Source organism: Dipteris shenzhenensis, chromosome 23 (genome assembly GCF_047967505.1).
Source record: "Dipteris shenzhenensis isolate YYH24624 ecotype China chromosome 23, Dip_SZ_1.0, whole genome shotgun sequence".
Lineage (NCBI taxonomy): Eukaryota > Viridiplantae > Streptophyta > Polypodiopsida > Gleicheniales > Dipteridaceae > Dipteris > Dipteris shenzhenensis.
Window position 1 is genome coordinate 42,447,378 of NC_141618.1, and position 144,179 is coordinate 42,591,556.

Genomic DNA, 144,179 nt, shown 5'->3' on the forward strand with positions numbered 1-144,179 from the left:
GCATAGCACTATCAGTGCATCACTTGCAATGTGTCAAAGCTGTCCCTCAGCATAAAATAGCATCCATGTGCAAAGCGTCCATAAAAAATAGCATCCCACAAGGCAATTTGGGCCTATCAGCGCATCCAATAAGGACCGCAATGCATCCAAATGGCCTATAAATCATCCATTGCAACCCAATGCATACCACGAATGAGCGCACACTGCTCAAACTGCAACCAGAGTGATCTGCATAAGGTATGCTCAAGAAATCATAGTCCCACGGTAATGAGCGCTACTAAAAATAGAACCTGAGATGCTTCAAAACATGGGCGCCATTGCATAATCGGACTCAGCAAGAAAATCTGCAAATATCTCTCTTCTGCCAGAACTCCAAAATCCCAACCGATGAGTGAGAAATGGGAGTCAACACTTATCCACTGCCATGTGGCATAAATCTAAGGTTTCAAAACCTTAGCATGAAAAATGCATAACAGAGAGACGAAATCGAATACACAGAGATTTATAACTCTGAAAATCCTCCACCGAATCACGCAAGAACTGATAGGTAGGGGTTTTTGGGCGTCCGAAACGCAATGGGATAGACGGTTTTGAAAACCGTGGTCTCAATCACTGGGTCCAACACACGGACTGAAAAACGTTTTTTGAAATAGAGCTGTTTGTAAACTCCACCGGAGTGCGAATGATGAGCAACATAGAAGTTTTAGGACCTCGTGAGTCCACCGGAACTGACAGATCTACAAATGGTTGCTCTAAACTTGAGTTCCAACGCCCGCGCAAAAAACGCAGAAACTGACACAGAGAGCCAGAAATCCAATGAAATGATCCCGGATTCAAGAAAAGGTGTTTCCAAGCTCCTGAAGTAATGTGGATACCAAAAGCAAGCAATAGTTGCCTCTACAAGTCAATACAGAGTCTTTGTCATCGAATGGAACAGGAAAAAGCTCAAAAAACGACTTTTTCTTTGAAAGCTCTTAACAGGGTCTCAAAACCACTTCGCAAAGCCAAAGTGACTTTTCCAAAGGTTTCTCCAAGGTCTCTGCACACTCGGATGCAAGTAAAGTCACCCACAAAGCTTCCCACAGAGCTTCTCCTTCCTCCCACAAAGCTGCTGAGCTTCCAAGCATTCACGCACGCTCAGCTAGATCACCCGGGCTCTGATACCAGTTGAGAGTGCTCTCAACGGAAGCAAGAACGGAAGAAGGAGAGAGAGAGACAGAGAGCCACACAAGTTTGGTGGGTGCAGAACCACCCTAATCTTCTTTTTCATTCATTTATATATGTGTTTGAGTATTGTACATAACCGGGGTAAAGGCACACTGACCTTTAACCCCCACATCCCTCTAGCTTGAAATTGCAATTGACCTCAGTTACATGACAAAATTCTAGTCAATAAATCATGGTACTAGCAAAATAATTGCTCATCTACTTAGCATCCTCAACGGGGTGATTCTTGAGTGTAATAAGATAAATGGGATAGGAATTTCCATGTCTTGTCTGAGTGATTTGTCTATCGATGCAACGATCAGGATCTAATAGCTTACTCTCTCCTTGTAATAAAGGTGCATCCTATACAACAGATCAAGTTGGTGGTTCTCCATGGAAATGTCTAAGAGGTGCACATGAGAAGAATTTTGTGAATGTGCCAGTGTGGAGGTAATTCTAGCTGACAGGCGTTGTCATTAATATGCTCACAAATCTTAAAGGGAGCATAGAATTTATTGGCAAGCTTAACTATAGAATGGATCTCAACACTCTTGAGTCAGTGCTTTTCAATATGTAGCATGACTAGGTTACCTTCAATGAATAAAACTCTCTTTCTACCCTTGTTTGCTTGTGCAGTGTAGACACCCTAAGTGTGCTTGATGTTCTTATGGACTGTAGTCAAAATGCTAGAGAAATCCTAATTGAATCGTTTAGTAGCCTCTACTCGATGCCTAAGATGGGTTAAAGGAGTAGGAATACTCTTAACATAGACAATTTGAAATGGAGATTTGTCTATAGGTGGAGTGTTTTGTGTTGCTGTAAGCAAATTGTAAAATCTATAAAAATTTGTCCCATTTTCTTGGTTGACCAAACAACATAACAACGTAACATTTCATAAATAGTATACTGTGTGACCTCGGTTTGACCATTGGACTCGGGAGGAAAAGTGGTGGAGAAGTCTAACTTTGTACAAAGATGGTCAAAGAGGTGCAATCCATAAGTTACTACATAATTTACTATTGGGCCTGACACGATTACTTTCAAAAGTTACTACGATTACTTTTGAAAGGCCATGGTGTACAAAGATGTGCTCGCGGAACAAAATAGGGAGCCTATACGGTGGTCAAGGTCTTCTTGCAAGGGATAAAGTAAGCATGTTTGCTAAATTTGTCCAAATCATATCGAAAGCTGAGCTAGTCATAGGAAATCTAATGATAAAGCTCATAAGCAAATCTTGATATCAGCCCTTGTAGCTCTTAAATTTATGGCAAACAAGGCATTGTACAACATAAGATGCAACATCAACTTTAAGCTTAGGCAAAGCTTGAATTACAAGCTAAAACATTACAACCATGCCTCTATGCCCATGTATGGTGGTTAATGCACATTTTCTAGTACCAAATGATGCACAAATGCTTTTCGTAGAATAGGTAGTCATAGTGAATGGAATATGAGGTGATAGGGGTACCATTGGCTTGCTTAATTTTGTGTTAGATTTTTGAAAAGTCTCAATCAATGGCATAAGTCTACTTCATAGGCTTGAAATGTGGTCACCCTCGATGACTGAGATATTATGTATGCTAGGTCGTTGGCTCAATGCATTGGCAACTACTTTGTCTTTGCCTGGTTGATACTGGATCATTGGTTTAAAGCTGTCAATAAAGGCAACCCATTTGATGTGTGATCTGAGATTAGTGTGGCTGAGTAAGGAGATGTCTAAGACTCTGGTGATTGGTCTTAATGACTCACTTAGAACCCATAAGGTAGTGCTTCCAGAGTTTGAGGGCATGAACCATAGCGGCCAATTCTTTGAATTGAATGCGTCAATGACCATGACATGTGAATTTGACATGGTGAAAACAGGTGTTTGGATCATTACCGCTTTAAGTTGCTCTGGAAAGCTGAAGTGTGATGATTAACCCAAGAGAAAACATACGTCTTACTCATGAGTTCAGTCAATGGATGTGCCTTGTGCGAGAAGTTCTTAACAAACCTACGATATAAACTACATAGACCTAGAAAAGATCATAACTCATGAATGTCTTTAGTAGTTCACTATCATCTCTACCTTCTTGGGATCTACTTGAATGTCTTCAGCTAAAACAATGTGACTAAGATATTTAATTTTGGACTATAAAAATGATATTTTCTCTGGATTGGCATCTAGTTGGTTCTCACATAAGAGAGAAAATGAGATCGAAGTGTTTCTTGTGTTCCTCCTGACTCTTGCTAAAAACCATGATGTGATCAAGAAAACTACCACGATGTCCTGATAGGTAGGAAGATACGGTTCATCATTTGACTAAACATGGCAAGTGTGTTGGTCAATCCAAAAGGCATAACGAGGAATTTGTAGTGGCCGGTTTGGGTCCCTAAAAGTAGTTTAAAATATCAAGCTTGGACACTCTCACTTGTTGGTACCTCGACTTGAGATCCATCTTGCTAAAGATTGTGGGTCCTTTCAACTTGTCAAGAAGGTCATCAACTCTCGCAATGGGGTATCGATTCTTCATCATGATTTTATTCAAGGCACGATAATCAATGTATATTCAAAAAGTCCCAATTTTATTCTTGACAAGAAGAACAAGTGCCTCAAATATTGAACTGTTAGGTCGAGTCAAGCCTCGGGTCACCAAATTGATTGGATCTCTTTTTTTTTTTGGGCAAAGAAGTGTTTGATTATATTATGGTCATAAGCTTTGCACAAAGAAGTTCCAATTGAACAAAGTTCTCCCCTCTAGAGAGGGATAACTAGTATGTAGACAAAAAATTCCATGCTCAGAGGAGAAAAAACAAATCAGCTCCAATTGGTGATATGACAGCTTTCTGGTAGCTCCTGGGTAGAAAGAAACAGTGTACAATAGTCAGCTTTCAGGTTCATCCTTAACAGGAAATAGTGAAGGTAAGAGCTGGGATTACAGGTCCTGGCTGGGGTTAGTATAGCTCCCAACATCTATGATGTGTTCTTCCAATTCAACCTGTAACTGATAGATCTGGTCATTAAAGTTATGTATATCTTGATGCAACAAATATTTGGCATAGTCCACATAAAATAAGAGTCGGTTATAGTAAGTACAACTGTATTCTTTCCATACCATTTCATGAATAACTATTCAGATCTAATGTACTGAACATTACACTGATATGCATTCCTGACAATCCATATGAACCAAAGTGCATGTGCTCCGATATTGACCAACAATCAATAATAATGAAATATTTCAAGCAAAGAATAACCTTAGAATTAATCACCGTAATTAATTAGCCTTTTAGTATTTCAATGACACAAAATATAGATGAATGGTGCACCCATGGGACTGATGGTGCACACATGCTACACATACATAAAATTAGGATAAAATCACATGGATGGTGCACACGTGCTTCACATACCATCATTGCATAAGTGGTTCACACAATGCCACACACTCATACAACCATAGCCATATATCCAGCCATGTAGAAGCATACATGCGTCACTACGAATAACGAGCACACACGCATCAACTGCGTAATAAAAATGCTAGATCTTACTCAACTAAATACTGAAGGATTAAATTAATCGGATAATTCCAATTCTCATACAATTATGATGTGGGCTTGTCCATATGGAAGCATTGAAAATATCAAGATTAGCTCTAGAAGGTAACACTATGTATGTTGTCCCCTTGGTGCAAAGAAATAGTCTTTGTAATGTGGGCATATTGTTTGACTATAGTACTCAAATCTTGAGCGGTGATCTACATGCTCCCATGGCACTAACAAACATCTCCTCAAGTAGGCCTCTACAAATTGTTTTTCTTCTATAAAAGACACAAATACTGCTTTGACAACCTGCAGAGATGACAATTGTCCACAAGGAGGACTTACAACCTATTCGACATTGAAAATGCACAATCAAGCATACCATCCAATGTGAAACTTGAAGTATAAATTCCATACAACACAAAACACAATTTACAAGATCCTCACAACCCATGAAGAAGACCAAATGACAATCTCAACAAAAGAGCTTAACGAAATAAGCTTCTATGAAACTAGAAAAAGTGATCCTGAAAAGTGTGCCCTACAAAACAAGCATCTAAAAAATGGCTTGGTATGGATGCAGTAGGAAAGGGTGAAGGGATATGGGATAGAGGAATCTTGTGCTCACAAGAGACATTAAGATTACTAGGAGGACAACCAATAGTGTTGATGGAGATGATCAAGGTGAATAGGGGCTTGTAGCTATATGTAAATATTGTCTTGTATCATATTATAGGCTAGGAGTGCTATACACCTAGCCCTCTTTTTAAAAAGAAGCATGGCATAGGGATACAGTTTTCTAAAAATAAATTATAACGCCCTCACTACTCACCCATCAAAAGGCAACCTCAACAAGTGCACTTCATGCACATATTAGTCGAATGTGGGTATGGACTTTACAAAAACTTCAACTATTGACATTATACACTAGATGTTCATGTTGTCAAATAGCTTTACATCATGATCCTTCACCTTCGCCTACCATAGGGGAGACACTTCATACTTGGATTACAAATGGAATTTGTGTAAGATGGGGTATTACTTCATTGACTAGTGGGTAAGGGCATTGATGTCGGTAGTTCTTCCTAGTGTTCATAGAAAACATTTTCCTTAAGAGATACAAAAGCTTGAAATTTGAATATTTGAAAGGTTTTAAAGGAAATTTTGCAAAATATAACTAAGGGAGGATTCACAATTGTCAAGATGTCGGAAATGGTGTTTGGGCAATGATATATTTTACACATGATCGGACACTCTAGGAGCTTCTACCCATCTAAGTGGATCAACATGAGTAAGGGGCTACTACGAGAGACATGAAATGGCACCAATTATTTTGTGCCAATGAATGTGAAGGCGGCCAATTTTGGAAATTTGAAAATAGAACATGATTCACATGACATTAAACTTGGGTTTTCTTGAACAAAGGTTGTTTGGTATAGGAAGCAATTGCAAGGTCTTGATGAGACAAGAGGAATAGACATTGCAACCATGACCCTCTTCCACTTCTTCAATTGCGCCGCTCTCACCTTCGGCCCTCATTTCATCTATTACACAGCCACTCCACTGTAAGATCTCATAAATTCTCCACTTCTCTCTCCGATCGTAACAGTCCAGATCAGTTTGAGGTTTTGAAAACGGACAATCGAAACTCGTACGTTTCGATGTGTGTATAGGCGATGCTTTCTAGGGCGTATCGAGACACTACTTAGTAGATTTTAATTTCGCGTTAATACCCAAACGGTATCCTTCCTTCCCTTAAGTCATTATCGCTTACATTGTCATTCCATCATTAAACGTGCATTTTCGCTAGTTTCTACAGCATCATTACTGGAAATTGTATACAGCTGTGTGTTCCGCGTGGGGCTAAACACTTGTATTTTCCGGTTGTTAAAATAGTTAAGCCGAAAGAGGGGTTACAGAAACAGGCCTTGCATTTGTTGCAGATGGGTAGAAGTCTTTTGATGCCGGTTTTCACTTAAGGCCTTAGCTTTGATATCACCTAACTTTGTTGCTTCAAGCCCATTAGTTTTAATATTTCGGGGCTAAGACATTCTTACAGGGCTGAATATGATACACTACGGACATGCTTGAAGGCCGCTCTTGTTTATCTTGGAACCACTCTTGTGAAGGTCAGTGATTATGTGCACTTTCTGCTTGGATTGCATAAACTTCATTTACAAGGTGGCATTTCAATTGGACAATCATACCTGAAATCTATTTTTGTGGGGGCATGAAATTCGTTTGTTTGGATACATGTATAATCGAAGGCTTTCCTTCTAGGTTTAGGACAAGACTAACATACTTGCTTGGCTCGCCATAACTTGATTAATATCTTTTGCGCTTTACATGCTCCAAATAACTTTATTAGCACAACGGGATAGTTGTTTATAAACATTTTTTCAATTTCATGCTGATCGGTAACATTGTTTTCATTGTTGTCTAATTATGTCAATTACATATGAGTGCACGTAGGCTTTATTATGTCGTTTTGTGCTATGGCATTATATGGGAGCTTTCTCATTATAGGTTGTTAGATCAAAAGATGCCATTTATTATGAAAATGAATGATCGCAAAGGCACCCAAGGTGTCTAAGAGCAAGTAAGGGCTAGTCTGTGGCTGTTCAGTCTGTTTACAGCAGACCGGTCGGCCAGTCTGGAGGGCCCTGAGCTCTCTATAAAAAGGAACCATTGTGGGGCAGACATTCATTCAGAAGTCCTAGCCTGCAGGTCACATTTCAGGATGATGAGCAGAGGGATCAGTGTCCACACCTACAGCTCTTGCAGAGCAGAAGCGTCATGCATCTACAGCACATATTGGTGCAGACCTACTCATTGTAGGAGAGCATAAGGTGGTGCAAAGGAGGGAGCTTCGTCTGCGAAGAACTTGTGAGCAGATTTGGCAGGAGTGCTCAATCTTGGTGAAGGCCATTGGGGACATGCCATGATCTACGAGGGGTCTACAACAAAGGGATGAGCAAAGGGATCACCTCTGGAGTGCCGACAGAAACTTGCGAATTCTAGGAAGTAGACACTTCCTCTAGGCCAATCCCTCACGGCCAAAATATCCACGGGTGTAGCCACGGGTTTAGATGCACATGAAGTTCACGTCCCTGTGACAGTATGTGTGGGTGTGTGGATTTGTATGTGTGAGAGCATATGTTTATACTATGGTCTACACCCACCGTTGGGCACCAATGACGTTGGTGGGGGTCTCATAGTAGCTCGCCCCTGCTATGCGTGATGGAGTTATGGTTTTCAACCTTATGAGTGACGTTCATTTTATTGAAACTGCACACTGTGTTGTGTTTTTAGAGGATGAGTTTGGGCATGTTCCTGCATGCATCTAGATATACATATACCCTTTCATGGTGGCTTACCTCAGTGTATGTTTGCTGATATTGTTGTCATAGTTTTGGCTATATTTTGTACTTGGACATCACCTCTATTTATGAGGTTTGTTTGGCTGACTATCTGTGTGCATTCTCTCCATATCTAAATTGTTCTCTCTATAAGCACACGGAGTGAATGAGCATTCAAGTTTTTGTTGTTGAGATCTTGTGTTAAGGGTTGGCTGTAGCAAGTAATCCTTTTCTGTAACATGGTATTCGAACCAAGCGCCTGTCAAGCTCTGGCTTCTTGGAGATCAACAACAAGGATCAGCTTTCTCCAAACTGAAGGTGCTGACCTTGCCAAGGAGGAAGGAGCAGGTACATTAGGTGTGTTGACTTGCAGCGAGTGCATTAACGGGTTGGAAGTCTTCAGGTCATCTACACCCTACCATGGGATCCAATCCACTCTTTTTGATCTTTGGAGATTCTGGGAAATGGATGGAACCAACTATCCGATATGGAAAGTGAAGGTTCGTAGTCATCTAGTGGCAAGGGAAATATGGAGACAGCAGAATACATGGAGCTGAAACCTGTTGATGCGTTGGACTCCACCGGGGAGATCTTAATTCCGGCAGTTCCAGATAGGTGAAAGAGTGGAACTTGAGGAATGCAGTCGCTCCTTCCATGCTTATTGGGACGACTGTGGATACAGTGACGCCTCATCCGGCTGGCAAATACGGCACACGAAGCATGGAAGATCTTACAAGATCACTATGAAAAAAGGAACACGGGGAATCATCATGCTTCAATACCAGTTTTCCAACCTGGAGATATATGAAGGAGAGTCACCCATGACTTCCTTGTGAAAGTGAAGTTTCTCAGGGATCAACTTGCAGCAGTTAGCACAAGGTAGATAGCAACCAGTTAGCCGTTAGTAAGCTTTCGAGGGGCTATGGAGGGTTGGTGACGACACTCAGTGTTGGAGAACAGATGCGGCCGTTACGTTCGAGGAGCCAAGTCCCTTGTTGTACGATGGGAGTGACGATGGCAACGACGTCATCTCTCATAGCCAAAAGCAAGATTGGCAAGGGAAGCCATTGAAAAAGAAGGATGCCAAGAATGACGGAGGAGGCTCTTATGATGGTGAAAACAAGAAGAAGAGAAATAACCAGAAGTAGTGCTTCTATTGGGACATGCTTGGACAATTTGCTAAAGTTTGTAGAAGAAAGAAAGCTGACCAAGCAAAGGAGGACTAGTCCCGCCAGTGCAGAATCGAGGAAATCTTCTCAGTGACGACACCATGTCCATTGAGACATAGTATGTAGTCCTTGGGCTGATGGCGCTCATAGCAGACATCAAACAGTGGTGCACTGATTAAGACTCTATGGTAGAGGGACACACCTGCAGATGGGAGCTTGATGAGCAAGAGCTCACCAAAGGGATCATGACTACAGGGTTACACAAAGGCACGGAAGGTCATGGTACTTCTGGGAGCTACCTGGTGTCAAGCATTACCAGACTGACAGTGCGTTTTCATTATTGCTTTGAGACTATTGTTTGTACAGGTGCTCTCATTGTTGGAGAGTGGAGGGTAAAAGCCTTCCGTATAGACAGAGGGGGTTCTCTCATTGCAGAGGCTTTTAGCGCCTGCTACAAGATTACCTGCAAGATTTGCGGCATAGACTTTGACAAGTTTGAGTTGCTGATGAATGTGGTCACAAGGCAAGCCCAGTTGCATGATGTTGGAAAGACTGGATGATGATCTTGTCAAAACCTTCCAGAGGTGGCTGGAGGGAGTCCTACCAGTGGGGATCAATGTGGAGCAGCTACAAGGATCTCAATGCATACGTAATAACAGACCAGGGCACGGATGGTGTCAGTTTCATGACAGGTTGAAACAGACCAAGATCGCTGGTACTTTACAGAGTTTGGTCAATTCCAATCTTCTTGAGGGGGACAATTGGATGGATCTGTTGGTGCCTTGGGATTCTGAAGACTCTGGAGTATTAGTAACTTGGACCAGGGAGTGTACCAATGTTCCAGATTGGATCCAATTGTTCATACACATTGCGGGTCAGGACCTGGAGATGCATGGACCAAATGATGAAGACATCGTCAACTTGTTCGTGAGAGCTCTGTAATGGAGCCGATGGAACGGTTCGAGGGGGTGTTGGATAAATAGGGTCAATGTGGCACCTGCTAGCCCTCCTATAGGAGTGCAACTGGGCTTGGCACTTGTAGGGATATGAATGAGAGGATTGCCATGTGGGCAGCAAACAGGCTGCCACATGGGCAGCATTCTAGAGAAGACACAAGGCAGTCCATAAGGCAAAGAGGACTGGGCAGGTACAGCAGGTGCAAGAGGTCTGTTACAGGTGGGCAGAGCTGTCAGGACAGTACAGCAAGCCTGGAGCTGATGATGGAGGGCTGCAGGCAGCAAACAGTGTCTGCAGAGGCCAGCTTACAGCAGCAGGACCACAGACTGGGTCGGCCCAGTCTGTGGGTCAGGGCACTTTCCTTCCCTGGAATCTTCCACAGAAGGAAAAGGCGAATTCACAGAAGGCGGTGAAGAGGCGAAATCTTCCTTCGTACCTGTGCTTCAATAACTTTCCTTCTGCCTTCGTTCGGACAGCACTGCAAAGGGGCAGGACCCTCCAGAAGGTGGCTGGACCAGGGCCTTATACAGGCACAAGCATGTCCAGGCAGTCGGGGGTAGGCAGAGAGCAGGTCGCCTGTTCTGTGGTGGTCAGTCTATTTACAGACTAGTCAGCCAGTCTGGAGGGCCCTGAGCCCTCTATAAAAAGGCCCTTTTTGTGTGGCAGATATTCATTCAGTAATCCCAGCATGCAGGTCACTGAGGAGCAGAGGGAACAAGGATCCACACCTACAGTTCTTGCAGGGCAGAAGTCCCACATGTCTACAGCACATGTTGGTGCAGACCTACACACTGTAGGAGAGCATAAGGTGGTGCAAAGGAGGGAGCTTCGCCTGCGGAGGGCTTGTGAGCAGATTTTGCAGGAGTGCTGGACCTACGGCAGCTACTGAAGTCCATTGGGGACACACGGTAGGAGTCTACAGCAGAGGGATCAGCAAATATAGCCTTATTCTTGGTGGCTTACCTCAACAGATGTTTGCTGATGGTGTTGCCATAATTTTGGCTATATTTTGTACTTGGACATCAACCTCTATTTATGAGATTTGTTTGGTCCAATATCTTTGAAGTTTGTATATTCTCTCCATATCTGAAGTGTTCTCTCTATAAGCACATGGAGTGAGCAGGCTTTCAAGTTTTTGTTGTGAGATCTCAAGTCTTTATTTATTCCACTGTGGAAAGGTTGGCTGTAGCAAGCAATCCTTTTCTCTAACAAGATAGCCTTGAGTGTGCATTGCTAGATCCCTTGTGACGCAAGGCAGCTCCAAAGATAGTGTTGGATCCATGCCGGAACCTGGGAGGTCTCACAATGATAGGCGCCATATTTCACTATGTGCTCTAAGCAAAGGACCGATGGGGACGCCTCCATGTGCCGCTAGCCAGAAGGATATCTTTTGTGGGTGGTTTGGAGAGGATGGCGATCAAAACCGACTCTTGAAGCCAATGCCTCTCCCGTCAGGGGGTTCAAGTAGAGGCTTGTAGCTGTGGAAGGTGCTCAATGTGGGTGGTGTAGGAGAAATCAAAGAGCTTGTCAATGCGTGGCATTGGATATGTATTTTTAATTGCTACCTTATTAATCTATGAACAATTGTATAGATCCATTCTTTTTAAAACTAGAAGGATTGGGCAGGACAAAGGGAACTACTGGGCTGACTATGTTCTTTTCTAGGTTACTGTGATAATTGCCACTTTACTTTCTCCTCTTCCATTTTATTTGAATGGTAAGGCACTTTGGAAAATAGAAGCAGCTCGTGTCATTAAATCTATGATCTATTGCTTCTGTGAAGGTAAGCCGTTAGGTAGATTCTCAAGAAAATCGTAAAACAAAAATTAAATCCACTTTTCTTTTCAACTGAATGCAAAGAATTTCACTAGCAAAAAGAATCTCAGAGAAATACTTGGGCATCTTTGTGCATGACCACGTGCTCCAATTATATGCAATTCATGAGAGGAGTATGATTTATATCATGCTCACCTTGAAGGTAATAGAGTTATTCAAATAACTCCTCTATAAATTATTGAAACAACTCCTTTGTGAAGGTAATAGAGTTATTCAAATAACTCCTCTATATAGGTAATAGAGTTATTCAAATAACTTCTCTATAAAGTATTGAAACAGCCTCAGACCTGGTCAAGTAAACATGTGACCCCGGAGGGGTTCAACTTTGAATCGAAGTCCAAAGTACTGCTGGACAATCCCACAAAATAACCCATAAGTATGTCTAGGAGCAACCACTCAAGTCTGAGGTCTAGTCGATCATATGAAAACCTGTTTCGTCCTGTCGAAACCTTGAAACGACGAAACATGCGAAACGTTTCGAAACATTCTCAATGAAACCTCTGTTTCACCCAAATCAAAATACATGTTTTTGCCCCATTTTTTCTAGAATCAACATGCTTTCAAGTTTTGACTCCGTAAATATTAAATGGTCTAAAGTTGAAACTTGAGAAGGGAGATTGAAAGCTTGAATTTTAAATAAATTTAAAGAATGTGATTGTGTTTTGAATTTCCTTTTTAGGTATCTTGACTTGTATTTCTCTTTGTTCACTCTAAACTTGAATAGAACATATCTTATTTGCCCTGTCCTTGTATATATTCAGTATCATTTTGAAACCTATCCAAACTTGAGAAAGTTGATTGAAAGCTTGAATTTAAATAAATTTGAAGAATGTGTTCGTGTTTTGAATTTCCTTTTTAGGTGTCTCTGTTGGTGCAGAGACGAGACACACGAGGAGAGAGCAAGCACAAAAAGCTCGAATGATTGATTGATTCAGAAGATGTGACTAAAGTCACATCATATACATGGATAAGGTTGTGCTTGCTAAGCACACCCTGCAAGTCACATGGAAGTGTGCCTGCCAAGCTCGGGGGAAAAAACCTCCACTAGCTGGAGTAAAAAGTGCCCCGGGCCTACACCTAAGGTGTCACCCTACACTCCCAACACATAGGTGCTAACAAACCCCCCTGGAGTGATGTGGTGACAGTGTACAAGGCAAATGTGATATCAATCACCAAAAGGAAGTAAGTTCAGAAGCTTGCGAAAGCCTTCTCACTTCTCACGAGACAATGCTTTGGTGAATATATCTGCAACATTGTCATGTGTAGGCACATAGATCATGCTGATTTCTGAGGCAGACAATCTCTCTCTGACATAATGATAATGAACCTCAATATGCTTTGTGCGAGCATGGAAGATGGGATTCTTCGCAACTGCCAAAGCACTCTGACTGTCTGTAAAAATAGAGGTAGCAGACTCCTGTCTCATACCCAAATCAGCAAATAATCGCCTGAGCCAAACACACTCAACGGTGGTTGTGAAAGCTGCCCTGTACTCAGCTTCACAACTGGAAGTGGCCACGGAGGGTTGCTTCTTACTCAACCAAGAGATGCATGACTGCCCAAAGTAGAAGCAAAAACCTGAAGTGGACACTCTTGTGTCAAAGCATCCTGCCCAATCGGAGTCACAGAAAGCATGCAGCTGTGGATCAGCCCCCTTGGGAAAGAATAAACCAAGGTGCATAGTACCGTGCAAATAGCGGAACACCCGCTTAACAGCCTGCCAATGCTTGGTTCCTGGGCAATGCATGAATCTGCTCAATAAGGAGACCCCAAACTGAATATCTGGCCGTGTATTGCATAAATAAATCAAACAGCCCACAGCTTGCTGGTACAATGTCTGATCAAAAGCATCCCTAGAATCTTCAATGCCGAATTTCATCCCAGTCTCCACAAGAGTTGCAACTGGCTTGCAATCTTGGAAAGAGAACCGCTGAAGCAACTTCTGGATGTACTTAGTTTGTATCAGAACAATACCATCATCCCGCTGTATAAACTGAATGCCCAAATAAAAATGCAAAGGGCCCAGATCACTCATCTCAAATGAGGAATGTAATTCAGCCTTGAAGGCTGCAATATTTTGCTCATTGGGGCCTGTGAGCAGCATGTCATCAACATATAAAACAATGTCCAAAAAAACATCCTGAGTCCTTTTAACATAGAGGGTACTCTCAGTTGGACTGTTGCTGAATCCCTGGGCAACCAAATATGTGTGTATCTTTTCATACCAAGCTCTAGGTGCCTGCTTAAGGCCATACAGAGCTTTGCGAAGCCTGCACACCAAGTGTTCCTGTCCATCCTGCACAAATCCATGAGGCTATGTAACATAAACCTCCTCATGCAAGTCTCCATGTAGGAATTCTGTTTTGATGTCCAACTGATGTACTTGCCATCCATGATGGGCTGCCATGGCGATCATGCATCTGATAGTGGTCATGCGAGAGGTAGGGGCAAAGGTTTCATCAAAATCAATACCCTTTTGCTGAGCATACCCTTTCGCAACGAGTCTTGCTTTGAAGCGGTCTACTGAACCATCAGCCTTCCGCTTAATCTTGTAGACCCACTTAGTACCAATGGCCTTTTTGCCTGGAGGCAATTCAGTTAAGTGCCATGTTTCATTTTGCATGATAGAATCATATTCTGAATGCATGGCTGCCATCCAATTACTGTCCTGTGCAGCATCCTCAAATGTCAGAGGTTCTTCATCACTGCATGTGCTCTGAAAGGCATAATCGGTAAACAACCCAGATGCATGATGAGATTTTGCACGAGTCCTCGCAGGTAAAGGAGTATGTAACCTGCTGTCCCGTAATGTTTCAATCAGCCACCTGGGCACCCGTTTGGATGACTGAATGGCTGTCCTTTCCTCATCAACTGCCTGGTCAATATTTGCCTCATCTATAGGCATATGTGGTTCAGCCATAATAGGCTGATTAGTTGCTGTACCGGCCTGCGTAACAGCATGGGGAATCAAACTGGAATGTTCTGAAAATGAGGGACCTTCAGTTGTCATGGGCAGCATTTGTTCAAACACATCCCTGGAGTAGACATCAGGCTGTTTTTGACAGGACAGCAATGGCTGAGTGGAATCCTCAGCAAAAATGACATCCCTGCTTGTAATAATCCTTCTGCCGGATGGATGATACAGCCGATACCCTTTGCTTTCAACATTGTACCCCACGAAAATGCATTTGAGAGCTTTATCATCAAGTTTAGTATGATGTTGCTGTGGCACATGTGCATAGGCCAAGCAACCAAATACTCTGAGATGAGCAACAGAAGGCTTCTTACCATGCCATGCCTCATACGGGGTTAGATTATGCAAGGCCTTTGTGGGACATCTGTTAAGTACATAATTTGCACACATGAGAGCTTCCATCCAGAACCTGTTGGGCAAACCTTTGCCTTTGAGCATACATCTACCCATCTCCATTTCCGACCTGTTTTTCCTTTCAACGAGCCCATTTTGCTCTGGGGTGTATGGAGTGGTACACTGATGGATGATGCCTCTCTCTGCAAGATATGCATGAAATTCCTTGGACATGTATTCTCCCCCTCTATCAGTGCGAAGTGTCCCCACTTTTTCCGAGGCATAATTCTCAACCTGAGTAATAAAATGTGTGAATTTTGTAAACACCTTTGACTTCTCCTTCAATGGGTAGAGCCACGTAAAACGAGAGAAATCATCAATGAAAGTGACAAAATACAGATATCCCCCAATAGATGGAGTCCTCATAGGACCACAAACATCACTGTGTATAAGCTGTAATGTACCGACAGCTCTGACAGTCCCATCTTTGGGAATCGGTGTGCGATGCATCTTCCCCAAGATACATCCCTCGCATACATGGCGAGTCGGAGTATGTATGTGTGGCATCTCGGACACCATTTCATGGCTGTGTAAAGGCAGCAAACTTCTGAAATTGAGATGGCCAAATCGAGCATGCCATAATTCAGCATTTGCCAACTGTGATGGGGTGGTGGTGAATAAAGCATCATGCAAAGCACTCTTATAGTGATCAAGTCTGTAAAGACCATGGCATAAAGTTCGAGAAGCCACAATTGTATCACCATCACTAACGTCATGTACGGTGCATCTGTCATCCAAAAACTTCACCATTAAGCCACCACGGGCAATGGCTGAAACTGAAAGCAAATTCTTTTTGATGCCAGGCACCCATAGCACATTAGAGAGTGTAAATGCACCACCATTTGCTGCGGTAAGTACAATCTTTCCCACTCCTTGCACAGGATGGGAGGAGTTGTTGGCACATGTCACCGTGCCTCCATGAGAACCAGCTGCATAAGATGTAAACAAATCCTTCTGTGAGGTAATGTGCTTGCTAGCACCACTGTCAAAATACCATACATTGGCATCACTCACAGATACGCATGCATCATGAATTGTAACTGCATAACACTGCAAAAGCCCATTTCTCATCATGGGAGGATGTATAAGTGTAATTTGCAGCCTCTTTGTTATCTGACTTGGGGACATTATCCGTCACTGCCATGCTGGCCCCTTTGCTCTTTTCCTTCTCAAGCCTCTTGCGACATTCATTAATGTAGTGTCCTGGCTTCCTGCAATAGTTGCACTTCCCCCTTTTCTTGGGTTTATCACCCTCTTTTTCATACTTGCCAGATGGCTGGCCTGCATCTTTCTTGGGCTTGCTGCCCCCCTGAAACGCAGCCTTACCTTTGCCTTTCTGGTTGGCAATAAAAGCGTGATCAGCCACACGCATCACGGTCCTATTATATATGGACTACTCCTCTTGCAAGAGTATACGTGTCGGGGATGGCCTGTGACAATGTAGAAACCAACGAGGCATCTGGAATAATCTCATCCATAGATGCTAATTGCTCCCGTAAATCCTTTACCTTCGTGAGATAATCATCCATGGAATCACCATCAAGCATAGGAAGAGTCTCCAATTTCCTCTTCAAGTATGCCACACGGGCTTCATTCCTGACAAGGTACAACTTTGCCAAATTTTCCCAAGCTGCCCTTACTGTTTTGCATGACCGGATGTGAGGAATAATGCTTCTTTTAACAGATAATGCAATCAAGGCATGTGCATTGGCATCTTGGCCATCCCATCGACTCTGCTCTGGAGTAGGTGATTGTGATATCTTTGTAATCCGAGATGACTCACCCTTTGAACTAGGTGAAGGAGTATTTGTTGGTGCATGTGGACGCAACTGAGTGCCATCCACAATGCCCCAAAAACCTTTGGCCACAAGCACATGTCGCATCATGCACGACCAGAGAGGATAGTTGGTCCCATCCAATTTATCTTATGCAGAGAGCAATCCAAAAACATCCCTTTCTTTCCCAAATTTCTTCAAGAAATTGTACTGCAAAACTGAAAGCCCCAAATTTCGAGCTTGAAATTGCAACTAGAAAGGGGCAATAGCACAGAAAGCCCCAAAATTTGCAATTTCAACAGAAAGCCCCAAATGTTTGGACTAAATCTGCAGATCTGTCTGCAAGATTGCAAGCAGAACCAAAAAGCCCCAAATTTCTGAAGTAGATTCTGCAATTTGATTGCAATGTCTGCAACAAACAAAATGCCCCAAATGTACTCCCAAAAACTGAGCCAAACAATGGTTGTCTGCAAAATGTGCCTGCCAAAGATCACCTGCAGATGAAGGAAACCTTGTACGGATCTGCAGGTACAGATGTGCAAGTACGGATTTTTGCAGCTGGACTGTACGGTCGTATGGAAATACTTGTGCAGTATGGTCACTCAACACAGCGCAGGTACGGATGTTGGTACGAATGTTGGTACAGATGCTGGTACGGGCAGCGCAGGTAAGACTGATACAGCGCTGGGTGATGACGCATGTACGGCTGCAACAGGTACATCAGGTACACGATGGTACGGACGAGGCAGGCACGTACGTGCCTTCAGGCTGTACGGTGACGACTACTTGCGATGGCGTAGGTAAGGCTGTAGGTGCGATTGTACGACATTGCTGTACGGTCAGGTGCAGGTACCACACGTACGGCATGTACGGAATGGCGATGGCGCAACAGGTACAGCAAGTGCAAGCAGGTACAGAACGTACGGCGTCAATGCAGTTACGCAGGTTCTGGAGCAGCAGGTACGTACGGACCTGTACGGAACGTACGGCACTGTACGGACAGCTTTGGATGACTTCGAGTTGTACGTACGGGATGTAGAAGCAGGAGCAGGAGCAGGGCTAGGTGCAAGAGCTCAACGAGGCTCTGATACCATTTGTTGGTGCAGAGACGAGACACACGAGGAGAGAGCAAGCACAAAAAGCTCGAATGATTGATTGATTCAGAAGATGTGACTAAAGTCACATCATATACATGGATAAGGTTGTGCTTGCTAAGCACACCCTGCAGGTCACATGGAAGTGTGCCTGCCAAGCTCGGGGGAAAAAACCTCCACTAGTTGGAGTAAAAAGTGCCCCGGGCCTACACCTAAGGTGTCACCCTACACTCCCAACACATAGGTGCTAACAGTCTCGACGTGTATTTTGCTTTGTTCACACTAAACTTGAATATAACATACCTTATTTGCCCTTATTTTTGTATGTATTAAGTATCAATTCGAAATCTATCCATTTTGTCCCAAAAGATGAAACGAAACCTATTGAAACGACGAAACGATGAAATAGATGAAACGTGTCTTGTGATACTTGGTCTAGACCACCATGAGAGCCAGCCAGCCCCAAGGTAAAAAAATGCATCCCATATCACACGCCCCTTTCTCGAGCTAGTACTTCCTAGCTAGCAGGTCTACGTCTAGAGGAGGATCTAACTCCTCGAACCCCGAACATGGAACCCCAGACCCATACCCATACTTATAGGCCAAGCATTGGCTATCCTTAGCAATGCAACCCAAAGTCGCTTTGCTTTACTTAGAGTCGATACTTTTCCCTACTGAGCTCTACTAGCTCAATCCATGGGATCTAAACCTCATCCATGCTAGCTTTAGTCTTAATCGTGGGTTAATCCAAACCCTAGGTTAGGCTATCCCCTAACTCTAGATCCAATCCAAGACCCTGGGTTAGCCAAACCTCGATCCAAGACAATCATAGGCCAAGCATTGGCTATCCTTAGCAATGCAACCCAAAGTCGCTTTGCTTTACTTAGAGTCGATGCTTTTCCCTAATGAGCTCTACTAACTCAATCCATGGGATCTAAACCTCATCCATGCTAGCTTTAGTCTTAATCTTAATCCAAACCCTAGGTTAGGCTATCCCCTAACTCTAGATCCAATCCAAGACCCTAGGCTAGCCAAACCTCGATCCAACTTGCCCTCGCTGTCATTCTGCAGAGGAGTCAGTGCGACATTGCCTTTGGGACTGCAGTCAGGCGAGGATTGTTTGGAAAGGGGTTGCTCGGATACTCAACATTTTTCATACTTTCCCTATCTTCATGACTTGGGGCTCGGTCGCATGGTTATCCCTTACTAGACCCCAAGTGTTTTATGAGGGTCAGCCTTCTTCTTGGGCACTCTCGGTCCGCCGGCAGGTGATAGAGCCCTGCTCCCTTCAGGATGTACCACTTACCCCCTTCAGAGCTGCTCATGCTTCAGTGGAACCTCTTGGGAGATTTTGGCTAGCATTTCCTCTTGGCACATTTGGAGAGCCATATGTACAGAGGCCTTGGATGGCACCCAGATACACCCATCACAGGTGTTCACTGACACGGTTCACACTTTGATAGCCATTTGGGCGAGCATGCAGGGCCCTTCATGGGCGGCCTCTTCTAGTAGGACTGTATTTCTTCGAGTTTGGAGGGGTTTTCCCTTTTTCTCGGAGGTTTCTACCGGATTGAGATGGCACTATCAGCCTCAATCTTTTCTTTTTGGCTCTTGAGCTTTTCATGCATTGCATGGTGTATCCCGTATGGAGCTTGCTCTAACGGTTTTCTTTAATACTTAATAGAAGTCTCTTTTTGCAAAAAAAAAAAAAAGCCTCGATCCAAGACAATCTTGTCTTGCTTAGGCCCTAGTTAGTCCAATTATGGACATAACATTCTCCCACCTTTAAAGATAGGCTTATGCTGACATAAATCAAGCTATGAAAACCAATCAATGATTACTCAGACTTTCCTTCTCAGTCCAGAATCCGATTCCGATAGTTGTATTGATAAGGTAGTATCCACAAAGGAACTTGTAATCTATGCGTTTACCATACTAGGTAGATTGAGAAGTATATTCTTTGAGTAAACTTAGAGATTGATCACTCAATTCTCATCTGAGATCTGAGTAGGCAATATTCAACACTTGGTGACTATCTCTATCTGAGGATCATAATAGGTTTCCCTTAAACCCATATCAGTGTTTAATCTTTTCAGTGTCAGGCCAATCTTTGCTAAAGTATACTCTCTTTCACATGTGGATTCAATATAGTATCTGCAGGATAGTATCTGTAATATAAACCCTTAGAATCCATTTGAATACCCTTAGGTAAAAGAGGGAAGTATCAGTATACTTGGCAGACTTAGAAACTGATTACTGCAATTCACTTACACAAACTGCATGCCTTCAGGCACACAAGCACTGTTGTAAAACTTGCATGTATTAAACTGACGCAGCCTATCAAGACCGCTACCAGATCACATGCTAAGTATGCGCCTTGCCAAGAGATTCCGGAATCTTTCGAAACCCAGGTGGCAGCTTAGGCTTGGGTACTGATGAGAAGATAATTGTAGCTTTGCTTACTAAGTTCTTTTTCTTCTTTTTTATTTTTGTCATTTATCATTTTTTTTCTTTCTTTGTTCTTTTGCTTGTTCTATGAAAATTTGACTTGTAATTGGATATATTCTAGTCTTATGAAGGTATGTAAAATCCACGTTTCAACTGCGACAACGGAGTATCGGCATATTTCTCTTCCCCAAGCTGAAGGTCGCATCCATAGGCTGCTACATGGTCAAAGTAGATCCAACCAATTCGCTGCAGTTCACAATCAGCCCATAAGCTTCAGTCTTTGATAAAAAGCTTTAGATTCTGCCTCATAATACACATGGATATGAGCTAATCTAATAGCTTCTTCCAAAGATTTAGGGCATTTTTACATACTTCAACTTGAAACCGTGTTGGAAGCCGCCTATGGAACCCCTAGTCTTGAGGAATTCATTGAGGTTTTCTAACTTAAGAATGGGCTCATCATCTTGCCTTAGGGGAATCCTCAGCCCAAAAATTTTTGCTTGAGATCACAAAAAGATGCTCACGGCATGAGCCATGAACTGAAATCTCTCTCCTCTAACCCCTTCTACTTGACGATGTATTGATTCAATGGGACCTCCCCATACTTAAAGAATCCCACTTTTGAGAAAGACTTTCTTGCATTCCAACTAGGTATTGGTAACTTGATTAATATCATGCAAGTGCTTTAGTCACTTGTAGCTCAAGATGGGTAGCCTTGAATACAAATGTTTGCCATCTTTATAGTATTAAAGTTGAAGATTAGTAGATTTGAAGTAATTCGCATACTTCAAATCTTACGCTTTGGTTAGTTTTCCTATCATATATGCTTTGTTTTCAATTATGCAATCTTCTCATACACTTACAAAGCTAGTGCTGAAGCAGGCCAATTCTTAGTGTGAGAGTTTGACGAGGAGGGTTGATTGTGAGATGCAATACTAAATATATCTATGGCCGCTTTTTAAGCTCATAGTCATGGACCTATAGAAGGGAAACCTGAATCTACTAATGCTATATATGATATCCCTTATCATAAGTCTTGACAACTTGAGCTGATGAATCTGTCTAAAGTTTGACTTGAATTTATCACTTAAGCACGAATGGGATTTGACTCTATCAATTTCTGCACCAACTAGTGTGCCTATGTTGCCTCATATTGAGTGCAATTATGTGTAAAGTAGTCACAATAGTGCTTATAAAGAGTCCGTGATTGTAAATAACAATATGGATAGATAAAAATAAATACAAATTGATGTCGCTTCCAGTACTATCCACATCAGCTATAAGATGCCTAAATACTCGTATAATTGACGCACTTATATCTTGTAAATACAAGGGTTTTCATCGACTTGCTAGATGTACATGTTCTTGGTAGAAGTATAGGCACTTGCAAACATGTCTACAGAGGCCGATATGTTACCTATGCTTTATATAGGTAACCCACTATTGCCAAATTACTAAGACGATTGCCATTAGTCTTTGTAGAAGATCTATTGTATGACAGCACAACCTTTAGCTTGCATTTATTGCATCATGCGATCCACGCTTGTAGCAATTAACCATTTGCTTGACATGCCATAGGGATTCCTTCACAATTGATAAACTATGCTTATGACCAGCGCAACCACGCTTATGACCAGCGCAATCATGCTTATACTATTGGAGTGATGCTTATGCACTATTGCATCACATCAATGGTGCACAAGCAAACATTCTCACATAGCCAATTGTCATCCAACACTTAGTTCGTTGATGAAGTGGTCACATAACATAGACCTGGCCATATTGGAATGTTATTCTAGAATGGATGGAATCTGGGATAGAGTCCAATTGAGGTGCTACCATTTGCCACCCATCTGTGCTATCTATCCCTCGGAGAGATTTTGATGGTGGATAAGTTGGCCTTACCAATGGCTTGACAATGTACGGTCTGTTAAGCCTCCACTTGGTCCTTTTACCACTGGCTGCAATCTATGCTCACACTATGCACAAATGACCTGCCCGAATTGCTGTTACGTGATGCTTGCTCACTCTTTGCTCGAGCAACCTGCCTGATCTGCCGTTACATGATGGGACTTGGACAACCAATTCGTAGTAGGCATGCTCCTTCACAACTCTATGCAAGTAGCCCACTCCTTGAGGTCCTTGCTCGACAAATCATTTGAGCAAATCAGTGGGCAGAGACAGGCCCAAAGTGGGGCCCTATATGTGGGCTTGTATGATCCCACTGTTCTTGAGATTCGAGAATCAACCTAGGGCACAAGGTGGAGCATTGAATTCGATTAGCGTATTGGCTCAAATGTGTTGGCAAACGTAGATTCATTTGCATGCAACACTAACTCACATGAATATAATCGACATAAGAGAAATGAGAGAACTTGAATGATGGACAGCAAAAGACAGCAACCTTTATTGAAAGCTCTCAAACAGAAATAACACCACTAACAGACACACATCCCTACGGGCTTGTTACATCTGTGTTCAAGAGTTTCCTAACACTTAGCCACAAAGGCTGACTCAAGAAATGAACCCAACAGCTCCAAACAGATGGAGCATACAACGGACACACGCCTCGACTGTCCAGAACACATTTGAGTATAAAGGTGTCGATAGGAGAGCCAAAGGTAGTCTTGAGGACGCAGAACAGTATCACCAGCCACCACGAGCCTATTGCCTATCTCGGTGCCACCTTCACATGTCATAGCAGCCCTCTCCATAGATGCTTGAGGCTCTGAAATTCATGAAAGAGCCAGGTAAAGGATGCTTTCTCTCCTCATTATCGGTAGGTTTTTCTTTTGTTCCAGACACAACCCCCCACAGCCCTCTCTCCATAAATAAAGGATGCACAAATAGCTGCCAAGATGAGAAATTGCGTCCATCAAACCTTACCACTGATGACTCAGGCAAGGTGGTCTTGGAAGAGTTGTTCCACACGTCCATCTTTATTGTTGTTGAAGAATCTGCCCACACACTTCAGCAGGCACATCGATAAGGAGTGCCTTTTTCTATAGGTGCTACACAGCCTTCGGAGAGAACTAGGAGCCTTGACAACCTCCAATTGTGAAGACCTTCAGCGAAAAGAAGTCTTTGCAATTGCCCAAGCTCTTAAGTGCATGAGACTATCGACGAAACCTCACCCTCCTTGCTTCGTATGACGATCTTCACACGAGCTTTCTCACGTTCAGAGCATAGTTAGGGGAAATGGGGAACGAAAACGGAAACGGAAACGTTTCGGGATTTTTGGGAGGTCGTTGTCCAAAAGCTAAGGGAAGCTAAAGTGCATGTGTATGTATGGGAAAAATGTAAACAAAGAGTGGTAAAAAAGGCAAACTCCTAGAGTTCAATGAATTCTCCAATTCCGTTTCCTTGCCTAGGAGCTCGTATATGGCATGGCCATGGACCTCAATCCATGAAGATAAAGCGGCTCCTCTTCCTTGAGGCATCCTTTATATAGTTTGATGGAATTAGAAGATTCATTCATTTTTCATTCACTTTGTCCTCGTGGACCTGATTGTCTTTCAAATTGTCATTCGGTCATTCAAAGCTGTTGGATGTCACATTTATAACCTAAAATGGATACGTGATAACTTTAATAGAAACTAGTCCTTTATCTTACTTTGTGTGTGTATCCAAGTTTAATTGGCGTTATGTTTCTAATGGTGTGATCAGTAAGCCTTTTTGCAGCTAGTGTGCCTTGGAACATTTTTACAATTTGACAGAAATGGCTTGCTTGTGTTTGCAGCTAGTGTGCCTTGCAACATTTTTACAAGTTTCGGAGAATGATAGCTTCGACCTTTATCAGGTAATACCTTATCTCATAAGCTTCTGGTAGTCTACTCTCTAATATGCAAATGTTAGAAATACTTTAGAAATTATTAAGCTTTATTCTTTGACTTGCTTATATGTGAGACATAGTATTCTCTTGTGCAAGAGGAGTTTTCTCTGGGGTTTTCGTTATGATGTGAAAGGAGTACTTTGGTAATGAAGTGGAAGAAGTAGTTTCTTTTGGGTTTTCATTATGAAGGTTTGTCAAGTGAAAGAAGTAAGTTGGTTACACAGGGGTCAAGCCATGACCCTAAGCAACCTAAGGTTAAAGCAAGAAGAAATTAAACAAAAACTCTTTTCATGGTAGCACAAACTTAACCATGGTGGTTGTGACCTATGGAAGCGGACAATGAACTTTTCATTGCCTATGTGTTGTTTCTCTTTCGCTTTTGGCTTTTCTTTTCAGCTTGAGGAAGGGGTTGATGTTTAATTATTAGCCCTTGGAACCTGTAATAAAACTTTTTTTAAAGAGGCTAATCATTGCCTCATCTTTAAAATATGGAGGTGAAGACAAGTAGCAGATCCTGATCCGTGGGCCACCTGGTCAACTGGGCATTAGAATGTCAGAACCGCTGTATGCTGTCTGGGGGACCAATGCTGCTGGCTGGCTGAGGATAGAGTAGATGATCACAATTGACAATGGCCCTGGTAAGGGATGGTGTTGTCGAGAAAGGAAGTCCATAAGAGGACGTTGCTGGTGCTCAACCTGGTCAGTCTGTCTCGGCTCAGCTCTCCTCCTATGTGGTCTTCAGGAGGGAGTGAAAGGTTTGGTTGCAAAGATTTGAAGGAAATACTACAAAAACCTTGGAGTTCAAGCAAGAAGGTTAGGGTCTGGAAGAGCTCTAAGAAAGCTCATAGAGCTCAAGGTGGCCACGGCCCCTAGTCAAAGGTACAAACAAAGAGTTTAAGCGTAGCAGACAGTTGTCAAGGAGAGCTTCAAAGGAGTCAACCGCCATTCTAGGCCGTACAAGAGCAAAGACCTTGGGCTGTACAAAAGCTGAGAGCTTCAAAGAAGCTCCTAAATGTGTCAAAGACCTGAAAGTGACAGTAATGAGCACTCATTGACATTCAAGCTATAAAAAGTCCACCCTACAGAGGGCTACTCAAGCACTCTACTTTTAACTCGAGCAATTAGGCACACATTATTCTAAGCGCATTGCTATATCTTAACTTTTAAAGCATTATACTCATCACTCGAGCTCACTTAAGACTGCCAAGCCCTTTTATAGCAAACATTTCATAATCCATGTCTTAACAAGGACTCTACAAACACCCCCTTATTCCATAGCATTTTTTGAAAAGCCTTAGTTACACATATCCTAAGGCATAACCAAGGAAACCTAGTGCAAAGCCTCTCCAAAAGCTTTTCCAAAGCTGTCAAAAATGGTATTCCAAGAACCATTAGGTCCTTTGGAAAGCCATTTCTTAAGTATTGACATTTAAGGACTAATTGAAAGGGACTTCCAAATACAAGCCTCTAAGCATCATAAGGCTCTCCAAAAGAGCATTTCAAGGCGACGTTGAAATTTCTTGGAGAAGTTTGAGGTCTTGGTTGAGTTCTCAAGGCATTTGGTATTTGACACAAGGGTTCGAAGGGCTTTTCGGCTTTATGGTGGATCTCAAGATCATGATTACACAATCAAAGGAAGTTGTGAGCAAATACTACATACATTGAGGACAGTTGTGAGCAAATACACCAAAGGTATTGAGCATTGAGAGATGGCATCGGCAACCGACATTTGATTCCGGAGACCATGATCTTTGATGGGAATAACTGCCAGGTTTGGAAATGCAGAGTCGAGAAGTTCTTAGTCGGTGGGAGGTTGTGGAGTTTTGTCTTAGGTAGAAAGCTCTTGAGAGGGTAGCATATGATGAGGAAAATTCCAAGGCACCGGACATCCTCTTAAAAGACACAATCGCTGCACAGGTTACAGACCTGACTTTTGCAAAAGACATGTGGGCGAAACTGGCAGCAATGTCAGGGGAAGTCATTGTGAATAGGTTCAATCGGAAGTCGCAGTGGCCAACATGAGAATGGAAGAAGGCCAACCTGTCATGGAACAATTGACACAAATGTGTATTCTTAAAGATAAAATCATAGAGATTGGTACACCACTAGAAGAGGCATAGTTTATAGAGCAGATTCTGAAACTATGGCTTGCATACCATCTTCAATGCCCCATACATTTTCTCATCATGCTGATTTATGCCAAGATAACTGTGATGGAATATATTTTCCCCTCAAAATAGCATGTTTGAACCTTATCATGTATTTTAAAAAAGAAATATAATATCCCTTGATTCATTTAATCATGCACTTACACGGTAAGTCTAAGGCCTACTCTTGCAAAAAAATAGTCATGTGCCATTTCCATGGTCTCTATGATTTTCCTGTCTATTCTGCAAGAAAGGTATTCTTAAAGATAAAATAATATGAAATGATGACTATGGATAGATACTGCCTTTTATTAATTGAGTCAGACTGAAAGGTATTTGTATGGCTATGTTTTTTTGCAGGAATTCCTTAAAGCACTAATTGGATTTTTAGATGTTGCTGGATTGTATTTTGCTCTCACACAATTGACTTACCGGAACATATCTCAAAATCACAAATTTCAAGCTATTGGACTAGGTGAGCAATGGAAATTCGTAGGGTTTCTTTTACTGTTAACTCTTTTTAAGTCATGGTCCATATTGATGGTTTTCGTGTGCCAAATTGGAAATGCTTAATGTGCTTTGCAAGTAGTAATTGTTTTTACACCCTTGGGTATTAGTTGATGACCATGTTTTGCAATTTTAGGATGGGCATTTGCAGACTCACTTCTTCATCGATTGGCTCCACTATGGGTTGGAGCCAGGGGTCTGGAATTTACATGGGACTATCTTTTACAAGGCCTTGAAGCTAATGCAAGCCTGGTACTTCTGTGTTTCCAGCTTCAAGTTTGTTAACCTTTGATATTATATAGCTTATAATTATGTAGGCACTTGGCGCTCACGTTTTTGTTCATTGAAGAAATGGTTCTAAGCTGTTGTTTTCTAATTTGATCTGTTGTAGGTATTGACAATTTCCCTTGCAGCATTAGGCTCATTGATGTGGTTGCGGAAAAATAAGCCTAAGGTGGTTGTGCCGGTTATATATGCAAGTGCTGGTTTGTTGGCAACCATGCCTTCTATTACTAGGTTTGCTTTATACCTTTCTTACAACTTGTTGATGTTAAAATGTATTGAGAGATACAACTTGTCGATGTTGAGAGAGAGAGAGAGAGAGAGAGAGAGAGAGAGATGTATTAACGTCTGCAAGAGGCCTCGCGGGCCTATGAGACAAAGTACAAGCCAAAAAGTAACTCATACAAGCCACTGAGGGCTGAAGCAAAGGGTTCACTAAGACGGTTGCTGAAAGCTAAAAGATAAAAAGCTTGAGTGCTAAACTAGTGAATCAAGTGTTCAAATACTAGAGTAGCAAAAGCAAAAGCAAAATAACTGAAAAGTATCAGGTGCTCAGTGGTAGCACTCCTAGTACATGCTTGGGTTTCGTATATCCAGGTAACCTACTGGCTCTCTGATGAGATGTGAGGAGCTCTCATATTTGTGTCTGTCGAGCTGTCTCGCGACGTGGGGGAGGGTGTGGTCTCCTCGATCTTTGGATCCGGTGGGCTACGTCAAGGGTGATGCCTCGTCTCTGACGGTCGCCTCTGAGAAGGGCTGAGATAGACCGGACCTCGATCGTGCGTGCTCTGGTCCCTCTCCGTGTCGCACGTGGAGTGTGTCCCTCGTTTGGCAGCATCGTGGTAGACACTCCAATTGCTAATCCATGATGCTCTCATCTCATCAAGCTCCTCTCCCTCAGCCATGCCGGGAGCTGACTCAGATGCATAGAAGTTTGTAACAAAAGTCTGTGATCTTTCGATCTCGGTGACCTGTGGCATCAATCCATGCTGCTCTCTAGTTTGTCGCATCAATGTGTCTCTCCGTTGTTGCATCTCGATCAGGTAGAGCCCAACACAGACCTGATTGTGAAAATGGATCAGCTGTGTGAGTGGACCAAAGCCATGTCCCTCTTGAAAGAGCTAGTGATATTGTGTCCGGATCTCATAATAGACTGGACAAACAAAGAAAATGCTCGTCTGTCTCGATCTCCTCCATCTGGCATAGTGTCCTATATCCAAAATTTTATCTATCTCGTACTGGTTCACGTTATTGACTCTCTCCACTCTCGACATGGATCCCTTGCGTGTTTGCCTCGTCTTGTGCGTTGCTCTGGGTATTATTGTCCCGCGTATTGTCCCGCGTGCTGATTATGTACTTGCGGCGACATTTGCCCGCGCCACCGACCCAGGGGCGATGATCTATGTGCCGAGTATCTTGTTGAGATTGAGTCTGCTCCTAGTCGTGTACGCTTGATTTTAAGTAGTGGCTTTCTTGCATTTACAAGCATTTGTCTATGTCGTGTGGGCTCCCCTTTCATGATTGACACGTTTGTGTGCGGGAGAGCTGGTCTTCCTGCACGTTTGGATCGTGCCCGTTTCTTTTTTTGGAAAGAGAGCATTGCCGCCGCGTGCAGGCCTTTTTGTAAGCTTCACTTTGAAGGCGGGTACCCATATGTTGAAGAATACTCATCTGATGGTGTTCGTGTGCAGTCCCATCGTTTGATCCTGCTCGCCGTAAGGGTTAGTGGTGGGTTCTTCTGAATGATGGCCTATTCCGATTAATGACATCTGTGTCAGGCGTTGGTGATGTTGGCCTTGAGGAGGACAGCGCTGTGCTTGCTGCGCGCGTTGATCTTGAGCTGCGGAAGGTTATTGGATTTAATCCCCATATTAATTAAAGCGCACCACCATGGCACACCCATTAATTGTTAGCGCTTTGTTTGCAAATAACACACTGTGGACTAATTCTAGTCACGGTGGGTGTCCCCACTGACTCTTTGACCATAATTAACACATATGAAAACTCTTTAATTATGATCATATAAATGGTCAACTGTACTTTGACTTAGGATATTTACATTGTGGTGACATCCCCTCGGCTTCTATTCAGTTGACCTCAACTGAAAAGCTTCCTTGTAAACATCCAAAATCTGTGGATGATCGGACAACATGTCTTCATCCATCCACTTGGCATCCAATGCCGTATAATTCTTGAATTTTACAAGATACTTGTAAAACTCCTTGCCTTGAGGGCCTTTGCGTACAGTATGGTACACAATCTGCTCTGGCTGAAGGACCTCCTCCAGCTCATCCACTTTTGGTGGATCCTCTAATATTGGCTCTGTAGGCTTTGGCCCCTGGAATTTCTTTAGAAGACTCACATGGAATGCATTGTGAATCCTCCAATGCTCTGGCAATGCCAATCTGTATGCAACATCATTTATTCTTTCGGTAATCCTGAAAGGGGCATAATATCTGGAAGATAACTTTGCATACACTTTCTGTTTGCCTTTAAACTTGCGGAGCCTAGCTTTCTCGAACTTTAAAAGTACCCAATCCCCTTCCTTGAGATTTAGCTATCTCCTATGCTTATCTGCAGCTCTTTTATGCTTCTCTTGAGACCTTTCAATTGCTGTCCGGACTTGGCCGTAAGCTGTCTGGAGGTTTCTCACAAACTGATCAGCTCCAAATATTTCGTCTTTGGTCCTCAGGATAGGTGGTAGAATCACCTTCCCATAGATGACCTCAAAGGGGGCTTTCCGTGTAGAGCTGTGTACTGTATTATTGTTAGCAAACTCTACCAATGGTAGGTACTTTTCCGAGTCTGAACCTTGGTCACCCACGTAGCATTTCAGCATATCCAATGCTGTAGAATTTGCTACTTCACTTTGACCATCTGTTTAGGGATGGAAAGAAGAAGAAAAATTCAGATTCGTCCCCATATTATCAAATAAAGATCTCCAGAATAGACTGGTCATTCTGGGATCTTGATCACTGACAATGGACTTGGGCATACCGTGATGTTTAAAGATTTGTGCCATGAAAAGCTTAGCCATATGATCTGTCTTTATGGTTTTGCGAACCATAATGAAATGAGCTTGCTTGCTGAATCTATCAATGATAGTCCAAATCCCATCATTCCCTGACTTTGATCTTGGCAAATAAAAAATGAAAACTGTCGGGAATCCCGCTCGTAGCCTCTGTCGAAGAGAATCCAGAATTTGTTGAGAAGTCGAGCAATGCCAAAATAAATACTTTCCCATGGTGCCTGAGGCACGGGAAGAGGCATAAGTAGGCTAGGTGCCTTCCGTCTATTATACTTCACTTTCTGACACGTAAGGCATTTAGTAATAAACTAATGTATATCTTTCTGCATCCTTGCCTAAAAGAAATACCTCTCTAGTGCTAGAGTTGTTGCTGTAATTCCTCTATGTCCAGCATAGGGAGGTGCATGTCATTCCTCCAAAATCTTTTTCCTCATCTCCTGGGTGATGCATAGGCAGTCATCTTTCATTAAATACCCATCTTTCAGGGAATAGCGATTGGTGGACTGCCCCTCTTGCATTTGCTGTAAAATTTCACCAAAATCTGCATCATTAGCATATTGCTCCCTCATGCCTTCCAGGTCCAGATGATAAGCAATGGTCACATTGTTGACCTGGGGTCTTCGAGACAAAGCATCTGCTACTGTGTTCCGAACTCTTGGAGTATGGACAATCTGAAAATGATACATTGACATCATATTTGCCCATGTCATATGCTTCTCGGAAAGCTTTGTCTGAGTCAAAAAGTATCTCAGACTTTGGTGATCTATCTTAACTGTAAAATCTGCACCCAAAAGATAATGCTTCCATGTATGGATGGCATGAATTACAGCCAATAACTCTTTCTCATAGATTTCCAGATATCTCTCTGCATCCTGGAGTCTCTTGCTCTCATAGGCCACTACATGACCATTCTGATGCAATGCAGCCCCAACACATTCCCCACATGCATCACCATCCACATCAAATGGCTGATATAAATCTGGAAGTATTACGATTGGCTCTGTGGTCAGCCTCTCTTTGAGTGTGATGAATGCTGTCTTTTGAGGAATTCCCCATCTGAAAGCTGCATTTTTCTTAGTAAGATCGTGGAGTGGAGCGGCTATATCCGCAAAATGCCTCTGGCCATTCCTGAATGGCACGGATCTTTGCCGGATCCATCCATATCCCATCTTTGGATATTATATGCCCCAAGTAATGGATTTCTTCCAGGAAGAATTCACTTTTCTTGCTGTTTGCATAGAGTTGATGATTTCTCAGCTCTTGAAACACTATAGCAAGATGTTCCTTGTGCTCTTCTTCGGACTTAGAAAAGACAATTATGTCATCGAAGAAGGTACTAGTGAACTGTCTGTAGGGTCGGAAGATACGATCCATCATCCTATTGAAAGTGGCTAGAGCATTTGTCAATCCAAAAGGCATCACCAGATATTCATACAACCCAAAAGTAGTGCGGAACATTGTCTTGTGCACATCTTGAGGCTGTATCCTCACTTGGTGATAGGCACTCTTTAAGTCTATCTTGCTGAAAACTGAAGCTCCATTTAATTGATCCAGCACATCATCAATGCACGGAATAGGGAATCTATTCTTGATGGTCATTTTGTTCAGTGTGTGGTAATCGACGCACATAGGGAATGAGCCATCTTTCTTCTGTACTAGCAATACAGGGGAACAAAAAGGAGATCTTCCTCTAGCACTCCTGCTGCTGCTCTTCCAACTCAAGAACAGTCAAGATGGGATGCAAGAGATGCAAATGCACATTCATGCATTGCTTTATCATGCAAGAGAATCATTATTCCACACATCCAGTCTTGCAGGACAGCAAATGATGCTTGGGATAAACTGGCTTCTCTCTATCAGATTCGCAATGAAGCTCGTGTTGCATATTTGAGAAGGCAATTACAGGAAGTCAGTATGAATGAAGGTGAGTCTATGGATGCTTACCTGACAAAGGTCAAGGACCTCACGGAACAACTTGTTAACATTGATGAGGTGGTGCCAAATTCATAGCTTGTCAGTACCACATTGATTGGACTGCGAGATACATATCAAGGGTTTGCTACAACCCTTCGATTAGTGGCCATGGGTAATCCAGAGTACTATTCTTTTGATCAGCTAGTTACTTTGCTTTTGCAGGAAGAGCAAAGTAGAGCTAATAGACAAGTCATTATTCCTGATCATGCATTTGCTTCACAGCAGACAGGAAGAGGCAAGGCTTCCAAGCCTATGGGCAAGCCAAAATCTGCGCATAGCAGCTGCAATTCCTCCCATGCATCTAAAAATACAGCAGATAAGTCAAAGAAGAAAAGATGCAACTATTGTTGCAAGCTTGGACATGACATTTCAGAATGCAGAAAGCGCATTGCTTTCGGAGAAAAAGAAAGCAGGATTGATAGTTAATGCCTCACATGCTATTGAATCCCATGAGCGAGAAGATGCTTCACATGCACATGCTCTTCAGGATGATTGGGCATGGGCTGTCCATTGCTCATTTGATCCCTCTAAAGCTGATGCATTCTTTACTGCTAATGATGCTCAGTCCTGGTACTTTGATAGTGGTGCTTCCAAGCATGTCACATCTTGCAGGCAGTTGTTTCATTCTTTAGCTGATGCACCTTGAGGGGGGACTGTCACATGTGCTAATAATGCTTCATATGCTGTAAAAGGAATTGGAGATGTGCAGCTCACATCCATTTCAAGCCATCCTGTTACTCTGACAAATGTTCTTTTTGTGCCTGGAATTGAAGTCAACTTGATTTCAATTTCAGCAATTGCCACTTCAGGTTTCAGAGTTATTTTTGATGGCTACAGATGCCTAGTTTATGATCTTCGTGATGACAATGCCATAGTTCTCACTGGCACTCTGCAAAAGGGGCTTTATCACCTTGATCATCACTCAGCTGCACATTCTATTGAAGCATTTGCAATTTCAGATTGACAGCTTGCTGAAACTCATCTTTGACATGAGAGAATGGGCCATCTCAATTATAGAGCTCTTGCAAAGCTACATTCACAACATATGGCAAATGATGTACCTGAGACTCACACAATTTCCAAACATGTGTGTGAGGGTTGTCTTGATGCATCGATTTTCTTTTCAAAAGAATTGTCCAAAACTCTCACAAAGGAAATTGCAGCTAGTACACAGTGATGTCTGTGGCCCAATGAGGACAAATGCCGTTGGGGGGTATAAGTATTTCATGACTCTCATTGATGATTTCACAAGATATTGCTGGGTATATCCTTTAAAAGCCAAATCTGAAGTTTTCTTATGCTTTCAGAGATGGCTGAATATGGTTGAGAATGAATCAGGATGCAAGCTTGTCACTCTCAACACAGATGGGGGGGAGAGTATATGTCAAAGGAGTCTGATGCATTTCTGTCTTCACGGGGCATTATTCACTCATGCACTACTCCTTACACTCTTCTGCAGAATCCTGTTTCTGAAAGGAAAAACAGGTCCACAATGGAGATGGCTAGATGCATGCTTGAGGCCAAGTCTTTGCCCAATAAATTTTGGCTTGATGCAGTAATGTGTGCCAACTATGTGTTGAATAGATCACCTACACGGGCATTGAAGACTGTTACACCTTATGAAGCATGGAAAGGTAGGAAGCCTTCACTTTCATACATGAGAGTTTTTGGGTCTCTTGCATATGTTCATGTACCATCTCAGCTGAGACATAAGCTTGATGACAAGGCAATCAAATGCATATTTATTGGTTACAGCCAGGAGAGCAGAGGGTATCGGTTATATCAACCAAATACTGGGAAGATTATTGTCAGTAGAGATGTAATCTTTACTGAACATTCAGCTTCTCCTCTTGTGGACTGCAAAGCAAAGCCAGATGTTGACATATTTGATGCCTTTGAATCTTGGTTACCTCTGCCATCATCAGAAGAGGATTTTGACCAGCAACATGAGCCTCCTGCAGGCCCTCCACTAAGCAATAATCAGCCACAACCTCATGCTGATTTGCAGGTTTCTCTTCCGGCACAAAATGATCCCACTATTCATGATGCAGTCATTGAAGAAAGAGCTGTCAATAGACAGCAAAGGCAAGTTCCCAGATGGCTTCTTGATACATTGAGGGACAGCAAACAAGATCAGCCTTTTGCTGCCCGGACAAGATCATGGAATAGACAGCATGGTCACTTTCTTGAGTTTGCACTCCTTGCTACAGCTAGCTTGCAATGAAGAGCCTCTGTGCCATAAAGATGCTTTTGACAGCAAAGAGTGGATGGATGCAATGAGAGCTGAGTTACAATCTATTGCCAAAAATGACACATGGGAATTAGTAGATCTCCCTACCGGCAAGCATGCCATTGGAACACGGTGGGTTTACAAATTGAAAAGGAAATCTGATGGCAGCGTAGATCGATACAAAGCCCGTCTTGTTGCAAAAGGATATGCCCAACAACAAGGCATTGACTTTGAGGAGACATTTGCTCCCACATCCAGGATTACTACCATTAGATGTGTCATTGCCATTGCAGCCCATCATCATTGGCAAGTGCACCAACTTGACATCAAGACTGCTTTTCTTCATGGGGATCTGCAGGAAGAAGTATATGTCACACAACCTCCTAGCTTTGAGGTTGTTAATTCTGAAAATAAAGTATGCCGGCTTAGAAAAGCCCTTTATGGTTTGAAGCAGGCACCTAGGGCATGGTATGCCAAAATTCATGCACACTTACTATCCCTTGGTTTTCAGAATAGTCCCACAGAACCCACTCTTTATGTCCGTGGGAGTGGATCTGATTTTTTAGTGCTGATTTTATATGTGGATGATATGCTCATCACGGGCCCAGATACTCAGCAAATTGCAGCTTTCAAGGCTGATTTGCAGCAGGTCTCAGTCCAAGTATATTGGACAGGTCCTTGATCGTTTTCAGTTTGAGGATTGCAAGCCAATCTCTACTCCAGTGGACCCTGGCTTCAAATTCTCAGCTCATGATGTGAGCCCACCATGTGATATCACTCTTTATCAGGAGGCTGTTGGATGCCTTATTTATTTATGTCACACCAGACCTGACTTGCAGTATGGAGTATCTCAGCTCAGCAGATTCATGCACATGCCCAATTCACAGCATTGGCAGGCAGTGAAGAGAGTCTTCAGATATCTCAGAGGCACTTAGGATTTAGCCCTCTTCTATGTGATCAGGGTTCACTTACCATGCATGCTTACACGGATAGTGACTGGGTAGGATGTTCAGACACCAGAGTGTCACATACTGGCAATTGTTTTTTGCTTGGCAATTCATGTATCTCTTGGCTCAGCAAGAAGCAACCAATAGTTGCCACATCTAGGTGTGAGGCTGAGTACAGGGCAGCTTTCACCGCTACAGTAGAGTGTGTTTGGCTTCGACAGTTACTTACAGATCTTGGTATTCGCCAGACATCCTCCACTATTGTCTACACTGACAGCCAGAGTGCTTTGGCCATTGCGCGTAACCCAGTGTTTCATGCGCGTACCAAGCATATTGAAGTTCACTATCATTATGTTCGGGAGCGGTTGTCAGCAGGAGACATAGAGTTGTCCTATCTTCCCACAGAGGACAACATAGCAGATATGTTTACAAAGGCACTTCCTCGTCCCAAGTTTGAAGTCTTCCGACAGGCTTTACACTTGGTTCCCTTTGTTACATGATTTGACATCCCTTGTACATTCATAGGTGGCTATATCCTTTTGGATGAACATGTGCCACCATGACCAGAAAATACCAGGTATTCTGAGACATTTCCAGAGTACTTCAGCCCATCCCATGGAGGGGGGTCTGTAGGCCATCTCCTGGTGGTTCTAGTGATGCCCTATAGGCCATGGTATGTGCCTTGTAGGCATAAATATAGGCACTTGTAGTGTTAGTGCCTTTTAGGCCACGTAGGACACTTAGTCCTATGTGACACCTAGGACACTTAGTCCTAGGTCTAGGTACAAGTACCTTGTACTTTCTATTTTTCATTATCTAAGTTTGACGTGACGGGTGTTCTTCTGCGACCCCTTTGCTACATGCACTCTCTCTCTTCTATCCGATCCTACACCATGATCCTCAGGTCTCTCAGGGGGTAGCTCCCCTGGCAAAGCATCAGAAAAGCAATCTTTAAAATTTTCAAGAAACTGAAATTTATTTTGATGTGCCTCACTTATTTCAGCATGCATTTCCACATCTCTCTCTTTTACAAAAATCATGTAAGCTGAAATTGTAGACTTTATTTCTTTTCGAACAGAACTATTTGATACAATGGGAATAGTTTCCCTTCTATTCCTAGCAACCACACGATGTACTGTGCCCCTATGTACAAACTCCAGCACTCTTTCAGAAAGAGTCAACTTCACTATCTTGCGATGAAACCAAGGCATACCCAAGACTACATCATGATGTTTCAGTGGAGAAGAAATGAAGAAGTCTTCCTGATCCACATAACTTTGTACATGAAAACGGAGCTTCCCTATCAAGGGAGTGACTGGCACAGGGTTCCCATAGAACATCTGATCGGCCTCCAGAGCCCTGCCCAACTCCTTCGTCTTTATTCCCAGCCTCAGGGCTAGATCCTCTGATATAAAGTTATCAGTAGCCCTTGGATCAAATAAAATCAGCGCTTGCTGGTCTCTAACTTTTCCCCAAGATAGCAGCAATTCTCGTTCCTTCCCAGTATGTCATGAATTCCTCTTGCCATTGGCTTTTGTGGTCCCGGTGGCTTCTCTGCCTCTTTTCCCTTCGAAGTTGAAGGCTTTTCTAGGCACTGGGCAGCCACATGCCCCTCTTTGCTGCACTTGAAGCATTTACCCTCTTTCTTAAAAGTTTCAATCTGTTCAGGGGTAAACTATGCTCTTTCCTTATAGGGCTTTTGCACTTGGTTTCCCCTCAGCTTCTGAGGCTGAAATCCCCTCTTCTGAGCCTTGGGAAACTCTCTTGTTTCAAACTTGGGGGTCGCTGGCTTTTTATCCCCCGGTAACCCTGTCTGTAGTGAAGGCACACCAGTAGGATCCTGCATGTACATGAGACTAGCCACATTGGCTGAATGCATGAGATCTGATATTTCTTTAATATCTTTGGTGTTCACTTGGGCATGTATCTTTGGAGTGAGTCCTGCCCTGTACTTCCTGAGTTGAGTCTTGTCAGAAATATTCTTGAAAGGCGAAACCTGCAAGTATGCGTCCCAAAATTTCTGGTTGTAAGACTCAATTGTATCTTGTGCTTCCATATGAATGCTCTCCCAACTCAGAAGGACATGATCTCGAAACTGTTTGGGAATAAACTGTATATAGAAAGCTTTCTTGAAGTCCTTCCATTTCCTAGGGGCTACATAGTTGGCTGTTTTAGCTATCCACCATGCACTGGCTGTACCAGTCAAGTGTGCCACGTCAGAGAAAAACTCAAACAAAGTCCCGTCACGCCGTCGCCTGCAACCCTGCGTAGATCAACGTGATGGTCGTTTTTCGTTTGGCACAAAGATCCCGCACAGCTTCCGTCTGATGCATATTGGCGTAAGAAATTCGCCTGCAATCTTTGCTGGTTGGGTGTCGTGTCAGCGTCTTCCAGAGACCTTCTGTAATGCTTCCCCTGCGTCGATGGTCATAGCTCACGTGAAGACGTCGCTGGTCATCGATGCTTTAGCCTTCGTGCTTGGACTTCCATTAAATTATTCACTCCTGTGGCGCACACTCTCTGCATAGACTTCTATAAGGCACCAAATAATTCCACGGTGCTCACGCAAGGCGACAAATTAGCTTTCTGTAGGCAATTTTAATGCCATAGCGTAGCCTCCTCGAATACTATCGCCTTTAGTAGGGCATGTGATTCGACGCAAGAAGCCCAAAATCACCACGAGTGTATACACAATACCCAAACAGGTAGTACGTCACTCGTGATTGCTTCCATTTGTTCTGAGGCGTCCTTATGCCGTCACCATATGCTTTGCCTTAGTTCACGCCTTGCTGCTGAATCGTCACAGCCTAAAGAGGCCATGAGCCTTGGCTTTGATACCAATGTAATCCCCTTCGTAAAAGACAACAATACACTTTCACAAGCTCTCCCTCACTCCCTCTCTCTACAGACGCACTAGGGCCTAGGACAAAGCGTCGGGGTGGACCCCCCCCAAGGCTTTTATTCATGAAGAGAGAAAGCTGTTACAAGAGTTCAGCGTAGAGTTGCCTGATACAAAATCTAACATGAATCCATATTACAAGAGCTTCAAGCTCATTTCAAATTGGCAACATGCCACTTGTCTAAAATCTAGACTAAGTCCTATTACATGCCACTAAGGGCAACTGTGGAGTCTTCGAAGCACTTGGTCATGCGACGAATCGCCTTCTAGATGCTTGTTAGGCTCCCGTAGCGCTTAGGAAAAATAACTCTTCCTAGTACCTGCAACAATTAATTAAAGCGCACCACCATGGCACCCATTAATTGTTGGTGCTTTGCATGCAAATAACACATTGTGGACTAATTCTAGTCACGGTGGGTGTCCCCACCGAACACATGCGCACATATAACATATATATATATATATATATATATATATAGTAAAGTCTCTCCAATCGAAGTTGGCACAACTCTCCAACCGAAGTTGGCACATCTTGGTTAACCGTAGTTAATCCTCTTGATGCATGCCAAGTCTCGTTGATCGAAGTCAACATTCTCTGACCGTAGTCTGCTCTGTGGTTCTTTGGTTAACCGCAGTTAACCCTCTTGGTAATAAACCAAGTCTTCCCGACCGAAGTGAGGCTTACTTGACCAGAGTCAAGTATCTTTGATCGTAGTCAATTCTTTGACCATTAAAAGAACTCTTTGACCATAATTAACACATATGAAAACTCTGTAATTATGATCAGATAAATGGTCAACCGTACTTTGACTTAGGATATTTACATTGTGGTGACACTAGATGTCTCTGTAGTCTTTCTGTTGAATATGATATGAGAAGCATGCCATCCGCATATAGTAGTATTTGTATCATCAAATCAGCAAGTAGTGATCCCTCGCCTCCTAGGCGGTCTATAAAGGATGTAATCTCATCAATATAGAGCTTGAAAAGAGTTGTGAAAGGGGGCATCCCTGCTTCACCCCGATCGTGCTCTCAACCCAATCTGATTGGCCGCCTAGGACATTAACTCTCCCTTTGACGGACTCGTAAAGTCTCATCTCCCCCCAAATCAAGACCTCTAGAATCTGCATTTCCTGTAGCCTCCTGATCATGCGGGATCCTGGGACAGTGCCGAAGGCCTTCCAAAAGTCTACAAAGCAAGGGTCGACTTTCTGGCATCTCAACCTCGCCTCCTCAATGATAGCCCTCAGGGTGAAGATGTAGTCTAGGGTGAAGTGCTGGCTCCAAAAACTTGCCTGACCTAAAGCCCTCTGTCCTTGGGCCTCTGTGTGGCCATTAATACCTGCTTTGTGTATCGGTACAATGCAGGAGGTCTTGACTCCGATCCTAGTACAAATGTTCAACCATGAGGTATGCCACGGCTTCCCACCTGCTTGGAGCACTACCCATGTGCGAAATGCTTAGTCCGTAGCCCCTCATGGTCCTGTGCTCTTCGGTTATGAAGTTGATGGAGTGGCAGCTCGAATGTTCTTTGCAGTGAACAAATGACAAGTAGTGGGCCTGGGCATAGAGAACATGTCCGGTAGTGCCCGAATCAGGACGTCATAGAGAGAGCATGCATACGTGTGCTAAACCCCTCGATCTGTGATGGGAATAGGCGGCTTCCCCTCCGATAGAAGCCCCATCCAATGGTAGGATCTCCCTCTCGGAATGATCTGATCACCTCATCCATCCTATGTGTGAGGAAAGCCCGCCTCTTACGACGTGTCAATTGTCTGGAGATCCGTTGCGCATTAGGTGATGTCAAATGGCCTAGGGCTCGCTCACGTGTCAGCCGAGCTCTCATCTCCTCCCAATGTGCACTCGCCCTTAACTTCTCATTCCCATCTTTGAGGGTGGTGACTCGGACTTCTAGAGTCTCAATTTGGGAGGCAAGAGAGCTGGTTTTCTCATTCAGCATTCACGTTACCTCTTTTGTTCATTTCGTTTGCATTTCCCCTTGCCATTTCTTCATGTCATCTTGTAATTGAGCACGTAGGTCGGAGAGCTCATCATTCATGTCAAATGGCCTAGGGCTCGCTCACGTGTCAGGTGAGCTCTCATCTCCCCCTTAACTTCTCATTCCCATCTTTGAGGGTGGTGACTCGGACTTCTAGAGTCTCAATTTGGGAGGCAAGAGAGCTGGTTTTCTCATTCAGCATTCGCGTTACCTCTTTTGTTCATTTTGTTTGCATTTCCCCTTGCCATTTCTTCATGTCATCTTGTAATTGAGCACGTAGGTCGGAGAGCTCATCATTCATGTTTCCCCCTAATTTCTTTTGTATGCATTCAAGCTTAGCATCCTGAAATTTACGCACCTCCTTGATTGTTGATATGCAATCTTTGATATTCTTGTCTTCTATTTTCTCCGCTTTGGTCCAGATGACACTATACTTGCACTCCTTTTCGCCTCTTGTTTTCTGGTCTTGTGAGCTGCACACCGTGATGAAGATAGGTCTGCATCTGGGAGCTGAATTCGTATCCATGTGTGTCATGCATCCGAACCAGAGATATTAGTGGTCTCATATGTGATTTGAAGAGGACAGCACCCCGCCCCCCCCCCCCCCCCCCACCCCCCGAGCCTCGTACTCTGCTATCTCCCTCAGTTCCTTCTGTGGGCTGACTCCCAAGTATATCCTGTCACTGTAGGCAGCCCTATCTTAGGGTTTCGGTGTATGTCTTTGAGAACCCCCTAGGGTCCCAGAGGGTGCCATTGCAATTCCACACTGGGTTGTGTGCTCTCATCTCATGAGTTCGACACGGTCATGTGTTGCACATTGCACCTTCTTCCCACTCCCCTCTTTTTGCCCTCTCTCGGATAATCACCTTCCCGTTTCTGTAGGCTGCCCATTTCCCTTCTTGCCTTGCTGCCATAAATCGCACCATCCCTTCCCTCTTGTGCTTTTACTGTAGGAGTGTGAGATCATCATCCAAAAAGATTTTGGTGCCCTTCAGTGTGGCCCTCATGTCCAAGAGGGTGGATCTATCATTTGCACATTGCACCTTCTTCCCACTCCCCTCTTTTTGCACACGGTCATGTGTTGCACATTGCACCTTCTTCCCACTCCCCTCTTTTTGCCCTCTCTCGGATAATCACCTTCCCGTTTCTGTAGGCTGCCCATTTCCCTTCTTGCCTTGCTGCCATAAATCGCACCATCCCTTCCCTCTTGTGCTTTTACTGTAGGAGTGTGAGATCATCATCCAAAAAGATTTTGGTGCCCTTCAGTGTGGCCCTCATGTCCAAGAGGGTGGATCTATCATTTGCTGTCCGCAATTTAATTACCATGAGTCTTGTCGGTGCATTTGCCTTACCCACTCTCCAAGCTGATTCACAAGTAAGGTTGACGCCCATCTTTGCCTTGGCATCTGACATGGGGGTATCCCCCCCAGTGTTAGGCCTCTTACTAGTACATTCATAGCCTTGCTGTTACGCCTCTTTTATTCTTCCAAAGTTTCAGAGATGAGCTCTTTTTTGGGTGCAATTGTGCCTTTTTTCAGTACATCCTTCCATGCAAGCACATCTGCCTTGCCCTTCATGATTTGTTGTGCGAACTCAGCATGTTTTTTTTTTTGCGCAAAAAGTAGTGCTAGTTATATTACTTGAAAGTGAGAGTACAAGAAGGCCTAAAGGCCAGCGGGCTGCAATCACAAAACGGATTCAGCCCGAGGAGTCAAAATGCTAAATACAAGCCTCTCAGGGCATAATCATCGGAGAGTGGACAAACAGCCACGGTGGAGGGGCGTAATGCCACTGAAGACTCTGAGTAGAGTACTGGAAGAACAACTCGGTGGTCCGAGTCGCGGAGGAAGTGTCGTCTCTTTTCCTTCCCTGCCCGGGACTCTCCCTGAATCTGATCCCACTGACCCTTGAGCGTGTGAACGATCGTGCTCCTACAGTCTGCGCACATCTGAAAGTCCAGATATGCCAGCCTGCAATGCTCCCTATGATCTCCCAAACTGGGTGTCGAGGCATCGCTCCTGCATCTGTCTCTGTCAGATGCCAAGGGAAGCTGTCCATGTATGCCCAGGTGGCCTGCGTGATGAAAAAGACGGGATCCTGTCTAGAGAACTCATAAGCCAAATGATGTCCCGTCTCAGTGCTGCACCAGCAAACGGCTCCCCAAGTGATCGGTCCTAGCTCGGGTGTAGCCCTTGCTAAGATCCCCATGACTCCCTTCCAAACCGTCTGCGCATGCGAGCAGCTCCAAAGGCAGTGCTTCAGGGACGACTCCTCCTGAAAACACATCTGGCAATGCCCCTCCTGCCCCATCTGCCTCAGCCAGCCAGCTGCCAACTGGTAGCCCCTTGTGTGCCACCATCCAAAGGAAGTAGGAGATCTTCCTCGGTTGCCAGCTAGCCCAAAGAGTCTTCCAGAAAGTGCGAAGAAAGACCAAAGAGATCCCCTGGGCATACCACCTATGTGCCTGTGTGGGTAGCCCGCGCTGAAGAGCCCCAAGAGCACGCCTACCCGTGTGCGCACTGTAAGAAAAGAAGGGGGTAGGGTTCTCTGAGGTCTCCGATGGTGGCCAGCGCCACTCTCCTGGGTCCCACTCCACCTCTGTCAAGGAACGGCCCTCCCATATCCAGAGTCTCCAATCCTGGTCCTGCATAATCAGGGGGTCTATATGCCACGTCTTCCCTTGCAGCCCTACAATGCGAAGGCGCTGCCAGGGAAGCTGGGGGTCGATCACGGCCTCTCCGCTCTGTAGGCGGCTATCATCAGTGACAGAGAAGAAGTGTACCGAGGAGTTCGAGAAAAGGCCTGCAACCACCAAAGGAATGCCTCGTGGAGTGAATTGTCCTAGCCACCTCTCATCTCCCGGGAAGAGCTGTCCGGTGACTATGGGAATCCTCCAACCTGCAGGAATGGCAGCATCAATCTCCGCTCGCCGAGCCTGGAGCCCATGTGCCGTACCTACTACTGCTGCCAGCTCGCCATGGCTCAGCTGGCTATAGACGTCCCTCCAAACCCGGAGCAAGCGCGCGGGCCCACGTGCCCAGAGCGCCCAAGGGATATGGGATCTCTCTCCAAGTTGGCGACTTGTAACATGTGTCACCTGGCTGCTCCAGATCAGGGGCTGTTTGTCTATCTCCTCTCGGCAGCTAGGGGGAACCTGGGAGAGGCTGTGTCGCAACTTCCTCCAGACCGAGATGAGGCTACGGAGGAAGGGGGAACGGGGCTGAGTCAAAGGAGCAGAAGTGAGATCCATCGGATAGAAGGCTGCCAAACACCCCCTCTCTGGGGAGTACACGCGCTGAGACCATGCTGTAGCAAGAGCTTCCACGTCTGCCCTCCTGGGGTCAGACCGCAGATGACTAACTTGCCAAGAAGTGCTTGACTCTGCATTTCTGGATCTATGATGTCGAGGTCGCCCTCTGTCTGGGGGAGAATGACCGTCTGCCAGGCGCGACCCTGGCTCTGGTGGTGCCCTAACCGTCTGAACCAGACCATAGGAAGTTCCGCACCAGTCTCCTCAGTTGGGCTACACATGATCTCGAGAAACACGAGGAAGAGGCCACATACCAGGCAGTGGCAAGAAGGACCTGGTTGACCACAAGGGCCCTGCCTGCCAAGGAAAGCCGAGCCGTGCTCCAGAAAGCAAGCTTCTGCCGTATGGATGCGAGGACCGGCAAGAACTGTTGCGCCGGTGTGATGTCTAGGCCTACCTGGAATCCCAGGTAACGTGTCGTCTGTCCTCTAGGGATCCAGCGAAACCCCAGGAAAATACCCCACTGTGAGCTGGCTCCCGGATCCGTAAGAAAACCAACTGACTTATGCCAGTTGATTTTCGCCCCAGCCGCAAGGCAAAAAATCTCTAGGGACAGTCTCACTCGCTCCAGTGACTCGACATCATCCTGCACATATAGGGCTGTGTCGTTTGCATACTCGGAGTCCAGAAGCTCTGCATCATCTCGAATAGGGAGACACATCTTGCGAAGACCAGTGGTACGGGCTCGAAGGAAGTGGGTCATGGCCTCCGCAAAAAATAGAAAGAGGTACGGCGCTAACGGACAGCCCTGACGCACCGAGCGCTTGAGTGTGAATCTCTCCCCCATTCTGCCACTGATGATAACCCGACTGGAGGTTGACCTGTAAAGGCTAGCAATACCTCTGATCCACTCGTTCGGGAAACCAAATCGAGAGTGTACCTTCCAAGAAGGACCAGTCTACCCTGTCGTACGCCTTCTCAAAGTCGAGAAGGAGTATGGCAAGGTGCTGGCCACTGTGCTGGGCCCATTCCGTCGCCTCTGAGAAGAAGATGTCGTCCAAAATGCTGCGATCTTGGACAAAACCAATCTGGGTATCATGAATCAAGTCGTGTAGTAGGGGGCGGATGCGGCTACTGATAATCTTGGCGAGGGTTTTGTAGGCGGTCCGGAGGAGGGTGATAGGGCGCCACTGTCTGATCTCCTGACGGTCCTCCCCTTTGGGGATGAGGCAAAACAGGCGTGTCGCAAGGCTCTCTGGCATCTGCCCGCTGGAAAAGATATGCTGGAAAGCTGCGAGCAAGGGCCGGTGGATCTGCTCCCAAAAGGTGGTGAAGAAAGCTCTGGAGAGGCCATCCTCACCTGGGCATTTCTGCCCATCAATAGCGCTCACCGCATCCTGCATCTCTGCCACGGTGAAAGGGGCGAGAAGGGCGTCACTCACGCTGGGCTGCACGAGCTACGGTGTAGATCTCCACACCTCCTCCCTGCATAGGCGGCCACGAGGGTCTGGGGGCTCCTGCTGGAACAATGATCTGTAGAACTCTGTCGCCAAGTCTCGGACCTCGTCTGGATCTGTCCTGACACTACCATCCTGTGCCCTAAGAGAACGGAGCTGTTCCCTTGCTGACCTCTGTCCATGAGTCCTGAAGAACTCTCTGCACATCCTGTCGCCTTTCCTAGCCCAGAAGGACTTGGAAGCATGAAATGAGAACTCTGAGCGACGCTGGGTGATCTCCTCTAGCATGGCTCGGGCCCGAACCTCCTGCTGTCTAAGCTCCTCAGAGCCTGGAGAAGACTGCTGCATCCGCTGAATCGAAGCGAGATCACGTCTGAGACCCCTCTCCCGTGCCCAACACTGCTGCTTGACCTGAATCGCCTCCTTGGTAGATGAGGCTAGACTCAGCAAGAGCCTGAGCTACCTGTGCTGCCATATCCCTGGTGGGGTCCCAATCCTGCTCCCACAGGTCCACTATCCTGCTGTGAACCGCTGCTTTGGAGTAGATGGAGTCTGGGATCCGGCACGAGCGTGGAGGTAAGGAGTGAGAGGCTGAGTCCAGGACTAGGATGACTGGGGCATGGTCTGAGAGTGTCGTCCCTGGAACCACTCCTGACTCCCCGCCTCTGCCAAGCGCCCAATCACTGACATAGAAACGGTCTTGCCGCTCAAGAAGTCTGCCTCCCTCCCTCCTGTAACCCCAAGAGAAGTCCAGACTCCCTGACCACCTGCGAAAGGAAGGCTCCCTCCAGCTGTCCCGACCTCCCACTGCGAAGAGGAAGGAGTCCCAATCTGCCTGCTCTGCCTGAGCTATACCGAGGAACTCTGGGCCCCATCCCTGCTGATCCTCTAGGGTCTCAAGGTTGTTGAAGTCCCCTCCTACAATCCAAGAGTCCATCCCTCGCAACAAGTCTGTCAAGGACCTCCAAAAAACGGCTCTCCGTCTGAGATCGGTTGGGGCATAGATATTGAGGATGCCGATGCGGAATCCCTCAATATGCAAGCCCACCCAAAGCGCACAGCTTGGGATCAGAGTGCCAAAACCACACACATGCTGAACTAGAGAAGCGTCGATGGAGGTACAGACACCCCCGCTCCTCCCCTGCTCGCCAATCGAAGGTTCCCAATAGGTGTGGGAGCGTCCTGTGAGGACCTTTCCACAAATACTGGTCTGCGAAGCCGAAAGCTTGTGTTCCTGTAGTAGGAGCACATCTACCCTTCCCACCAAGGCTGGCTGGAGCTCCTGTCTGAGCACCATCTCCCTGGGGCCACGGGTTCCTGATGAGTGGAACCCGTTGACGTTCCAAGAGATAATGCGTATACTCATGAGGGGGGAAGGTGGGCCACAAACAGCTGTCTGCTTGCGGTCGATGTCGAAGTGGTCGAAGGATGTCCTGTGTGGAGACGAAGGCGCTTCTGTGAAGGTTTCGAAGGAGAGGCCGGATCATCGGACCCATCCTCTAAAACCTTTAGCAGAGGGGAGAGGCCCTTCGTCCCGTGGTGGTAGGCTCTCTCTAACCAGCTCGACGCCTCTGCCAGGGAAATGCTGTAGAAGCCCGCTACCTCTGAGGTCCTCCAAGGGCGGAGCCCTTCCGCGTAGGCCCACTCCAGAGGTGGCCTAATAATGACTAGGATTCGGAAACGTTTGGCACTGTGGCGCCAACGCAGACGAACATCACCCTCCTGCCACTGCTGCTGAAGAAGCTCCGTTGCTCTGCTACCGATCCAGTCCTGCACCTGCTCTTGGGATTGATCTCGTATCGTCTCCCAAACATTTTCATTCGTCCATTGCTCATTCCCTTCATTAGAGATAGTGAAGGAATAGCTAGGACCATCGTGTGGGGCAAGGACGGACACCTTACCCTTCGCCCCCTTGCGGAGGAAGAAGATGCTGATGTCTAGGCATGCAGGGAAGGAGCCAATACTTGCTGCATCCAAATAATCCCAAGGACCTGCTCGATAAAACTCCAATGGAAGAGCTCTAGGAGCAGCCCTAGGGCGTGGGGATGAAGATGAGGAGTCTGAACCAGAGAGAGGGGCGCTGGCCACCTGCGGGAAAGGGCCTCTCCCCTCCGCCAGGCCAGGAGGGATAGGCGCGGGTGAGGTCTGTGCTGGCTTCGGGGCTGCAGGTGGCGCAGGTGAAGGGGGGGGGTTCTCTTTGGATCATGCTCGAGGAAGAGAGTGGAGTGGAAACCACTGGTGCGGAGGGGGATCCTGGAGGGGGTGGGGGTCGGAGAATCGAGGAGGAGGGGGGAGGGGGAGGAGGGCGGGGTGAAGGATGAGGGGGAGGCTGGCTGATCTTCTCCTTTCCCTTCTCCTTCCCCTTACCGGGCTGCTGATGAGTAGGGACCACCGGGGGGGGCTCTTGCTGTAGATGGGCAGGTTTTTTGGGGCCTGCTTTGTTTCCCTTCCGTTTTCTTTTGACCTCCGTCGAGCCTTCCCCTTCGGGAGGGGATGTCGCTGACTGGTGAGGAGGATCCTGAGTTGCCTGAACGGGGGTCTTCTGAGGTTCTGTACCCGTGAAGCGAGGACATGAGCGTGCCTGGTGCCCGAAGCCATGGCATCTCAGACGCTGATTTGGGCGACTAGTGACCAGAATGCACTGCGTCACCACATCTGTGTCTGTCTCGATCTCGAACTCCGATGGGATGCTCTGCGGATCGAGGACTGCCACTTTGACACGTGGCACCCCTTGGGCTGCCGTCGCATCAACGTAGGAGTCCTCCATAGGCCAGCCAAAGTGCGCCCCTAGGTCCTTGATGATCGGGCGAAGCTCGGTTGCGAGACCTGGGAAGATAAGGGTAACTGGATGGCGAGGAATGCGAAAGCGGGCATCGAAGTCCGCTACACTGAAACCCCTGTACCATGGGACCATGAGGATGATGTTCCCACCCACAGAAGTAGGGGATCGCCTGACCATATCGCTCGCAGCCTGTGCTGAGGAGAGCTTAAGCCAGAAGATGCCACGTCCCATGAGTGCAACCTCCTCGATGTGACTGTCCTCGAGGTAGAGGGTGGATTGCAACCAGTCCCTGATGTCTGCTCGTGAAGGGGAATAGCCAATGACTCTCCCATAAACTGATGTCTGGGAGAAGTCCGTGGCGGCCTGCTTCACCAAGGAGACCTGGTGCCCTGTCAATGTTACGCGATAGGCTGACGGAAGGGGGGGGGTCCGTCTGGGCCACCGGTTCCGGGCACGTGGCCGCCATATCGCATTGACTAACTGCGAATGCTCTGAGGTGGGGGAAGGGTAAGGAAACGGAAGGGGCGGGGATGGGGGATTAAGGCGGGGGAGGGAAGAAGGAGGGATGGAGAGGTATGGGGAAGCGGGGGGGAGAGGGTGGTGACGAATGGGCTTGGCGGAGGAAGGAAGAGGAGAAAGAGAGGGGGGGGGGGCAGCGCAACGCAGGGGGGTGAGAGGAAGGGGAAGGGGAGGTGTGGCAGCGCCGCACGAGGGGGGTGGGGAGGAGAGGTGAGGAGGGGAGGGAAGGGGGGGGGCAGCGTGGCGTCTTAGCGGGGAGGGGCAGGAGGGGGTGGGGGGGTTGGTAGCGCCACGCGAGGGGGGGGGCGGGTGGGGGGGGCTGAATGCGGAGAGGGGAGGAGCGGAGAGGAAAGGAGGAGCGGAGCGAGGGGGGAGCGACGGGCGGAGAGAGGGGGAGAGGAGCAGGGAAGCGGGGTGAGTGGAGTGTGGCGAGGGGGGAGGGGTGGATCGACGGACGGAGGGGGAGGAGAGGGGGGCAGATGGCCGCGCGGCAGCGGCAGAGAGGAGGTAGAGGGGAGGGCCGCACAGTGCGAGGGGGGGGTAGACGGGGAGCAGAGGAGGGAAGGGAGTTTGCAGGAGCTAATCACCTCAGGGTCTAATTACCAGATGGTAGTTTAGACTACCCCAGTCAACTAATGACGCGAACTCAGCATGTTTCCCCTGCATAGTGGCTTGTAAGGCTTCCATTTCCTTCTTGAGCTTCTCATTCTCAGATTTCAGCTCATTAATGATCTTACACCCTTCTTTTGAGGTCTCTTTTGTGTCATTGAGCTGCTTCATCTGTTCTTTGATAAGGTTCAGCTCTTCTTGGATAGGTGGCTGAAGCTCCCCTTCCTCTGAATGTGCACCTGCCTTCGACTTCTCATTCTCATCTTTGAGAGTGGCGACTTGGACTTCTGGAGTCTCAATTTGGGAGGCAAGACAGGTGGTTTTCTCATTCAGCATTCAAGTTACCTCTTTTTTCCATTTCGTTTGCATTTCCCCTTGCCATTTCTTCATGTCATCTTTTAATTGAGCACTTAGGTTGGAGAGCTCATAATTCCTGTTTCCCCCTAATTTCTTTTGTATGCATTCAAGCTCAGCATCCTGAAATTTACACACCTCCTAAATTGTTGATGTGCAATCTTTGATATTCTTGTCTTCTATTTTCTCCGCTTTGGTCCAGATGACACTATACTTATGCTCCTTTTCGCCTCTTGTTTTCTGATCCTGTGGGCTGCCCATTGTTCCCTTTTGGTCTCAAGAAAATTCTTGGGTGTTCTTGATGCTTTCTTGGAACTGTTTGTTCCTCTTTAGTCCACTGGTTTGTGGTTCCGAAATGTGGCAGCAATTTCGCGGAGAGTTTTCGGGCCCTACTGTGTACTTAGTGGAGTCCTAGGCAATGCCCAGGGGCTCTATACGCTGCACCGAGCAGCCTAGCTTGGCTCGCCAAGCTAGTGACTGCTGTGAGCAGTCACGTAGCCGGACAAACAGGGCCAACAGCCACGAGGTTTCCACGGGGCCTGGGAGAGGCCCATGAGGGAGCCATATTGAGGCACAGCACTAGTGGGAGCAGCATTGGGTGCAGCAAGAGGGGGTTGTCACGGGAGCCTCAATGCAGACGGGTAGGGGCTGATGGGTGTGTCGCGGGAGCCCTGGCAGACGGGTGGGGGCTGATAGACCTCGAGCAGGCTGTCGGGGGGCTCCATGAGAGAGAGAGAGAGAGAGAGAGAGAGAGAGAGAGAGTCTATTAACGTCCACGGAAGACCAAGAAGTCTATGAGACAACATGAAAACCAATTAGTACATCAGCTTAGGGAGGGTAGCTCCCAGGGAGTGCATAAAGCAGCTCCAATTATTATTTTTTTTGCCGAAAAAACAGTGCTAATTATATTACTTCGAGAACAAGATACAAGAGGTCAGCTTATAGCTGACGGGCTGCGTTCACAAACCGGACGCAGCCCTAAAAGGTAGCATAATAAATCATACTCTCACGGAGGGATATGATGAGTGTGAATGAACAGCCATCGGGGTGGTGAGTAGTGCCACCGAAGGCCCTGCGTAGTCTGCTCGAAGAAGGGGCCCTGTGTGTCCCAAGCCCAGAGGAAGTGTCTCCGCTTCTCCTGACCGGCCCGGGAGTCTCCCTGAATCTGGTCCCACTGGCCTCTGAGGGTATGAATAATCTCACTCCAAATCTCCGCCATGATCTGGGCAGTCGATAAGGAGGTGCCACCGAGGATCTGCGCGCAGCGCGAGGTCCAGATGTGCCACCCTGTAATGCTGCTGATAATCTCCCAGACTGGCTGCCTCTCTCGAACTCCTGTATCAGCCTCTGCTAGGTGCTGTGGGATACCCTCGAGCGGCCCCCACGTCCCCTGTGTGATAAGGAAAGTGGGGTCCTACTGGCATGCCTCGAATAAGTGATGAAGACCAGGTGCGGTGCTGCACCAACGGAACGCGCCCCAAGTGATCAATCCTAGCTCTGGTGCTGCGCGAGTAAGAAGCCCGAAAGTCCACCTCCACACTTCCTGGGCGCGAGTGCAGCTCCACAGGCAGTGTTTTGGTGACTCCTCATCCGCATGGCAAATCTGACAGCATCCGTCCTGGCCTATCTGCCTCAACCAGCTCCCCACTGGAAGACCTTTGTGGGCAAGAAGCCACAGGAAGTATGAGATCTTCCGTGGCCGCCAGCTCTCCCACAAGGCCTTCCAGAATGCCTGCAAAAAGAACTTGGAAATACCCTGTGCGTACCAGCTGGGTCGCTGGGTGGGGGGGCGGCTCTGCATCCTCCCGAGAACTCGCCTGCCCAGAGTCGTGCTGTAGGCGAAGAAGGAAGTCGGCCCCTGTCCTGTCACAATCTCTGGCCACCACCACTCTCCTGGGTCCCAATCAAGCTCTGACAAGGCCCGCCCCTCCCAGAGCCAAAGACGCCAAAGCTGCAACTGGTCCTGCTCGATGCTAGGGTCGGTACGCCAGACCTTCCCCAAAAGGCCTACGACCCTAACCCTCTGCCACGGGAGTAGGGGGTCGATGAGTGCATCCTCTCTCCTGAGTCGTCCATCCCCTGAAACCGCGAAGAAGGAGATAGAGGAGTCATCCAAACGTCCTGCGACCACCAGTGGGATGCCACGGGGGGTGAACTGTCCCAGCCAGCGGGTGTCACCAGGCATGAGGACCTGAGGCTCAGGTGGAACCAACCAAGCAGCTGGGATCGCACCGTCGATCTCCGTGCGTCTCGCCTGGACTCCACGTGCACCTCCAGCTGCGTCTGCAAGATCAGCCATCTCCAGATGTCTGTACGTATCCCTCCAAACTCGAAGGGACCGGGCTGGCCCCTTATCCAGCCGTCCCACCTGATATGTGATCTCTGCCCCAACTGAAGGCCCTCGGCATCTCTGACCTGACTGTTCCAGATAAGCGGCTGGCGATCGATCTCCTCCTGACAGCTGGGAGGGGACTGAATGAGACTGAGACGGAGCCGCCTCCAAACCATGAGGAGGCTACGAACGAGTGGGGAACGGGGCTGAGTGAGCGGGGCGGAAGTGAAGATCCACCCGAGGGACGGTAGCCACTCTCCACCTCGGCGCGGGACACAAGAGCCGACTCCCTGCTGAAGTAACATCTTCCACGTCTGCCCCCCCGGGGTCAAACCGCGGATGACAAGCTTGCCTAACAAGGCCTGACTCTGAAGCTCTGGATCGATAACCCCCAGGCCACCCTCAGCTTGCGGAAGAATGACTGTCTGCCAAGCAACCCTGGCTCTGGTATCTCTAAGACCATCCTCCCCAGACCACAGGAAGTTCCGAACCAACCTCCTGAGCTGTGCCACGCTGGATCTCGAGAAGCACCAGCAGGAAGCCACATACCAAGCCGTGGCTAGGAGGACCTGGTTAACTACCAGGGCACGACCTGCAAGAGACAGCTTAGCAGTGCTCCAGAAAGCCAGCTTCCGTCGGATGGAGTCTAGCACCGGGAGAAACTGCTGAGCTGGCGTGATGTCTAGGCCAACCTGGAAGCCAAGGTATCTAGCTGTCTGTCCCCGTGGAATCCATCTGAAACCCAGAAATCGCCTCCACTGCGAACACGCCCCAGGGTCTGTGAGAAAACCAACTGATTTGTTCCAGTTGATTTTCGCACCAGCGGCCGAGCAGAAGACCTCCAGGGGCATCCGCACCCTCTCATCGTCCTGGACATAAAGGGCTATATCATTTGCGTACTCCGAGTCCAAAAGCTCCGTGTCCTCCCGGAGTGGAAGGCGAACACCCCTGATCCCGGTAGACCTCGCCCGAAGGTAGTAAGTCATGGCCTCGGCGAAGAAAAGAAACAAGTAAGGAGCAAGGGGGCAGCCCTGACGCACTGATCTCTCCAAGCTAAAGCGCTCACCCATCCTGCCTCCAATGATGACCCTGCTAGACGCTGTCCTGTACAAAGCTGAGATACCCTGAATCCAACCTGCCGGGAAACCTAGCCGCTCTAGAGTCCCCTCCAAAAAGGACCAGTCCACGCGATCGTAGGCCTTCTCGAAATCGAGAAGTAGAATGGCAAGGTGTGATCCGCTGTGCTGAGCCCACTCCGCCGCCTCTGAAAAGGTGAAGACATTATCCAGGATACTGCGATCCTGGACAAAGCCTGTCTGAGTGTCATGAATGAGGTCTGGAAGTAGAGGCCGAACTCTGGCACTGATCATCTTGGCGAGGATTTTGTAGGCAGTGGTAAGGAGAGTGATCGGACGCCACTGGCGGATCTCCTGTCTATCTCCTCCCTTCGGGATGAGGCAAATCAGTCCCGAAGAAAGGCTTTCTGGCATCTGACCGCTACTGAAAATCCCCTGCAAAGCTGCAAGGAGAGGCTGATGGATCTGGTCCCAGAAGGAGGTGAAGAATGCTCGGGATAGCCCATCCTCTCCTGGGCATTTCTGTCCGTCGATAGCCATCAAGGCCTCCAGCATCTCATCCAAGGTAAACGGCGCCAACAACGTCGCCTGCATGCTAGGCTGGACCAGGGATGGAATGTGCCTCCACACCTCCTCACGGGCACGACTAGCACGAGGGGCAAGCGGCTCTTGCTGGAAGAGGGTCCTGTAGAAGTCAGTGGCCAACCCCAGGACCTCCCCCGGATCCGTAACGATGTGACCATCCGCTGTCCTGAGACTCCGAAGCTGATCACCTGCAGCTCTCTGGCCATGCGTCCTGAAGAACTCCCTGCACATCCGGTCACCCTTCCGGGCCCAGAAGGAGAGAGAGGCGTGATAGGAAAACTCTGAGCGGCGCTGGAGTGTCTTCTCCAGGAGGGCTCTGGCTCGAAGGGCTTGGATCCGAAGCTCCTCCGAGCCCGGGGAAGCCTGCTGGAGTCGCTGAATGGAGGCGAGGTCCCTCCGAAGAGCTCTCTCTCTACTCCACCATTCCTGTCGAACCTGTAGGGCTGCTAGCTGGCAGATCTGGCTGGACTCCTGCAGAGCCTGCGCAACTGAGTCCACCAGATCCACGCACTCCCCCCAGTCTCTGTCCCAAAGACTGCAAATACTGCTGCGCACGTCCTCCCTCGAGAAAATGGAGTCGGGAATCCTGCATGACCGGGGGGGAAGTGTCTGGGCTGCCGAATCTAATGAAAGGAGCACCGGCGCATGGTCGGAAAGTGTCGTCCCTGGAACTATACCCGCCTGACCGCCTCTACTGATGGCCCAATCACTGACATAAAATCTATCAAGCCTCTCCAGGAGTCTGCCTCCTTCCCTGCGGAAGCCTCAAGAGAAGTCCAGGCTCCCGTGCCAACGCCGGAAGGACGGGTCTCTCCAACTGTCCCTACCTCCTGTCGCGAAGATGAAAGAGTCCCAAGCTGACTGCTCTGCCTGAGCCATACCTGTGAACTCCGGACCTCTGCCCTGCTGGTCCTCCAAGGTCTCCAGATTGTTGAAGTCACCTCCAACAATCCAGGAATCCATGTCTGGAAGAATCCCTGTAAGTGTCCTCCAGAATGTGGCTCTGCATCGGAGGTCTGTAGGAGCATAAATGTTGAGGATTCCAATTTTGGATCCCTCCAAATCCAGGCCTACCCAAAGGGCTCGGCCTGGGATCAATGTGCCATGACCGAAAACTCCCTGGGCTAACTGCTCGCACACGGAGGTACAGACACCCCCACTCCTCCCCTGTGCGCCGATCGAGGGCTCCCAGTAAGTGTAGGAACGTCCAGGGAGAACCTTCCCGCAGCTACGGGAGTGAGCTGCAGAGAGCTTGTGCTCCTGGAGCAGAAGTACATCCAAACGACGAATCACTGCAGGCTGAAGTTCCTGTCGCAAAATGAGCTTCCTGGGACCACGGGTGCCAGAAGAGTGAAACCCGTTCACATTCCAGGATACGAGGTGTAGGCTCATGGAGAGGGATGGGGGGCTGCGAACAACTGTCTGCTCGCGGTCGAAGTCGATGAAGAATCAGACATGTCGGAATGGAGGCGCTGCCGCTTATGAGAAGGTTTGGAGGGGGAGACGGGGTCGTCCTGCCCGTTCTTCAACACCTTCAGCAAAGGCGAGAGGCCTTTGGTGTCATGAACAAATGCTTTCTCGAGCCAGCTCGAGATCTCTGAAGTGGTCATCCCATAGAAGGTTCGGAGTTTCTGATGGGACCAAGCTCTGACATCCTGGGGGAGAGGCCATGACAGGGGAGGTCTGAGGATCACAATCAGTCGGAAGCGTTTGGCGGCGCAACGCCACCGCAGGCGCACATCGCCCTCGGACCACTGAGTCTCGAGAAGCTGCCCACCGGACGGGCCTATCCAGGAGCAGACCTGGGCGTGTGTCTGCTCTCTGAGAGCCTCCCAAACCGAGTCGTCTGTCCAGGTCTCGGTGCCATCGCTGAGGAACGTGAAGGCGAAGCTAGGGCCATCCCTAGGGGCCAAGGCGACAATCTTCCCATCCGCCCCTTTGCGGAGCAGGAAGATACTGATGTCGAGATAAGCCGGGAAGGTCCCAAGGTCGGCCACATCCAAGTAGTCCCAGGGGCCAGATCTGTAAAAGTCTCGAGGAAGCTCTCTCTCCTGAAGCTGAGACCCATCAGAGTCTGCCACTGAGGGGCTAGCGGCCAGGGAAGCCTGCTCCAGTGGTGGTGTAGACTCCGGGTGTCCTGCCAGCGGGGGGGGAGGGGGAGGAGGCTGAGGGGTAGGCCACTCGGACTCCACGGAGGCGACTGGTGGAGAAGGTGGAGGAGACGGAGCGGGGGCTGCCTTCGGCTGGGAAGCCGACGGTGCAACTAACTCTGTAGGGGAGTCGAGGGGAACGGAGGGAGGGGGGGGATGGGGATGCATCTGGAACTGGGGCTGAGAGGGAGGAGGAGGAGACTGAGGAAGAAGAGACGGGGGCTGAGGCTGCGGGTCGGGCGAAGGGAGGGGAAACTGGGGAAGGGGCTGGGACTGAGTGGAAAGGGGCGGGGGAGCGGGAGAGAGGGGGATCTGAGGCTGTGAAGGGCGGGCTGCCGTCGAAGAAGAAGCTCTCCCAGGTCCCTGGGGCGGCTGCCTGTCAGGTCTCTGGGGTGCTGCTACAGGAAGGGTAACCTTTGCCTCCTTGCCTTTATCCGAGATCTTCTTGTTCTTTCCTCTTTTCCTTCTAACCTCGGTCCAACCACCCACTAACTCTGGGCTCCGACTGCCTCGGCTCCTCCTGACGTGGCTGTCCGGGGGGGGGGGGGCGGAGGGGGCGGGGGGGGTCGAGATGAGCTGGCGAAGCGTGGACAAGCAGCCGCCAAGTGCCCAAAGCCGTGGCACCTCAGGCACTGACCTGGCTGTCCGGTGACTATCATGCTCTGGGTGATGCTGCCGGCATCTGTCACAATCTCGATCACTGCAGGGAGAGTCGCAGGATCTGCCACAGCCACACGGACTCGGGGGGCTCCTGCCGTGGTCACCGCGTCGGCGAAAGTGTCGTGCATAACCCAGCCAAAGTGGGAGCCCAAGTCCCTGACAATCGGCCGCAGCTCAGCAGCAAGACCTGGAAAAACTAGTGTCACTGGGTGGCGAGGTATACGGAACCGAACATCAAAATCTGCTGCGCTGAATCCACGGTACCACGGGACTATCATGATAATCTTTCCATCCACCGATGTAGGGGAACCGGCAATCAGGTTGCTCGCAGCTTTCTCATTGGAGAGTTTGAGCCAGAAGATGCCCCTTCCCATAAGGGCCACCTCCTCAATATGGCCATCCTCTAGCAGGAGAGTGGACTAGAGCCAATCCCTGATGGCTGATCTGGAAGGAGAGTGTCCAATGACTCTACCGTAAACAGAGGTACGGGCAAAGTCAATGGCAACCTCCTGAACACGAGATGATTGTTGCTCTGTCAGGATAACGCGGTAGGCATCTGGAGAGGGAGGGTCCGACTGGGCCTCCGGATCCGGGCAGGGGGCCGCCATACCGCCAAGACTAACTGCAAGCTTCCGATGAGGAACAGGCTGCCACCCAAAAAGGGGGAGGCGAAGCGGGAGGGTGGCGCCTGGGTGTGGAGAGGACGGTTGCGGAGGCGGAGGGTGGAGGCGGGGTGGAGAAGTGGAGCGGAAGGGCGGGCGAGGCGAAGTGAGGGGGCGGGGGGGTCGGGACGGGGCGGGGTGAAGGGTGCGGGGAAGGCGGGGGGTGCGGAAGGGCGGGGGGGGCGGGGTTGGTGTGGCGGGGGCGGAGGGGTGAAGCGGTGGGCGGGGGAGCGGAGTGGAGGCGGGGGGGGTGGAATGGGGCGAGTGGAGCGGAATGGAGGCGGGGGGGAGCGGGCGGGGGAGCGGAGTGGAGGCGGGGGGGGCGGAATGGGGCGGGTGGAGCGGAATGGAGGCGGGGGGGAGCGGAATGGAGGCGGGGGGGGCGGAATGGGGCAGAGTGGGGCGGATTGGGGGTCGGGCGGAGGCGCGGGGGGCGGGGGGAGCGGAATGGGAGGCGGGTGAGGCGAGGGGGTCGGGCGGGAGAGGCGGAGCGGCGAGAGGGGGGGTGAGGTGAAGCGAGGGGGGGGTGGGGTGAAACGAGGGAAGGGGGGGGGGAGTGGAGGCGAGGGGGTGGCGATGGAGAGGCGGGCGAGATGGAGAGGCGAGGCGGCGAAGGAGAGGCGGCGGGTGAGGGGAGGGCGGGCGGGGGGCGAGGGCGGAGAGGCAGGGGGCGGGGTGGTCGCGGCGAGGGGGGGGGGGCTAGGGAGGGGAGGTAGAGCTAGCGGTGGGGGGGGAGGGAAGCTCGCAGGAGCTCTTATTCGAAAGCTCAGGTTTTCAGAGAGGCAGTTTGCAGCTCCAATTATTTAGAGTATCTACATTATGACTTGGAAAGAAACATAAGCGGCCATACATTAGTTTAAGACTGAGAGTCTTTTGGCTTGGATTTAAACTGTTTAATGAGTGCTACGCCCTCACGGTACACTGCCCATTTTCCATCATTCCTTGCAGCCTTGACCTTAGCTAATTCCGTAGCCTTATTTTTCAATTGATCTCATGTAAGTTCTTCAGCTATCCATATCTTAGTTCCTTTCAGCTTGTAGGATTGTCGGAGAAGCTTGACTCGTAGATCCCGTGAGTTAAGTGTAATGATAGCATGACCTTTAGACTGTAAGATACGAGTTGCTCTGGGTTCATCGTCATCATCAAGAGCATCATCCTTACCAACTGTCCAATCAATATTGGGCATGGCTGCTTTGACATGTGCTAAGGTGTCGCTAAAAGAGTCCTCCTCTTTGTACCATCCTTCGGGGAGACCCCCTATTCTAATCTTCAAAGGATTATCACGCCTAGCTGCATGTTCTTTAATCTCTTCCTGAATGTCAGCCTTGTTAACCTTTGCATTGAACTCCACAATCACTTCCTTCTTTGCGGTCTGTACTTCAGTGTGGACTAGGTCTTTGACTGTGGAGACTAGCTGGGGGGTAGGGGGGGAAGCCTTGTAAGATTTTACAACCTCATCGATGACTACCTGCTTGCCAGGTCCTTCTAGAACTTGAATTCTAGCTACTACATTTTTTGTAGATAAAAAACCTGTTCATGGTGCCCAATGATGGGTCGGTCCAGACCTCCTCGTAGGTATGTATGTGCATATGAAGAGGGTGTCATAGCTGCAACGGTGGCGTATCGGAACTTGTTGCCTGAGATGATTGGGGTTGAGGGGGGGGGGGACTTCGAGGAGAGGCTCGGCCATTCCTCGCTGGCCATGTCTTCTGCTGCCCCTTGGCTGAGCTAACCCCCTATCTTGGCTGGGGGTTCAGCTCAACTAGGGGTTAACGCCTGGGTTGGGTTAACATCTGTCGAAGTTCGGTTAGGTCAGAGTTAACCTAGGTTAGAGGGTAACGTCTAGGGAAAACCTCCCGGGCCTCTGGGACAAAGTGCAAAACAGACAAAGAGAGAGAGAGAGAGAGAGAGAGAGAGAGAGAGAGAGAGAGAGATTGATTTACGTCTTTGGGAGACCTCACGGGTCTATGGGACAGAGTACACAAAAAAAAAGATGACTTACAACATCTAGATAAACCAGAGGGTCGAGGAGTGCACATGGCATCACAGCTCGAGGTTATTATAGCACACATCTAGATTCTAGTAGAGAGAGAGAGAGAGAGAGAGAGAGAGAGAGAGAGAGATGACTTGGAATGCCGTATCGAGCTGCAGTGGAGATGACCCGAACTTGGCTTTGATGATCTTGTGGGGAACTGCTGATGGCTTGCTGCGTATCATCCTTGGCTGCATGAGAACCTGGACAGAGAGAAAGAAAGACTTGATCTTTGGGAACTCCATTGTGGCCTGCGTAAGGTCTGAAGCTGCAGATCCTGATACATGAAATTCTGTCAACGCCTAAACTTTTACTCAATCACGGGCATAGGCACAAGGATTATCCTCCCAGCCAACCTCGGTGGTGGCAAGCTGTCAAGAAGATTACGTTACGAGAAAGCTCCTGCTTGCCAAATCCCAACGAGCCCCAATTCCCTAGATGGATCTAGTATGCCACATGTCTTCATTCTAGGGTCCCTCCTAAATGCATCATTTACCCCTCTCTTGGGATATCATTGAAACCATTTGCCCCTCGGCACATTTCATGCATTTAGGCCCCTTAGCCTTAGATCCACCTAGTCTAGTGCCATGTTACCCTCACCAAGGACCTTGACCTTGATTCCTTTTTGATCATTTACATGAAGCCCAAACAAATATAATACAAACATTGATTTTTCAAAGGAAAATGTCGACTGACCCTTCCGAGGTCATGTTACCTCAACTTGAGCGCAACATTCCTTCCCTCTTCAGGCATCAGCGACCTCGATGATAAAGTCTGGGAACACTCTCCGTAACTGGTATACGGATTCCTAGGTAGCTTCTGATAGAGGTAAACCATGCCATGCAACCAACACCGTGGGTATCTTCCGATTGCGTACTTGCATTGTTCCTCGGTCCAAGATTCCTGTTGGTTTGCGTCTTGCATTATCCTCTATCTCCTGAAACAAAACAACACCCTCAATTAGTGAGTCACCTGTATGCAAAAATTTCTTTAAACGAGAAACATGAAACACTGGGTGCACCTTACAACCTTGTGGCAATTCTAATTTATAGGCTACCTTGCCTATTCTTTTTAGAATTAACCATGGTCCACAATATCGAGGTGATAACTTAGCACACTCTCCTTGCAGACTTAGAGTGCGAAGGAATTCTGAGAAAAACTTTTTCTCCTTCTTTAAATCCTCTAACGGATCTGTTTTCATCCGCATGCGCCTTAGCTCTATCCATAGCTTGGCGGATGTTAGCTCTCGCAAGTGCTAGCATCTCCCGCATTTGAACCACAAAGTTCGCGGCAGTAGGCACTTTCTGAGGTACTCCAACTGTCGTTGGATTCACTGGTCTATAACCATAGTTCAGCTCAAACGGACTGAATCCTATAGAGGAATGTTTTCTATCATTGTAGGCAAATTCTAACAATGGCAACCACTTGTCCCATGTATGTTGCCTCAATGACACATATGCTCTAAGCATATCCTCTAAAATTTGGTTGATTCGTTCCGTCTGACCATCCGTTTCTGGATGATCCCCACTACTCACTCCCAACTCAGTCCTTAGTGTCTTAAACACCGCAGTCCAAAAATGACCGGTAAATTTGACATCCCTGTCTGACACTATGGATTTGGGTAATCCATGCAAACGAAATATATGTCTAATAAACAAATCTGCCACTTGCGGGGCACTAACAGACTCTCTAGTTGGAATGAAGTGAGCCATCTTGGTAAGACGATCAACCACCACAAGGATAGAATCATATCCACCTTGTGTCGTAGGCAGACCTACAATAAAGTCCATGGAAATGCTCTCCCACCTACCTAGTGGTATTTCCAAGGGCTGTAAAAGTCCGGGTGGCTTCATCCGCTCTTCCTTACTTACCTGACACGAAAAACGTGTCACATATTCATGAATATGCTTTTTCATCTTTGGCCTAAAGAAATCTTGTCTCACGAGATCATATGTCTTCTCGACTCCTGGATGTCCCGTACATGGGATATCATGGCATTGTTGAATGACTCTCTGCTTGAGATCATTCTGATGAGGTACTACTACCTTGCCATTTCTTTTCAGCATATCATCCCTTATGGCATATCTTGCATAAGTTTGGCCTTTTCTGGATGCCAGGTCATCCTTTTCCCCGGGTTTGAATTCATGAGCCTTAGGCCAAAGGCTTTGGACGAACTCGTCCACCTTTTGAGTTTCTCTAATCTTGGTCATTAGAGCACTCTCTAATACCGTGAAACTCATATTATGCATAATGCGTGACAACGCATCAACAACTTTATTATCCTTCCCTCTTCGGTCAAGTTAAACTCCTGCATGAGTTCTGCCCACCTAGCTTGGCGGCCTCTCAAGTCAGGTTGTTTACAAAAATGTTTCAGAGTATCATGATCAACATCAATATAAAACTGTGATCCATACAAATAATGTCTCCATGTTTTCAGAGCATGGACAACAGCATACAACTCTAATTCATGAGTTGGCCAATTTCGTTGAGAGGGAGAAAGCTTCTTGCTTTCAAAGGCTACTGGCCTTCCCTCTTTGAGGAGAACTGTCCTACCGCAATGCCACTTGCATCAGTTTCAAGGAAAAATGGTTTCTGGGGATCAACTATTTTTAACACTGGTCATGAGACCACAGCTTGTTTTATGGTGTTAAAACTATCCTGTTGATTCTGTCCCCATATACAAGGTACTTTATCTGAGGTCAGATCAGTCAATGGCGATACTATTTCGGAATATCCTTTGATATGCCTTCGATAAAATTGGACAAATCCCAAGAATGATCGCAAGCGGTCAAACTTTGAGGGATTGGCCAAGTCAGTATCGCAGCCACTTTCTTTGGATCCATTTCTACCCCCTCAGGAGTAATTATGAATCCTAAATATTCAAGTCTTACCATACACAGTATAGTTTTCTTTTTATTTACATAAAGACTGGCTTTCCTCAAAGTACTGAACACTATTCTTAAGTGTTCGTAATGCTCTGCAACACTTTTGTTGAATATAAGAATATCGTCAATAAAGTGTACTACAAACTTTCCGATATATGGACATAGTAAATCGTTCATAAGCATGACGAATGTAGCTGGAGCATTGGTAAGTCCAAACGGCATTACAAAAAGTTCATAATGTCCAAACCTGCTTCTAAAGCGGTTTTATGCATATCCTTAGCTCTAATATGGATCTGATGGTAGCCACATTTAAGATCTATCTTACTGAAAATTACGGTCCCATGTAACACATCTAGCAAATCATCGATTCGAGCCATTGGATACCTGTGCTTAATAGTGATATTATTCAATGCTCTGAAATCTATACAGAGGCGAAAAGTATTTTCTTTCTTCTTCTTTAATATCACTGGCGAAGCAAAAGGTGAGAAACTTGGTTGAATCTGCCCTAGCTTGAGGTATTCTTTCAGTTGTCTTCGTACCTCCGCTTGTTCGGTAAAACTCAACCTATAGGGAGGTCTATTTACAGGTTCTGTCTCCGGGATTAGTTCAATCTTATGCTGAACATTCCGCTCTGGAGGTAACCCATAAGGTAACTCGTTCCTTAAACATTTAGAGAACTCCTCTGTTATTTGATTAGCCAGCTTGGCCATCTCTCCATTTTGGGCAACATCAGTGCTAGCCGAAGAATCATCAATTGGCTCTACCGATGCTATACAAAGAAACAAAAACTCTTCTTGAGCTTTTCGAATTTCCATTACGGAAACCAACGGTCCTTGAGGTATATCTTTTTCACCTCGTAAGACATACATCACATCATTCATCTTGAATTGATAAATGTGCTTTTTCCAATCTATGGCTGGATTCTTCCTAGAATGCCAAGCCTTACCTAGGGCTATGTCTGCATGAGTAAGCTTTGTCATTTCAAAATCAAGCTTCTCAGCATAGTCCTGAATTCGAAGCTCCAACTAGGTAACTTCGACCAAGCCCGGGCTGCCATTGGCGTTACTTTTCTTTTCATTCCAATGGTGGTACTTGATTTAGGAGTCTCAACTGGCTTCACCTGCTTGGCTTGACCACTAGGCTGTGAGGCACTAGCTTTGCTAATCCACTTCTTCTTAAACCCAGTTTTCTTCGGGTACTCATACTGAGTCCCAACCTGCACAAACCCACTTGGTCTGTTCCCTTTTGCATCCTCATAGTTCAAGGCTATGGCAATTGCTTCATCAAGTGTGTTCGCATACTTAGCCTGAACTTCCATCTTGATCTGATCATTCAATCCAAAGATAAAATCTTTTACCTGGATTGACTGAGGTAGAGGCTCATAAATTTTCATTACACTTTCTCTGAACTTATCAGTGTATTCTGCCACTGATAAATTTCTTTGACAAAGATTTCGATATTGATTTCAAGCTCGGGATGCTTCGTCAGGAGGTAAGAAGTGTTTTCTAAATTCTTTTTTAAACCCCTCCCAAGTAGTGGATGCCAATCCATCTTTCTGCTGTTTTATCCACCACCTATCCGCTGCCTCATTAAACATATGGGTGGCCTTGCGGATTTTTTTCATATCATTCCGGATTTCACAAATGGCGAAGGCCTTGTCCCATTTGTGTAACCAGGTCTCTATGATATCGGAACTACGGTCAGACATCCGATCAGAATACTTTTTTGGCCTATAATTGGCAATATTAGGCACCTTAGCCCTCCTAGGCTTGACCGTATGAACACTGGGCTCAGGTTCCATTGGAGCTTTACCCTTCTCTTCACGAGATGGTCTAGCAGACATACTATGAACCATTTTCCTTAGCTCAGATTGCCCTACATTTGCTTGTAACTGTTGCGCTAAAATATGTTGCAAGGCATCCTCTAACATTGCAATTCTGTCAGATAGTGTATGGCCTGCTGGGCGCGACACCTGCGGGGTCGGCCGGACTCCCAACTCTATGGGATCCACCCTAGAAGCTTCTTCTTCTACTTCCATTTTGGTCAATGGGTGTGTTTTAAAAAAATAAAAAAATTAAAACACCGCTTGAAACTGTATTTACAAATCGAAAGTCCAACTTTCAAATTTACAGCTAACCAGACATATATCACATTGTAACCAAACCCACTTTTCCCTATGCTAGGGAAACTCCTGCAATTTAAATTAACTTAAACACGGAGGCAAATAAACTTAGAAGGCATAGAAAACTCCCTGGTCATTCATGTAGCATAGAGAGATCAAGTTGTTCTTGTATTTGAACCAGATGAATATTCCTGCTGTGGCTCAGCTTCACCCTCGTTGGAGACCCAAAACACCCCAGCTCTCACTCCAACAGTTATCGTTTGTTATCTGCATATAGTACTCGTTGATAACCGAAATCTCCAAATAACAAAATGTCACAAGCAAGTCTCGTGACCACATAGTAGCTCTCTGCAGGTAGTCGTAACTCCAGTAACCTCGCCTTCAAATGAAGAGAGCCCTACGCATGAAGGCAGCAGCCAGCCCAATTCAAAAATACGCAGCTTTTCCACATCTAGTGCATATCAGCAGTCACGACTGAATTTACGCATGGTAGAATGCGTCATCTTTCTCATTCCAAAGTGATCAATTCGATGACGAAGAAGACTAATCTACGTGACTATTTTACTCACGGACTTCGCACTGCAATCGACCTACGATACGAACGCCAGCCAATCATATAATGTTATGTCCTAGTCTTCAGCACTAACCAAATTCCTCACGCGATGCCAAAGAGCCGTGAAGGTACCAAGTTGTACACCTGCGACAACGTCTGCTAACAAATGACCTTGCGAGCATCAACGCTGCATGATCAAGCGACCAATACAACGGGCAACTCCAACTATCGGCTTGAGCAGATACTCCAACAACTGCTCTTCAACGACAAGCCCAAAGTATGACGACCAGCAGCTCTCCAACGACTAAGCAACATTCCAACCACGGGCTTTGCAAATGATGACCCTAAGCAACGTGCACAACCTCCAGTCAAGCACCTAAGGCTTCCCACCAAAGGCTTGCCAGCGAGCTCAGCCAATTGCCTCTACACGCCGCTCTTCAGCGACTTCTGCAACGATGCACCATAGCATACCTACACACGGCCATAGCTCTTCCAGCTAGCCAGGCTCCAACTCTCGTGATCCACCTGCACGCTCTGATACCAAATGATACATGAAATTCTGTCAAGGCCTAAACTTTTACTCAATCATGGGCATAGGCACAAGGATTATCCTCCCAGCCAACCTCGGTGGTGGCAAGCTGTCAAGAAGATTACATTACGATAAAGCTCCCGCTTGCCAAATCCCAACGAGCCCCAATTCCCTAGATGGATCTAGGATGCCACATGTCTTCATTCTAGGGTTCCTCCTAAATGCATCATTTACCCCTCTCTTGGGATATCATTGAAACCATTTGCCCCTTGGCACATTTCATGCATTTAGGCCCCTTAGCCTTAGATCCACCTAGTCTAGTGCCATGTTACCCTCACCAAGGACCTTGACCTTGATTCCTTTTTGATCATTTACATGAAGCCCAAACAAATATAATACAAACATTGATCCTTTAAAGGAAAATGTTGACTGACCCTTCCGAGGTCATGTTACCTCAACTTGAGCGTAACATGATCCCCAGCTTAAAACTAACCCCCAAGCTGAGCTAGGGGCTCAGCCCAGCTTGGGGTGAGGGTGGTAGGTGGTTAAGTGAGGCTGAGTAGTCAAGAAGGAAGAAGACGACTGTGTGGGAAAGGAGCTAACATGAAGGGGGTTCTACTCTTGTGAGTGCAGCAGCAAAACCTGCACGGCCTAATAAAGGGTAAAGGGTAAAGCCCGAGGAGGAAGACCTTGGTGCTGGGCGACGACCTGTTGGGAGACGACCTTCTTCAGAAGCTAGGCGACGACCTTGAGGGTTGGGCAACGACCTTCTGTTGGGCGACAACCTCAGAGGCTGAGCGACCTATTGGGCAATGAGTTTCCCTGAGTGACGATCATTTGTTGGGCGACAACCTTCAGAGGCTGAGCGAAGGGGGGCTAGAGAGAGAGAGAGAGAGAGAGAGAGAGAGAGAGAGAGAGGATTAACATCTGTGGAAGACGTCATGGCCCTATGGGACAAAGTACACCAAATAGGAAATAGACTCATACAAGCCTCTGAGGGCCTAAGCAAAGGGCATGCTAGGGCCCTTGTTGAGCGCTATGCTAAATTGAGCTGTAGAGCTCAAAGTTTAGACAAAAACTTGAGCTTGAGAGACTAAAACTCATAAACCCAAAACCTGTACCGTAGTGGCTTTCCCGTGGGTTGCAAAGATGTGCCGGATGAGAGAGAGAGAGAGAGAGAGAGAGAGAGAGAGAGTTAATTAAAGTCTTCGGAAGACCGATGGGTCTATGAGACTAAAAAACGTGATACAATGAGCTGTGGTAGTGGAGCTACTAAACGAGCATCCACACCAATGTAGAATGCAAAAAATGCAAACTGGCAGTACTAAGTCCTAAGTACATAGTCATGTCGATAGTCGACTATATATCAATCTCAGCATCATTGTCATCATCAACATCATGAGAATCATCATCATCCTCATCATTAGCAGTAGGACATCAAGATGGATGAGGCAGTTGAGGCATGAGGTCAGCAATAGAGCGCTGTTGGCCCCTCAGGGTGCAGTCCTGGTACATCTCCTGGTCGTAGCTCTGCGTCTAACTAGGGCCACTGTGACCCTCATCGGTCGGGCTCCACCGACCCTAAACAAGGAGGGGATGTCCCCAAGTATGATTTGTGTGTCAACCCTATGTCTGAGTTGTCAGGTCACAAGCTTCGAGTCACGGTCATGTCGAGGTCTCATCTCGTGGGGGTCTGTGTGATCTGGTTGAAAGAACTCCGTGATAGAGCTCTGAGAGGTATCAGTCGAGAAAGAAGTATGCTTCTGTCTTCGTGCTCAGAGTATCCTCTCGCGGTGTCTAAGCACCTCATGAATGAAACCAGTCAAACACCGTTGGTTTGGGTAGGAGAGGAGATGGGCCAAACCCCCATAACTATCTCTAAAGAGGCAGTAGAAACGCTGTATTCATCTAGAGGATGAGTTTGGGAATGTTCCTGGATTCATCTAGGTATATGCTTTTGCCGTATTAGCGGACATGCAAATTTCACCTTGTGAAGTTTTCGTCCAAGTTGCGGCTTGTTGGTATTGCGATAATTCTTTCTATCTTAAATGGTGCGTTGCCCTATCAGCTAGATTTAGATGCTCGCTTGGGAGAGACTAAAATGAAATCGTTTAGACTTCACAAGCAGTTGTAGCTTGAATGTTTAGAGTTGTTACTGAACAGAATGTTCAGTAGCTCCTCCTCGTTCCGGCGCACAAAGTCAAGTTTCTTCTTGCATACCAGTCGACGGTACTCGCCCAGCGTCTTTGGTTCACTCGGAAGATTGTTTTTGGTTTTGAATCTGAGCTGACGGCGTAAAGCCTTACACTCATCATTGTACCAGCTATTACAGGGTACGGTCTCAGGTGGTGGTAGGTGGGTGGAGCGGGTGGTGTGGGGGAAGGCGTGAAGAGCAGCCTCGTGTAGTGAGCAGGTTACTAGGGCAGCACGGTCCTCTAATAGGGGTATAAAGTCAATGTATGCGAGAAGTATGTACAGACGGCCAGAGTAAGTGGGTGAGAGTTTATTAAAGTCTTCGGAAGATCGATGGTCTATGAGATTGTGAAAGTCCTGGTACAAATGAGCTATGGTGGTGGAGCTACTAAACGAGCATCCACACCAATGCAACATGCAGAAAATGCAGAATGGTAGTACTAAGTACTAAGTACAATATAGTCATGTTGGTGGTCGACTATATATCAATATCATCATCATCAGAACATCAGGGTGGATGAGGCAGTAGAGGCATGAAATCGGTGATAGAGTGTTGTCGGCCACTCATGGGTCTGCCGTGGCACGTCTCCTGGTCATAGCTCTGTGCATAACAAGGGCGACAGTAACCCCTGTCGGTCAGGCTCCGACTCTAAATAGGGAGGGGATATCTCCAATGTAATCTGCGTGTCAACCCTCTGTCTGAACTGTCGTGTCACTAGCTCTGGGTCCCAGTCATGTTGAGGCCTCATCTCGTGGGGGTCCATGTGATCTGGCTGAAAAAACTCCATGATAGAGCTCTGATAGGGATCAGCCAAGGAAGAAGTCTGCTTCTGTCTCCTTGCTCGAAGTATCCTCTCGCGGTGTCCAAGTACCTCATGAACGAAGCCTGCCAAACACCTCTGGTCTGGGTAGGAGAGGAATCCGGCGAACACCCCATAGCTATCTCTCTAAAGGCAGTAGAAACGCCCTCGGATCTCATAGTAAACAGGACACCTGAAAGATGAAGTGCTTCTTGTCTCAACCTCTTGCATGTCACATAATGTGCATATGTGCCTCTCCTTGGGTAGGCGCTTTGCTCTACTGCTCTCGATACAAAGTCTATGTGAAGAGACCCGAAATTGCCCGAGAGAGATCCTCAGTGAGTGGGGTAAGTAGATCTGTGTGTATTCTGGTGGGTCAATGAAACCCTCCTGTGTGATATGTAAGTAGTGATCTCTGTAGAAGTGAAGCTTCACTGGAGTTCACTCGGTCACAACCAGGTCCGGAATGTGTGTAGCTGTATAAGATCCTCATGGATAACCTAGTTGACCTCATGTGATAGGCGGGGAGAAAGCGGAGAGAAAGAGAGAGAGAGAGAGAGAGAGAGAGAGAGAGAGAGAGAGGTCCTCGGAAGGCCTTGTGGGCCTTGTTGGGATATCTCAAGGTGTATGCCCCAGGCACACCTTAGGTTCTATGTGTGTGTGCTAGAGGCACAGTTAGGTGCCCATAAGCACTGTTAGATGTGTCTTTGGAGTAGATCGAGCTCGACTCATTTGGTAGGTATGATGGAGATAATCTAGGAGTGATTTATGGATCACGAGATGCTCTCTTAAGCTCATGTGTGATGTCATCTACCTTTGTATTGAGCCTATTTAGAGGCTTCTCTTTCGGAATGAGAGTATCAATTGCATTTCGTGTTCATCACTTCATCCCTTTCAGCTATGTTTATCTTCAACCCTCCATAGCTACTCTCAATTCGTTACATTTGGTATCAGAGCTGCACGATTTCCTGATATATCTTTCCTAGTTGAGCTTAGGAAGCTCGTTGTTCTTCCACTTTGTGATTTCTCATGGAGCTGCCTATTTTTCTGAACGTGGTAAGTTGGAGGCGTTACCTTTTGCTGAAGGATAAGCCCAAACACTTGTGCCACTTTTTCATCAAGATGACTTGCGGGTATAGCAGTGTCACTCCATCTCTTTGCTTGTGAGTTGCACGACGACCAGCTAGAGTTACATATCCATCGAGAACGATTGAGTTCCTTCCGTAATCTTCCCACGGCTCAGTACGGTGAGCTCTTCCTGCTGCAAGTCGGTCAAGCGCTTGGTGCTCGTGGTTCTTGCATGTGTAATCACCTAGATGCCCATGTTTCTGAGGTATATCTCCAGTTTGCAACAGTTGTAACTGGAGCATTGTCAAGCCTATCTATGATAGATTTTTTACTCGAGGTCCTATAGCTGATCACCACGTGAGAGCTAAAGCATCTCTCCTTTCTCAGAGTCTCAGCATCACGTTTCTTCTGAGTTTTATATTCATCATGACTTCGACATCTTCTAGATCGATGCTCACAGAGAAGTTCATGGGGGAAGGCTTCCCAATATGGCAAACAAATATGAGACTCCTGATGCATAAAGGGCTCTGGAACCTTGTAAATGGAAGAGATCAAAAGCCAGACTTAGATGAAAGTGAGATTCTCTTATGGGAGAAGTCCAATGACAAAGCTTTGGCTATTATCGAACTATACTTGGCTGATAACCTTATTCACCGTGTTGCTTTTGACAAGCCAGCAAGAGAAACGTGGGAGAAACTAGAACATTTGTTTAAAGAGTAGGGTCCTTTGCCTTGGGTTGTTTCCCAAAAAAAAAAGAAAAAAAAGAAAAAAAGAATGAAATAATAGGTTGAGTCAAGGTACTCAGCTTGGACAGTCCTCCAAAATGAATGAAATAAACTATTGTGTTTTGTGTGTTTTGTAAACACCTCTGGTCACCTTATGATGTAGGCCATGTGTATGTGTTTATGCTCCATGGTACCTCCTGCAGACATTGTGTGCATGTACATGCAGGGGAGATAACCATTGGAAGGTCTTTTGTATCCCTTTTGTTTACCTTACACCCATGGGAACCCTTGCTAGCTTGAGATCCTAGCCATTGATAGATCCATGACCACCATGAGATGGCATGAGACACCTTGTGCTAGCTGTATCCTTGACATAGCCTGAGGCATTCCCTTGAGGGGGGGTTTGTTGGGATATCTCAAGGTGTATGCCCCAGGCACACCTTAGGTTCTATGTGTGTGTGCTAGAGGCACAGTTAGGTGCCCATAAGCACTGTTAGATGTGTGTTTGGAGTGGATTGAGCTCATTTGGTAGGTATGATGGAGATAATCTAGGAGTGATTTATGGATCACGAGATGCTCTTTTAAGCTCATGTGTGATGTCATCTACCTTTGTATTGAGCCTATTTAGAGGCTTCTCTTTTTGAATGAGAGTATCAATTGCATTTCGTGTTCATCACTTCATCCCTTTCAGCTATGTTTATCTTCAACCCTCCATAGCTACTCTCAATTCGTTACAGGCCTATGGGACTAAGTAGATCAAGAGAAGAAACTCATACAAGCCTCTGTGGGTTGAAGCAAAGGACACACTAGGGCCCTTGCTGAGTGCTATGCTAAGCTCAAGAGCTCAAACTCAAAACTCAAAATTGAAACTCAATATTGAGTGCTATGTTAAGCTCAAGAGCTCAAACTCAAAACTCAAAATGTGAAACCATATATACGGTTAACCTCATCTCGTGGGATTAACTTTGGCAGTGCATCCATGCTGTTCAGAAAGAGGGAGGGAGCCGGTCCATCCGAATACCCCTACTGGAAAACTATGTGGATACGCATGCATACCATGCTGTGTGTGTTGGAAAGGTCACCTCCCTGTCTGTAAGCCCCCATATGAGGAGAGCGTGGGGGAGGGAGACCTAGGGCAGGACATGCCCAGAGGAAAGAACATGGAGAGGGGGCTGCCACATGGGCAGTACCTCACAGGAAAAGAAAGAAAGGGGCTTCCACATGAACAGCATCATGGCTGTCATGTGGGCAGCACATCTAGAGAAGTACCTGGAGCCATTTGGAGTATGGATCAGCACCATGGAAGGGGCGACTGGCAGAAGCAGGTCCAGGAGCAGATCAGTGGCGATTTGGAGCTCCAGACAGGCGCGAGGAGTGGCTGTACGATGGCGACACATGGCGGCTGACCTCAGCAGCAGTACATATCAGTATGGCGCTGCACACGTGGCTGGAGAGAGCCTGGCAGAGGGCAGAACCAGCAGGACAGAAGGGGCAGAGGGGGAGGCTATGGTGGGCCAGCCACCTGGCCATGGATGTGCCCAAGGGTAGGGCCCAATGGGGGCTGCCCTTGGGGCCAGGCAGCAGCCCAAAAGAGTCCAGCAACAGCCCTTATATAGGGCAGTAAAGTGGGCCCAGGAGGGGCCAGAAAAGTTGGCCAAGGGGGGCAGGAAGAACTGACGAGGTCGGCCAGATCTAGGGGCCTGGGTCGGTGGAGTTCTCAGCCCCTTGGGGGCCTATAAAAGGAGGGCCTCCAGCTCTCATTCATCATCACTTGGAGCAGCTTTTGAGGAGCAGAAAGGAGCAGCACCAGTAGCAGCAGTTGGGCCTCATCTTGGCGGCGAACCTGGCTGGAGACTTGATCTTTGGACGGAAAGTCTACTTACGCTAGAGGTGGAGCACGCGGGCTCGGGTCTAGAGATAGCCAGCAGATAGGAGTACCTTGTGGTAAGATCAAACCATTGGTGGGACTCTAGATCTATCTCTTTTGTATTGTGCGCATAGCTTTGGACGGAAATATATTATTTTGGTGGTTTCTCTATCCAGCTGGTTCATTGTCTATTGATGAGTCTGCACACCTATGCTATGCACATAAGTTTAAGAAGTTTGTGATTCCACACCCGACACCACACTGTGTGAGCTCCTGGGCAATTCTATCTGTCGTCCGTTGTGCGTACCCTCTGTTGGGTCATTTCTAACAGTGTGACCCCACTCTTTGCTAACCGTCTGAATGACTCCAGTGCCAGCCTCGGTAGTCTCCAGTTGGGTAAGGCCCAAACTTTGTGAAGGAATGTTACTATTTGAAAGATGGCATCAATCCGAAGTGGTGTTATGGGAAAGCCTGCCTGTACTATCTGATGGGGGGGCTGAGGACTTACTCCGAATCATTCTAGATCCCATAATCACCTGTGGCCGCTCAAATCTCCTCCATTTGTCGCCAAGAGATCACTCCACCAAAAAGGTGTTGCATACATGGTAGTCAGCCTCACTAGAGCATCAAAAGCTAGTCCTTCATCGTCGGATCCTCAAAGTGCGCCTGAAAGCAGTGCCTCTCCAGTGAGGCCAAAGCTCCTTGTCCTCACGACGTAGGTTACATGGATGGCCGTATCCATCGATGACTTAAGTAGTTAAGGATGATCAGAGGTGCTGGTATGCGCAGACATGCTAGATGGTTTAGAGTCTGGGGCTCCACATGGATAGATTATGTCCCTTTTAGTATACCATTGAGGCTCCCTCTACTCTTCTTACCTATCACGAGGTTAACTACATTATCTGAGAGGCCTTTTTACAGCCACATAGATTGAGGACCTAGTTGGCACCCAATGAGTGTCCTTTGAAACTTAGCTTCTACAAGAACCATTGCTTGCGGATTTCAGAGGACTTCATTGACCCACTAGGTTATACATGAATCTGCCTCCCCCACTCCTTGAGGATATCGATTGGGCAGTTTCGTGTCTCATGTCACCGACTTTGCATTGAGAGAGGGTGGGATGAGGGCATACATAGAGAGGGTCGCATCTGTGCCCTATGTATCGGTAGGAGATCTTGTTGGAGAAGTAATTCACTTTTAGGTGCGTGTGTACTATGACATTTGAGGTCTTTACCATTGTCTCTTCAGGGATGGTTTTGGGGCCCTCTCAAGTTTCCTATCTTACACAAATCTGAGATGCCTGGTAACTTTCATTCATGAGGCCATCAGACATAGAGAGCATCTGCTCAGGACACATAAACGAGATAAGGGTGCACGGCTAGACTCTACTCAGAGCATTATCACTGAGTTTTTCCAGCCAGACAGGACGGACCAGGAGGCCCTTGTGAGATGGCAGAGCTGAGGTATAGAGCAAGAGAGATAACAGACTGGCAAGCAGGTTAATGCACGGATGCTTGGGACCTTACCTCCATGTTCACTAGAAGGCATGGTTGACAAGGGTGACAGTGGCTCTTATCCGACACAGTGCCAAAGCTGGGAGACCACAACGGACCACACATACTGACCGTTGCCAGTGTTCTATCACGGCGTTTATGCCACCAAAGCCTCATACAGCCAGGATACCCCTTAGGCTTGACCCCTTCACCAACTTCCGGTGGATCTTTGCAATGATGCCACACCACAGTTTCCATCCTTTCCATGGCATTTTTATGTATTAGTGTGATTTTGTTGTATTTGTCTTGGGTGTTGATGCCCACTTAGAGGCTCCACCCACTCAGCTCATTGTATCAGGTTCTTTGAGTCTTTCTTTCTTTCTTTCTCCACCTCTTGTGTGTCACAGAGAGTACAGAGTCTCAGATCTCTATGGTTTCGTGTGGCTCTAATCTCATGTCCTGCTTCAATGTGGAATCTTGACGGGATAAAGTCTTGAGGTAGCCAATGATGATCCATATTGCAATGGAAAAGTGAATCTGTAGATACCTTGTGTAGAATAAAAAAGGGTAACTGCTTGCTATAGGCCAACTCCCCTTGTAGAAGCGGAACATCAACACCGACATCACAAGACAGTAATGGAAAGACACAACTCATGTGTGTGCTTACTGAATAGTAAAGAGAGCAATACAGATCTGGAAGACAACTCAGATGCTTAGTGTGTCTGCAGCCTTTCCATTGGTTAGCCCTTCATCCCCTCCATTATGTCTTCAAGACATAATATTTTTTCTCCCGTGTGAGTAAGTTCCCAACGGGTTGGCATTCGTTTGCTTGCCTCGTTTACATAAAATGTATTGGCATAATTCAGCTTTAAGGCTGAGAAATTTCCTATGGTATCCTGAAGCCCGAAGGTAAGTAGCAAAAGGGTTCAGGATTTTTTGTTACTTCACAAAACTGGTGGGTTGAAATAAAGTGTCTTGTTTTTGAGAATAGATGGTCGTTTAGCCATATGCAATGACTAATTGATTGCTCTTTGCAGCTACCTGCGACGAGGCTTGGGGTGGGATGTTTCCAAAGTGGTTGGGTTTGAACTTTTGGCCTCTGTACTCATGGCGTTGCTCACTTGGCGACTCTTCAGTGCATGCCAAAGACCAGTAGCTTAAACAAAACTTGTTGTCTTTGTAAGTCTGCTTTTGTTTTCAAAAGCTTCTTGTTTGATGGTTCCCTCTTGTTTGGTGCTAGTAGTTGGCTTGTGCAGAGTATCATTTTTTCAGATCGATATCAAAATCAACATGTAGCCTCATTGGTGGTGAGTTTCAAAATTTGGCTACTTTTAATACATATGGACGGGCCAAAGCCATAGATATGTTCAATTCATGGAGATTACACGATGATGGTTCCAAATGTAGGCAATGGGCTGATCAAAGTTGAGAGAGAGAGAGAGAGAGAGAGAGAGAGGCTACCTCTGATGCGATGCCTAGTTTAGATACGGTAGCTCTCATCAATATTGGTAAGTGAGGGCAAAGGACGCTGCTCTACCAGACTAGCAGTGTGGTGGAGTCTTGCAATGTTGGCTTCTGCAGTAGAAAGAGGAGGTGGGCATGATAAATAATGATCTTGAACAAGCGCAACCCCCTTGAAGTGCCTCCTTTTATGTAATAGGCCCTTTTGTTTCTCCTTGATATGTTTTTCTAATGCAGATTTGCTGTGAGGAATGGATCACGTGCTGTCCAATAAGTTCTCCGTATGTACAAGAAGGAAATTGAAATGGCACTGGAAGCTAATAGCCATGCTTTTTATGGAATGAACAGGGAAGACAACTTTGAAATCAGCATGATCTTGTTGAAATCCAGAAGGGGCCTAGCAGCAATTGGCCTTTATTATGATTTGAAAATCGTTCCATCTCACCAGCTTTTTTCATGCGGCCTGCCTATGTTGAAGTATCCATTTCTTAAATGCAAGAAATTTGCTTAGCTACATGCGAAAGAGCTGTGCACATTGTTAGAAGATAATATAACCACATTTGTTTGCAGTAAATATATTTCTCCTTTTCTTTCATAAATCCCTACCTTGCTTCTCGACTGCTGCTTCCTATGATGGGAGTCCTTGTTCTTGAATAGTTTCTTTTGGCTACAAAAGAAGAGTACTACGCCCATTTAGAGTTCATGTAATCAAACCACGGCCTGGGCCAAAAACCATGTTAAAGGATAAGAAAACGTACCTGTGTAAGAGTATGTTGTACGAGATTGTGCCTGTGTTTGCCCATGTTCCCACCTCCACTCCTGTTCGGCCTCTCTCACACCACCATGCTGCCCTCAGAGAGCCTCCTTGTCCATGAAGGGTTGTTGCTACACCCTTCTTTCAGCCTATGCTGCCTTCTGCCAGGCTGTTGCAGCCTATGCTGCCTCTTCTCATGCCTCCTAATCTTTGCCCTTCTAGCTTCCCTTACTTGCTGAGAGCTGTGCCTTAAAGGCCTTAGCTAGTTGCTCCCATAGTCCTTGCATGGAGCTCCTCTTCCATGTCCCTTCTACTTTGTGCGGCCCTCCCCCCCCCTTTCCAACCCAAACTTCATGGTTTTTATTGTTTAATGTTTGAAGTCAGAACGATGGTTCTAGGGAGACTCCAATTGCCATCATTCACATGCAGATGCATATCCCTGTATCCCCCTTTGTAAAAACAATCATCAAAGCATACCCAATGTACGCTAAAATTTATGTGCCAAATGATATGCATATTGTACTCTTGACGAATTGTTGTGAGGTGCCACCATCAATTAAAATATATGTTCTTGTAAGAGGCAAGCGTCATACCCCTTGGGGGTCAGTGGTAGGTTTGTAGATGACGGTATTTGGTAGTAATCTCAATTAGAAGCTTGGGGTATTGGTGAGAACATAAGCGTAGTTTTGCTAAGCGTACCACTCACCCCGAAGGATGAGTGGTAGGTTTGTAGACCACAGTATTTGGTAGTAATCTCAATTAGAAGCTTGGGGTATTCGTGAGAACATAAGCGGAGCGTTGCCAAGCTGTTATTTTTCTAATTTAGTCATAATTGTCTAAAATCTCTTACAAACTCACTTCTTTCTTTACAATGACGAACTAAACATCTTATAGCCATCTCACCACCCATGTTCCGTACAATTTTTGGATGTACACAGACAAACCTAATGCTTCGATCACACAACATGGTAAGTTATTTACTCTTGGGGACTTGTGTTATTCGTCCTTTATACCAACTATGTGGTTTGATTTGTTCGAACTAGAAGGGTTGCAAAGGCGCTTGGATGCACTCCATCTTGTTGGGAGAATAAACATTTAGTTGACCTTGTTCATGCTCTATAATACCCATACCCCCTAATAGATCGTCTCTTTTAAAGGAATTAGTGTAAATCATTGGAGTACAAAACGCAAACTCAACATGAATGAGCTAAGTGGCATGTTGGCAATCAAGGGTTAGTGTAGCGTGTGTGTGCTTGACAAACAAATCCTATAGCCATCTCACCACCCATGTTCTCTACAATTTTTGGATGTATACTGACAAACCTAATGCTTTGGTCACAACACATGGAGGCGTAAGTTTTTTACTCCTAGGGACTTGTGTCAATTGTCCTTTATGCCAACTATGTGGTCTAATTTGTTCGAACTAGAAGGGTTGCAAAGGTGCTTGGATGCACTCGATCTTGTGGGGCAAATAAACATATAGTTGACCTTGTTCGTGCTTTGTAATACCCATACTCCCCAAGAGATCGTCTTGTTTAAAGGAATTAGTGGAAATCATTGGAGTAGAAAGCCCAAACTCAACATGATGAGCTAAGTGGCATGTTGTTGGCAATCAAGGGTTAGTGCAGCCTACGTGTGCTTGACATATAATTTTTGTGTGCCTATTTTCATTATGTGGAAACAAATGTTCTTTCTTCAATTCACTTTGAGACAATACATGCTACTCATTGTTGAACAGTGGCATCACACTTGATCACACATAACAGGAATATGTGATATACAAGATATACACCCTTCTATTTTGAACTTAAATTTGATAAGTGTTTATCTATACCTTTAACCCACTACACCATGTACACATATTTTGCGCAGGCATTGTGCATGTTTGGTAGACTAATTAATGACCCATACATCAACACTTCATCGCTATTGATGGTCTCATCATCAAAGAGAAAGACGATGTTTAAACTTGTTAAACTTCCTCACAAGGTGAGGCTCTTGGTGAACAAGTGGGTTGCCTAATCCTTGCACAAACAGTGGACTAGCTGAACATTTTTTACATCCACTTGATGTTGAGAAAGAAGTGACAATTGATATTAATGTGCTTGTCCCTCTCTTGATATTTTGGATTCTTTGCAAGGCTATACCATTGTGATTATAACAAAAGATCATGATTATAATAAAAGATCTTTTGGATTCTTTGCCAAGGCTATAGCATGTGATTATAGCATTGTGATTATAACAAAAGATCATGAATGCTCCATCTTGGATTGCACCAAGATTCTCTAGGGTCCATCTTATTCATATATGGCCTCACAAGCACACCTAGCAAGCCAACCTTTGTTATGGGTGACTTGCTTTATGTTGGACCATGATACACAATGTGAATTCATCGTGAATGTGTGTCTTGAGATTGACTCCCTTTGGAGCTTTCATGAAATCCTTCAAATCTCCCAAAGAGGTTAAAAGTCTCTTTCTATGGATGGCTCCTTTCGCAAACCAAACTACCTACACATATGCCTATTGTACTTTTGGACTATGGCCAGTTCAAAGCTTTATCTCGGCGTCCACATGTTGAGGCTATGATGACTTGCACAGTAACTTAGTTGAGTTACCATGGGGTGCCTTGGTTGAACCCACCATCTTATGGGTTGGATGTTTGTTTAATACTTGCCAGCAAAAAATCAATATTTCTTACAATGGGTGTAAGAGATGAAGGGAAGGGTGTGAGCAAATGAGAGGGGAAAGGAAGAGAGAAGTTATTGCACTCTATATAAGAGAAGGGACAATTGTACTAATAATAGTGCTAAGTTGCTAACAGAACTGTTGAGGTTTTTGTCAGCATCATGAGAAGTTAGAAGGAATAGTAGGAGTCAAGTTCCTTTGAAATTGAATCACACCACTGTGCTTGAAACAGAGAAGAAGAGCAAAGAGGTAAGAGAAAGCAACTGAATTACCATTGCGCTTAAAACAGAGTTTGAATAGGAAAGAAGAGCAAAGAGGTAAGAGGCAGCAATATATTCTAGTTTTAGATCAATTGAGGACATGCATGAAGGTAGATTAATTTGGAAAAGAGGATTGCTTCACCAAACAGAGAGATATAAAAAGAAAACAAAATGCTTAAGTAAAAACACATACATTTTCCATACAGAGAAAACCATCAAGGATCAAAGTCATCATCTTGCATTTTGTCTTCATTTTCTCTAATCCACTCTTTAGTCTCATCCTCAACTAAGCCTTCAAAAGAGTTCTTAGTGAAAGGAACCTGAGGGGATTAGGTAGCTCCCTATGGCTATTTATAGTCGCATCAATATCCACAAAACCATTTGCAAGCATGCCTTGGCCATTAATGGCTTGTACTATGGTAGGATTGGGTTAAGAGGTACCTCTGATAGTTGATCCAACACCTCTTACGAGATGAGTTTAAATCCCAGTCGGGTTCCCTTAGAATTGGTGCTATAGCCAAGGCAAGTTTAATGGTGTCAAAGGCTACTTAGCATTCATTTATCTAAACAAAGGCAAGTTGGCATTCCTCTTTTCAAACAAAGGTCACTAGTAACTGTACATCGGGCAGACGATGTACACATAAAAGAATATAAAACTTTGGTAATAGCCTGCAGGCCCTGTAAAATGTTGCACACCCTTAGAGTTCATAGGAGGTGGGAGCTCCAAGATGAGCTTGATCTTATTGTTAAAAATGACCCAACAGAGGGAACGCACAGCGGAAGACTTATAGTAATGCCCAGGAGCTCACACAATGTACGTGTGGGGTGTGGAATCACAAACTTCTTTACTTAATGTGCATAAAATAGTTGTTCTACTGTGCGTACCCTCTGTTGGGTCATTTTTAACATGGTATCAGAGCCAGGTGATCTGGAGATGTACTTTTGTTGAAGACCTTGCCAAAAGGACGGGTTGAAATAGACCCTCAGAGCATGGTGCTTGGAAGACTCCAGGTTGCTCACTCATTATGAGGGGGATAACTGGAAGATCGTGACGGCTGGATTGCTCGAATTCGAAGAAGGCAAGAACGTGATTGAGGGAGGTGGTGCCAGGAGGTGCTACCAAAGATGGACTTGTGTACCAAGATGGTGTGCGGAAGCAAAACAGGACCAAATGGGAACCGAAGAGCCGGAAGTGTATTTTCTTGGGCTACAGTGAAGAGGCGAAGGGTTACCGTCTCTATAACCCTGTTACCAAGAATGTAATAGTAAGTCGCGATGTGGTCTTCTTAGAACAGCCGCATCAATTGGAGGAGGATGCTTCCTTCCCAGACAACCAAGACCAGGATATCCATCCAGTACCACCACCAACAGCAGACCGAACTCCCCCAACAGTGCTTAGGAGGATTCAAGATAAAGAAGATGAAGAGCATCTTGCAGAACCACAATGGCAAAAGCCATTCCCGAAGTGGGTAAAGCAGCATTTGGATGGCAGAGAACCTCCAGCCATTGAGGAGGAACCAGCCGAACACTATTGGTCCAAGAGATTAGAGGAGCAAAGAAGAGCGCAGAAACACTTGGTCAACTATGCTTTGATGACACCAGTGATCCGTGCTGATGAACCCAAGTGTCTTAGGGTGATGATAGGTGGATGGAGGCTATGCAGTCAGAGTATGGCTCCATAATGAAGAACAACACTTAGGACCTTGTCGATCGTCCACCAAAATGCAAGGTAATCGGCACCAAGTGGGTGTACAAGACCAAGTACCAGTCCGACGGCACGTTGAATAAGTACAAGGCTCGGCTCGTGGCAAAAGGATTTGCACAGGTACATGGTTTTGATTATCAGGATACTTTTGCTCCCATAGCTTGACTAACCACAATTCGCAGTGTTTTGGCTTTAGCTGCCTAGGGAAGTTGGCCCGTGTGCCCGTGTTTCAGATGGATGTAAAATCCGCCTTTTTGAATGGGGATCTCAAGGAGGAGGTATAGGTGGAACAACCACCAGGTTTTGTGATCCCCGGTTCAGAAGGTAAAGTCTGTAAACTAAAGAAGGCACTTTACAGGTTGAAACAGGCCCCACGAGCGTGGTACCAACAAATTGATGCCTACTTTTTGCAAAACGGGTTCAGGAGGAGCTCATTAGATGGAAATTTGTATATCTTCAGAGAAGGACGCAGGTGTATGATCGTGGTCCTTTATGTGGACGACCTTGTCATAACCGGGAACCATGAAGGGAAGATCTCGCAGACAAAGCATTTGCTAGGAAGAGAGTTTGAAATGACAAACCTCGGACTGATGCATTTCTATTTGGGGATGGAAGTTTGGCAAGAGCCAAAACAGATCTTCATTTCACAGCTGAAGTATGCTGGAGAGATACTGAAGGCATTTGGCATGGCTGAGTGCAAGACAGTTGATACCCCTATGGAGGTTGACGTGAAGCTCTCAAATGAGGATTCATCACCACTGGTGGACGAAGCGAAGTACAGAAGGCTTGTGGGCAGTTTGATTTACTTGTGCAACACACGGCCGGACATTAGCTTTGCGACTGGTGTACTAAGCAGGTTTTCCAATAAGCCACAGGAGAACCATTGGAGGGCAGGGATGCGGGTGCTGAAATACATCAAAGGCACACTTGATTATGGAATCACCTATACCAAGGGCAACATCTTGACTGGATTCTGTGACTCGGATTGGGCAGGAGACGCGGACAGCAGGAGATCAGTGACAGGTTACTGTTTCTCACTTGGATCTAGAGCTGTCATGGGTCAGCGAGAAGCAACCCACAGTTGCTCTTTCTTCTACCAAGGCTGAGTACAAATCAGCATGCTTTAGCTTCTTGCGAGGCGGTGTGGTTGAGGAGGATTCTGGGGGACATGGGTGCAGTGCAGTTATCATGTGACAATCAAAGTTGCATGTGACAAGCCTACGCAGTTATCATGTGACAATCAAAGTTGCATGGCAATTGCAAAGAACCCTGTGTTCCACGCTCGCACAAAACACATTGAGATTCAATATCACGTTGTACGCGAGCTCATCATGGATGGAGAGGTCGACTTGGTGTACTGTCCGACTATAGAGAATGCTGCGGACATCTTCACAAAGGCTCTTGGAAGAGACTTGCTGGAGAGGCACTCTCATGTAACTACGCGAGAACCAACTAACTCTACTTGTAAGCCCCCCATATGAGAAGAATGCATTTGATATCTAACACTTATTATAGTCGATGGCGATCCCATTCTTGGACATGATGTGTCTGAGAATTACTTCATGTTTCACCCAAAATTGCCACTTGAGGGGGTTGAGGGATATGCAATACAAGACAAAACCTCTCGAGGAATAGTTTGAGGTACTTACGATGATCACCCCATTTAGAGTTGACACTTAAGTCATCAAGGAAGACTTCTAAAACATCTCTTAGATATGCCTTAAAGCTGTGATCATTAATCTTTGGAATGTAGCGAGAGCATTGGTGAGCTCGAAGAGCATCCACCATCATGATGCACAAACTTCCCATTCCGTGGCAAAGGCTATTTTGTGTTGATTAGCTAGGGCTTTGGATACCTGGTTGTAACCAAAGATTCATCAGGAAAGTTGTAGGCTTCTTTTCCTGCCACCCTTTCCAGTACATGCTCTATTAACGGTAATGGGTAATGGTCTTTTTATGTGGTGGCATTCACTTTCTTTAGGTCGATGCATACATTAATCTTGCTATTATTCTTTAGCATAATGATTATGGGGGAAACCTAGTCTGTATGCTCGATCTCATATATGAATCTTGCATCAATCAACTTTTGAATTTCTTCTCTTATTATCATTACATATTTGAGATTCATGGGGTGAGGACGTTGCTTGATTGGTCTGACATCATCCATCATAGGATGGTGTGCTATATGACTTTCAGAGGCACACCTTTCATGTCTGTGTACTCTAGGCAAAATGGTTCTTATATTCTAGAAGGAGCATAACTAAAATATCCTCCTCTAGTTGGGTGAGGTTTTTTAAAATCATGTTAAAAAGCTTAAGGGTTTTTAAATCATGTTGAAAGAATTGATATATTTTCTACAAATTCATTCAGGCTTTAGGGTTTACAATTGATTTTCTTCTCAACATGATACAATAATTGAGCGTTTCTAGGGTTATGGATTTCAAGTTAGAGATTGTTATACTTTTCCTAGTCGCTAGTCTATTTTTTCTAAACTAGGTAGTTACTTTAAGAAGAGGTTTTAGATATGACATTATACAATAACAATGAAGTGGTAGCATTTGGACGTATACTTAGTCTTGATCCTATGAATGTGTGTCAATTTCAACAATGTGGTAAGAGAAGATGTGAACTGATAATTACCAATGTGATTTGTCTTGAAGCAAAATTAAACTATCCACATGGAAGAGTTAGATGATTTATTACAATGTGACATTTGACATGAAAGTGCAAAAAAATCTTTGGGATTGAGATAAAATCATTCCAAGACATACTTTCATGATATAAAGCAACCTATTTTAAGGGAGAAGAAGTTGAGATGGTGTCTTGTTTTGAAGAAGTATTAGCACTTGGTAGATTCAAGGGTTATGGTAAGAATATTACTTTTATGGTAGACGTAGTTTAGTTGACAGGTGAAGCATCTTTCAAATTGCAATGGATAGTAAGTCCTACTTAACAAGTCCATAATCCTATCACATGGGGTTAGCTTTTTGGAAATCAAATTTGCCTAAGGGATTTCTTCAATGTGGTGGAAGACATAAAAATGTATGATTAGAAGAAAAGAAGTACACAAATGGGATCCAAATCAAGAAATTATGTTGACATAGAAGAGGTTGCTTGTATTGTAAGTGACTTAAACATGCTCATTAGTATAGAAGACTTGCCTTGTGTTGAGAATGACAATATGGGATCATAAAGGAAACAAATGCAGGGGTCATTGGGATAAGTGATGCAATAACAAGATTGATGATATTAGTGATATTGGTCATGATGTTTTAATTGGAGTGGAGGATAAGATTGACAAACATCTGACTATGATGTTGGTCATAGAGTGGTGGATATAGATGGCATAATACTTTGCCAGCGTAGAACAATGTTTGTTTAGATTCCTTTTGCAAAAACAAACTTCAAATATTTTTTGGTTTCTCTACTAGTGAACTTAAAGATTACTCATGCTTGCTATTGCACAAGAAGCCTATAGCCCTTGAGTCACTAGTTAGAAATAAAGATTGGTATTGTCGATTCCAAATTGGGCCACGAATGGTTCAACTTAGTAACTAGCATCAACTGGGAGGGGGAGGTACTAGGATTACTATAGAAAAATCAAACCTCCTTAGAATTGCATAGACAACCAATAAGATGAGAGTACGATATTTAATAAAGATTAGTGGGGGAGCACAAGCTCAAAGCTCATTTAGAAACCCTATTTTTTATATCAATTTTAGAATGTGGAACAAAGGAGTCCTGGAGATAAATGTAATAACTTTATTGCAGGTTTAGATATAATCCCTTCTTGTCTACACATGAACTTATGACTTTACATAAGTACTTGGAAACCTTTGAAAAATAGATAGGCAAATTACTTTGAAGAAATGTGAATTAAAAATGCACTTCTATCCAAAACTAGGAGACAAGAAATATAAGATCCTTAAGACTAGTGGTTTAGAGGTAATGGCTTTGATTTTTACACAATGTTCATTTCATTTTTGGAATTTCATTATGCTTCTAGCTTTTTGTTTGTCTTAGGTATGTGTCTATGTTTTAGGAAAATGGAGTAGTGTCCAAAAAGCCAAAAGCTATAGAAACTTGGAAGAATATGAAAGATACTTGCACAACAATGTACTCAAAGAAAGGTACATGTTAGTGGATTTGATTATTTACTCCAAATGATTAGGTTGTTGGATTTTAGACATGTAATAAAAATTTTGGGGTTGTGTAAACAAGTCCAATTCAAAACTGGACTAAAGAAAAGTCCAAAAGTCACAAATACACTACTAATGCAGTTTTTAAAGCTAACTTTAAAAACCAAAGTTTAGTGAAAATACCACCTACTATTACTACACTCCCAATGCAATTTTTAAAGATTAACCATATATTTCTATATATCAAATTATGCTAAAGTAAAAAAACGTTTCATGAACATTGTACTTTCTATCAATTCTTAAGAACAGATGACCAATTCTCTTAGAAAGGTGGTGTACATATACACCTTTTTGGTGTAGAAATACACCCTTAATGGAAGACCAATTCTCTTGGAAAGGTGGTGCATATAGAAACCTTATTGTAGAAATACACCCTTAACTACAAAGTCAAATTAATAAGAAAGGGATATAACATTAATGAGAGTAAAAACATCAAAACAAATGAAAAACAATGTACTTGATTATAATGGAACCAAAATATCTTATTTTATTCCAAAATTTCTTTTAGATCTAAGATCAAAGCAAGGGCCCTTTCTATAAGGCCTTGACTTATACAAAATATATAATTTCATTCTAAAATTTCTTTTATATTATTGAATATTTAAATCTCTTGCTCTTGAGTACCAAGCACAGGCCCTTGAGTGATAGGGTCCTGACTAATGGGCTACTCTCGGTGCTCTGGAGGATTAGGATCCTCAACAATCTGCTCTGGAGGATTAGGATCCTCAACAATCTGCTCTGGAGGATTAGGATCCTCGCCAATCTTATTTGGAGGATTAGGATCCTCACCACTCTGTTCTGGAGGATTAGGATCCTCGCCAATCTTTAAGCTTTTAGGTCAAGCTCTTTGCTTAGTATGCCACGTGCTCCACTTTCTTGACCTTGAGGGTTAGGATCCTCGCCAGTCTTCCCGCTTTGAGTTTCCGTCTCTTTCCTTAATTCTTTGGCATTCATATAAGACTTTGGATGGCTTATGGGGTTTTAATTTCTCTACACTTTCCAATTCTGTAGCCTTCCCTTTGCTTGCGATGTGGTGGACTACTTCTTGCCTCTGGCCCTCTCGTATGGCAAGTGGAACCTCTTTTACTCTCTCTCTGATACTAAATCACTCTTCTTCTTCGTGTGCAGTTCAAGAAGATGCTCCCCACTACATGAAGAGCTATCCACCTCCTCATTACTTGCACTTCATTACTTGCACTAGAGTCATCAGCCTCGAGTCACTACCTTCTTTATCTTCTCTCTCTTCTTCAAAACATTCATCTTCAAAGATCGTCATGCAACTATAAAGTGCATCAAAATAGTGTATATGATGGGGGATATCAATGATATTTACATTCATACCTTGGCGTAGCAATTTTTTAGATGCGAAACCCATTCAATACAATGCTACCATCCATCCATCATTCAATAGGTGGGATACCATCTCATCGATCAATTCAGGGTGCTTTGGCTTTCGATAATCTCACTATTGCTGCCTCTAGTTTAGGCTTTTCTTCCTCTTTGTAATATAGCTCCAAAGGATTTACAAGAAGTTGAATTAAAGGGCCGCCACCCCTATTTAAGAAGCAAATCAAGTATGGATTCAAGACTTGAACGCCGGTGCCTTCTAGCATGGTCAACTCATAGCACAACACTACACCATGAAAGAATTTTGTAAGTGGATATCCAATTGATGCCAAACTAACAAAGAGGGGATCCCTTTGTCTTTTGACAGGAACAAGACCAACGTTGATCTTTTCTCGTCTGATGCTAAACCCTAAACCCTAGAACCTAAACCGTAAATTATAAACCATAGACCTTAATTTCTATATTCTAAACTCTTAACCTTAGATACAAAGCTATAAACCCTAAACCCTAAATCCTACAGCCTAGATCCTAAACCCTAGAACCTATATCTTAGACCCTAAAACATAATCTCTAAACCCTAGACTCTAGATTATAAACCCTGGCTGAATTCTAAAATGCAAGCAATAATTTATAACTTTTGGTGATTTGTGTAGCAGGTTTGGCACGCACCCTTAACCTATTGCATGTGTAACAGGTCAGGGCATGTGCAAAGGGGGGTACAAGCCTAACTTATTGCAAAAATAATCAAAATTTGGTGATTTGTGTAGATTGAACAAAATGTTGAAAGTAAGAAGACTGTACAAAAGGATGCAATTTTGGAATGTTGGGAATTTCCCAACCTTCCAAATTGCATTTTGTTGTACAAATTTCTTTGGTTTCACATATTGAGGAAAAGGTATGTTAAGAGATTGAAAGAATGCATCAGAGAGAGAGAGAGAGAGAGAGAGAGAGAGAGAGAGATAGAGAGAGAGATAGAGAGAGAGAGAGAGAGAGAGAGAGAGAGAGAGAGAGAGAGAGAAAGAGAGAGAGAGAGAGAGAGAGATGCGTGGCTATATTTAGTTTGTATGACTTCATCAAAATTGTTTTTTTGATTTGAGATAGTAAATTTAAAGGGCTATTTCTCTTTTTGGTGCAACATGTAGTAGAACAATTGCCACTTTCGTCTTACCTTTATCAGGGAGAGGAAAGTTCAATTAAGAAAGAGAGAAGAGATAAAATGGAGCTAACAAGTGTTAAAGGCATATCTTTTGTAAAAAAGGTAATCCCGTTCAAGTGGAAGACATTAAAAGAAGACCAGAAGCCTATAGATTTGTTACTTTTTGACTTTCTTGAGAAGTCTGATGCTCAACAAGATTACCATATCTTTTATGAGAGGTGGAACAAAGAGCTCGATTATGCTGCTATTTTGGAGACTTACAAAAATTTTTTAGCAAAAAGGCTAGCCAAATTTCAAAATATTATAGAGAAAGAGAGGGTGATCATATCAAGGCAAGTCATATGTTCATGCCAAGGATTTGATTATGGGCAAAAAGCTCAGGATTCCCATCAATAGGAGGTTTGATACCTTTCCAAAAATATACAAAGCGGTTTGCAATATTGATCCTAGAGGATGCATGTTCTTGGAATTCCCATGCTTTTGGCATCCGTTTATCAGACCCTGCTGCATATAGCTGCTCCACAAAGTCCTCTCGCTCACTAAGGCACAACTCTTTCTTTGCAACTGGGTGGTAACCACTGCAGAATTTTTCAAGTAGCTTTCCAAGCCATTCTTGAGTCTTTGATTCTCTATCATCCACATCCTTTGGATAACTTCTAGGCTCAAAGAACTTAATAGCATTAAAAGTACCCAAATCTATAAATCTGCTATTCAATGCATCAATTACAGCCTGTACAAATGTTCTCCCCAACAATATACTATCATCTATGCTTCCCGTATTATTATCATCATGTTGAGAAGGCACACTATGCTACAATAGGATACCATCTTCTTGCTGCTGCTCTCCTTGAGTAGAGGTTGAGGCATTCTCTTGCTTTCTAGGGATTGGAACAAACCTTAAATTAAAAATTCTAATTGCATCATTTTTTGTATATCTCAAACCAACTATAATTGCCATTTTAAAAAAAGGAGCTACATATGTACTCCCCTTTCCAAAAGGCTTGTTATGGCGTAAAAACATCTTCTTCAAAGTATTAATGGTGTTGTCCAGCTTGCGTCCTATTTCTGTAAGATCAACTACTTCATGTTGAAGGTTCTTACTCAAGATGTTCAATAATTCCAGCACATCTGCAAGAAGGTTAATAAGAAATTGCACTTGGAATATAGTGGCTGTCTGATAGCCTTTTAAATTCTGAACTTTCCAAATTTCCAGAATTGCAAGCATAAGCTCAACAAGCCTCTTCATCACTTGACCTCTAAATAACCATCTAACATCATGGTATCGAAGTGCTTTTAACTCAACAATCTCAAAGGCATCCAACAACTCTTTGAATTCATTATGATGCTTAGTTGACTTGCTTAACCATGTGTAAACACTTGCAGCCAGCTTATCAACCACATCCATTTGCTAAAAGCATTTGCTTGCATCCCTTATAGCTAAAGCTTCCCGATGAGCTATACAATGTGTGGCCAATAGCCTAGGAAGAATACTTTGAAAGCGTGTAACAACTCCTATATTCGATCCTATCATCACACTAGCACCATCGGTAGCAATAGAAACCATTCTCTTTATGTCAAGCTTCACTTCCTCCAAGAACTTCATCATTGCTTGAAATACAGATTCAGCATCACCATCGGACAGAAACACCAAAGCGTGTAAACTTTGTGACCTGCTTATTCTCCTTTAAATATGTGATATAAATGATCAAGTGCTTCTCTAATGTGCGATCTGTACTTTCATCAACCATGACAGAAAAGAAAGAACTAGACAGCATTTTTGCACTTAATAGTTCTTGAAAGTAATTCCGAAGTGCCATAAAAAATTCTCTAGCTGAGACTGGATTTACATAAGAAGCATATTCATCCATTAATGAAATATTTGGCATTTCCATGTAACGATTAAACTGGACTAGATGTGGATACTTCTCCAATGGAATATTGAAACAAGAGCAGAAATAAACACACTTCATGAGATATAATTTGCTCCCTTGCTTTATCATGCAATGCATCAAATCGTTCCCTTATTGGACTTCTTTCTCGCTCTTTCCAATCTCGAAAGCATATATCTGCATTTTGATGCTGCTCTGATTTAGAATGTGCCTTTAATGCACTTAACTGCAGTGATTGTGCTCCTTCCTTAGCATACACATTTTCTTTTGTAAACTTTGTACAATATTCACACTTCACTAATACCTTCTCCCCTACTTGCACCTTGTATGCCCAAGGGTATTGCAAGTGTCATTAACTTCGATACCTCCTAACTATCATCCCCTCTCTCTGTTGTGTTACATCATTGTGTCCCTCAAATTCTTGCATCTCATCCATACTGTCATCATGATCCTCATCTCCAAACAAATCTGCATACAACTCCCTATGTTTTTGCGACTACTCACCATGGGTCTCATCACCTACTTTATTGAAAAAAGATAATAAATCACGCCCCTTTGCTTTCTTATTAACACTTCTAGCACTACTTGAACCTTCCATAACAATAAATTCGAAAGCAACCAACACCTATAGAGAAAAATATAAAACTGCATCAAAACACACTGTTTCGACTCCACAAAAGAGAAACAAGTAATTGCATTAAGATTTCATAGCTTCACTCACCTTCTACATGTACACGATCTTGCCAGATCTGTTGAATGAGACTTGACAGATGTAATCGAAGACCTCCTCTCAGCTACTCACATGATCGTAATAGATGCTGTTCTGATACTTAACATAATCAAAGGTAGAACCACTAAGAAAACCCTGAATCCATTCTTCTTTCAGTAAGTAATGAAATCAGTTCTCTTCCTATCATTGAGGGACCAATCGATTTACACATAGCCAACCAATATGTTTCTCTGGTATTTTGTGAAACAATTGTCCTTAGATCTTATGCTACCCACTTTTACATTAATCTATTGCCCAGTCTCGTTAAAGCTTCTTTTTCAAAGCCAACAACAAAACCTTAATGAAGTCTGTGAAGCAGACTGTTCACTAAGCCCGGTAAAGTTCCCAGCTTTTGCTGTCTATGATTCCTGATTGCTCAAAGGATCTGAATCGAGATTCGGGACTGCATGACATCCCATATGATTGCAAGTGTTGTGCACTTTGCCATTGATTTTGATATTCGTATCTGGACGGTTCATTTAATTTGAGCGATCTTAAGTGGAGTAGCATACCTCCCACCATTCCAGGGACTGCAGCTATTGTCTCCAACATCATCGCTCGACACCCATACCGTTTCTGCATCCAAGATTCGACTGACTCACATACTGAAAAAGAGATCTTCAACAGCCCTGCAGTAGTAAAAAGGACATCTAGAAAAGCAGACAGGGATGGGCAGCTGGCTGAGCTTCCGCTACAAAGGGAGGAGGAGTAGGAAGAAAGAGAGGTGGATTAAGGGAAAAAGATGCAGGAGAGGAGTCACGTAACCCCTGCGTTACCTTCTCGCTCCTGTAAACCAGGATGGTGCTCGGAGACGTTTTCGATAAAAGTCGATATGCACCTCCTGGCATGCAGGGCACAGGATCCTCTCATGCTTTCCAATAGTCATCTCCAGCGGCAACATTATAATATATATCATACCTTCCGTCAACGGACGAAAGGACAAAAGGCAAGCCACGGACGTCAATCTCACAGCTCCGTCCATCCGATTATCAACAGATTCAAGGTTCCAAACAGAAAAACAGTACTCATACGCATAGTATTTTAGTCAAACAAAACAAAGGCGGCATGCCTGGGCAAGATCATCGATGAGAGTGAAATACCAAAAATGGAAAAGTAGAAAACCGAGATTCGAGACCAAAAAGCACAACCTGTGAGTACCTGGAAAAACAAGTCTGTTGGCCATCGAAGCACCTTCACTGTCCATAAAGCAAACTTGTCTATCAACATATCTAGGACATGATGCCTCTTGAGATCGATTTTTGTGTCGGACATGTAAGTTTCCGAAGGCTGTTGACATTAAGAGAAGAACTTAGCGGACGATTCCTTGATGAGAAACGGAAGGGATGACCTGTTATAGGAATGAAGAGGGTCGAGTACGGTTGCAGTTTATGGAGGTGAGGATTCGCTGGCGCTGGGGGCCGCAACCGCAGTTGGTTTTAGGGATGCGAAGCAATTTGCCGAAGGGAACAACGATCTAGGAAAGGTTCAAGGAGGGATTGAAGTTGTTGAAGGAGAACAGGGTGAGGGGGGAGATGGAGAAGAGGGAGGAGATGAAGGAGAGGAGGAGGTTGGAGCAGGTAAGGTAGGCAACGAGGGAAGGGCAAGGGGGGTCGGAGGGGGAGCAAGTTTCGGGAGTGATGGGGCCGGCGGAGGAGGAAGGGAGGAGGAGGAGGAGGAGGAGACAAGTGAGGACTCAGGAGGAGGAGCAAGGAAGGAGGAAGAGGAGAAGGTGGTGACTCGTGACTCCGAGCAGGGACAAAATTTGAGCAGGGTAGGACTCGGGAGTCGCGATTCGGGACTAATTAAATTGGAGTAGGTGGCTCACACGAGCCACCACTTGGGAATCGAAAATCATTCATGCTCTTTGGATTCCCTAAGATCGGAATCCGGATTTCATCTAAACATATGAAATTTTTTTTTAAAAACCAGTTTTTCATTTGACAATTAAAATAGATTGACGTTTTTCATGTGGAAATGACAAAAGCTATTTTGCATTGTCATTTGATAAAGAAATTCTAAATCAATGTGTAATTGACACAAAAAAGGGCTAATGACATAGATATCCTTGTCAAATTTTGTCCCTGACCGCTCCTCAACTCTCGTCTCTGTAGCTCGACTATTCACGCCTACATTTTCCCATAGTACCTCGTCTACTATGCCTTGAGCTGACACCCACACACGATCGTCGACTTCTTGGAGAACTGTAATACTGTATTCTCAGGTTTCATTTTCCCCCTTCTCTCTTTTTGTTCTAAATTATTTTTCCTTTCATTAATACTGTTTACCCCCCCCCCCCCCCCAACCATCCCCCTTTTCCCCTCCCCTTACATATTTTTTCTCTAAAAACCCCTTATTATTATTTTTTCATTATTTGTTCCGTTATGTATATTTAAAGTCCCCCTCCCTCCCTCTTAATTTCTTTAGATTGCTTCCCTTATTGTAACCCCTTCTTTTTAAATTAAAAATGTTTATTATTCATTTTTTCTCTAAAGTAAACTTGCACCTAATGCACTTTTTCTTTCATTACCTTTCCCAAGCGCTTTAATTTCATGCTCGCATAGAAATTAGTTTCCCTCACTTTTCGTTTTCCATTACTTTTTCTAATAGTACTTTTTTCTCAAAAAATAAACCTTCCTTGTTCCTGCTCCCTATCTTTAAAAAAATGCTCATTTACTCAATATATATTCTACAAAGTTCTCTCCCTTCTTAACATATATGTACTTCTAATTGTCTAACCCCCCACTACCCCCAATTTAATTTCTTCCCTTTACTATTTCCCCCAAGTAATGTTTCCCACCCTCCATCTTCTCATTATTTGTAACCAAAATTATTAGTGTACATTTCCACACTTGTAAAACCCATCTTTTACACTTAATTTTTTACATCATTTTGGTGAAGTTTATGGCTAAGCTTCTAATTTATTGTGACCCCAATAACAAGGGAGGAGTGTTTATGACACCTGTCTTCCCAATTTACGTTAACTTGGTTCTTATCATGTTTTCTTGTTGGATGGTGGCAGGTATGCAGATTCTTCTCTTCAGTAAATAAGATGCTTGTCAAGACTTCACTGACGTTATTGTTTTTGTTTACACTTTTGTACCTTATTTTATTCAATTGCTTAAATTTTATTTAATTTTATGTAATTTTTAATTTTTTATCGTTATTTATTTTTTTAATCGTTATATTTTAATTTTTTGCTTTCATTAATCTCCCCTCACTTTCCTTATTTAGTATTTTTTCCCTTATCCCTTATTTTCTTATTCTTTTTACTGTTCAATTTTATTTTCTATTTTTTAATTTTACCTTCCTATTAAATTCCCTCTTTTCCAAATTTCCCAGTTGTCCCTACGGTTTCCCATTGTCCCTAATTTTTTACATTTCTCTTCCTAAATTCCTAGCTTTTTCTAAATATTTTTCCTTTAATTTTTTCTTATTTTAACCTACTTAAGTTTTTCCTATTATTTCCTATTTCTCCATAATTATTTCTATTTCTTTTTGATTTTCTTTCCTAATTATTCCCTTATTTTTTTCCTAATTATTTCCTATTTCTCCCTAATTTTTTCTAATGTTTTCTTAAACTTTTCATAATTATTCCCCTATTTTACCTATTCCCCCTTTTTTTCCCTGGCCTATTTTTTCCTGACTGTGTTAACCCAAAAACGGTGCTAATTCCTTTTACTCTCCCTACCTAATCTTTGATTACATTCATCTCCCTAAGTAAATCCCCCCCTGCTAACTACTTTCTCTCTCAAAAACCCCACTATGCTAACTACTCTAACTACATTTTCTACATACTTACATGGCCTTATCATAAATACCCCTTCTCCCCAAAAAAACCCCCGTGTCCTCACTCTCCCGACTCCCATCAGTGTTAAATACCCCCCCCTTCGCGTATGTTTTTCTTATGCCTACGTAGCTTTCTACCCATGCATATATACATCTCTTTGAAGCTATCTCACAGCTTTACTACTAATTGTGGTACACAGTTGAGAGGTGGCGTACTTTTGCCCTTCCTCAAGCTCTGTGCATCATATGCCATTCTTACCCTATGAAACGATCATCAGCGGTCCAATACTACCCTGCAAAGTATACCGCTCCTCAACTCTCATCTCTGATGCCACCATTGTGGTGCCACACACCCAAAGCTCGACTTCATCCTTAGCTCGACAATGCATGCCTCCATTTCCCCACAATACCTCGTCTACTATGCCTTGAGCTGACACCCACACATGATTGTTGACTTCTTGGAGAACCATATTCTCAGGTTCCATTTTAATGAGTCTTGTCATTAAACATAGTTACTAACCCCCCCCCCCTTCTCTCTTTTTGTTCTACATTCTTTTTTCTTTCATTATTATCGTTTACCAACCCACCCCACCATCCCCCCTTTCCCCTCCCCTTATGTATTTTTTCTCTAAAAACCCTTTCTATTTTTTTTTTGGTTTTTCCCTCCTTGCTTCCCTACTTTCCGCCCCATTTTTTTCATTATTTGTTTCATTATGTATATCCAAGATCCCCCTCCCTCCCTCTTAATTCCCTTAGACTGCTTCCCTTATTATAACCCCTTGTTTTTAAATTAAAAATGTTTTATTATTCATTTTTTCTCTAAAGTAAACTTGCACTTAATGTACTTTTTCTTTCATTACCTTTCCCAAGCACTTTAATTTCATGCTCGCATAGAGATTAGTTTCCCTCACTTTTTCATTTTCCTTCTCCGTATATATAACTATGTCCCCTTGTATCTCTCTACATCTTTTCTCCCTCTCTAACCAAAAATGCCCCTCTACAATATACTCTTTTACTCAATATATATTCTACAAAGTTCTCTCCCTCCTCAACATATATGTACTTCTAATTCTCTAACCCCCCGCCTCCCCCAATTTAAAATTTCCCCTGTACCAATTCCCCCAAGTTATGTTTCCCACCCTCCATCTTCTCATTATTTGTAACAAAAATTATTCCTGTACATTTCCACACTTGTAAAACCCTTCTTTTGCACTTAATTTTTTACATCATGTTGGTGAAGTTTATGGCTAAGCTTCTAATTTATTGTGACCCCGATAACAAGGGAGGAGTGTTTATGACACATATGTTCCCAATTTAAGTTAACTTGGTTTTGATCATGTTTTCTTGTTGGATGGTGGTAGGTATGCAATTTCTCCTCTTCAGTAAATAAGATGCTTGTCAAGACTTCACCAGTGTTATTATTTTTGTTTACACTTTTGTACCAAGTTTTGGTTTTATGAACCCCCATGTAACAAATAAAGTTTTACCCACCCTTATCTGAGCTTTGAGTGTCGTGTTGTTAAGAGGTTTTATATTTTAAAAACACACACACACACATGCGTGCACGTGTGCAAGCACGCATGCATGCATGCTCGTACGCATGCACACACATGAAACCTAGGCAAAAAATATGCAGTCCAAAAAGGGTCCCAAAAAATGGTATGTTGGAGGGTTGGGAATTTACCAACCTTCCAAATCGTGTTCTTTTGTACACTCTTTGGTATTTATTATTTTGGAGCAGAGGTGCATCCTTAAGAGCATGAGGAGGGAAACAGAATAGGATTGAGAGAGAGAGAGAGAGAGAGAGAGAGAGAGAGAGAGAGAGAGAGAGAGAGAGAGAGAGAGAGAGAGAGAGAGTATCACATATCTCAAGACAACCTTAGTGGAAAAATTGGCAGGCCAAGAAGGTGTGCAAAAGAATGCGATTTGGAGGGTTGGCCATTTCCCAACCCTCTAAATCACATTGTTTTAGGTGAGGGTCTACACAAAAGTGTACAAAAGAATGCATTTTAGAGGGTTGGGGATTCCCCAACCCTCCAAATCGTATTCTTTTATACACTACCTTGTTTTCCACATAGGAGCAAAGAAAGGGGAGAGAGAGAGAGAGACAGGACTTAGGACTTATTTTTAATGTTCTTCAATGTGTAGTTTAGCATCAATTCCAATGGCAAGGACAAAGGTTACTGTTGGAAGAAGGACAAGGGTTCACCAAAGCAAAAATGGTAGCATCAAAAGGACAACTCGCTCATCCAAGAAAAGGAAATCCAATGCATCTTATCAAAAAAGCAAAAAAAGAAAGATTTACACAAAAGGTTAGTGTACTAAGGGAGATAAGAAGGGCAAAAGCCCATGGGAATGTGTATTCCCAAGGCACCTTTTCAAAGGCTAGTTAAGGAGGTTTGTGATGATATGAACTTTGGCAGCCTTGGATACCAGTAGCAAAGAACAATAAGATGGGCATTGCAAGTGAGTGCCAAAGACTTTTTCATAGAGCTTTTCTAGAATACATTTCTTCTAGCAGCCCACAACCATAGGTGACAATCATGGCAAAGGATATGACTACTTTAAATATGGTGAGATGAAGATATGACAAACTTCTCAATGCTACAGATATGATAGACATCAAGATGAGAGACATTTTACTAATACCACCTGCAGGAATCCCAAAACAAGATGTAGTACAGATAGAGGAAGTAACTCATGGAAAAGAAACAAGAGCAAAAACATCCTTCAAGGGATCCCAAAAGGGAAAATTGAAGGACACTAGGCATCCTCATACCTTTTCCACCAATATAGATACTGTAAATCTAGAATTACACAAAGCAGCCACAAGAAACGAGGTGACAAACTCGTGAATAGTTGAAGGACTTCCAATGAAATAAGGACACGTGTCATTTATCGATGGCACGCACTCACAACCTCATGCACAATGCCACAAACTTGTGATAAGGCTAAATTTAGTATCTCTTTAGATTGACCAATCAAATAATACAAATTTAGTATCTCTTTGGATTGACCAATCAAAAAATACAAATTTAGTATCTCTTTCGATTGACCAATCAAAAAATACAAATTCAAACAAGATGAACATAGTTAATGACCTGCCTTGTTTTTTAGAGTTTTTATGCTAGGTTCAATCAATGGCAGGAGAGTGCCTTTACTATGTTGTCATGCATAGGGCAGGGACGAGTAGACGAGAGACCAATATACAAAATATGTTCCATGTGGTGTGTTTAGTGTATGTGAGTTTTCCCAAATGTGGTCAATAATCCTTTTATATATTGTTGTGGGTACTGTAATAAGTTGTTCCATGTTCATGGATCCCATGAGCTGTAGAAGACTGTGCTTGTTTGCACTCTTTATCGTGTAGTCAATGTTGAAGTCTCCCACAATGAGCATTGTTTTGCTTAGATGAATGCCACTTTGTAGTTTTTGCAAGATGTGAATGAGTGTGCTTGTTTTTACCTTTGGTGGTTTGTAGATGTTGATAATGGTTACTTGTTCGTCGGCTGTGGGCATTTCCATTTCTATAAGGAGACACCCGTAGCCTTGAATGCAGATTTCTTTTGAATGTTTGATTTGGATCTCTCTTAAAGTATGTGGTGAGTCGTGACCCTTGGCTTGTTGCAATGTGGCAGAATCTAGGCAACACTATGTTGTCATTTTCTTGGGCGTATGTTTCTTAGAGGTGGAGTTTTGTTGTTGTGACCATGATGGTCTGTGAATGCTTGATGTCTTGCTAGTGGGCATTGAATGATATCGTGTTTAGACTTTGTAATGTTTTCATTCGTGGATGTGTTTTTCCTAGGCTGTCTTTAGAAAAAGGCCACTTTCAGTTTGTCTGGAGGCGTTCTATCTCTTGGAGAACCAACTTGTCTACTTTTATGTGTTTTGATCGATTTTGTGTAGTAGGTATAGGTTCTTTGGGTCTCAGATTCATGATAGTTCTCTGTACAGTAGCCCATGTGTGTTGATGTTGGCAGGGTGGAGCACGAGTGAGTCCATTGTGAGCCCTTGTGAACAATGGATTGTTCTCGCTAGTTGCTGGCTAGACTGGGAATTGTGTCTTGGTTACTGTGTTGAGGTGGTTGTAATAGAGCCTTCACAGCCACCCTCATCCACGTTTAAAACAACCAAACAACACAATCACAAGGCAAAAAGCATTCATTCAACATCATTGTCTCTTTACATACCTTTTGATACAACTCACACTCTGGTCTCATTTCCTCCAAAAGCCAGACAACCTCAAAAAAAACCCAATGGACCACATAGCCCATCACAAGCCCCTACTGATGACTGGGTTTAGGCTCACAAGGCATTCAGATTCATATTGCATCCAAAGTACCTCCTTCTCAATCACCAAGCTCATAGCTTCATATTGTCTCAACACTCCTTCAGCCAGCAGAAAACGATTCACAGCTATGCCTCAAATTTTTACTAAGCGCAATAGTTCATCACTAGCCATGCACTACATCTTTATAAGATATGCATGGAGCTACACACATCCATCTGTCGCCCACGACCTCCATCACAAAACTCCCATTTATAGCTCTCTCTTGCTCGCAGAAATGATATCACTGCCATGCCTCTCTGTCGCTATGATCCTCCAACCACGACCAATTCCTACTACCACTCAGTTGTCAAGCTCCTCTCCCTTCCAAAAGCATCAGCTCACCTAGATAGCATCGCCACAACTCCATCCAACTCTGTAGTAATGCCTTAGACCAGTTATCTCTCGCATAATAGATCCTCATGTCTTCTAGACAATAGGTGACCGTAGCTTCTCTAGCACCTGGAGCTCTTGTCTGGTGATGTCCAAAACTACTACAATGTCTGAGATCCTCCCTTGCGCATTGATTCTTCTAATAAGCACCTTTAGTAGAGCTATGGCCTACTGACCTCGTGTGGCTTCTCTTCTACTCATAGTGCATACGGAGTTGTAGTTCGCCACCTCCTCGTCAGTTCCAAGGTCTTCCAGCTCCGTAGTAGTGACCATGGACCTCCTCTACATCAACAACAATCATATCCTCCTTCGTAAGACCTCTAGACCTGCAGTAATGACACTGGAATAGCAGTAACCAACTCAGAGCTCACCGGCTATTCGGGAGCCTCTAGCTCCTATAGTCACGCCACCCTACTCTCCATCCCCGAAACTGATGATCTCTTCTCCCTCCATCTTCATGTTCCTTTCTTCCTCATGTGAAGCTTAGGGCTTCAAAGCTTCTCCTGCTCTCTTGCTCTCTATATAGCCTCGGTCTTCCAGAAGCTACTCGTCTCTCAATTCACAAGGTTTTTGGTCCTCTCCCCCTCCATGATCGAGTTGCCTCATTGCACACACAGTCGCCATGACTTGTGCTCCACCTTAGTATAGATCCCTAGCCAAAAGCCTCTCCTTCTCCTCTGTGCAATCGACAGCCAGCAGCCCACGATAGTCCTGTCGTCCTCACCTTCTACTGATGGCGTCCCTCTTGGCTACCGAAAGATCCCCTGGTCCCCCTTCCTCTCTGCAATGTTGGCCACCTCTTCCAGCTTCTTCCACCCCCGTTCCATGAAGCTCACCTGCTTATTTTCCATGAGCCCACGATCACCTTCTCGAATTCTCTTGCTAGTTGCCGTCTCCATTTTCCTGCCAGCTCGTCGACTAGAAGCTTGCCTTCTTTTTACGTAGCATGTTGCATGCATACTCGTTCTCTCAAAAATAGCCACGGCACCTTTCATTAGCCACCTTACCTTTACCTTTTACCACTCTCTCAATCCTTCAAACTATACCAAGGCCCTTAATGCCCAAAATCCCATCCTTTAACACACCAATGCATGCCACAATCACTTAGCATCTAATCGCCCACTGACCATCCACATATGATGAACACAATCCTGACCCTGGATACCATGAAGTGCTCGAAAGCCGCTCACACAAAATCTGATTGAATGCTAGCAAGCACACACACAAGTTGAACATCACACATGTACATATGTACAAGACAAGTTTGGGGTTTTCAAAAATCTTCACACACCTTTAGCAACCCCACTCTTCTGCTGTGACATTCATGTCTAGTAGCTAAAGAAAAACATCAGCAAACCACCAGGATCAAAAGGAAAACTTTGAAGCCTCCATTGCCAGATATGCATAATCCACCATCCCCCTGGATCAAAAGGAATCAACAACACACCAAGTTGATGTAGCCACCAGCTCTTTCCATGTACCCACATCCTCACTAAGCCTCCAGGATCCCATAACTTATCCTGCCAAGACATTACACAACTCCATTGGCTATTAGCCATCACACTTGTATCATGAGTCTTACTCAGCTTCATTTGAGTCACATCCTTTGAGGTCACTACCTCACACACATATCTCACGGGCACAACCAGCTCATAATCTGTGATTAGGGACTTCTCAGCATACCCTATCGCCTCAACCTTGTAAGCTACAAAACTTAATCCATCACATGTATTATCAAGATCACCCAGGAGCAAACAAACATCCTTCCCACCTGAAGAATGCTCAAACATATCAGCATACTCTTTCTTGTCATTGCTCAAACACATCCTTCCCACACATGCAAAATCCACAAGGGTATCATCAAGTAAAGCATCCAGCTGATCATCAACCACACCATCACTTCCATCTTGCTCAACATGCATACTGGTGCTTACATTCTCTTTCAAATAGATAAGTGCTAACATATCATCCAGTGCATCATCAAGAACACCATCCAGCTCATCAACTGAATCACCATCATCCTGTAAACACTGAATCTTAACCTCATCATCCACATCACAGTTTGCATGCACACAATCAACACTTGCTGGTCCCACCCAAACTAAGTGTTTTAACTGTAGGTCTTTTACTTTATCAGTAATAGCCACATCACCTTCATCTCTGTCACACATGATTGAGCTCTCATCTTCATTGCTAGTTTCACCTCTTTCTTCGTCACTTGTTGAACCTAAAATCTTAGCTTCTTTGGTATGCACAATCACAGTGTCAACCACAAACTGATTGCACTCAGCCATCATAGGCACATCATCACATAACACTGGAGCATGATCATCATCTACACACAGGCTTATCCTTAGTTGCCTTTAATGGGCTCTCAAACTTTTTGCCATCTATGGCAGCAACCCCTTCTCTCGAGCTCTCCTCTACCACCTCACACAGATCTGGTTGAGCAACACCCTCCTCCATAGCAATTGACAAGCCTCCATTCATACTAAGTGCAATGATCTCCAGCTCCCTTACATCTTCAGGTTCCTTCAACAATGAAGACAACTGACTCTCTTCCTCTGATGAGATGGTCTCTTTCTCTATCTCACTCAAAAAATCTATCTCTCAGCTTACAGCTCATCGCATAATCTGGTACTCTCCTTGTACCAGCTGAACTTCCTTCTCCATCCATAGCCTCTCTGCTGTTATTTTGACCTTTGCTTCTTCTTGCAGTCTCCATCCAATTTAGGCTGAATGTTTTCATTAGCTCCATAGCTTCATGCAAATCCTTTTTCAGGGAATCATCCTACACAGGAATAGACATCGGCTCTCTCTCTGCATATGCCTTAATCATTTCTGGGCTTCTAATCAGGGTTTTAGGCTCCTCTTGCATGCCAAGCTGCCTCAGTCTCTTGACTTTCCACTCCTCCTCTCTGGCCACTCTGACTGCATCCTCAAAACTATCAATATTCTTCAGCTTCACCTTCAGATGGAGGGTAGGCTCCAGACCAGCCAGAAACAGGTCTCTCTTTATCATCTGCGGGGGTACTTCAGGAATCAAAGCCTCACACCGTAGACTCCACAGTCTACCAAACTCTATCAGATACTGATCCACATCTTGACTATCCTTTTGCTGAATTTTGCACAACTCCTTCCATACTTCATTAGGGCTCCTGGATTGTGCAAACCGTGCAAGAAAAGCTGCTCTCACCACTGTGTACTTCGGATTTTGCTGCTGAGGATGAGTAGTCCTGAAGGTAACCACTTAAGTTTGCAGCCATGCTTTTGCATCTCCTTGCAAGCAATAATTCATGATCTAAAACAAAATCTGAGGGGTTGCCCTATCCTTCATAAGTGCTGTAAATTCCATCTTTTCTAGGAATCTCACTGCATTCTCATATGGCATCCCCCAAAACTCTGGAAAGTCCTCTACCATCTCTCTCAGCTCTTCAACACTACAACTGATTGCACAACTTCACACTTGTAAACTGAAGTGCACAGTCCTCCGTGGAGGCACCAAAACGTGGATGGACAAAAGCAATAGAGCCTAATCCGCCTTCACAGCCACCCTCATCCACGTTTAAAACAACCGAACAACACAATCACAAGGCAAAAGGCATTCATTCAACATCATCGTCTCTTTACATACCTTCTGATACAACTCACTCTAGCCTCATTTCCTCCAAAATCCAGACAACCTCAGAAAGAAACCCAATGGACCACACAGCCCATCACAAGCCCCTACTAATGACTAGGTTCAGGCTCACAAGGCATTAAGATTCATACTACATCCAAAGTACCTCCTTCTCAATCACCAAGCTCATAGCTTCATATCGTCTCAACATTCCTTCAGCCAGCAGAAAATGATTCACAGCTATGCCTCAAATTTTTACTAAGCAATAGTTCATCACCAGCCATGCACTACATCTTTATAAGCTATGCATGGAGCTACACACAGCCATCTATGTCACCCACGACCTCCATCACAAAACTCCCCTCCATAGCTCTCTCTTGCTCGCAGAAATGATATCACCGCCATGCCTCTCTGTCGCTATGATCCTCCAGCCATGACCAATTCCTACTACCACTCAGTTGTCAAGCTCCTCTCCCTTCCAAAAGCATCAGCCCACCTAGATAGCATCGCCATAGCTCCATCCAACTCTGTAGTAATGCCTTAGACCGGTTATCTCTCGCATAATAGATCCTCACGTCTTCTAGGCAATAGGTGACCGTAGCTTCTCTAGCACCTGGAGCTCTTGTCTCATGATGTCCAAGGTTCTCCAAGCTTGAAGAAACTGCTACAACGTTTGAGATCCTCCCTTGCACATTGATTCTTCTAATAAGCACCTTTAGTAGAGCTACGGCCTGACCTCCTGTGGCTTCTCTTCTACTCATAGTGCATACGGAGTTGTAGTTCGACACCTCCTTGTCAGTTCCAAGGTCTTCTAGCTCCCGTAGTAGTGACCATGGACCTCCTCTACATCAACAACAATCACATCCCCCTCCGTAAGACCTCTAGACCTGCAGTAGTGACACTAGAATAGCAGTAGCCAACTCAGAGCTCACCGGCTATCTGGGAGCCTCCAACTCCTATAGTCACACCACCCTGCTCTCCATCCTCGGAACTGATGATCCCTTCTCCCTCCATCTTCATGTTCCTTTCTCCCTCATGCGAAGCTCAGGGCTTCAAAGCTTCTCTTGCTCTCCTGCTCTTTATACAGCCTCGGTCTTCTAGAAGCTATCCGTCTCTCAATTTGCAATGTTTTTGGTCCTCTCCCCCTCCATGATTGAGTCGCCTCATTGCACACACAGTCGTCATGACCCGTGCTCCACTGTAGTATAGATCCCCAGCCAAAAGCCTCTCCTTCTCCTCTGTGCAAAAGGGTCAGACACTGTGTGAAGATTTTTGAAAACCCCAAACTTGTCTTGTACATATGTACATGTGTGATGTTCAACTTGTGTGTGTGCTTGCTGGCGTTCAATCAGATTTTGTGTGAGCAGCTTTTGAGCAATTCATGGTACCCAAGGTCAAGATTGTGTTCATCATATGTGGATGGTCAGTGGGCGATTAGATGCTAAGTGATTGTGGCATGCATTGGTGTGTTAAAGGATGGCATTTTGGTCATTAAGGGCCTTGTTATAGTTTGAAGGAAGGATAGAGAGAGTGGTAAAAGGTAAAGGTAAGGTGGCTAATGAAAGGTGACGTGGCTATTTTGGAGAGAAGGAAGGCAAGCTTCTAGTCGACGAGCTGGCAGGAAAATGGAGACGGCAGCTGGCAAGAGAATTCGAGAAGATGATCGTGGGCTCACGGAGAATAAGCAGATGAGCTTCGTGGAACGGGGGTGGAAGAAGCTGGAAGAGGTGGCCAAGATTGCGGAGAGGAAGGGGGACTAGGGGATCTTTCGGTAGCCAAGAGGGATGCCATCAGTAGGAGGTGAGGACGACAGGACTATCGTGGGCTCTGGCTGTCGATTTATATTCCCTCTGCTGCATTGAATATTCCGTTCACTGATGTCCAAGTTTCCCGGGAATATTTCAACAATCATTCCTACCTTGAGCCCGGATTGTATGTTGCATGTTTGTTGTTTCTTGCTTGTATGCTCTTACATTTCGTTTTGAATGTCGAACTTCCCCATGTTTGTTTCAAAATTGCTTGCTTGGCTTGTAGAGAAGTTTGTGATTGATTCATTGCTAGATGGAGCTTGTGTACAAGAGGTGATCTTATTGAACATTTCTTAATTAGAATTTATTGTGGCAATGTTTTCTATGTGCATGTCATGCCAGGTGCAGAATGGCAGTACTAAGTCCTAAGTACAACATAGTCATGTCGATGGTCGACTATATATCAATCTCAGCATCATCATCAATATCATCATCATCCCTAGCAATAGCAAGATATCAGGATGGATGAGGCAGTGGAGGCATGAAGTCGGCAATAGAGTGTTGTCGGCCACTCAGAGGTGCAGTCCTGGCACGTCTCCTGGTCGTAGCTCTGCGGTCTTGGCACTCAGAGAGCAATTACAAGGTACAAGAGTCGAAAAAGAGCAACCATCATGTCAACTAGAGTATAAGAAAAGAAAAGTACATAGTACTTGTAGCTAGATCCTAGGACTAAGTGTCCTATGTGTCACATAGGATTAAGTGTCCTAGGTGGCATAAAAGGCACAAAATAAACTAAGTGCCTATAACTATGCCTACAAGGCACATACCAAGGCCCATAGGGCATCACTAGAACTAGTAGAAGATGGCCTACAAATCCCCCTCCATGGTATGGGCTGAAGTATTCTGGAAACGTCTCAGAATACCTGGTATTTTCTGGTCATGGTGGCACATGTTCATCTTAAACAGATATAGCCACCTTTGAATGTACAAGGTATGTCAGATCACGTAACAAAGGGAACTAAGTGTAAAGCCTATCGGAAGACTTCGAACTTGGGACGAGGAAGTGGCTTTGTAAACATAGCTGCTATGTTGTCCTCTATGGGAAGATAGGACAACTCTATGTCTCCTGCTGACAACCGCTCTCGAACATAACAATAGTGAACTTCAATGTGCTTGGTTTGCGCATGAAACACTGGGTTACACGCAATAGCTAAAGCACTCTGGCTGTCAGTGTAGACCATAGTAGAGGATGTCTGGTGAATACCAAGATTTGTAAGTAACTATCGAAGCTAGATACACTCTATTGTAGCAGTAAAGGCTGCCCTATACTCAGCCTCACAGCTAGATGTGGCAACTGTTGGTTGCTTCTTGCTAAGCCAAGAGATACATGAATTGCCAAGCAAAAAACAATTATCGGTATGTGACACTCTGGTGTCAGAACAACCTGCCTAGTCACTATCCATGTAAGCATGCATGGTAAGCGAACCTTGATCATCATAGAGGAGAGCTAAATCCTGAGTGCCTCTGAGATATCTGAAAACTCTCTTCACTACCTACCAATGCTGTGAACTGGGCATGTGCACGAATCTGCTGACTGTCTCTTAGAAACATATGCCCGAAGCATATCTTCAACCAATTGGTTGATGAAGAAGAACCTGACTCTTTTGAAGAAGGAAAGGATAATGTGAATTGGATGCATGCCATGCACAATGAATTGCAGTCCATTGAGAAGAATCAGACTTGGGATGTTGTGGATTTGCCACCAGGTAAGCATGCCATTGGTACCAAGTGGGTTTTCAAGGTAATTATTGTAGTGTATTATTCTTGGCCTCTTTCTTGCCTTTGTGACCCATTGTTTAACTGTGTATTCGCTTGCGTAGGCAACTAGGCATGTGTTGGTTAGGGCTAGCCCTCGCTTCAGGTAGTTTGAGATTATGTCAGGGAAGAAAATGTCTATGCTTGTTGGGTCCATGGTTTGCAAGTCAGCCCTTCATTTCAGGAGCAATGTACAGTCCTCTGGCTTGCTTGAGTTTATGGAAACAAACTCCCTTGTAGCGGCTAAAAGAGGAAGGGAAAGACATAGATATACTGCTTTCTAGGCGCTTATGTGGTGGGTGTTTAGTATCGCATTCCCGACGTTGCGAATTTTTTTCGTTGGTTGGGCTATTGTTTCAGATGCTCTCTGCCAATGCTGCTTTCACTGCGTCACGTGTCTCTTTGTCAAATTTTTTCATGTAGGAAGTGTAGTATGAGGCGGCACCGTGAGGGTTTAGAATGGATTGGATGTCTGTGTTGGCCCCCATAGGCTTTCATGTTCTCGTTGAAATTGTTGGTGTGTATGTCCTTCGTTTCCCTTTTCAATAATATCATTTGGGGTGGGTGAATGTGGGAGTGCAACGCTTTGATGTAATCTTTCTCTTCTAAGCCAATTTCACCTAGGAATGTTTGATAGTCCAACGTCATTGTGCACTTGTCTAGTGCACTTGTCTAGTAGGATGTTCGATATTGTTTTGTATTGCGCCTTCCTTTTTTAATGCTCATTTTGGTCCTCTAAAGGGCGTAGAATGCGCGTTTGTCTCATGGGTGCCCGTGGGAATCCAAACCTGCATAGCCGAGTGTTCTTTGTGCATGTCTTCCTATGTTTGTGTGTCTATATGTCTTTCAGTAGTTCCAAAAGCTTGGAGCTGTTTGTAGTAATGTTTCTGTCTAGGAAATTCTCGATCTCTTCGTCGTTTGTTTTCCCAAGAGTTGGAGCATCTTCAATCCACAACAAACCATGATCATGCTGGCTTCCTCTTTTTTGTCACAAAGAAGAAGTCTTGCAGGAGTCCCAATATGTTGTTGTCCTGACGAAGCAAAGTTTTCAATTCTTGGAACCTGTGGGAGTAGTATCGAGCTGTGCTTATAGGGTCGGACTTGAATATGTGCTGAAGGGTGTGCTCTTTGCTAGGGCCTGTGCTTTGTTTAGACAATGATTGTATGCATGTCTTCAATGGGTCCTAATGCTTCTCTGCTGCTTGCAGAGAGAGTCATGAAGAAAGTTGGTGGGCCAAGTTGGCGCAACATTGCAAAGACATTTTGTTTTAGTTTGTGTTTGTAGTTTGTAGAGGTGTGTATGCATTTGAAATCTTTGTACCCTATGTTGGATTGTAGCAACTGTTCAATGTTTGTGTCGAGTATTGCTGTCTCGGCATTTATTTTCAATCCTTGCAATTGCGCTTTGCGTAACCGTACCCAACATGTGGACATGACTTGTTGGACCAATATTTTCATCATTTTGAAGAATAGATTTTCTATGTAGAATGCGAATCAGTAGTCCATATGTTTGATCTCCCACTTGGCAATGTCTTGATAAGAGACCATTGAGGTGGTTTCATAAGCACGTTTTCTCCCATAAAATAGAGTGGGAAATTCAAGCTCTTTGCAATACTTGTCGAAGAAAAGGTGATATTTTGAAAAGCAAAAAAACCTTCGGTGTATGCTTCCTCAGCTACTGCATGAAAGTAGCTCTTCAAAGTCTTTTTTGTGGGCTTCTTGATGGGTGAGTGTTTCAACAAACTGCCATCTTTTGGGACAAGCTTTGGTGGGGTGAACAAAATAGGGACATTTACAACTAAACACGGAGCAGGTGAGGAGAGGTTTTCAGTACATAGGCATCGAATACTGAAACAAAACCTTTATCTACCAAAGCTTCCACCTCACCCACGAGAGGACCTACAGTTTGCCATGAATAGGATGCCAAGAACGCGTAGTTTTAGATACGAAACAAGACCGGCAAGAAGATATTGCGTCAATACCAAAACAGAGAATACGAGAGGGAGTGTTGGGCTGAGTTAGAACTGGGACATGTTCGCTGTTGAGAGAGGTATGGAGACATTGAATCGGTGATGCATTCGATATCCCATGAGTGACAACGAGAGGGAGAGTTGGGCGTTGTTACAGATGGGACGCACGAAACCCAGTAAAAGAGATACCGAGAAAGATAGCAACGACGAAAGAGAGCCAAATCCTAACAACACGTGACATAAAAAAGCTTTGAAATTTAATACCTTCTGTTGTTGGTCGCTACTGTGTTTCAAAGTTGCTATTGTTTTTCTCCAAGCTAATGATTTTGGATGCATTCCACTTTTCGGCAGCTTCTGTTATTCGGTTGAGTAAGGGCAATATTAAGTACATATAATGCTTGTCACAGGCCAAAAAAATATTGTCATCATGCTCACTAGTGACGGATCTTCGAGCCAAGACATTGCTTCATCAGGACAATCAGGTTTGGGCTCCATGATGCTCATCATGTCTGCAAAAGGGTCATGTTTGGAGAACGAAAGAATTGCGAATAGCAAAACGAACAACTCTACGAACCCTTCTCAAATTGACCACTACTGGTATCCATAGACTCTCCCGACACTTGATTCTCTTGGTCTTCGGTAGCCATAGTCGTGATAGCCAACGTGCGAATGATTACAAGATGTATTTTCCCTAGCGACGCAACAAAGACTGCTGATGACACAACGATGTACCAGTGTGCTTTATAAGCATGAGGAGAGTGAGGAATTTGCAAGGTTAGTATGTCATGGGTGCTAAGACAGAGTTGGTAACACGAATGAAAGGCTCATCATCCCTTCACATGATGAGTATGGCACGCTTCTTCCAGGTATGCACCAACAGCGAATTCGTCTTTGAATGGGAGCAAATTGCGACATCCCGTGTTGAACCTTCGTAGCATGGGCCCTGTATCGTGATCATTTGTATCATGGGTCACAAACCAGTGGTACCTCACACCCCGCTGGCATTTGGCCTTGTATCGAACATTTGTAGCATGGGTCATAAACTAGTGTTACCTCGCACCCTTGAATTTGCTAGTGTGAGATGTATGTGTATCATTCGGGGAAGAAACCGGAAAGGCATGGCTCTGTTAGACGGCTCGCACTCCTCAATCCTCTCGTGACCTCCGACATGCGCCTCTGTTCAACGCCTCGCACTCCTGAGATGCCTTCGTGTCATTCGAAGAAGAAAGCACAAAAGCCTGACTCTGTTAGAGGGCTCAAACTCTTGAATTCGTTGGTGATCTCTGACATGCGCCTCACGGTGCTGGCAAATGTGATACGCATAATAGCGCTGGATCTGTCTTCCAACTTGGAGATGAAGGTTACCAAAAAAATCGATGATGCATGGGACCTCGCCATGTGTCAACCAATGTCTGGGGCATCCCCCAACGATATTTGTTGGTGGGTGCTTGGCTTCGTGCGCACGTTTGACCCATTGGACCAATGAAAAGGTGCCCAATGGCAAGCCTAAGAAGGTACATGGAAGCATGGTGCGTGGGAGCAGCAACGTGGTTCAAGTATTTTCCAGGGTCAAAAAAAATACGGGAAAATTTAATTTTATCTTCTCCAGCATGGGTGCAACTAAGTCCTCACCTACGGCAGGCAAAAAAAAAAAAAACAATTTTTCCCTTCTGAATGTGAGAACACCTTCACTTAAGCTGCCTTTTGCCACATGGATTCTTTCTATTTTTGCTCTCTCTCTCTCTCTCTCTCTCTTTCCTGTTCCACTCTCTCTAAAGTGGCCTTTTTCTAAAGACTGCCTAGGAAAAACACAGGAACGAAAACATTACAAAGTCTAAACATGCAATCATTCAATGCCCACAACGAAGACATCAATCATTCACAGGCCATCATGGACGCAACAAAACTGTGCCTCCAAGAAACACACGCTAGAGAAAATGACAACATAGGGCTTCTTGGATTCCGCCACATTACAACAAGCAAGGGTCAAGACTCGCCACATACTTCAAGAGCGACATCCAAATCAGACATTCAAAAGAAATCTGCATCCAAGGCTGTGGTGCCTCCTCACGGAAATGGAAATGCCCACAGCCGAACAAGTAACCATTATCAACATCTACAAACCACTAAAGGTAAAAACAAGCACCCTCATTCACATCTTGCAAAAACTACAAAGTGACATTCATCTAACCAAAACAATGTTCATTGTGGGAGACTTCAACATCGACTACACGATAAACAGTGCAAACAAGCACAGTCTTCTGCAGTTCATGGGAGCCATGAACATGGAACAACTCATTACAGTGCCCACAACAATGTATAAAAGCATTATTGACCACATTTGGGAAAACTCACATACACCAAACACACCGCACGGAACATATTTCGTATATTGGTCTAACCACTCCCTCGTCTACTCGTCCCTGTCCTATGCATGACAACATAACCAAGGCAATCTCCTGCCATTGATTGAATCTAGCATAAAAACTCCAAAAAACAAGGCAGGCCATTTGAACTATGTTCATCTTGTTTGAATTTGTATTTTTTGATTGGTCAATCTAAAGAGATACTAAATTTAGTCTTGTCACGAGTTTGTGGTATTGTGCATGAGGTGGTGAGCGCGTGCCACCGATAAATGACACGTGTCCTTATTTCATTGGAAGTCCTTCAATTGTTCACGAGTTTGTCACCTCGTGTGGCTGCTTTGTGACGTGTGTCCTCTTGGCTATGGCTTTATACATCGAACCTTCATAGCATGGGCCCTGTATCAATCATTCATAGCATGGGTCACAAACCGGTGGTACCTCGCACCCCTGAATCTGCTGGTGTTCGGCCTTGTATCGAACATTTGTAGCATGGGTCATAAACCAGTGTTACCTCGCACCCCTGAATCCGCTGGCGTGAGACGTATGCGTATCATTCAGGGAAGAAATTGGAAAGGCATGGCTCTATTAGACGGCTTGCACTCCTCAATCCTCTGGTGACCTCCAACATGCACCTTTGTTCGACCCCTTGCAGTCCTGAGATGCCTGCGTGTCATTCGAAGAAGAAAGCGCAAAGGCCTGGCTCTGTTAGAGGGCTCGAACTCCTGAACTCGCTGGTGATCTCCGACATGCGCCTCACGGTGCTGGCAAATGTGATACGTATAATAGCGCTGGATCTGTCTTCCAACTTGGAGACGAACGTTACCAAAAAAATCGACGATGCATGGGACCTCCCCACGTGTCATCAAACATTTGAGGCATCCCCCAACGATATTTGTTGGTGGTTGCTTGGACCAATGGAAAGGTGCCCAATGGCAAGCCTAAGAAGGTATATGGAAGCATGGTGCGTGGCAGCAGCAACGTGGTTCAAGTATTTTCCAGGGCTGGAAAAAATACGAGAAAAATTAATTTTATCTTCCCTAGCATGAATGCGACTAAGTCCTCACCTACGGCAGGCCAAAAAAAGAAAAATACGATTTTTCCCTTCTGAATATGAGAACACCTTCACTTAAGCCGCCTTTTGCCACATGGATTCTTTCTATTTTTATTGCGCGCTCTCTCTCTCTCTCTCTCTCTCCCCCCTTCCGCTCTCTCTCTCTCGGCGTCCCCCTCCCGTGAAGAGTACTTGTACTCGCTTGTTTTATTGGGCAAAAAAAAAATCTAGAAAATTTTTTTTCCCAACAAATTCGTGAGCAAAGACTGGTCCACACTTGGGAAAGCCAATTTCAGGACACGTGGCGACCGGCGAGTGGTCAGAAGAGGTGACGTCACTCGATGCGTGTTAGAGGGCACACACTCTCTCTCTAGATTCTCTCTCTTTCTGGTAGGCTGAAAGTCCAGTGCACCCACGCTTTTTTACTTCTTCTCTCTTTCTCTTCCAATTGCCCTCCTCTGCCCTCCTCCTCCTTGTCTTCCGATCTGCACGCTCGCGCTCATCCTTTCCCCGTTCATCTCATACTATCAGTACCGCAAGCTCTCCGCGATCGAACTTTTCGTCTTCTCTTGCCACCTCTGCCTTTTGAGCTCTCGTATTGAGGTACCTTTTCTTCTGGAACTCAGTGCTGAGCAGGCCCAGTAAGAGAGCGAGAGTGAGAGAGTGATTTGGGTGTGTTTCTGAGAGAGAGAGAGAGAGAAAGAGAGAGGGTGTTGGTGTGTGTGAGTGAGTGAGAGAGATAGAGAGAGAGAAGGGGGTCAAGGAGGGGCGGAGGGCGGGGGCGTTGGGCGATCGATCGATCGAGCGAGCGAGAGACAGAGAGAGAATCGAGCATTCAGCAAAGATTTCGGTTGTCTGATCTTCAACCACTCTAACTCGTCTTGTTTGATCCGACTTCTCCTCTTGGCATACCGTTTTCCCTCAGCCATGGCGGCCGATTCGCTTTCCAGAATTGGGCTCGTTGGTCTTGCTGTCATGGGCCAGAACCTTGCTCTCAACATTGCTGAAAAGGGCTTCCCCATCTCCGTTTACAATCGCTCAAGCAACAAAGTGGACGAGACCGTCGAACGAGCTAAAGAGGAGGGTAATTTGCCAGTGAAGGGATTCTATGATCCAAAAGAATTCGTTCTGTCAATCAAGAAACCGCGAGCTGTCATTATCCTTGTAAAGGCTGGATCTCCTGTTGACCAGACTATCGACACTCTTACAAAGTTCTTGGAGCCCGGCGATTGCATCATTGATGGTGGAAACGAATGGTACGAGAATACGGAAAGGAGGGCAGCAGCAGTGAAAGAAAAGGGACTTCTTTACCTCGGCATGGGGGTCTCAGGGGGGGAAGATGGTGCCCGCTACGGCCCGGCTCTCATGCCCGGAGGCACTCCAGAAGCTTACAAGTACATCAAAGACATCGTCGTCAAGGTGGCTGCGCAAGTCAACGATGGCCCTTGCGTGACTTATATCGGAGAGGGAGGTGCTGGTAATTTTGTGAAAATGGTGCACAATGGTATAGAGTATGGAGATATGCAGCTGATCGCTGAAGCTTATGATGTGCTGAAATCCGTGGGGGGCTTGACGAATCAAGAGCTAGCTGCTACCTTTACAGAGTGGAACAAAGGGGAGCTGGAAAGTTTTCTGATCGAGATAACGGCAGACATCTTCGGAGTAAAGGATGACAAGGGCGACGGTGAGATGGTGGATAAAATCCTTGATAAGACGGGGATGAAAGGCACCGGCAAATGGACTGTACAACAAGCAGCTGAGCTTTCCGTTGCTGCCCCCACGATAGCTTCCTCTCTTGATTCCCGTTTTTTGAGTGGTTTGAAAGAGGAAAGAGAGGCTGCAGCCGAGGTGTTTAGAGGAGCTGGTGTTGGGGACATCCTGACGACCAAGAATGTTGACAAAACGCAGCTGGTTGATGATGTGAGGAAAGCGCTTTATGCATCTAAGATCTGCAGCTATGCCCAAGGGATGAATATCTTAAGGGCAAAGAGCATAGAGAAGAACTGGAATTTGAATCTGGGGGAGCTAGCTCGTATATGGAAGGGGGGCTGCATCATCAGAGCCGTGTTTCTAGACAGAATCAAGAAGGCTTATGACAGGAATCCCAAGCTGGCCAGTCTGTTGGTGGATCCAGAATTTGCTAAGGAAATGGTGGAGCGGCAGGAAGCGTGGAGGCGAGTAGTTTCTCTTGCCATCAGCGTGGGAGTAAGCACTCCTGGTATGAGTACTAGTTTGGCCTATTTTGATACCTACAGGCGAGCTAGGCTGCCTGCAAACCTTTTACAGGCTCAACGGGACTATTTTGGTGCACACACTTATGAGAGAGTCGACCAGCCTGGTGCTTTCCACACAGAGTGGTCTAAGATCGCCAAAAAGTCCAAGATGTGACAACTTCCAGCTCTCTACAATACAATGCAGGGGCACTTCTTTTGCTTTTTAGACTAGATAGTATATGTTTGGCACTCTGATTATGAGGCCATAATGAGAACCTGACTGGCAGCTGCGACTCTGTTTTCTAAGTCTAGACCGAGCGGATCTGACTGTGATCTACGCTTGTAATAATCGGCTGTATTTGAGAACCCCTGGTTACCTCTGATTCGGTCTAATAAAGATGTTTATAATTATTTTCTTTCAAGTTACTTGATGTGAGCTCTGCGGCGAGTGTGAAGAGCGTCTTTGCATAGCTTTAACAAAATGTAACATTGATTTAGAGAATGAGCCCAGCTGGGCTTTGCAAAATATAGTTCACTGAAGAACTTAAACCTTTGTAGTTGTGTTGTCATCTGGCTATTCTTACACTTGCCAGGTGAAACCGCTTACTTAAAAATGCAAAAATGATTTCTTAGTCTTGAAAATGTGTGGTCAAATGGGTCTTTCCTGATGTAAAGAGTTCAGAAGATGGGAACAGAGAGTATCCAAACGATAGAAGAAAAACATGGAGAATATAAACTTCTTCCAGTGATACAGCTTTGTTTCTCGCATTGTTTGCATTGATGGGAAATGCAGTCATTGGATGGGTACTGTGGAAGTTCAAACGTAGAGTTTGGGTCTTAGGACTAAAGATCATAAGCAGGAATGGAAGGAAAACAAATGAAATGTTATCACGGGCTTTGGAAAAGCTTTTTCTTCCAAGGAATTGAAGAATTCAAAATGTTTAGGTGCATTTAGGAAGGGATATCTACCATCAGGTGAGAACGTAACACATAAAGTCTTGACGCTTGGCACTGGTCAGGCAGCAGGCTATGATCTGGTAATGTGGTTGATTAAAGACTGCAGTTTGTGTCATTATCACAATCTATACTAAAGGAAAGAAATTTATGTCTTACGGGGCCTTCTCAAGATGTATATTACAAGCTGTTAATTACTGCATCAGTATTATTGCTCAAGATCTGGGGTGAGACGTGTTCTCTGCAGAGAGCAGAGTGAACAGGGAGGAATTCTACATTTCAACTGCCATTATTTCAAGGATGTGAAGAGTATCCTATCTCCAAATATGATGCTCTTTGTGCCTAGCCTATGGAAAATACACCTTTCACTCCTTGTGTCGTTTGAAAGAAGACCTTGCGGCTCAACATGACATGAACTGATATATTCTAATTCCCACACTCAAAGCATTAAGTGTTATGTACCTAGATGCTAATCCTCGGATTAGGGGACTAAATCCAGCAAGGCTAGTGGCCCTGGGATTAAGGGTAGTGGGACTAGAGGGATTGAATACTAGCAAAGGGCCAATTGGCTATGTTTAGCCAGGAAAAAGTGGCTAAGGCTATTGTGTGAGTATTCAGTGTGCACAGACCACTGGATGGTCTGGTAGCCTAGACTCCGGCCTTCTACATGGCAGATCAGCAGACACTATGCTGAAGGTCCCTTGTTGATGGTTCTGGTGATATGTGACACCAGAGCTATGGGCATACCCTTGTGGGAGTCTGAACTCTAGCCCATGTGTTCGGGGTAAGCTAGGAGGTGAGTCACCTGTTGATCTTTATTATGTTTTGCTGATTGTGTTTGGATTGTGTTTAGGGTTACATCCTAGTGTGGATGCATCAGTTGGCATCAAAGCAGCCCTTAACACAGTGAATCGATGCCAGATATGCAGTTCGAATGGTGCCTGGTATGTGTGCAAGTTGCTGAACTTTTTCGAGGTAGGAATCATCTTCCACATCTTGGGAGCAATTCCATCTACCAGCTTGGCACTCCACCAAGCACTAGATACATGTAAGGTGTAGACTCACCATCTGGAGTTTTGGAGGATTCTTGATAGTTCTCCATACCAAAATCCACGTCAAACTAACGTATAAATTGCATAGCCTTCTCTGTCTGCCCGTATGCAGACAGAGGTTACCTCCCTCTTTGAATTTCTTGGACTTGGAGTGCTTTCCACTTCAGCCTCGATGCCATCTGGTTCTCAATGTCATACCTCCCTCTACGTGAGATTTATGGCATCTCCTAGACGAACCTGTTGAAGTCAATGAGGGGCTAGAAGAGTACCTTCTTCTAGATTTCTTTATCCTCTGATTGTTCTATCACTCTTCCTGAATCGCAATTGATCCAGGCAGGTTCTAGCTTCAACAATCAATCATTTTTGCAGCAAGACACCTTCACAAAGCAAAGGCCTGTGAATTGATGCTGCAAACTGATTTGTACCATTTCACTGACTTGCTACAGCAGCACACCCTTCAATTCTCAAGCAACCGGCTCCTCAAACCTCACACCCATTGTGCAATCCCCTCCCTTGCTCGTTCAATACCCTGTTGAATTCAACTGCAAACTGTTCCTGACACCATAGTTCATCAGTATTTCTAGCAGCAGTTTCTCCCAAAACAGTTTGTGGACGAAGTCCATATTGCATGGGATGGAGGGAGGGGAAATGGTGGAGTCTTTTAAGCAAAGATTTTGAATGCATACCTATAGGTAACCCCGTTCCAAGATATTTGACCCAAGACTCGGAAGTATCAGGCAGGATTGTTGCCAAATATTCAAGCTTTTGTGAATTCGATGAAAATTCAGAGATGTAAGACCTCATGCATTCAGGACTCACTTTCATATCAGAAAGAGAAGAAACACGTTCCAGAAAAAACAAGCATGTACCAGAAAGGAAGGATTTCAGCCACTTCAGTTTGAAAAGAAAGGGTTTCAACCTCAGGCAACTAGAACCAAAGGCTCTCTAAGGGAAGAGCTCGCTTCACCTGTGAGCAGATTTAGGCCTTTGGAAAGGAAGGAAGATGTTGTAGATGTGGAAAAGAAGGGCACATGGCTACCTAGTGGCCCTTGTCATGGGCATCCACAACTTGTGGCATGCTGCCTACAGGCTGCAGCGCTAGCAAATTTTGTGCCAGACAGCCTTAGAAGACAACGCAAGTCAAAAAATGCGGAGTTGACTTTTCAGGTGAAAAGTCAACTCGTTGACTTTTGATTGGTCTGGTCAATTGATTGCATTGACCATTCATTTCATCCAGCTTTAGGGCCCATTCCAAGGCAGATTCAGCTTCAGCCAATAGTAGCCTTCAAGGTCGGATTAGGTCTGGATCAGGGAGCATCATATCTCGCCCATCCACGGCATCGACAGGGTTTCTCCAGTCCGGTTCAGTCCGGATTACAGCAGCAGCAAGGGTCTGCCTCATAGCAGCCCTCAGTACACAGATCTACAGCGAGGGTTCAGCTCCCTCCCCACAGTACTTCTACTTCCTTTTGCAGTGAGGCTTTAGTCCCTCCATACAGTACTTAGTCTTTCAGTTATTACAGTTTGTATTCAGCCCTTTTACATACTTTCCTCAAATTCTCACACTCACTTCTTAGTTCCACTTGTGTTTTGAGTGCGTTATTCCTCTTAGTTCAATTAGTAGTGAGTAGAGAGAGAGTGAGGTTGGCTTTCTCTTGCTACAACCTCGAAAGGCCTTCGGGTCCGAGGGAGCAAGAAAAACCATAGTGTTGAAAAGGTAAACTCCCCATCTGTAAGCCCCCAAATGAGGAGAGCATGGGGGAGGGAGACATTGGGCAAGATCTTCCCAGAGAAGAGAGAGAGAGGGGGGGACTGCCACAGGGGCAGCTCCTCGCAGCAAACATGGCGGGGATTATCCCAGGGAAAAAGCACACTGATGTGGAGGCCTTTGGTTATGACCTGCAACAGGACCAGCAGATGGTACATCAGATGGAGCAGACTGGAGCCTGCAACAGGGTTGGCACATGGCACGGTAGGCAGTCCACAAAGGCTTGGCCTTGCATGGAACAAAGATGCCTGCAAATGGGCAGTGCTCTGCCCTTAAATAGGGTTGGGCTGGCTGGTCGGCTGGCCAACCAGGTCAGCCAGCACACAGCCCCATAAAATAGGGCTGGTGGGGTCGGTTGGAGGGGCAGAAAAGTCGGACAGCAGGGTGCTGGTCAGTGGGTTTTGTGGGGGCATCTCATATGACATCCAGCAGTTCAGCAAGCAGTCGAGCAGAAAGGAGCAGCAAGTGCGTCATCCTGTGGCCTACATCCAGGAGGCAAAGAAGGGCCAGAGGTGCTGCAGACGTAGCTCACTTGGGGCTGAAGCGTAGGCTGTCTACCAGGGCAGTAAGGTGTTGAGATCGTGGACGGATAGATAAGCTTGAGGTGGAGCACACAGACTCAGGGATCTAGGAGTGTCTTGGAGATCGTAGGACAGCATCTTTTGGTGAGGACATAGGACCTTGGTTTGGTGGGACTTCGGCCCTCTGTTGTATTGTGTCCATTGAACGGAAATATTTTGTTGGTCCAATATCTCTTCTGAGCATTGTCTATTTACTGTTCTGCACATCTATGTGAAGCACATTAAGTAAAGAAGTTTGTGATTTCACCCACACCACACAATGTGTGAGCTCCTGGGCTAGTCTTCCGCTATGCGTACCCTCTGTTGGTTGATTTCTAACACATAGGAACCGTCGAGGCCTCTCATAGGAGATATCCCCAGTGTTTTGGGGATAGTGGATGAAAGACTTTACCTTTCCTAGGGCAAAGTGAGAGATCAGAATGTGTTGATCCTTTTTGACCCAGGCGCTACAGACAATTTCATTTTTGAAGAGTTAGCCTTGCAACTTGGGATCAAGATGGAATAATGACAACGAATTCTAGGCGCAATTTACAAGAGTGTCGTCCAATTCTTCTCAACAGAATGTAGCCAGCCTCAGACTTTACTAACCTCTTTGAATACAAAACTCAGAAATCTCTCTCTCTTTCTCTCTCTTCTCTCTCATTGCTTCTCTCTCACACACAAAGTAGGGCTCAGAACCAACAGGATGAACTACCTCGTAGGTACTTTATTTCACCGAAGAGAAATTTACAGAGTACAAGTTTTTTGCAGCTCGAAGCTGATTACAAAACATGAGAAAATCAGAAAATACAATGGGAGACGAGCTTACCTCTCTTGGCAAGTGCCATTACTCATGATTCTAGCCACTATCTAATTCAGGCCTTGGGTTGGGTCTTTCCAGGCCTTCCAACTCCCACGGTCACTTGCTTTGGTGAGGGAGAATGAATATAGGGTATTTTGATCCCTCTTGGTACTTGCATCAATTTAATGAAGGACACCACCATGGCACCCATTAATGGTTATATGCAAAAAATGATCTCTAGACGAATCCTAGTCTCTGTGGGTGTCCCCACCGAGCAAACCAAAGTGCACACTAAACATTAATTCTTTGGTTCAAGGCCAATCCTCTTTGACTATAATTAAGGGGCTTTGACTAAAGTCAAGGTGACTTAATTATAACCAAATCTCTCCAATCAAGGTTGGAATGTCTTGGTTGACTAAAGTCAACCCTCTTGGCCTAAACCAAGTCTCTCTGACCGAAGCTGGGCCCTCTTGACCGAAGTCAAGTATCTTTGATCGCAGAACTCTTTCACCATAATTAAACTAAATGAAGAACTCTTTAATTATAATCAAATAAATGGTCAACTTTGTACTTTACTTTGTAACATTCCCTTGGCTTTCTAATCAATTGACCTCAACTAAATACCCAGAACTTGTGCATAATCAGACAACATGTCTTCACCCATCAACTTGGCATTCAATGCTCAATAATTTTTAAACTTCACAAGGTATCTATAAAATACCTTGTCCTAAGGTCCCTTGCGTACTATATGGCACACAATCTGCTCTCGCTGAAGGATCTCCTCTAGCTCATCCACTTCTAGTGGATATTCCATTATTGGCTTTGTAGGCTCCGGTCCCTGATATTTCTTCAAAAGACTCACATGAAAGGCATTATGAATCTTTCAATGCTCTGGCATCTGCAACTTGTGTGCCACTTTATTGATTTCACTATGATGAAAAGGGCCATAGTACTTGGTAGATAGCTTGGCATATACGTTCTCTTTGCCTTTAAGCTTGCGGAGCCCGGGCCTTCTCAAATTTCAAAAGTATCCAATAGCCTCTCTTGAGGTCTAGTTTCCTTCTAATATGCTTATCTATAGCTTTCTTGTCCTGAGACCTTTCTATTGTTGTTCGCACTTGGCTGAATGCTATCCAGAGGTCTTTGACATGCTGATGAGCTGCAAATATCTCATCTTTGGTCCTCAGGATTGGTGGCAGAATCACCTTTCCACATATGACCTCAAACGGGGCTTCATGTGTGGAGGTATGAACTGTATTATTGTATGCAGACTCCACAAGTGGAAGGTACTTTTCCAAATCTGATTTTTTGGTCAGCCACGTAGCTCTAGCAATATTGAATTTGCTACTTCACTTTGACCATTTGTCTGGGGATGGAAAGAAGAAGAAAAATTTAGATTCGTCCCCATATTATCAAATAAGACTCTCTAGAATAGGATGGTCATTCTGGGGTCTCTGTCATTGACAATGGACTTAGGCATACTGCGATGCTTGAAGATGTAAGCCATAAAAACTTTAGCCATATGATCTACCTTGCTCGTCTTCCGTACTGGAATAAAATGAGCTTGCTTGTTGAATCTGTAAATAACAGTCCACATCCCATCATTTCTAGTATTTGGTCGTGTGGCAATGAAAAATGAAGTCCATTGCTATGCTTTCCCATGGTGCATGAGACAAAAGAAGAGGCATTAGTAGGCAAGGTGCCTTCCGTCTATCATACTTGACCTTTTGACAAGTAAGGCATTTTGTAACTAACTTGTGTATATCTTTACACATAGCTGGCGAATAAAAATACCTTGGAAAGCTTGAGTAGTAGCTGTAATTCCTTTATGCCCAGCATATGGAGGTGCATGGCGTTCCTCCAAAATCTTTCGCCTCATATTTCGGGTGATGCATAGTTAGTCATCCTTCATTAAATAGCCATCTTTCATGGAATACTGACTTGTTGACTGCATTATCTCTCTTGCATTTGCTGCATTATCTCTCCAAAGTATGGATCACTGACATACTGTTCTCCCTATGATAAGCAATGGTCACATTATTGACCTGGGATCTTTGAGACAAGGCATCAACCACTTTGTTATGAGCTCCTAGTGTATGGATAATATGAAGATGATACATATTTGCCTTTGATAGCATATTTGCCTATTTCATATGCTTCTTCGAGAGCTTAGTTTGTGTTAGGAAGTATCTTAGACTTTGATGATAAGTCTTTACAGTAAAATCTACACCCAAGAGAGAGTGCTTCCATGTATTAATGGCATGAATCACAGCTTGCAATTCTTTCTCATAGATTCCCACATCTCTCTCAAGATCCCGTCGTCTTCGGCTTTCATAAGCCACTATATGGTCATTCTGATGGAGTGCAGCCCCAACACATTCTCTGCAAGCATCGCAATCCACATCAAAAGGTTTGTAAAAATTTGGGATTACAGAATTGGTTCTGTAGTCAGCTTGCTTTTGAGTGTTGAATGCTGGCCTTTGTGGCTCTGCCATCTGAAGGCTGCATTCTCTTTAGTCAAGTCATCAAGTGGGGCAGCTATGTCAACAAATACCTGCTAAATCTTCTGTAGTACGAGCAAAGACCCAGAAAGCTACGGACTTCATGAACACTCTTGAATCTTAGCAAGATCTATCTGAATTCCATTCTTGGAAATGATGTGCTCCAGATAATGGATATCTTCCAGGAAAATTTACTCTTCTTGCTATTAGCATAGAGCTGATGATTAGTAGCTCTTAGAAGACAATAGCAAAATGTTCTCTGTGCTCTTCTTCGGATTGGGAAAAGACTATGATGTCATCAAAGAAGGTACCAGTGAATTGCCTATAAGGACAGAAGATTCGATCCATCATTCGATTGAAGGTAGTAGGGGTATTTTGTCAACCCGAATGCTCTTCTTCGGATTTGGAAAAGACTATGATGTCATCAAAGAAGGTACCAGTGAATTACCTATAAGGACAGAAGATTCGATCCATCATTCGATTGAAGGTAGTAGGGGCATTTGTCAACCCGAATGGCATTACTAAGTATTCATACAGACCAAAAGTATTGCGGAATGCTATCTTGTGCACATCTTGTGGCTATATGCAGACTTGACGATAACCACTTTTACTAAAGCTCCATTAAGCTGATCTAGCACATCATCTTGCATGGAATAGGGAATCTATTCTTAATAGTCATTTTGTGTAGTGCGCGATAATCAATGCAAATCCGTGAAGGAACCATCCTTCTTTTGTACTAGAAGTACAAGGAAACAGAAAGAAGAGGAGCTGGGCTGAATTAACCCTTTGGATAGCAAGTCTTGTACTTGAGTCATAATCTCCTCTCCTTAAGTGGCACTGACCCTGTAAGGTGGTCTATTGGGTGGATCACTACTTGGCATCAATTCTATACAATGGTTTTCTGGTCTCTCAGGGCCTAACTCGCTTGGCAATGCATCTAAGAAGAATCTTTAAAATTATCAAGAAACTGAAAATTTTCTCTATCAACATCATTCAAATCAGCATGCATTTCTAAATCTCTTTCTTTAATGAAAACCATGTATGCTGAAACTGCAGATTTCATTGCTTTACTAGCAGAAACATCAAATACAAGGGGAATAGTCTCCCGTCTATTCTTGGAGCCTCCCCAAAACTACATCACGATGCTTAAGAGGGAAAATGAAGAAGTCTTCTTGATCCAATAGCTTTGTACATGCACACAAAGTTTCCCTATCAAGGGAGTAACTAGCACAAGGTCCCCATAAAACATTTGATTGGCATCCAAGGCCGTGCCCAATTCTTCAGTCTTGATACCTAGTCTAGGAGCTAAGTCCTCTAATATAAAATTGCTCTTGGGACAAAATGAGTGCCTGTTCGTCTCTAATCTTTCCCCATGCAAGGCATAGTTCTCTATGCTTCTAGGTCGCTAACACATCCCAAAACATCCGGGACTCCTACCACTGGGCTAGGCGATCCCTATGGTTTCTTTTGCTCTTTTGAGACAAGGCCTCTCAGGAAACTAGGCAGCCACATGACCCTCATTTCCACATCGGAAACACTTTCCCTCCTTGCGAAAAACAATAATATGTGGAGAGGTAAATTGGAACTTGCCCTTATATGCTCTCAGCATCTGAGTGCCCCTTGGCTTCTGAGGCTGAAATCCCTTTTTCTCAGCTTTAGGAATTCCTTTTCTGACCTAAAGAAATCAGGTTTCTTCCTTTCATGTAGTCTAGATGGCACAGTGGCAAGGTCTTGCAAGACTGGGTATTTACCACAACTTGTATCTTTGGATTGAGACCTACCTATATTTCCTGAGTTGGGTTCTCTTGGAGATCTTTTTGAAGGAGTGACCTGCAGATAGGCATCCCAAAACTTCTAGTTATAGACTAACATTGTATCCCCTTCATCCATGTGCAAGCTCTCCCAATGAAGGAGGACATGGTCCTTGTTTAGAGAAAGCTTTCTTGAAGCCCTTCTATTTCTTTGGTGCTGAGCCATCTGTAGTTTGGGCACTCCACCATGCATTGCCTGTCCCTGTCTGATGCAAGCTATTAAACCAAATGCAGCATCAAACTGCCTGATAAAGTGCATAGCCTTCTCAGGATGACCATACTGGCCATTAAACGTGACAAATTTGACAGATTTACTTCCTTCGAACTCTTGAAGCGTAGAGGCCTTTGCTGCAACCCCTTTCTTTCTAGCCTTGGGCACAGGTGACCCTGCGGGGTTTAGTTGGGGACGCCTAACTACATGTGTTTGGCCGTGCTAGATGGTTAGTATTGTGGGTGATTCCATGTTAATACTAATGTCGCTAGTGATACTGGTAGATGAAGTAAATGAAGATGAAGAGGTAGAAGTGGAAGAAGATAAAGGACTTGAGGGTCTATGATGATGCCTGGTTGTCCTCTTCTTGGAATGAGATCTCTCTTCATGGTCATCTCTTTTCCTCCTTTTCTTGCCCTCATGGTGAGATTCCTTACTCTTCATGGATGCATCATCTGAGGAAGCTGCTGATCTCCTTCTAGGTTGCTCCCAAAGAAACTTTCTTTGACCCTTCCTCTGCAAGAGGATGTTCTAATCTGCAAAACAAAGGATCCCTTCTTGCCTATGCTAGCTGGCAGGCAACTGCCTAAAGGAGTTTTCTTTATCAGGCTGCATGCCCTCTTCCTGCCTGACCCTATCAGTCTTCATGGGATGAGTTAGCATGATCCAGTGAGGACATCATTGCAACCTAGTTGAGCTGTCAGCCCTCTAACACTAATGTATACAAAACCTTCTATCTAATTTGAAGAATCCCTTAGCAAGAGGTTTATTGCATAAACAGCTTTATTTTTGGGCAGTTTTCTCCTTATGTCAAAGGTTTGCTGTGTACTCAACTTTAGATTTTCGTTGGGAATTAAAACACTCAAACCTACCCTCTTTCTGGGCCTATCATGCAAGGCAGTAACCACTCAGGACTGCTGTCCTTTTAGGACCTGTTCCTTTTTTTTTTTCACACAAGGGGGCTTACTGCAAATTTACGCGCAATAGCCAAAGCACTCTGGCTGTCAGTGTAGACAATAGTGGAGGATGTCTGGTAAATACCAAGATCTGGTGCCAAACCTTGACTTTGGTCTGGTCAGGTGAACCCAACATGGCTTGTTTCTTTCAGTCTCTGTCCACGAATTGAAGAAGGCTTTCGTCAGCTTCCTCGTTCCATTGTCCATGCGCAGTTTGTGCATCAAAAGGCTTTGCCCGCATTAGTACAGATGCACACCAGTGGTCTAGCAAACTGCTCCGTGCATGTATGACGCCTCTCCACCTTACGCTTGGCCCGAAGATGAAAGTATCTATCAATTATCAATTCAATGAGATGATTTGGGATTGCGGGCTGCCGTCAATTTTGTCTCAGCCCAAATGGTGAGAATTATTTTGCACCACACACGTTCCGTTCCAACGAAATATCCGCTGTGGCAATGGATGATGACCACGGGTGGTGGGTTTCATGGCTGTCGCACAGAGGAGCTTGTAGGAATCTGCTGTTTCTTGTTAAGAGATATTTAGCTTCTCATTGGATCGAATTATTGATCTTGCAACGGACGTGTACAAGATACTTCTGCGATTCACTTTCCTCTCACTGAAATGTCACCGGTAAGTTCCCAGCATCGAAGATGAAATCCTCAAATTGATCAGTAATATGAGTCGCCTTGACTCACTGTGCTTAGCCAATGGAATTGTAATGATGAAAGTCAATACACAAGCCTACATCAAAATGATCATGGAGACCATCTGCTCGACGTGTGTGCCACGCTCCCTCTTGAAATTTCGTTAGTGCTTCTTTATCCTATTCAGCTGTTCCTACAAAGTTCTGGATCATCACCCTATCAAGTGAAATACAAGTACTCCTGAGCACCCGCTTAGGTTCCGCCCAACACAAACGTTTGTCAAGATGAATGGATGATTAATTTGCAGAACTTGTGGTGGAAGCCAACCATTGGAAAGTTGGAATGCTAAAATGAACCCTTAAAAATGCAAAGAGATTTGCAAACTCTATGTGTGTGTGTGTGTGAGAGAGAGAGAGAGAGAGAGAGAGAGAGCTTTAAAATGCGTTTGACTATAGAGTCTCGCGTGGACTTAGAGAGTATGCAAGCTTCATTAATGCCCTTATTTGATTGGCTAGTCGATTTTCTACTAGCCTAATAGTGGTGAAAATCACCCAACTAGGCTAGTTGAAAATTGACTAGCCAATCACAATTGTGCATTAATGGAGCCTGCACACGCCCTAAGTCCCCGCGGGACTCTGCTATGAGAGAGAGATTAAACTAAAATAGAAGGGGATCACTTGGCAAGAAAAGACGTGGGACACTTCTTTTAACAAAAATGTTAGTATAGCACTGCCAATAAATTCCACAAGAGTGTAATCCAATTCTTCTTATATCTTATTTTTAAAATTGACGTGTAGCTCAAGGGTAGCACCATGTGGCATTCATATGGCCCTTCTCCTCTATGTACCAATTCCTTCTAGGATGATTGGACAATCTTCGGACATTGGATTAGATTAACTTGATATGAACCCTTTGATGCCTTTTTAGTGTCTCATGTTGCCTCCTCTCGGAGCTCCACGAATTCTGATTTCCGCCATGCCCTCCTTTTTGCTCTATAGCTTTGCCTCCCTCTCCATTGACCTCATGAACTCAGTCCTCAACCTTGCCTTCAATAAAGGATTCGAGCCCGTTCCTCCCTCTATCCCACCGTTGCCTCTACACTGCCCGTTGGCTCTTTCGCCATATGTAGTCCATCTTCTTGCTCGTGTAACACCGACTCTTACAACATCGTCATCACTAGCTGCTTCGACACCGAAAAGTGGAGGAGGCTTTCGATCTCTTCTACAAATTGGCAGTCAATGGGGACGGCACCATGTACAATAATCTCGTATCTCGCATCATTAAGGCAAGCAAAGTCCACATGGCCCTTCAGCTTCTTAAAGATATGAAATACAACTGACTGAGGCCTACTAAAGACACTTACAAAGAGTTTCTGTCGCAAGGGCATTAATCAACAAAATGCGAGCTAAAGGGATCAACGTTGATGAAAGAATGTACGAGGGCTTGGTTATTGCTATCTCCCATACGACATGATTAGAAGAAGCAAAAGCGTATAGGCTTTTGAAGCATCGATGAATTAGGGGGGGGGAGAGAGAGAGAGAGAGAGAGAGAGAGAGAGAGAGAGAGAGAGAGAGAGGCTGCTGCCTTCCTTCCGTGGCAAAGCCATGGGTGAGCAACTACTCTTAACAGATTCCAATACAATAAAATCCACAAGAGTGACCTCAAACTTCAAGGCTCTTTGAATACAAACTCAGAAATCTCTCTCTCTCTCTCTCTCTCTCTCTCTCTCTCTCTCTCTCTCTCTCTCTCTCTCTCTCTCTCTCCACACACACACACACACACACACACATTACTTCTCTCACACACAGACTAGGGCCCTGAACTAACAAGCTGTCAGCTCAAGGCTGATTGGAAAATCCAATGGGAGGTGAGCTCTCCTCTCTTGGCAAATGCCATGAGTCCCAATTCTAGCCACTATCTAATTCATGCCTTGGGTTGGGTATTTCCAGGCCTTCTAACTCCCATGGTCACTTGCTTTGGTAAGGTTATCCCTTAGCTCCATGAAAATAGGGTATTTTGACCCCTCTTGGTATGTGCATCAATTTAATGAAGCACACCACCATGGCACCCATTAACTGTTAGCTTTTGCATGCCCAAAAAAAAACTCTAAACTACTCCTAATCCTAGTCTCTGTGGGCATCCCCCCAAAGCACACGCTAAACATTAATTCTCTGGTTGATTGAGTTCAACCCTCTTTGACTATAGTTAAGGAGATTTGACTAAAGTCAAGGCACCTTGATTATAACCAAACCTCTCCAACCAAGGTTGGAATGTCTTGGTTGAAGAAAGTCACCCCTCTTGGCCTAAACCACCTCTCCTTGACCAAAGTTAGGCCTTCTTGACCAAAGTCAAGTGTCTTTGATCAAAATCAATACTTTAACCAACTAAAATAACTCTTTGACCATAATGAAACCAAATGAAGAACTCTTTAATTATGATCAAATAAATGGTCAACTTTGTACTTTACTTGGACATTTACAACTTGGTAATAACTAGGAAGGGCTTTGGATGTGGATCATATGTTCCATGAGTTCCTATCAATCCTATGATTAGAAAATCTGCATTCATGTGCAAGATTCTAATGAACAAGAGGACTTTTTCATCTTACCTTGAAGCATCTTGATGTGGTGCTTGGTATATGTTTGTTTCACAGGAAGGAGGTGTATTTTTTGATGCCTGAGAGAATTGGTTTTTGACCATGGGGAAAAGAATAATTGGATTGTTGCAAAGAAGAGGGGGAAAATTTTCCCCTTGTATCTAACCGTTTTGTTGCTAAGTTAGTGAAATTTGCAATTTTTGCATATATGAGTTTTTTAAAGAGGTAGAAATGGATATGCACATTGAATCAAGTTCCCTGGATAGGAACAATGTTCAATTCTCTTAAAAATTTCAAAGAAATCTTTTCAGATACCCTTCCGCCCCTTGAAAGATGGGAAGATCACACTATTGATCTTATTCTAGTGAGTGCACCACTCAACTAACCCCCTTACAGGGTGAGCGCAACACTGAGGGAGAAAATAATGGCACAAGTGCAAGATTCGCTGTCAAAAGGACTAATCCAGCCGAACTCCACCTTTTTGCTTCGAGTATTGCTGGTTCAGAAGAAGGATGATTCTTTTTGTGCATGTGTTGATTACCGTACATTGAATCAAATGACAATCAAGAACAGGTTCCCCATTCCCTGTATAGATGACGTTTTAGATACACTAGGAGGTGCTACAGTCTTTAGCTAGATTGACCTCAAGCGCTTGCATACATCCATGGGACATGCATAAGGCAGCTTTTCGTACCACCTTTGGAGTGCATAAATTTCTTGGTCATGCCCTTCAGATTGACTAAGGCAATAGCCACTTTTAACAGGATGATATATAGAAATTTTAGGCCAAGTGACAATTTACGAGCACTTTTTTGATGATACTATTGTGTTTTCTAAATCCATAGAAGAGCATAGGTAGCATTTAGCCATAGCTTTCTAGGAGCTTTGCAATCATAAGCTTTATATTAATGGTAACAAAAGCAAAAATTTCCTAGGTAAGATGCATTATCTTGGTCATATCGATGGGGAAGAAATGGATCTTGGCACCTGCAAAGATCCAAGCTACATAGGAGTGGACCAAGTTGAAAACCGTGCATGAAATACGTAGTTTTTAAGGTCTCTATTCTTATTACAGGTTGTTTATCAGACATTTTTCTCATATTGCAACCCCATTGAATCGTTTGACTAAGAAAATGTTGTTCTCAGATGGGGGGAATGTTAAAGAACAACCATCAACACTCTTAAGGAGAAATCGACCATTGAGCCCATTCTTATCATGCATGATTTGTATAAACCATTCGATCTGGATTGTGATTCAAGCTACTATACATCAAGAGGGGCATGTGGTGGCCTACATGATGTTGAAAGCACTTTCATGTTTATGAACTATAAATTTTTATTGCAATTCATGCTTTGAACATTTGGAAGCACTATCTTTTGGGGGCTGACATGGTCAAGGCAGACCGTTAAAGTCCTAAGTATTCCTTGACCTAGACCAAGCTTTTTGAGAAGCACATGATATTATCCATGTTCCATTCTCAAATTGTTTATGTACTAGGAGTGTCGAACAGAGTGGCAGATGCCCTATCTCAAAGGCTCCAAGTGAATAATGTTATTATTGCTTATCACTAGGGCCTAGAACAAATGCAAGCACAATATGCACTAGCTCTTGACTTTGGGAAAATTATGCAAAAGTTGCAAGCAAGTGAATCAACTAGCCATTATTTCTTGAAAGAAGAATATCTTATGAAAGATGATTGTTTGTGTGTTACCAGGATATTAAGGTTGAAAATTTTAGGAAGTGTGTCATGCTCCACCTTATGCAGAACATAGAGGGATTGCTTCCACTACACAAGCTCTTTTAGCCAGGTATGCAAAAAGATATTCATTAGTTTGTTTTTGAATGTCTAATTTGCGAGAAAGTGAAATAAGAGGCATAAGACGCTTGGTCTATTGATGCCTCTTCCACTTGGGAGAGCATCACCATGGATTTTATTTTCAATCTCCCAAGTTCAAGATAGGGAAATGATGGAATTTGGATGATCGTTGATAGATTCAGCAACAACCAAGAACATTTCATTCATGTATGGAAGACTACCAAGGTTGACCATATGGCTAAAGTGTTCATGGCACAAGTTCTTAAACATCATGGTATGCCTAAGTCCATAGTAAGTGGTCGTGACCCTAGAGTGACCATCCTTTTTTGGAGAGCTTTATTTGATAATATAGGAACCAAGCAGGACTTTCTCTTACATTCTTTCCCAATCTAATCGGCAAAGAAAAATAGCCAATTCCACAATATAGGACTTACTGAAATGTTATGTGGTTGACCAAAAGGCTGAAATGGGAAGGTATCTTCTGTTGGTAGAGTTTGCATACAATAATACTGTCCATAGCTCCACGAGAATCGAGGTAATTTATGGTAAGGCAATTCTATTGCCCATCCTGAGGAGAAAAGATGAATTTATGATTTGATGATCAATATGTTTGAGACTTGGATACAGCCTTTGTGTAGTTCAGGACAAAAATTGCAAGATTCCAAGAAAAACAAAAGAATCTGCACTGGAGGTGGCTAGAGCTTCAAATTAGTGATTGGGTGTGCCTCAACTTTGAAAAGGCTTGACTCCAAAAGACGAAGGGTAAAGAATGTGTATATCAAAAGCTATCCACTAGATATTATGGTCCATTTACGACCATAGGGTAGATCAATGAGGTAGCCTATAAGCTAGATTTACAAGAGCATTAGAAGATTCATAATGCATTCCATGTGAGCCTTTTCAAGAAGTATAAAGCACCTTATTGAACATTCCAATGGTGGAATTCACCTATAATAGTGCTAAGCATATGGTTGCTGGCTTTAGGCCATTTGCATGGATATCAACCTTGGTCTCATTTAATAGTTGGATTGAAGTGCATTTGGGAGGATGTAGCTAAATATTTCTTGCAAGATATGCAAGAGATGTTACTAACTGCATGAGAATCTATAGGGAGTTCTCAAGAAATAGGATGATCTTATGCTAATAGGCAACATTCAGCTACTTGCACATACCAAAAGATTAAAAAATGTTACATTCAAGGTTGGCAGAAAAGTTATGTCCTAGGCCCTTCTTAATCTTAAAAAATATTAATGAGGTTGCATACAAACTAGAATTTCCTCCACATGTAGATGTTTACATGGTGTTCATATGTCAGTAGACTGAAAGAGACACTAGGGATGTCTACTTGTGCAAGTTGAGGATTTGGCCTATGTTCCACACATGAACCTAGAAGAGTTACCAATTTCAAGGAAAGGAACTTTAGGAATAAGTTAATTTGAGAGATTCAAAGCTAAGTGGAAGGATAGGTCTAAGGAGTACTCAACTCAAGGATTGATTGCCAATTTGCAAAAGAAATTTCCCAATTTTGTTTTGAGAGTAGATGCTCAAAAGAGAGGAATAATGTTATGTACCTAAACGCTAGTCCTCAGATTAGTGGACTTAATTTAGTGGTGGCATTAGGGGACCTTGGGATGAAAGAAGGTAGGCTAACACGACTAAAAGAATTGAATACTAGCAAAAGACCAATTGGCTATATTTAGCCAAGAAGCTTTTCATAAAGCCAAATTCTTTTCAATATAAGAGTGGCCGAGGCTATTATGCGAATATTTAGTGTGTCCACAATACTGGATGGTTTGGTCTAGATCTTGAATCTAGACTCTTGCCTCCTACATGGTAGTCGGGAGATACTGTGCTGGTGATAAGAAACTGCCTTTATAGCATCAAAGATATGTCAAGTCTAGACATGGTGCACACATCAACCTCTCATGAACCATAAATTCTAAGAGATCTAAAACAAGAAGAAAAACTGCCTAGCAAATCACACAACAAATTGGAAAAAGAATTTCAAAACTTATAGGAAAACCCTCACAGATCTCTCCACTCACACTGGACAACTGGTGCCCACAAAACCCTTTGAAAGTGTCTCCGTATTAATCTTGTAGATCAAGTTGCCACCATTTCTCTAGAACCTATTTCCTCAACTCTTCATAAAACTTTCCAAACAGCTTCTTCTCAACGTATGAAATCACAAGGACAAACATGACAATAATCTTGCAAGCTAGCAAACTGCAGCAGCAACCGATAGAAAGCTATTTCTGGCACCAAGATCATTTCGACAAACTTCAAAATCCCAATACCAAACTCAGGGGAAAAAATAGGAAACTTATGCCACAATACAACACCACTATCTTCCCGCATGTGCACACAAAATACCACAACAATTTCACAACAAGACCTAGAAACTAGTACAAAAAATCGGCGCAATATCTCTCAAGCTTAGTAGTCCTAGTAGAAGTGATAATTTTTTCTATAGGAGAGTTGGATTGACACACTCCAAAATCCGAAATTGTATCGCTTGAGATACTCTATAGCTTTCTTTTAGAAAGCACATTGAAATTCGATGTGTAGCTCAAGATATGGTCTCTATATTGCTCATGGGTTTGTGAAAATTGCATGTATAAGGTAGCTTCCGTGGCTCTCTTGTGCTAGAATCTCATCCAAAACAACTCTGGGACCTCCATAACCTCCTCATCTTTTTGGCACTACAACTACTTCCAAAAGCAATTTGTCATGCAAGAAATATTTATTTTTAGCTGATATGCCCATGCAACCTCTCCTTTTTCAAATTGGCAAATGATGTCTCCTAGTAATCCATAGGACATTATGTAGCTAACCGACCCTTTACTATTGGCTTTTCATGAAAACGCCTAGCATCCATGCAACCACTACCTTTGTCATAAAGACTTTGCTCATCTATAGGGCTTTCCCTCAGCCCCCATCTCTCCACCATGGTACACATGCACTTTGTAGCTAGTTTCCCAACATCTACAATCAGAAGGCCGTGGGTATGCCAATTATCTGAGAGTGGTCATGAGCACTTCATCATCACTTCTTGTAATCACGGTCTCTCCTCTAAATCATGTTAAGATATTCGTGATTATTTACAAAGAAAAACAAAAAACTCTCTTGGGTTTTGTATTGCTACTTCTTAGCTTCTATGCCTAGTGCTAATCCAAGCTAGCCTAGATATAGCTTAGCAGTGCTAATCCCACCTCCCTATTGGTGCTCCTACATGTGATACATACAACATGTACCATACTTACAGTGATTTCTCAGGCTCCAAAAATAGGCCCATCAACAGTTCCATGAGCATTTTAAGAAGATGGCCTATGAAAGAGAGAAGACATCACAAGGAGAATGTGATGAGCCCACCTTCCACAAGGAATGGAATTACCCATAATAAATGAAATGACAATTGGGAAAATCTAGCTTATGGTTATGAAGAACAACCTAATTGAAAGGAGTAGCCCAAGGGAGTAACCAGCTAGAAAGAGAGGGGCTGCTTGCATGTAGATGCAAGAAGCATCCTTGAGCAAAGAAAATGGCTAGGCTACATCTAGGAGAAGATATGATTCAGACATCAAGGGACGTGATACCAATCATCTTTTCTAGGAGCAAGAAAAAACATGTGAATATGCAAACCCATGCATAACTATATGTGTAGACTTGTATTTAGACAAATTTGAAGATTGAAGCTTATGTGGTAGCCTACATGGAAATCTGAATGGACTTCAAAAATTGATCTTTGCATGTCTCAAACCTTTGAAGAATGTAAAGGTGAACCTACATGTAGATTTGAAGGAAGATCTCCAAGTAGTCTCAAAGTTTGAAAAAGGGTGTGATACAGTCAATGAAATGTTGCATAGAAATTAAAATTTAGATTGAACAATGTGTGATTACAATGTTCTCTATACATGAAGATTGCAATGTTATAGCAAGTTTTTGAAGCCGTTGTGAAAACCCTAGAAGAGAAACAAGATCAAGAAAGAAACTATGAAAGTCGTTTGTTGGAAGACATAAAATAATCCTATATTTATTAATTTTGCCACCCAAAATAGAGTGCTATTGAAGTAGATTTGGAAGCTACTCAATCTAGAAAATTGGCAGCATTGACTTGAATATGAAGTGTCACAAATCTATATTGACTCAAAGGTTTGAGTAGCATACATCAATGTAGTTTCAATATCTATGTTTCTTAATCATTGAAGGATCGTGTTGATACTACATACAAGATTTTGCTTTCTAAAGTAATTGGGAGAAAGAGTCTTGAACTTGTTTAAATAAGGGTCATAGCCTAACAACATGCTCATATTTATGTGGAACCCACCTAAATAGAGATAAATGAAAGCGTTAGTGCATGGTGGAGCTAGCAAATTTATGCATTTTGCTTAATGTATTGTTGCTCCATTATCCCGTTGCTCCTAACAATTGGTATCAGAGCATTTATTTGAGCAATGTACACAAACTGGTTAAGAAGGAGGTGCTTGGTTCTAGTGGGAGAAATGACAAAAGAAGGCAAGGTAAAAAAGTTTGTGAATATCTGGGAGGTTCTTGATAGAAAGGACCTAGGAACAATATGATTGTGTTTGGGAGCATCAATGGCTTTCAACTTTCAAATAGAAGACAACAAAGAAGTTGATAAGCACAGTGGATACATTCTATGAAAACCCATCAACTTCTAACAAGGTATTTCTTATGAGGTGTCTATTCAATCTGAAGATGGTAGAAGGTGGGTCTATAGCTGATCATTTGAATCCTCTCAATAGAATAAAGCCAACTAAGGTTTGTAGGAGTAAAGTTTGAGGAGGTTCGAGCTCTCTTGCTTTTGTGCTCATTGCCAGAAAGGTGGGATAGCTTGGTCATGGCTGTGAGTAACTCTATTTCTAGGTTTAAAACTTTAAAGTTTGATGATGTTGGTGGTGTTTTTCTTAGAGAGGAGATGTGACGGAAAAACATGTGAAACATCAGGTAATGCTTTGAGAGGAAAGAGCCCATGACATTTTGATAAGTCAAGAAGGAGCAAATCCAAATCCAAAGGGAACCTGGAGTGCTAGCATTGTGGGAAAAAAGGACACTTGGAGAAAGGCTGCTGGTCATAAAAGAAAAAGAAAGAAGATGGAAAACAAGAGAATATGCAGGAAGCAAATGTAGCAGGTAGTGTGTTGCAAGACGCCTTCATTCTTTCATTAGATACTATCACTGATGCATGGGTATTGGACTCAGGGGCTTCATTTCATGCTAGACCTCATAGGAAATATTTTCAAGACTATGTTCAAGGTGATTTTGGAGTTGTTCATTTAGGCGATGATGAAGCGTTGAAGGTTGTTAGAAAGGGCAACGTGTTGATAAAATTGTAGAATGGAGACCAATGGTTGCTTGTAACTCCTTAAGCCACAGGCACTACGGAAAGTAGATAATGCACTCATTTTATCCGGAGCCAAATAAGAAAGTACATTTGTTTGATGATTGCATCAGGATCGACACGATACCCCCACTGCAACCAACAAAACAATGGCTGTACTGCCTCCGCTCGTAGGCTTGTCCTGTAGGCTCGACCTTTGGGCTTCTTCTTCTTCATCATCTTCATCATCGCTCAATGATGCATTTGTCATTAGCTCAAAGAAACACCATCGGTATTGCTTGGTTTCGCACCAATAGAAACCCGCACACCTGCTCGTCGAGCGCATCATCATCACTAGTGTCCCTCCCTCAGGTGTGTCTCTTTCAAGTCCACCAACCACACTGCATCTAGTTTTTCTATGCTGGAACCGCCCCCACTGCTCACATGGAAGATGCTCTCGAATGACCGCTCTGGGTGGTAGATTGAGATATTGCCTCTCCTGGAACAATGCTGGGATACTTGGTGGCCTAGTTCATTATCAGTTTGGAAAAGAGATTCACAAAGAAATGAAAAAAATAAGCAAGCTACGGGATGTTCAGTGCTGCTCATGCAACATTGGATATTGAAGGCATGACAGGTCTTGACTCTGATAGTGATGATGGCAAGGTTAGACACTCATGAAAAGGAAAATCTAAATCAATTGCAGAAACATTTGATGAAGGTCGCTTCTTGGCCATGACCATGAAGTTAAGTGACAAAATGATGCAAGCAAAAGCTTCACGTATCTCAACCACACCCTCCAACATATCCAAGGCACAAAAATGTATGGTGTTTGCATTTCATAGAAAACTATACGGCAAATGAATGCCCCATCTTGAGGTCAAGGATCAATGCACAATCACATCTACATCTAAGGCTATGGTGTCATATTTGTGTAGTCGGTGGGCACGATGAGAGCAATTGCATGTTTAGCATGCAAAACATCCTACCCCAACCTCTAAAATATCAATCGGCACCCATTCCAACATATAGGCAACCAATTTTCCCAAGCACCAGTCCAAACCTAAGCTCTACAGTTGCTCAGAATTCCACATCAATATGCAAGAGCACCAAATCCCCCTCCTTCAATTGTTCCACTACAACAACTTTCAGCCAAGGACGTGGATCCATAATTTGAACATGAGTCTAAGTACCCAATGTACTATGTGGAAGGAGTAGAAGGATTGATACCACTCTATGCAAATCAAGTTCAACCACATCGTGGTAGCCCCGCTACTTTGGAAACCACTTTGTAGAGACCGTGTCATCGGCCATGCTTGCATGGATTTTCCCCTCAAGTTCAAATCCCTGCAACAAAATGAGGCTAAGCCTAATGTTCCAATAGGCATAATTGGGGTTGATCAACAAAGTGTAGGGCCAAAACCACTCTGTCACAATCAGTAAATGTCATCACGCAGCAAGAAGAAGTGACTTCCAAGCTATCAACTCCTATCCAAGAAAAAAAATTGCTCCAAAAGAAAGCAAAGCGCCAATTCCTTTGCCAATGCAAAGAAGCACCGAGTACTTTAACTCCAATTCAGATCCACATGTAAAACATGCTCTGTATCCTGATGTTGAATTAGAGATGGCTCAATTTCAAGCACTTTGACAATGGGTGGAGAACGCCCAAGTCTAGTTTAAAGATGATAAGCAGGTGCAAGATCCAATCCTTGGCTTGGCTCAACCAAGTCTTGGCACCATAATCGAGCCTCTGTTGCATCAACCAGGGCCACAACACAATGCTCCACTATGCCATCTAGAAGGTACATCCCTCTCGAGCATCTTGAGTTGCTTTGCCATTGGAATCCTCTTATAGAATTGTCCCAACCTTTGGGCGAGTTTTAATGGATGGGTTGAATCAACGAATCTCCCTCCACCAGTGGAAGAGATAGAAGACATCCCAGTCAGATTGGGTGAGAGAGATGTCATAAGTAATATCACCGCGTCTTTCATCCATAAAGCACATGATGAGGTCCAAGCCATTGTGGATGGAGGTGCATCTGTGAATGTTTTATCAAAAGATCTCTATGATGAATGGGGTCTCCCACGAATGAAGAAAGCTCATTTTAACACCCGGGGGAGGGGGGGGGCACTATATATATGTAAACCCTCTATATCACGTGCATTCAAGGCCTAATTTGAAAACCCCTTATCTGTGAATTTTTCATGAATAAAGCACACCCTTTTTCTATTCAATCTATAAATACCCACTTTAAATGGTACCCTTCTATATGTTAAAAAAGTGTTTAAAAAAGAATTTTTAAATCCCTTTCAGTGAACCCATGTGCTATGCTTAAATGGTACCCTTCTATATGCTAAAAAAGTGTTAAAAAAAGAATTTTTAAATCCCTTTCATTGAACCCATGTGCTATGCTTAAATATTTGTGTGAACCCCCCCCAAAATAAATAAATAAATAAATAAAATTAATATCCGCCTTGCACATGATTCATGCACAAAACCCTTGGGCATAGTGGATGGGATATCCACAAAGGTAGCAAGGCTACACTTTTCCCTTACAGTTCATAGCCTTGGATCTGCCCCAAACTTCCTATCAAGTTTTAATTAGATGCCCTTAGCTACGAGAAGCACCAGTGCTCCATGATTGGGGTACAGATCGACTCACAATACAAAATTGGGACACGGTGATGAGAATCAATGTGGGGATAAGAGCAATCAAACCCATTATGCTGAGACCATTGGGTGATACCTCCGCATCCAGGAAATCACCCCTCCTACAACAAATTGTCTTGGTAGGTGACACACAAAGTAATATCAACAATTGGATCCAAGCACTAGCACGACAATCAACAATTGCCATGCACTAGGTCTAGCCCTCCTAGAAATTGGTGCAAAAATCATGCAGCTAGGATCACCTCTCATGCCTGAAGTTCAACTGATCCTACACTTCCAATGTTTATGGACAACCTTGAAGGGGAGAGTGATCTGGAAGAGATATCATTGACAATGATGGCTTTGATGGACCATGGGACCTTGAGACAGGGGATAAAAATGCTTAATTGGAAGACCATGTCTTCGACGATAATTAAGCCATTTTGCATGCTCTCATGGATATTGAGCTACCTAAAGTTGAGCCTCCAAACTTACATAATAGTAGGAGATCTTGGAAGAAATCTGAACGTGGGATTTGTTGCAAAGCTAATCTTGAGCATTACAATGAGTTTGAAAGAGTGCAACAAAGGATTGTGGAGTTGTACCTCACCAAAGCCATTACCACCAATAACTGAGCCTCCCAAACTTGAATGGGACCTAGAAGGTATTGAAGGAACGTGCACAATAGATGAACCCTTGGTAATACTTTTCTAGTGGAAAAGTTACCCCACCATTCTCAACATAAAAAGTTTTGGAAATTCGAACCGCATGTGAGATTAAAGAGCGAACTTGACATTTCAGCAAAAGAAATGCCCCAAGGTACTAAAAGGATTGATGGTGATACTAAGGCACCTAAGGATGATACTACGTGTTCAACCATCTCAAAACAATCTGAGGTGGATATTCGTGAAGTACCCAATTACTTCAAGCACTATACATGTGGTAGTGCCCCCATAGCAATGCCAGGACTACTACAGGAGTCAAAAGTACAAGAAAGTGATAGCCTTGGTGAGACTCTAGTATATGAGGGACTAGCAAAAACCAAAACAATCAATCTCAATCTTGAAGGAAGAAAAATTAGTGCTCATTGGGAAACAAATCCAATAATAAGAAACAAAACTCAAGGCACTCCTAATGGAATATCGGAACTACCTAGCATGATCATACAAAGAGATGAAATAAAATTCACTAGAAGTGGCTATACACACCAATCCTATTAGGGAAAGTGCCCACCCTAAGATATGTGGACCATATCGAACAAATCCCAAATATGGTACCATGGTATATGATGAATTAAAAGCTCTTGGATGCAAGATTCATCACTGAGATAGAGCACACCAATTGGGTTTCCCCCATCATGATTGTGCCTAAACATAACAAGAAGCTATAGATATGTGTGAACTTAAAGAATGTGAATGTTGCCACCATTAGAGATCACTATCCCTTGCCCCTAATAGAAATAATATTAGAAAAGGTTTGTAGGATCGGAAATATATAGCTTCTTGAATGGATTTAGTGGCTACAATCAAGTGCAAATAGATCCTAAGACCAATCTAAAAGAGCATTTGCAATAGAATGGTGAATCTTTGCCTACATAGTCATGCCATTCGGATAATGCAATGCCTTATCACATTCCAAAGAGTCATGTTTACCGCTTTCAAGACTTTGCTCAATAAGTTTCTACAAGTATTCTTGGATGACTTTTCCATCCATTCCAACAAGTAAGACCACCTGCAGTGCCTTAAAGTAGTGAATCTCATCAAGTGTAGGGAGTATGGAATCTCCCTAAATCCAACAAAATGCAAGTTCATAGTCACCGATGGAGTTGTTTTGGGATAGATCGTCTCTCAACATGGGATTGCGACTGACATAGACAAAATCAAAATCATCATGGAATTACTACCTCCATAGAATTCAAAAGGAGTGTAGGTATTTATGGGTCATGCTAGCTACTACAAAAGATTCATCTTGCGGTATGCCATGATAGCCCATCCTCTATACAAGTTGGTAGAATTCTTTTGGACGGAGGAGTGTGACCAAGCCTTTGAGCTTCTAAAGTGATGCCTAATCACATCACCGATCCTCATGGCTCCCAATTGGGATATTCATTTTCATGTCCACGTTGATGGCTCCAAGTATGCAATTGGTAGCATACTCTACCAACGTGGGGATCACAAGAAGGGTTAACCAATTTACATTGGTAGTTGCCAGCTCAGTGATGCCAAAATCAACTACACAACCAGTGAAAGAGAACCACTAGCAATGGTTTATAGTGTCAACACATTTTTATTGGCAAATGTTTTTGTATCCTACACCAACCCATCAAGCACTACTATATCTTGTGAATCGTCCATGTGCGATAATCATGTGGCTTCCTTGCTTCAAGAATTCGATTTCAAAATAGTGGGAAAAAAAGGTCCTCAATGCTACATTGCCGATCACTTTTCCCATGTCAGATCTGGAGAAGAACCCATTGGTGTTGAAGATGACTTGCCTGATGCCACATTGTTTCATCCAAGAATGGTGTATTGGCATCATAGTATATTTATTGACGGGAAGACTCCCACCAGAGCTACGGCCAATGGAAGCCTACAAACTTATAATCAAAGATGCACCATATCAACTCATTACTAGGCTAACTGTACAAAACATGTATAGATCAAATCCTACATAGATGCGTCATGCCACATGAAATCCCGCTCGTCATTTGCAAAGCGCATGAAGGCCTTACTAAAGGACACTTCACTAGAGAAGCCACAGCTCAAAACATTCTTTTAGCTGGCTATTGGTGGCCTAGATTGTGTAATGATGCCTATGTGTTCGTTAAAAAAAGTGATGTATAACAAAGAACTGCCAAACCCAAACACAAAGACTTCAAGCCTCTAACCACAATCATAGTGCAACAACCCTTTGAAAAATGGGGAATTGACTTTGTAGGATGCATACATCCTGCTGCTAAAGGAACAGAATCCCGATACATCATTGTGGCGACATGTTATTTCACTAAATGAGGCCATAAGTACTTCCAAGTTCCTTTATGAAAATGTGATCACATGGTATGGTTGCCCCTTGGAAATAGTCTATGACCAAGGAACACACTTTGTCAATGAAGTGATCTGGGAACTTCTCTTAGGATTCATGGTTGTACACTGGAAGAGCACTCCCTACTATCCCTAGAGGAATGAGCAAGCAGAATCTATCAATAAAACCCTAAGCATCATTCTGACAAAGGTAGTGGAACCCAAATGCTCTGAATGTGGGCAGAAAAGATCAACTCTACCTTATGGTCCTACAGAACCACTTTAAGATAAACAAAGGTTTTACACCATTCCCACTAGTATATGGTTTGTAGGCAATAGTCCCATTAGAATTCATTATCCCCAGTCTATGCGTGGTAGTACAGGAGCACCTCGGTGATAGACTCCCAAGAAGCACGACTACTCCAACTTGAGAAGCATACTGAAATGAGATTAAGAGCCTACCATGCAATGACAACATAAAAAAGACCAAGGAAGGCATGGTTTGATAGGAATCTCAAGGATAAGGAGATTAATGGAGGCAACCTTGTCTTGCTCTACAATGCAAAGTCCACAAGGGAAAACCAAAGTATCGAGCCCAAGAACCTTATAAATTCAAGAAGATCAACCCATTGGCACTGCGCTCCTAGAAATTTTGGATGGATTGCAATTCAAATCGATGTTCAATGGCATCAGACTCAAGCACTGTGGGGGTTAAACGTCACTGTGCCTTAACCCCGATTATGTACAATACTCAAACACATATATAAATGAATGAAAAAGAAGATTAGGGTGGTTCTGCACCCACCAAACTTGTGTGGCTCTCTGTCTCTCTCTCTCCTTCTTCCGTTCTTGCTTCCGTTGAGAGCACTCTCAACTGGTATCAGAGCCCGGGTGATCTAGCTGAGCGTGCGTGAATGCTTGAAGCTCAGCAGCTCTGTGAGAGGAAGGAGAAGCTCTGTGGGAAGCTTTGTGGGTGACTTTACTTGCATCCGAGTGTGCAGAGACCTTGGAGGAACCTTTGGAAAAGTCACTTTGGCTTTGCGAAGTGGTTTTGAGAGCCTGTTAAGAGCTTTCAAAGAAAAAGTCGTTTTTTGAGCTTTTCCCTATTCCGTTCGAAGACAGAGACTCCATATTGACTTGTAGAGGCAACTATTGCTTGCTTTTGGTGTCCACTTCACTTCAGGAGCTTGGAAACACCTTCATTCTTAAATCTGGGATCATTTCATTGGATTTTTGACTCACTGTGTCAATTCCTGCGTTTTTTGCCCGGGTCTTGGAACTCAAGTTTGGAGCAACCATTTGCAGATCTGTCAGTTCCGGTGGACTCAGGAGGTCCTAAAACTTATATGTTGCTCATCATTCGCACTCCGGTGGAGTTTACAAACAGCTCTGTTTCAAAAAACGTTTTTCAGTCCGTGTGTTGGACCCAGTGATTGAGACCACGGTTTCCAAAACCGTCTGTCCCATTGCGTTCCGGATGCCCAAAAACCCCTACCTATCAGTTCTTGCGTGATTCGGTGGAGGATTTTCAGAGTTATAGATCTCTGTGTATTCGATTTCGTCGCTCTGTTATGCATTTTTCATCCTAAGGTTTTGAAACCTTAGATTTATGCCACATGGCAGTGGATAAGTGTTGACTCCCATTTCTCACTCATCGGTTGGGATTTTGGAGTTCTGGCAGAAGAGAGATATTTGCAGATTTTCTTGCTGATTCCGATTATGCAATGGCGCCCATGTTTTGAGGCATCTCAGGTTCTATTTTCAGTAGCGCTCATCACCGTGGGACTATGATTTCTTGAGCATACCTTATGCAGGTCACTCTGGTTGCAGTTTGAGCAGTGTGCGCTCATTCGTGGTATGCATTGGGTTGTAGTGGATGATTTATAGGCCATTTGGATGCATTGCGGTCCTTGTTGGATGCGCTGATAGGCCTAAATTGCCTTGTGGGATGCTATTTTTTATGGATGCTTTGCACATGGATGCTATTTTATGTTGAGGGATAGCTTTGACACATTGCTGGTGATGCACTGATAGTGCTATGCTCTCTTGGATGAGATATTATTGATGCATATGCCAGTGGACGGTGTTTATGCTTGAGTCATTTGGCACTTATTGGCATTTTCTTTTGGGCCAGATTTGCTCATATGGATGCATAGTATATGCACATGAGTCAGATGCATCTTTTGATGCTTTGAGCTTTGAGTTTTGGTGACATTTCACTCTATTGTGGCATACACATTTGGGTGCACTTGGTATTTGTTGTGATTCTCTCTTGCAGGCACTAGCATTTGGGATTTTGCTTTATTTGCATCATGGCATCCTCTTCCATGTCTGAAAAGGAGTTTTTCAGCATTAAAAAGTTTGATGGGACAAACTTTTCTTTGTGGAAAGAACAAATAAGGGATGTGCTTATTCAAAAGAAGCAGATTAAACCCTTGGCAGGGATTGAAGCTAAGCCTGTGGATATGTCTGAGGATGATTGGAATGAGTTGGATGCATTAGCAAAGTCTACTATTAGACTTCATCTTGCAGAGTCAGTTTATTTCACAGTAGTAAATGAGCAGACTACGGAAGATTTGTGGAAGAAACTGTGTGCCACTTATGAGAAGGAAACTGCCTCTAATAAAGTTTACCTCATGAAGAGGTTGTTTGAGCTGCAGATGAAGGAAGGGGTCTCCATTGCTTCTCACTTGAATGAATTCAATATTATTTTCAGCTAGCTTCAGGCTCAGAAAATGAATTTTGATGCGGAGACTAAGGCAATATTTCTCTTATGTTCATTGCCATCCTCATGGGATACCTTCCGTACAACTGTCAGTAACTCTACACCTGGTGGAGTACTGAAATTTGATGATGTTGTGGGTAGCTTGTTGGCCGAGGAGATTAGATGGAAGTCTATGGATGGCAACAAGTAGGATGCAGCCTTAAATGTGCAAAGGGGCAGATCACAGTTCAGGGGGAAGTCCCAAGAAAGAGGGAAGTCTCGTAGCAAATCCAGGGCACGGAAGATTGAGTGTTACCACTGTGGCAAGAAGGGCCATATGAAAAAGGATTGCTACAAGTTGAAAAGAGAGCAAAAGGATAAGAAAAAGAATGCAAATTGGGGTGCAAATCAAAAGGAAGAGAGTCCAAGGGAGGACAAAGGAAAAGTGAAGATCGAGGAGATCAATGCAGTCACACATGATAGTGACAATGATGTTCTCTTCATGTCTACTTTATCTGCAGAGTTGCTTACCACTTCAGATGATGCATATTCCCAGGATTGGATTTTGGATTCTGGTGCTTCATTCCATGTTACTCCCCATAGGGAATGGTTCTCCACTTATGATAGTGGAAAGACAGGTTGTGTGCATCTTGGAAATGACTATGCATGTGACATACTGGGAGCAGGTGACATAAAGTTTTCTTTTGCAAATGGGTCTGCATTTGTTTTGAAACATGTGAGACATGTGCCTAAGCTGACCAAGAGTCTTATTTCAGTGGGTCAGCTAGATGATGCTGGTTTTCACACCACTTTTGGCTTTCAGAGTTGGAAAATTCAGAAGGGCTCTATGCTTTTGGCCAGGGTTGCCAAGTGTGGGACTTTGTATCCCTTACATGTATCAGGGGTATTTGATCATGTTGTTGCAATAACCGAGCAGCCAAGCACTTCTTTGTGGCATTGCAGGTTGGGGCACATGAGCCAGAATGGAATGAAACTCTTATGCCGTTTGGGTTATGTACCGCATTTGAGTTTCTCTGATTTTGAATTTTGTGAGCACTGTCTCTATGGGAAGCAGACTAAATCAGCCCATAAAAGAAGGGGAAAGAAAGAGTTTGAAAAGCTTGATTTGGTGCATTCAGATGTATGCGGTCCCATGCCTACACGGTCATTGGGCGGGGCTGAATACTATGTGACATTCATTGATGATGCAACTAGGAAAGTGTGGGCTTATGCTATAGCTCGGAAGAGTGATGTGTTCTAGGTATTTCAGAAATGGCTGGCCTTGGTTGAGAATCAGTCAGGTAGAACGCTTAAATGCCTACGGACTAACAATGGTGGAGAGTATCTCTCTCATGACTTTCAACATTTCTGTGATACTCGTGGGATTAAGAGGGAGCTTACATCCCCTCGTACTCCAGAGCAAAATCCAGTTGCAGAAAAGATGAACCATACCATTCAAGAAAGGTTGCAATGCATGCTTTCCAATGCAAGTCTTTCTGGTGGTTTTTGGGCTGAGGCAATGAAGACTGCAGTGCATGTGATCAATAGATCACCTAGTAAGAGTTTGGATGGTGGTATTCCTGAAGAGGCATGGAGTGGCAAGAAGCCCTCTTACTCTCATTTGCATATATTTGGGTGTGAGGCATATGCACATGTGCCAAAAGAGCTTCGAAAGAAGCTAGATCCTAAGTCTAGGAAATGCATCTTTCTGGGTTATGGTGAAAGTGGAGAGATGGGCTATCGTCTCTGGGATCCAGAAGCAAAGAAGATCATACGCAGCCATGATGTGGTCTTCAATGAGAAGAAGATGCATAAGGCACCCATGAGGGATGTGAAAATGAGGAGAATCACTTTCCAGGATGTGAATCCACCTGCATATGTTGATAGACAGCAAGCTGTCCATGCACCAAATGTGCAAGAAATTGTTCAACCAAGTACTCCCACAGGTATACAATCAAGGGTAGATGATGGATCATCTATTGGTGGAAATG

General features: G+C 44.4%; 2 protein-coding genes and 2 pseudogenes across 3 annotated transcripts; 2 read left to right on the forward strand and 2 right to left on the reverse strand.

The window, feature by feature from the left end:
* The first annotated feature begins 6,101 nt into the window (after positions 1-6,101).
* Positions 6,102-75,339, forward strand: LOC147887405 (seven transmembrane domain protein). 2 transcript variants are annotated; one of them, XM_087394530.1, is made up of 8 exons: positions 6,102-6,296; positions 6,791-6,860; positions 24,476-24,535; positions 27,076-27,190; positions 27,359-27,474; positions 27,614-27,738; positions 74,322-74,463; positions 75,094-75,339. In XM_087394530.1, exons 1-7 carry the CDS (start codon positions 6,220-6,222, stop codon positions 74,443-74,445), a joined length of 687 nt encoding a protein of 228 aa, XP_087250656.1. In that variant the 5' UTR covers positions 6,102-6,219; the 3' UTR covers positions 74,446-74,463; positions 75,094-75,339. The 2 variants fall into 2 exon arrangements, with proteins under 2 accessions (XP_087250656.1, XP_087250655.1); XM_087394529.1 differs by lacking the exon at positions 75,094-75,339 and adding an exon at positions 74,983-75,048.
* On the reverse strand, positions 13,218-13,937 carry LOC147887406 (secreted RxLR effector protein 161 pseudogene; annotated as a pseudogene).
* LOC147887407 (uncharacterized) lies at positions 29,588-49,534 on the reverse strand (annotated as a pseudogene).
* A 35,691-nt stretch (positions 75,340-111,030) lies between the features above and the next one.
* Positions 111,031-113,226, forward strand: LOC147887408 (6-phosphogluconate dehydrogenase, decarboxylating 2-like). The gene is made up of 2 exons (XM_087394187.1): positions 111,031-111,190; positions 111,513-113,226. The coding sequence occupies exon 2, from the start codon at positions 111,515-111,517 to the stop codon at positions 112,973-112,975; it is 1,461 nt and encodes a 486-aa protein (XP_087250313.1). The 5' UTR covers positions 111,031-111,190; positions 111,513-111,514; the 3' UTR covers positions 112,976-113,226.
* Positions 113,227-144,179: the final 30,953 nt, after the last annotated feature.

Bases quoted from the DNA above. Each gene is read 5' to 3' on its own strand.
- LOC147887405 (XM_087394530.1), top strand. From the start codon at position 6,220: ATGACCCTCTTCCACTTCTTCAATTGCGCCGCTCTCACCTTCGGCCCT. The intron at 24,536-27,075 runs GTAATACCTTAT...GTTTTTTTGCAG, and splicing joins ATAGCTTCGACCTTTATCAG to GAATTCCTTAAAGCACTAAT. The intron at 27,739-74,321 runs GTTTGCTTTATA...TGCTCTTTGCAG, and splicing joins ACCATGCCTTCTATTACTAG to CTACCTGCGACGAGGCTTGG.
- LOC147887408 (XM_087394187.1), top strand. From the start codon at position 111,515: ATGGCGGCCGATTCGCTTTCCAGAATTGGGCTCGTTGGTCTTGCTGTC.